This window comes from Hydra viridissima, unplaced genomic scaffold, assembly GCF_058129835.1.
Source record: "Hydra viridissima isolate aposymbiotic clone 2 unplaced genomic scaffold, HvirCarnegie_v1 scaffold_1, whole genome shotgun sequence".
Taxonomy (NCBI): Eukaryota; Metazoa; Cnidaria; class Hydrozoa; order Anthoathecata; family Hydridae; genus Hydra; species Hydra viridissima.
The window spans coordinates 14498670-14642848 of NW_028324300.1; the positions used below are offsets into that span (position 1 = coordinate 14498670).

Below are 144179 nucleotides of genomic sequence, written 5' to 3' on the forward strand. Positions count from 1 at the left end.
TTTGCTAAACACAAACTTTCGCCTTTTTTAATAATCACATCCTTATCGCTTCTGTTGTAAATTTCCATAAAGATCTGATCCACCGGCTCTGAAATCATCATACTGTGATTAAAATAATTCAACTTTACATTAAGACCATGTCTCAAATTCACCAACGCTATCCCCCTCTCAATTCCAAACATAAACAGAAACTTCTGCCTATACGATCGAGCCAAATGAATATCTTTTTGAGCAAATATCTCATACTTATCTACTACTTTTAACGGAGGGTGCTTTAAATACTTGTCAAACACAATAACACATTTTTTCCACTCCTTCTTTCTATCATAATGAACTCTTCGAATACACAGCATCTTTTTTTATTTTAAAAAATTTATTTTTCGTGTGATTTTTTTCATAACGTGATAACGCGTAATGAAAAACTTTAATTTTTGTAAAGGTGTTTAAATCTTTTTTTTGTGCTTTTTTTCTTTCTTCGTCTTCTTTTTTTTTTATGAGAATTAACTTGTAAATTTCTATCTCGCGCCATCCTACTCCTTTACTTCTTAAATACTGAAAAGGATCTACCATTTTAAAACATTTAAGTTTCCCGTATTTCTCTCGCAAGATTCTCATTTTTCTGTCCATTTTATTATCAGAACCAATTTACTTAAGCATAATAATACGCTTGTCCGAGTAAAAGGTAAAAGCTTCCGGATTGACCTGTTTGCGCATCGCCAGAGTTGAGCATGACGACGAGTCTTCTGCCAGCTGCGATGCTAGGTATGGAGTCTGCTTCTGCAAAAATTCTGTAAAATGAGATGGTGTTGGTGGATCCGATGGATGCAGTGGATTGGTACAGCAGTCCCGTCGATGTGCTGTTGAACGAGGATATGTTTGATCCATTCCACGAAGACAAGTAAAAATCATCCAATCCAGATGAGGAAAAGATGCATTTGCTGTCAGGGTCATACCCAGGAAAGTGGAGTAATTGTTTGCACTGAAAGGTGTCCGTGGGCTGAGGGCAGTGCCGTTGCCTGGAGGTAAATTTCCGTCATACATTCTGACTCTAGACTCCCACCAGTTTCCAGAGGAGCCGATGATGTGCACCCTGATGTATTTTAGAAAAACGCCATTTCCTTTTCCATTGGTGTTCAGCAAAACATATTCGTTTCCGTAAGTGGTGTTGAGATATCTGAACGTCCTGCTGTACAATTTAACGGAGGAAAGGAGAGGAGGGATGGAGGTGAATGTGGAAATGAACGGTTGAATCCATTAGGTGATGGCTGCAGCATTATTATTGACCAATTGGATGGTTAAGTTTGAAGTAAACGGCAAGTCGACGGTAAAATATCCTCCTAAGGAAGTAGTGTTGAAAACGTTGCATCCTTGCAAAGAGTTGGCGTAAAACGGACCGCTGAGAGGGGAAAAGAGCAAGTCGCAAGCAAGGCCAGTGTTGTCCACTCCGATTCTTTCCGTGGTTGTTGAATAACTCTAATTTCTCCGTCTGCCAATATCCGAATAAACACATTTCCAGGAACGTTTGCTCCAGTTCCATAAAAAGCCAGCCATAACCTTCTCAGAACTCCAGGACCGTCTACGTAGCTAAAGACTGTGCCAGTGGTTAATCCTGCTATAGTTTGTTGTTTTAACCCCAAGGATGAAAAGCTTGAATTGGGAACAAGTCCTAAAAAGTTGGATTTTTGTGACAAAACGTCTGCGTAACTTTTTGTCGCAGCGTCTAGCGCGTTTGACGGATCAAGCACATTGATCAATTTATGGGAATTTAAATCCAAGTCTGTCGTTCCCACTGAAGTTCCTCCGCCTGAAACATGCGTGTCCACGTAATTTTTTGTGGCTGAATCTGAGGATAAAGTAGGCTCGGCCAAATTGGTCAATTTGTGTGCCGTCATGTTAATGTCTATGTAAAAGATATTGGCGTATGCTACTTTAGTGTCGACGTAGCTTTTTGTCGCTGCGTCTTTTAAAGCGGTTGGATCTGTCACATTGATCAATTTATGGGAATTTAAATCCAAGTCCCCAGTGATCGTGCTTGACCCATCCGTTTTAATTCGCATGCTCGAGCCGACGTCGACGTAATTTTTTGTGGCGACATCATGAAGATTTGTCTGTTCATTCAAATTAATCGCTTTGTGAAAATTTAAATCCAAGTCTGCAGCTCCAATCACAGTGCCAGTTCCTCCCGAAGAATGCGTGTCCACATAATTTTTTGTAGCAGCGTCATGTGAGTTGGTCAGTTCTGCTAAATTAATGATTTTGTGAGAACTAAAATCAATGTCTGAAGTGATGGTGCAGTTTCCATCTGTTCTCACATACAGCTCACTTGATGTCACAAAATAAGGGTTGTATAAATACTTCCCCAATTCTGTCCTTCCAAACCTATCAATCATTTTACTTACTACAAAAAAAATTTTTACCAAAGGGTGTCCATGATGCTTTGAAAGTCAAACCCTTCATCCATCTTCTTCAAGACGTAAAGACACAAGTGACCGCAATAAGACGTGTCTCCAAACTGAACTCTCTTGCTGTTATAATGAACTGGGCTTTTCAAGTATTTAACAATTCGACAAGAGGAGGTTGGGCATAAGAATCGAAACTTTATTTCTTATCACAGTCTTTATACCAACACACCCAATGAAACCCACTTGTACTTGATTCCCCCGTATTCACAATCCCGCATTCTTTTCTTCTTGGCTTTTTCGGCAACTCGTTTCTGACAAAAACACCTCGAAAGTTTTTAATTTTTAACTGTTTAGCAGCCTTTATCAATTGAAAGTTGGTTAAAGCCTCATTAGGCAAAATAATTCCTTCAACGTTGATCATTTTTAAATTTGTTTAAAAATTTAAAAATCTTCTAAATCAGTCAAGATGCTTTTAATAGGACAAGTCTTTACGACCAACTCTTCTGAAACACTCACTTGAATAGACTACCTTTGAACCAATAAACAATCCCTCTAATTTTAAAGAAGCAACCACCTCGCATTTTTGATTAAGATACTCAAAAGGACTTTTATTCACTTCCATTTTACCATCCTTCTTCAAATAAAACATTGAACTTATTTCTACGTCTGACCCTTTTTTCTTTGTATACAATTTACCAAAAAGAATAGGAGAACTGCCAGGCTTTGTTTTTAAAATAGACAAGTCTTCTGTTGCTATCTTCTTCAATCTTCCACCTTTTTTCAACAAAGGACTCAACTCTTTCACTTGTTTGCGAAGGTATTTTGATATTTTTCAGTCACCTCTGCAAATTTACTCCCCTCCTCGCTTAAAAAAGACATGGAATAACCTTTCAGATTCTTAGTCTCTAAATTCAAACTCTTAAACACTCCAAGAGAATGTAAAACAGGAGTGCGCAATACAACTGGACCTTTGCCTGAAGGGTACTCATAATACAACAGAACCTTTTGAAACTGAATTAGAATTGTTGCTGAATAAATCTCCCCCACTGATAATTTACTCTCATCAAAAAATTCTCAACTGTTATATAATTCTTCTTTTTAAAAAGAAAAGAAAATTACTTAACTCATTTTTTAATCCGTGGAAAGTTCCTTGACTTTATTTAATTTTCTGCGAGTATACTCGAATATATCCCCCTTCACTTTGAGATTCTATCATATTTCTTACTCAGACATCATCTAATGGGTTGCTCAAATTCTAGTAAACGCTGAATTTTATTAACATTTTGTAATCTATATCATGAACCAACAACATGATCACTGTCAATATCTAATTGAGGAGCAATTGGAAGTGTCGGATAAGTTTTATCCGTTTCAATAATTTCCAATTTCATACATGAAAGACGAATTCTTTTCTCAATGGGTTCGAAGAATCTAGTGCTATGCATATTGGCTCGAAAGGAACTACTCCAAATAATGCAACATTCAAATAGCTTAACCCTTTTCAATGACTGTATCAGCTCAGGAACTGTTTTTAATTGTGATAGCAATATCATCTACACTTTCAAGTAACGTCTCACTTTTTAAAGTTATTATTCGCTTTAAAGCATATTTCAAAGAAATTATCAACATTCTTTTTGATATAGACACAACAAAACATAGTGACAAATCCTCAGTTTTTCGAGCAGGTACTTTAATATCTTCTTGAGTATAAACCCCCCATTAAACTTGATGATGTCTTAAAAGCAGGTTTTTCGATAGCATACTTCGACTTCCAAATCATACTTTTTAGTTGTAGCTCTTGTTTTTACCTCTTGAGGATTTATAAATTTATAAAAAAACATTTTTATAAAATAAATGTTTATTTCATTCACTCATTGCTCACAAAATCATTCCCAATTGAGGTATAGAGCCAATAGAACTAATTGGTCCTAGTAGTAAACGATGTCGAGATTTTAAGATTTATAGCTAACATACAATTTACCCCAAGTTAACCTCCAAGTCCAGATCCAAAATATGGAGATTGATATAAATATTTTCTATCACTTTAAATCTAACACTTCCTCTTTTATAATTTCTGTTATATTTAAAATGGTCTTGATCTACATATATATATATCTTTATTATTAATTAATACTCTCTATGTGTAGGCATAATTTTTGGAAGAAAACCTCTGCCTTCATTAAACTTTCGATCATGTCAGCAATTCTCTCATACAACGCTTCATACTAATAATACCTCCTATATAATCATTAAAAATTGCTGAATCAGTTCAATTGTTGAAAAATTAATTTAAACACATAAAAAGTTCATACGTAAAATGATATGTATTTTCTCTATGATGTGTATTTTTTTTTCATCATTTTTTTAATTCGATTAAAATCATTTAAACGATAATCGTTTATACTCGTCAAATGTATTGGAGTATATTAGAATATATTAGAATATATTAGAATATATTAGAGTATATTAGAAAATATTAGAATATATTAGAACATATTAGAATATATTAGAATATATTAGAATATATTAGAATATATTAGAATATATTAGAATATATTCGAATATATTCGAATATATTCGAATATATTCGAATATATTAGAATATATTCGAATATATTCGAATATATTAGAATATATTAGAATATATTAGAATATATTAGAATATATTAGAATATATTAGAATATATTAGAATATATTAGAATATATTAGAATATATTAGAATATATTAGAATATATTAGAATATATTAGAATATATTAGAATATATTAGAATATATTAGAATATATTAGAATATATTAGAATATATTAGAATATATTAGAATATATTAGAATATATTAGAATATATTAGAACATATTAGAAAATATTAGAATATATTAGAACATATTAGAATATATTAGAATATATTAGAATATATTAGAATATATTAGAATACATTAGAGTATATTAGAATACATTAGAGTATATTAGAGTATATTATTAAATAGATGTAGAAGAAATATTTAGATTTATCAATCATGCTTTAATACATCTTTCAAACTTCTTTACAGCCTTGCATAAATATTTTCTAAGGGTGTTATTATCATAATTGTAATCATTGTTATCTTTTAGGATCCATAGTGCATCGTGCTAAATAGAAAAGTTACCTAAGAAAACAGTACCAAGATTTTTTTCAAGATATATCCGTTTCTTCACTCAATGAGGCAACTGCAAAATAAATTATAGCAACTATAGTATATTGAATGTAGTTTCTTTTAGTCAGGGTTGGATGTTTGAGATCCTAGAGAGTTATAATAAGAAAAAAAATCTTGACATTGCATTATTAGAGAAGCAGAATAAACAAGAAGCTTGTCGAAAGAGAATTTTTCGCTCTACAAGACAGTCTACTTGGTTTTTTTTTTTGAATTCATTTTTGTCAATTTTTAGAACATTTAAATGAAAATGCTCGTTTCTGTCAATTTGACAAAAACGAGCATTTTCGACTTCACTTTCTTTTTGCGTTCAACCGAGGTACCAAAGCAATAGAAGCTGCCAGAGAAATTTGTGCTGTATACGGAGAGGGTGCTATAGCTGAAAAAAATGCCTGATATTGGTTAGCGAAGTTCAAAAGTGGCAATTTCTACCGCAAGGACGCATCTCGTTCCGGGCGACCAAGTGTGTTTGATGAAAAGCGTTTGAATCAACTTCTGCACCAAGACGCGCGTCAAACAACCAGAAAGTTTTTACTCATTGGGAAGGGCTCAAAAACATGGAGTTGGGTGCCACATGTATTCAGTGAAAAAAATTAAAGTCAACAATTGATAATTGCTGCTAGTTTGCTTGCTTGTCATCTATCAACTCATATGTAAAATCTCGAGGATTGAAAGCTGATCCTTTTACTTTGGAGAGACTATGTACAAAATAGAAGAATAGTGCTTAACCTGCTCCACCAACAGAGTATGTAGTAAAATAGGTTAACAATAATAATAATAGTTAAGTTACAAATGCCACATAAAACAAAACCCATTTACAATATTAAATAATAATTGTTACTTTCAACATGCTCCTTTAAAATAATTAAATTATAATGTCACTTTTAACATTATAGACATAAGCTGAGATTTCTTTATCGTTTTGTCACTGGTGACGAAAAATAGTGTCTTTACATTAACATGAAGCAGGAATTTTTAGACCCGGAAAAATAAGCGAAACAAGATCAAGTGGTTTCACCACTTGATCTTGTTTCGCTTACGTGGTCGCTTATTATAATGCTCCACCTAATATATATATATATATATATATTAGGTATAATGTGCCACCACTTGAAATATTTGATAGATTCAATCCAAAGTGAACATTAAGAATTTATCAAAAGCGAGACAGAATCGGAAAAGTTCATGAAGAAATTAATGGATTCCATGGCATGGTATCAGGAAAGTTTTTCAAATAAAAGAACTTTTATTGTTCCATAAGCAAACTAGTATTTCAAACTAGCAATTCCCAGTGGATAATGTCTTCCCAATCAGACCATATACACAACATTTTCTTTCATGAATAAAGATCTTGTTTTGCTCGCGTGTCTAATATATAAAGCCCAAAGGTTGTATGTGTGTGTGCATGTGGATGCGTTTTTTATACAATTCCAGAGTTCTGATCCGAACTTCAATAAGTTTTGCACAGACCCCTCGTTCTACCAGGGAAAGGTCATTGGCTACTTTTGTCCCAGAGTTGACTCTAGGGATTACCTTATTTACTAGGGTCACCCTGATTTACTACACAGGGTACTTACCAGCTATTATGTATGCATACTTTTACCAAGTACTTACCAGCTATTATATATGTATATTTCTAAATAAACTATTGCTTTATTTACGAAACTGATTATAACTTATGTTTTTATAACAGACTGGTCTACGTGTGTACGTCTTTGAGTGACGTGTTTTCCTAATCGGTGTTTTTTCGTTTATTTTTTTTTTTCTTTTACTACGCTTTATTCTGTGAAACCCCACATAAACTCTTCTGATTTAAAATGTCAATTAAAGTGTTGATAATAATTGCGCCAGTTGGTGGAATAATTTAAAAAAATATATTCTTTGGGTTGTGAACTTTGTGAAGAACGGCTAAACGGTAAATATGTGCACGTTAACTTTTGTAAGTTATTGCATTTTCGAAATGCATTTGTTTAAAAAATGAAAGCTTGAACAATTTACTTAAAATCGCAAAATAATCAACCTAAAACCACCGATTGTCAAACTCCAATTAAAAACCCCAGTTAGCCACTGTTATCAAACCGCGTTACTTCACTTACCAAAGATTTAAGGTGAAGTTTTTTTTGTTAGTTTTTTTAATTTTATAAAACTGCCTTTATAAATGTAAAATAATTTAGATGTAAGAACTTTTAAGAGTTTATATTTCAAATAATAAATATTATAGTATTATTGATTTATTGATGTTGCACGATTAGTATGACCTGCGTTATGTGACTACTAAAGCATTTTTAAAACTATTAACAAAAAATTATAACCAAAGAAAGAAATCAAAAAAGTTTTTGTTGAACGTGGAATCTTCGTTCTCCAAACATTTATTTATTCAATTGATTCTTTGCTCTTTTAGATCAAAACTTAATTTAACAGGTTTTTTCTGGTTAGTTAAGACTTTGTTGAGAGTTTGAGTAGCGGAAATCACCTTCGTTTGTAAAACTCAGCTGAAAAAGTACAATAGATAATTAATTAATGAGGTCATGCAACTATTCAACGAGAAGTAAGTCTCTTTTATGTATCTTTTTTGTGACCATTGAGGCGGCTTTAATATTATTTCAACTTTTAAGTCATTATCTAGTGACAGCTCCTAACTTGTTTCAAAGTAAGTTTTTTTTTTCGTTTTTTTTTAAATTTTTAAGAAAACATTGTTTTTTTCTTTAAAGTTTTCTCATCATATAAGTTTTTATTACGCTATTGAGTCATTTTTAAAAAAAGTACTCTTTAAAAAATGCAAATCTTAAATTATTTGACTTTTCTTATGCCTTGTCGATTCAACATTCATTACACACACGAAATTCTCTGTTTTTTTTTTCAAAAAAAAAACAAAAACAAAAAAAAAAAAAACTGTTTTTGATGGTATAAAAACATTTGGCTGCCAGATTTACATTAAGAAAAATATAATACCGTCAAAAGGATAAAAATTCCATAGTAAAATTTTGCGATGTCTTTACTGGCTACACCAAGTGGTTTCAAACCTGTTCTAACAACTTTATACTCTTCTAGAATTGAATAACATTTCAAAAAAATATATATGCGTTGATTATCAATATTATGATTAAGTGTTATCATTTATAAATATTATTGATAACATAAAAATTTTGATTAATTTAAAGGTGTTGTGAAAATTTTGTCATAAATAATGCAGAGCTAAATAATGCAGGGAAACTTTTACAGCTTCAGATGTAAGAGAAAACGACAGGTGGGAGACATTAAGCCATGGCTCTAAATTTGAATAAAGTTACTCGGGATTTAATTCCAATTTCAGAATTTAAGTATGTTTATTTTAATATGAATGACCAGGTTGGAACGATTTCAACTGGCTACTCTAAAAAATAAGAAAGTTCTCATTATCTACCATGTGGCTACTTTACAACGAGTATAAAAACTTATACCACAACATCTCATTTCCTTTAAAGAAGCAAAAAATTCTAAGGCGTAGAAGTTTATTTCCAAAACTTTATTTTTTCAAGACTTCAAGATTATTTATACAAAATTTTTATTCTCCTTTTTTCTATGCGTCACTTAGTACACTTTATATATATATATATATATATATATATATATATATATATATATATATATATATATATATATATATATATATATATTTCAAATAAGTTTATAATTTAAAGAATAATTAGTGGATAAATATTTGGTATAAAAGAATTTATTGCTTGTCAAGTTTAACTTTTTTACTAATCTTAATATTTATATGGATATTCTGATGGAAAGCATTTTAAAATCCCCTTTTATCATTCTTCTGAGGTTTGAATCTTCAAAAATGTTTTATATTTTTTAAGGATATGGAAATTGAAGGAAAGTTGTTGCTGACTCAGCTGATTAGAAAAAAAGTTATTTTCAAATTTTGTATAACAAAACCGAAACTTTTGATCAATGACAGCTAGAAAATTTATTCTGACACTGCACAACTTCTATATTAAATGCACAGCTTCTGTATTAAATTTCCTGACAACTTCTTTATTTCTTTATTGCTTCATGCCAAAAAATAATATCTAAATAGTTATTATCAACAATTGTTGTAACTAACCTCAGTTAGATTCATCGACTAAAATACCTAATCCTTAAACACGAGGAAGGAGGGGGGGGTTCATTTTTTTAAAATTTATCTCGCCACCCATTTCACTGGTGACTGGTGGTGACATTCAGAAACAAGCTCGACCAATACAGCTCGAGCATACTTCAGTAGTCCAAAAAAAATCTATTCTTTGAGGATATCAAGAAATTACTTTCCAAGAGTTTGTTAACTATATTTTGAAAAAAAGAGATTTTGATGAACATAGGGATTTGATGACCAAAACTATTCTCACCGTGTTCCTATTAGTATAATTACATAGGCAAAATGGAAAAATTAACTCCATACATTTAATTCTTTACTCTGAAAAGCTATATCTTAACTTGTTGCTTCTTCTGACGTAATGCGCAGAGCATAGGTCATATTAGCCCATTTTCTGATACAATTATTCAACCGCTTCGAGTATTTAGCACTTTGTAGCAAAATGAGAAATAGCTTGTTCTGTATGGGGAGGAGACATGTACTCCAGAGTTTTAAACGGGTCAAAAAAGCGCTTCGATATACCCAAACAAGAAAAACTTTTTTGACCAACAGCCTATGCATAGCGCTACTTTTCTTATATGTTTTAATTTTTCTTTTACAAGCACCTTGCCATCTTCAAATTTCGTACCAAGCTGCATGTTAAGTTTGGTTGACCCAAAAATCAACCAGGAAAAAGTATTTAACAAATTTGCTTACCCCAATTGTAAGGTTTGTTTCATTTGTTTTGTTAAATTTTCTCAATTAATTGTAGGGTAAGGTTGCTAATATTGTACCGATGCCTATATTGTACTTTTAACATAACTCGTTATTTTTACAACCCACAAGAAATTTTTTAACTTATTTTTTATATTCGCTGAATGAAATTAAGTAGTCAACTTTTTTTTTTTTGTCATCCAACTGCATTAAGGCCAGAGTAAGCTCTTGTTGGTTTGTTATTGAAGATTTCTTATTTTAGGTTTTTATGGCTAAACGTATTTCACTAAAAAAAGCAGAAGATATGATTTGTTCAGTGTACTTATGTTAAAGCATAATTTATCTAAATTCAAAGTAAATACCTAGAATTTAAAATATCTTATTTTTAGTTGTCAAATTTTTAAATTAACTGTATGTCAGATTAGTTGCGTAAATTGTACCTCAAGGCATGTCCTATATTGTAACGACGCAACCATTCTGACCGCTAAAAAACGATTGTAAAGTTTAACAAATTCCTTTTGAGATTCCAATTAGAAAAATACTTACAATACGAACTTCACCACTTAAACAAAAAAATAAAAATTTTAATATTACTCTTGTATTGACAAGCAGTCCTTAAAAAGATTCACTCTCTAGTTCAGTTTTACCAATATGTCAAGGCTGATGTATTGTTGGCTGTGCAGGTGTTAATCAAAAACAGACACAATGAAACTTTTGCCAAAAATAATGTTTTTATGCATTTTATTTTATAATATTTAGTGTGGTTGTTTTTAAAACAGATATAGTATATATTGTTTTACCTTATTTAGTATATCTTTAATACCTACCTGCCTCCTCTATTCTAATCATAGCTAACCCATTGGTAAACTTACAACTTAAATAAACATTGTGCCATATGTGATGATACTTGTTTTTGGCATTTTCCAGAAGAATAAAAGTTCCAAGTTGCATAGAGTTTATTAAATAAAAAACTTCATTTCATTATATTCTGGGCAGGTAGGTGTTATGTTATGTTTTATCAGAATATATCCAATTGCTGATTTTATAAAAACCATTCCTTTTAATCAGTTCTTTAAATCCCTTAAATCTAAAATCATAATATATTTGCAAAGCTGTAAAGTAATTGAAATCAAGAAAGTGTTACAATATTGGATTACAATGGTACAATTAAGGATCTAGTTTCCTTAATTGTACTCTTAGAGCTATTTTTTTAATTTGATTCTTCATGACTTTTTAAATTTTCAATTTTTTTAACGTCTTTTCAACAAACAATCTTTAAATTATGAAATTCAATTGAAAATCCATGTTTTCACTCAGTAGATTACCTACATTTTTTAGTTTTGTCTTAGGGGGTACAATATTGGCAACCTTACCCTACTTGAGTAATTGTATAGTACAATTAAATCACTTGTTGCCTTTTTGTTTTTACAACATTAATGCTCCTTACCTAGAAATAGGAAATTCTTGTCACAGGCAGATAAAATATTTTTAAATTCAGGAATATTCACAGTTTCGATCGAACAATCAGATGCTGTAATCTGTGCAGAACCTACAAGAAATCGGTCATTATACTCAACAGAATTTGTAGACCATTTACCACCTCTCTTGTTAATAAACTCCTGTAAATGTATGTACTTTTGCACCTCCACGAGCTGAATGAGTTTCTTTAGTTTGCCAAGTTAATATTTTTCCTTAAATCATCACTTACTTCAAACTCTTTTCTAAAAATCTGGATGATGAGTTCTAAGGTCTATGATTTTATCAATTTTTTCACAAAAAAAAGGGTTAAAATAGTTTTGAAGATGTTTTTTTTTTTTAAAAAAAAAAGTTGTTCGAAAATATTTTAAACCTTTTTTTTTTAATTCAGCATTCAGGTTTACAACGAAGGCAGGGTGGGTAAGAGGTTCAATTAAATGAAATGATTAGTGACGACCTTAAAATGCGTAATCTAACAACTATTACAACTACCTTCTTTTTTTTTTTTTTTTCTTTTCAATAGCGTTTGCTTTAATCAAAAAATTTAAATTTTCGCGAATTAAAAAATATTTCATTCATTTGTTATTGAAAATTACAAAACTATTTCTAATTTCTGTTAATCATTCTGAGGTAAGAAGTTTTCGCAATTATTTTGCGAAAAGTTTTTCTCCTTTACTTTTAAAGTAGTAACATTAAAGTAGAGAAAAATCTTTCTAAAGAATAAATGCCCTTGACTCAAAGCCTTTATAAAAAAATGTTCGGCACATTTCTTAACTAATTGTGTTAAAGTTTAAAATAATGAATTATGTCAGAAAATAGTTACTTTATTTACAAGCGCTTTTATTTATTTACGTTTTGCTTCACGTTTTACAAATGAATGTTCTTATTACACACTGCAATGGTAAATCTCTCCTTGCCTCCGCAAATTGAAAAAAAAAATCCTTTCATTAAATCTTTGCACCAGTTTTATTTGTAAACAAATGCTTTCAGACAATTACCAGTTGCGTAATAGGCTAAGTACTTTGATATTCCCCGTATTATGACGAGTTAAAAGGTGAGTCATTAAAGTAAATACAATTAATGACTCAACCGTTTGCAACACAATTCAACATTCTTTACTCGCTTCAGTACAGAAACTCCTTTACATTTACTGAAACAGCAAATATTTTATGAAAAAATATAAAAGATACAATGAAGGGAAAACCTCTAATATGGATAATTTTTGTGACCTTTTTAGCAGCTGTCATCCTCCGTGAAGTTCGAAATTATGCTTCATCGCGAATTCATTTGCTCGAAAGTAAGTTAGAAATTCATCTTTTTTTTTTTATGATTTCCTATCGCAGATAATTCTTGGAAGAAATAACAATTTAAGTATACTTTACTTTGTTGTTATATGCATCATGTTCTGCTTTGTGATGTAAGAATCATAGTATATAAAATGTTTTATATAGTTGAAATAACTTGTCTTGGAATTCCTGAATTTAACGGAACGGGTTGATACCTATGTTTTAAACAAGAATATAAAGAAGTTATTAAGCAGTCCTCATGCGTGTTCTAGTGGTAGCAGAAAACTGCTTTTTGGGTTTCTTACTTCTTGGCTGTTTTTACTTCTATGAGTATAACTTTTTTAAAAAATACTTAACACTTAAAAATTTTATGCAAAAAATAATCCTGTTAAAAATATTGATTTTCAACAGGATCATCTCTTGTCTTTAGTTCAATAATAATTCATATCATAACACTCTTCATTAAAAACATATGTAAACTGATGCATAAACTTTTCTTGATTGAAAGAAAATTTACTCTTTCATCTGTTTTTCTAAATTGATAGGCATTTTTTAAAATCATAATTAACTAAAGGCTCTATTTTTACATAATTATGTTTGTTTATTATCATAGTTGTATATGAAATAACTTTTATTTGTTGAGGTTAAGTAAAGTTGAGAGTATAAAGTTTTTTTGTTATTTTTTTTGTAAACATTTTTTTATTTGAGTTTTTCTAAAATAAAAAAATGTTTACAAAATCTAGATTGCAAAACAAAATGACATTCAGGTCAAAAAAATGTTCTCTTTCTGATAATTATCAGCAAAAGATTTTTTTCGGGCCTATTCAGGTAAAAGGACCTCAGAAAGCAGTGGGACCTCAGAATGTTAGGTTTGAATTTAACCAACATAGAACTCGATTTTTTAAATTAAGTTCTAAAAGTGTTGAATAATCTGATTAAAGAATATAATGTTCAATCATTAACAAAAAAATATTACAAATAATCCTTACAAAATAATCTAAATTACGAAGACGTTGAAAATAGTCTATAAGCAATAAACTTATTTTTTAAAAATAATTTTAAATATTTCAACCCCTTCTAAAAATAAGTTTGCAGAACCTTATCAGAAATGTTGCCTTAAGACTCTAAAAACAGTGTTCAAAAGATGCGTGCGCAGAATAAAAAGATGCGTGCGCAGAATAAAAAGATGCGTGCGCAGAATAAAAAGATGCGTGCGCAGAATAAAAAGATGCGTGCGCAGAATAAGTCCAATTTTCTTAAAATCGCTTTTTTAAATACCTAGCATTTTGAGGTGCTGCACCTAACGTTTTGAGGTACCAAATCAAAAACTATATAACAAACTTAAGTTATTGCTTTTTATCATTTTTTTATAAACTGGAGGGTTTCATCGTGATTGTAAATTCTAGTGGTATCTATATATCCCTGCCATACACCTGTTTCTAATTGATTTGCACCAATGAAAATATTACATTCTATAAGTTCTTCAGCTAATTTATTGAGGTGTTTACATGCCATTGCTTTTGTGCTGTTAAGGGCACGATTTATGGATACAGTTCCTTGTCTCTTTTTGGTTATGTACTTTTGATATTTTGCATCCCAACGCTTCCAAAAAGACTTGCTAAGCTTCTTTGTTCGGAGTGCTCGTTGAGCATTTGGTGATAGCTTAGTGATCTGACGTCAACGAAGGTTTCTACAGGCTTGCTTTCTTACTTCCGAAACATTCAACATTATCCTTGTCAACTCCAACCTGTTCAAACCTTGTAGGCACCTAAATATATCATTGAAGTAATAATACAAGAAAACTAAATAATATAAGTTTAGTTTTCTTAATGAAACATATTAAAAAACCAGGATTTTATTACAGTTTATAAATTTTCATTTCTCAATTATGTGTAGATATTACCTATTCTTGTTTCTTATATAAGAGACTAACGACTCTTCTTCATCTTTTGTAAAAATTGAACAATATTCCTTCTCGTTTCCAGTTACAATGACACCATCAATTCATTTATTAATTGTTCTAAGATCCTTAATTAGTGGAAATTTTCCTGAATTGATTGTAGCCCAACAACGTTTATTGTTGATTTGGCACCACTTAGCTGCTTCCTCTAACGGCTTACTTTTCATCATTATGACATCTCTTAGAACATTGCATCTTGATTTTCTTGTTGGTTCTAAAGGACTTTCCCATTTCTTATTTATTCTTTACTGAAAGGAAAATCAAAACACACTTTTGTACTTGCACTTTACTTTAGTAAACGCACTTTAGTTTAATTTATTCATTATTTTAAAAGCAAACACAAAAAAAACACGCTAAAGTGCGTTTTGAATGAGGTTTTGTGACGAAACTATAAGCAGAATATTCATTTCATAATGTCGAGAAGAAACTGAATGCAAACAACTTTTTTTTAATATGTTAATTAGCTTTCATTAACCTAGCGTTTTGAGGTCCCTCAACCTAGCATTGTGTAGTGGAATGCTAAAAGTATAAAAGATAAGTGAACAAAACATTAAAAAATATATTCAGCATTGAAAATAAGTAATATATGCAGAAATTCATGATAAACTAAGCAGTATTGGCAACAATACTACCTATTATTAAACCTGGCATTCTGAGGTCCCTAACGAAAAAAGCATATCCTAAATATTTATCTAAAGGCATATGAAAATTGTATTAAAAACTACTAAAATCTTTTGGCAATCTAGCAGGAGTATTATTTCAACTCTCAAAAGTAAAAACAAAGTATATGCTCAAATATTTGGGGCTTAACAAAATCTTTAAAAACACCTAACATTTTGAGATCCCTTTACCTGTATGAAATTGGTATATTAATATGAAATGCTAATTTGGTTTATGAAATATGAAAAATAAAACAAGTTTTTCTACCTTTTTGACTACTACTACTACTACTACTACTACTACTACTACTACTACTACTACTACTACTACTACTACTACTACTACTACTACTACTACTACTACTACTACTACTACTACTACTACTACTACTACTACTACTACTACTACTACTACTACTACTACTACTACTACTACTACTACTACTACTACTACTACTACTACTACTACTACTACTACTACTACTACTACTACTACTACTACTACTACTACTACTACTACTACTACTACTACTACTACTACTACTACTACTACTACTACTACTACTACTACTACTACTACTACTACTACTACTACTACTACTACTACTACTACTACTACTACTACTACTACTACTACTACTACTACTACTACTACTACTACTACTACTACTACTACTACTACTACTACTACTACTACTACTACTACTACTACTACTACTACTACTACTACTACTACTACTACTACTACTACTACTACTACTACTACTACTACTACTACTACTACTACTACTACTACTACTACTACTACTACTACTACTACTACTACTACTACTACTACTACTACTACTACTACTACTACTACTACTACTACTACTACTACTACTACTACTACTACTACTACTACTACTACTACTACTACTACTACTACTACTACTACTACTACTACTACTACTACTACTACTACTACTACTACTACTACTACTACTACTACTACTACTACTACTACTACTACTACTACTACTACTACTACTACTACTACTACTACTACTACTACTACTACTACTACTACTACTACTACTACTACTACTACTACTACTACTACTACTACTACTACTACTACTACTACTACTACTACTACTACTACTACTACTACTACTACTACTACTACTACTACTACTACTACTACTACTACTACTACTACTACTACTACTACTACTACTACTACTACTACTACTACTACTACTACTACTACTACTACTACTACTACTACTACTACTACTACTACTACTACTACTACTACTACTACTACTACTACTACTACTACTACTACTACTACTACTACTACTACTACTACTACTACTACTACTACTACTACTACTACTACTACTACTACTACTACTACTACTACTACTACTACTACTACTACTACTACTACTACTACTACTACTACTACTACTACTACTACTACTACTACTACTACTACTACTACTACTACTACTACTACTACTACTACTACTACTACTACTACTACTACTACTACTACTACTACTACTACTACTACTACTACTACTACTACTACTACTACTACTACTACTACTACTACTACTACTACTACTACTACTACTACTACTACTACTACTACTACTACTACTACTACTACTACTACTACTACTACTACTACTACTACTACTACTACTACTACTACTACTACTACTACTACTACTACTACTACTACTACTACTACTACTACTACTACTACTACTACTACTACTACTACTACTACTACTACTACTACTACTACTATCGATTAATTTTACATTTTTGTATTTTCAACTTCAGATTGCACTTTACAGAGCACTTTACACTGATTGAGACCAATGTTTTTATTCAATTCTAAATAAGAATAAAATTCTCATAAAAATGGGGGGAGGGGGGAAGAGAAAATTTAGTAATGCCCAGCATTCTTACAATTACAAATAATTGTAACTTAAAAAATGACCGATAATGGAGTTGTGGTTTGAAAAATACTATTCTGAATGAAATATTTTTCCAGGCAGTTATGTGCTTAATACAAAGAGTTGCCTCAATCGATGGTACAGACCAAGCTTAGAAGGATTTCGAAAATGAGTCGATTTTTTATTTTTTGAATCAAATTATGATCGAATCTAGAAAGGGTAAAATCTATATTATATATATATATATAATATTTTATGTAATATTTCGGCTCATATAGTTTGATAATGGCTCTCACCATATGAGCCGAGATATTACATAAAAAAGAAAAAGAAACAATAGTATGATAGCGTATATGATGTTTTAATAATTATATATATATATATATATATATATATATATATATATATATATATATATATATATATATATATATATATATATATATATATATATATATATATATATAACATTTACGGACCCCTTTTCGAACTTTTTCATATTTCGCTCAAACCAATACGCCTCATATTATTAAATTAAAAATTCGCCTTTAAGGTTTTATTGCTCACTATTTTTAGTGAGACGCAACGTCTCGTATTGTATCGTAAGCAAGACTTATAAGCTAATAAAATTATGATTTAAAAGAGAAATAATAAAGCTAGTAACTGTCTCTTTTTAAACAATTATGGTCTCTAAATGACTTGTTATAGGAATAAATATGTATGAAAGGAAATTCCATATTGCATCTTTATTAACCACGCCAAAGTGAAAAAAACTTATTTGAAAAAAAAAAAAAGTGCTCCAAAAACGGTTTTTTATTTTCCAAATCACCTGTACTGTTTAGTTATTTAATTTTCCAAACCACCAGTACTGTTTAGTTATTTTATTTTTCAAACCACCTGTACTATTTAGTTATAAACAAGATTTTGAGGATACTCTGTCGATGTCCAAAAACTATATCAGGTTAAAACAGGCGGGTTTCGGAGTTCTGATGTTCAAAATTGGTATTTTCCAGAGGTGGTACCAAATTTAAACTTTTTTTCTATTCATACTACTGTCAAGTAATGTTTTACAAAAAAACTGCATTAATCATAACCTTCGAACAATATTAACCAGAAAATTCAGTATTTCTTTAAATTTTTTATTTCTATTTCAAGCAAGTTGGAAATATTCTTAATTCTTGAAAAAGTTTTGTTTTGTTTTGTTGTTTTTTTTTTTTTTTTCATTAACATTATCAGCTAATTATATATTCGCCAACTGTAGATTCGCTAATTTTAGATGTTCTGATTGGATATTAAGGTTAAACTTCTCATGGATGATATGATGCACAGTTAATGTTTTCCATGAAGTTGTTTTAAATGGCAAAACAGAAAACTTTACTGAGAAGTGATGAAGTTCTCATTGATGTTACATATGATACAATTACTCAATGTCCAGGTAAACTAAACCTCTCAAAGAAAGGTTTTGCATACAAAAGACTTTTATTTACGATGAGTTTTGATACAAATCTTGAAAAAAAAATACAGCCATGACAGCGATGAAAGAATTGTGTGAATAAATGTGCCAGATGTAGAAATGATTATAACCACGACGTATTTTAGCCCAAAGTTAAATAGATTTCATGAGCAATTATCAACTATTCTGGAATGAAAATCATAAATGAAACTGTCAGAAATGCATTTTCAAACATGGTGTACAACAAAAATCTAAAGGTTGTATTCATAAATGGGAGTCAGTAAAATAGAAAAAAAAACGGACTTTTACAAATTCTACTGTATCGAAAAAAAAATTGGTTAAGGCATTTAAAAAACTTTCACACCAATACCGAAAAGGAATGATACTGTTTGCCATTTTATTTTGCAAATTAACATCAGCCATCATTGGTTTTGCTTTGTGGCACATAAATGTTTCTGTTTCCAATTAGCTTTAAAGTAAGTTTTATGAGATATATTCAAACCTACGCTGGTGGTGTTCAATGCTGTAAAAAAAAAGCGGTTTTTATTTTATTATATTTAATGCAAGTTTACAATGCAATTCGTTCAGCCATGTAAAGATGCAATTCGAGTCTACTGACTCTAATTGTATTGCATAACTTTTCTTTTTTTATAAATCTCCTTTTTCTCTTTCAAAATATTCTTTTACTTCTTTTTCCTTGCATTCTTTTTCAAAATCTTTTTTTTTTCTCTTTTAGAAAACTCCTTTTTTTAAAAATTCTTCTAAGAAAATCCTCCTAACTATTCTCCCGTAAAATCTTTCTAGATTTTCTTAATTCTTTTTATGTATGACCTGCTCATAACTCTTAAATCAAGTGTTATTCTAGCAAAGAGAATGGTTTAATTAGTTTAAACAGGTTTAACCAGTAAATCTTTTGATTAACGTTATCTAGCAGGCAAAAAGAAATCTAAAATGAATTTAGTATGCATTTCAAAACTGGTCTATAAGATGTCTGAGTTCACGTCGTGAAAGAAAGCTAAATAGATGTCTGTATTATAGACATTTTATTTGATAAAAAATAAATAGAATAGATGTATATTACACATCTTTTATGCATCTAAAATGATGCCTCTTTATCAAATTTTTGTGTGTGTTTGCATTGATGATTTCTAGTCTCGACTTGTATGTAAAAATCATAAAATAGTTGCAAAAATGGTGCATGGCTTAGTAATTGAATTATAATCAATTTATCAGTGAAGTTACATTTCAGTTCCTGGTATTACTTTATTTTTCATGCACTTGCAAGAGTGAGTGTCCACAATATGTTTCGGCTGTCTTGCACTTTCGTTTCATCGAATACAATATTTTTGAGTCGAGCAAATTCTGAAACTTATGTTTTTACTTTTTTTCGTTTTCTCTTCTCACAGTTTCAAAAATTCTAGTTTTGTAGAATTTAAAACTGATGCTGGTATTTTAACGGCTCCTGAGGAATATTCAAAATTATCTCTGCAACGTCAAATTTCGTCCCAACAGTGTGAGATTTTTTTAATAACGTTTTGTTTCAACTCCACCATTAACTTTTTTTGTTTGGAAAAAATATCTTTGCCAAGGCTTTTAGTTTTTTTTTTAATAGATTTTGGTCAATAATATTGGCATTTATATTTAATTGACTCCATACAATTTTAAAATTAATCGTATTAACAAAATCACAAAATTCTTTTTCCCACCTTCAAGAATAATTTTAAAAATTCAAACATTTTAAAGCTTCTTGAATTAAGCATGATATTTATAAAAAATGAAAACCCTTTAAAATAGTTATAAATCGTATTTTTCCAATAATAGTGTTTGTCATCGAGTCTGTTTGTGGAGATAAGCCTCTCGACATGCTGAAAATGTATAGGGTGATCGAAAATCACTATTGAAATTGCAAACCCAATCCTCTTGATTTTGCCCAAATATTTCAATATCTATTTTTTAAGAAGGCAGAATGGATTCTACTTCTTTTTTCTGAAATTAGATGTTCTAACGTTTTCAAAAGTTTAACTCATCCCAGCAAACATTTAGTCTAAAAAAGACGTCTTAAATATGTCTTTTAGACGTATTAGACGTTTTTTATACATTTAAAAGACGTCTTTTTTAGACTCGATGTTTGCTGGGATTATTCTTAGAAAAATTTTTTTTTGACACAAAGCTTATATACACCATTGACTTCTACCGATTAGGGTCTATATTTGGTAAATCTAGTTTGCAATCAAATAATATGAGATGAGGCTAGTTCTGAGTTGTCTGGTTAAAAATTAGTATAACGAAAGAATTTGCTTTAAAAAGCAGACCCTTAATTTTTATAAACAAAAGGTTTGAAAATGCTTTTAACTCATTGTGTTAATTTTAATGTGAACGTTCTGTAAATTAAACTAAGTTAAAACTTTGTTATTTTTGTGTATGCTTTAGATTGCATAAATGTTGTTATCAAAAAAGAGGGTCAGACTTATAAAAAGGTATGTCTATTTTATAAAAACTTGAGGCAAATGACTTTATAAATTACCAAAAGTTGTGTAAAAATAACTTGCTCATATAAAAGTGATTTACTTTTCATGTAAATTTAATTTTTTTATTTATTTTTTTTTATTTGTCAAGATACAGAACATCTAAAATATTTCTTGAAAATTCTGAATTAATAATTTGTGTAAACTTGTTTGGTTTTTCGTAAAATCAACTCTTAATTCGATTCTATTAGCAATGGCCAAAATTTAATGTTAGTAACTACTGTTTTTTTTTTTTTTAAACTCTTCCATTTTTGAATGTCATTTTAAAAAATTAAATGAAAATTAAATTTTAGATTAATATTAATAATAAAGTTAAATTAAAAAAACAATAATATTAATAATAAACTCAAATTAAAAAATAATAATGATATTAATGAAGTCAAATTAAAAAAAAAAAAAAATTAAACTACCGTGGTGTGACCTAACAAAGTCCAATGCTTTAAGAAGGTCCTAATTTAGGAAATGACAAATTTCGTATATATAAAAGAGACATTTGCGAAAAATAACTTAGTTGTTTTAACTAGATATCTAGTTAGATAAAATAACTAAATCTTTTTTTCTAAATGTTTATTTTATGTATTCGAAACTTGTCATTTCTTATATTAGGACTTTCTTAAAGCATAGGACTTTGTTAGGTTACGCCACGGTAGTTGGTACCACGCATATGCACGCAAAAATATTATTGTATGCGCATACAAATGAAACTGATGATATTTTATGAATACGAAAAAATTACTTTAACTTCCTTCGACAAAGCACAAAATATGTTATTTTGGTATTGCGTTGGTATTCAATTACATCTATTGAAACAAATAATTTTCTTTCTCGGGTTTATTTAAAGCAAGTTATCTAATATTTTTTCAAAAGTAAAAAGTTATTAACTCAGGGTCCCATTTAGAACTCAACCAATGTATAGGTTAAACACTAAGAGACGCCACCTCTCTTAGATTACGGTCAATTTTCAAACTAAATATAATGCTAATTAACAAATAATTTTTTAAGACTTAACGAAACTTCAGGACATTTGTATCGGTTCCTAACCCACGTAAACATGATTGTCTGTTAGAACAATCAAAGGCGTTTCACTTCGCGCTTTGCGTTTGATAGTTCATTAATTCGGATTCAAATATTTGTTTGACTTTTTCAGGTGTTGAGTGCCCTCTTCTTATGGTCTTACAAATTTTATTCCTCTTCACTAAACCAACAAAACGCCTCTCCTCTCTTCGTGCCCCCTTTTTTAATTTAGAAACAAAAACACTAAAGAAATGGATTGTTGTGCTTGACAGGTACCCAATGCGCGCGTAAAATTCAAATACTAAGAGATTTTGTCTGAGATGATTTAATGCACATTTTATGGTGATTATTTTGTGTGATCAATGACACGAAATTTGAGTTAAACATGGCAGAAAACAAAAGCAAGAACTATATGAAAAGCCACATGAGAGATTATAGAGGTTTTAACAATTTTTTAATGCTAATGAGTAAGAGAATTTAATGAAAATGATACTGACTCCAATTCATTTTGTCTTGCGTACATTCCCCCCTTACATGGGTAATTTTAAATATTTTGAAGAAGAAGAACAAAAAGATGAAGATGTCATTAGAAATCATTAATGAGATAGGGTTACAGACAACCAGTGAATAAGTACTCAATTACAACAACCAATCGCAACTAAATCACTAATGAATGCTGAAAAATAGCGTTGACTATCATTTACTTTTTTAATAAGGTATGCCAACTTTATAACATTATAAGCCTTAAAAGTAAATATATTCTTCGAGTATATATGCTTTTACGTGAAAAGATTAAACCAGCAAAACTATATATGGAAGTACAATTTGCAAATATTTAAAAAAAATTTTCATGTAACATTTGTTTTCCGTCAACTTTGTTTGTATAGGGAAGTAAAAGTTGTGATTTAGGAAACTGGTAAAAAGTGTTGTTTAGGAAAAAGTTAAAAAAGCGAACACCTCATTGAAAAATAGGTTAAATTTGGACGCAGATAATGTAAGGGGTAAATTCGGACAGCATTATATTATTTAGGAAAACATCTTTATATGATCAATAATGAACATTTACGTGTCTCTATACATATAACAACATTTTTAAATATAAACTTACTCTTTCGTGCTTTATCGGTTTCCCACCATTTTTTGATATGAGGCTGTTGAGCAAAGGATACTTCGATAGGAGAGTCATTAATGTTAAGCTGTTTAAGAACAATTATCAAGACTGAAATTGGACAAAATACTTTATGCATCGGTACAAAGAGCAACACGCATATCACTTTTCACAGAACTTTAAATGGTGCAGCACTTGGACGCAACTCAGTAAAGACCTACTTTACTAAGCTGGAGAATGAGATACAGGGTATTCCTCCAGAAAACGATATTACTTTGGATAAGGCCATTTTGGTGGATCATCCTGGCCTTTTTTGTCAGTGACGCGCTCATTGGGTATAGAAGTGTCAAAGATTGCTAAAAAATGTACACACTTCTGGAGCAAATACTTGCACTAGGGAACCATGTGCCGTACCCTTTTTCGGTTTTGTTCGTTTTATCTTGCTTAGCTCCTCTTCTTTCTGCCTCATTCCCCACTCTTATTGTACATACTGAATTTATTGGTATCTGGAATAACTCTCAAAACTTTATGCCAACTCAGGAGAAAATCTTTTGCGATTTACGTAGAGTTACTTTTACGATTAAAAATAAAAAAAAAAATTAAATAAAATTTTAAATTTTCATGAAAAACATAAGTTAATTTTTAATTTTTTTTTCTTGCAAATTCTTTTACTTATGTGTTTTGAAAAAATAATTTGTTAAACATTTGAATCCTAAGATGATACAATAAAATTTAAAATGAAGGTTTAAGGTTTTTCTATTGCATGAATAGTGCTTCTTGCAATCAAACCCAGACTCTTAGATTAAAATTTGCCAGATTGTTATGGGGTACTGTCTTTTTTTGCGTTAAAAATCTTTTTTTTGTTTAATCACGAAGTAGGAAACATAAAGCAAAATACTTTCATGTGATTTACCAACAGGGACCTGGGACCTATAAACAGTTTTTAAATAATTTCCGAAAGGATAAACTTCAGAAATATTTGTGATAACTTTATTCCAGCTTTCAGGCTAATAGTTTACATTAAACAGATTCAATAAAATAACTTTCAGGCTAATAGTTTACATTAAATAGATTCAATAAAATAACTTTCAGGCTAATAGTTTACATTAAATAGATTCAATAAAATAACTTTCAGGCTAATAGTTTACATTAAATAGATTCAATAAAAGAAGGCAAGTTTATATGAATTGTGGATAAAATTTAAAGTGTACTTAGTAAATAATTTTTAAATAATTAGCGTTTCATGAAAGATTGTTAGAAGTAATAAAGACTTACTTCAAACTATTTACTTTATTTAATTAAAGCTAATAGCTGTTAATATATAATAGCTATTAGATCAAGTTAAAGCTAATTTCAATTAAAGCTAACACCAACATTCTTTTTTTAAAGACTTTCTTTAAAAAAAGAATGTTGGTGTTAGCTTTAATTGAAACAAGAACGATTCCGGACACTACAGGTTTGTATAAACGTGTGAGGTTAATTGGTATGGATCACGTTAGATTCGGGGGTCTGTTGAGCTTAAAATGATAATCAAATCCAGTCGCCCATACTTCCACACATAAGTAAGAAACTTCAGCCTAAAAAAACCGGGAGTTTTCATCTTAACTGTTTTTTTATTTTAAAGTAAATGTTGTGGTCTTATCTAGAATCTTAAAAGTAATATGGGGAGAAATTTGTTTGTCCCGAGATAATAGGAGTTCAATTGCCAAAATTAGAAAATTAAAAATTGTGTTAAAAGGGAAAAGTTTTAGGCATAAAAAATCATAAAATAGCAGCAAGTTTATTAACTTAATCATTTTATCAAAAGATCTTTTTTTCCACACTCGGAAAAAGTCTGGACGATAGCCATACATAATACACACATATATAATTAGTTCATATTTAAAGTAGTATAAATGGTTTTTTTTGTATGTAGAGGAAACATACTTTTTACATAAAAACATTTTAATTCACCATATTAATCGTCTGCCATTTGAATTTTCAAAAACATTTTGATTTCTTAAGGGTACGGAAGCTAAAAGAAACATTTTGCAAACTCAGCAGCTCAGAAAAGAAGCTCTTTTCAAATTTTGCATGACAAAACCGAAATCTGTGATCAATGACAACTACAAAATTTATTCAGACGCTGCAAAACTTCTTTATTGCTTCATACCAAAAGCTGCATCTACAACGTGGAAGAGAGTTTTCCAAGTCCTCACTGGAAACTTCACTTATGAACAGATTTTAACTATTGACAAAAACGAGGTCAGTTTTTTTTATCAATTGATTAGAAAACTTGATTTACAATTTGAGACAGCTTAATGTGCTTTTTTACACTGGAACGAACTCTCTGCAAATGGATTTGTTAAAAACATATTACGATATGCATATAACCATATGTATTGCCATTGAGCTATCGACAAAGTGCGATATCTTTAGCAGACAATAGCTTTGTTTCTACCTTGAGTAAACGAATCTTTTTAGATATATTAGCTTCTTTTTTGTTTGGATTTCTATTGTAATTTTATAGCTTTAGACATAAATTAGAAAAATTTAATTCTCGAACTAAAAGAGCGAAATTTCTTTTAACTGGTAAGTAATAATATACACTGCTTTCTCTTTAATAATCGTAGGACAATTTTTACCGCTCTTATTTAGGTTCATCGACTTAATTACACAATGCTTAAACATCTCAACGGTTCAGAAAAACAACTTCGCGAATGGGGGTATTATTCTTTTCTTATAACGCGTCATCCGTTTGAAAGACTGGTAGCGACATTCAGAAATAAGTTCGAAGACCCATATACCTTGTATTTCAGACAAGCATACGGCTGGGACATACTTAGTCTGTCACGAAAAAACTTGACCCGAGAGGAATTCAAGAAAGGAGTTACAATTACGTTCCAGGAGTTTGTTAACTACATTTTAAAGAAAAAAGATTTTGATGAACATTGGGATTTGATGACAAAACTGTGTTCACCTTGTTCTCATAAGTATGATTACGTAGGAAAAATGGAAACATTAACTGAGGACTCTCTTGCAATCCTAAAAAATGCACATTTAAATGAGAAATTTAATTTTCCAGTCAATGCGAGCGATCGATATTTATTAAAATCCAGCGACATCATGCAAAAGTACTTTTCAAACTTAACAAAGACAGAAGTCAAACAGCTTTATGATCTTTATGAAGACGACTTTCTTGCTTTTGGATACAACCCTTCGGTCTTTTAAAAGGTTTACAATGATATAAACTAAATTCTAAAAATATTTGTGGTTTGGAAGATTCAAGTTTCAACACGATAATCATTTTTAATATATTTGTCAAATACTATATAGATATTCAATTATCACGTGTCAAAACAGGAGCAGTTTGTTGTATTTGCTTTTTTTTTTTTATTGAACTTTAGCGAGCACTTTCAATGAAATTTTACAAGTTCACCTGTTTAGTTATTAAATAGGCCTGTTCCACTTTTTATTCTCAATCGCTTTTATTTGTTTGTGACTGAAATAAAACCGAACCAGCTTGTAAGGAGAGTTAGCATCTATTGCTAGGATGCATCGCTTTGATAAAAAAATGTGATGTTTTTCTTACAAAATCAGATACGAGGAGATGTGGAGAATTTTCTTTAAATCGCAAGAAGAAAAATTAGTACACTATTAAATTATAACAAACACGTAAGTTGCTATACCAATAGAAAAGAAATACACTGTTCGTAATTTAAATAGGTTTGAACGAAATCCTATCAGTTCAAAAAGCTGTATAATTATAAAAAACATTTATTTCTGAAGGTATGGGAAACTAATAAAATTTACCAATTGCAAGATTTCAATGGCACTTGACTCCTATTACTGGGTAATCAATCTTCTAAAGGCCAGGTAAAAGATGATACCACCTTTGTGCGAGATGTTGTCTCCTATGACACAGACGTAGGGAGAAGAACTTTGATGTCCTCCAAGCCAGCTGGGTGTTGATCTGGAACATATGGATGTACAATTTTATTCTCCACCTTGGTACATTTTCTCAAATACTCAACAAAGATTTTCTTAGCAACTTCCAAAACTATGGGCACATAATGTTTTGGTTTCATGCCCTTTTCAGAATGAAATTCAATAAGAACAAACGTTTCCTTCTTTACATCATTTACAGCAACAAAACCCAGATGAAAACCATCATCCTCACATACTTAAGGCATGCTATCGGAAAAATCTGCCCACCTTTATTGATTAAAAAAGGATGTAAGAAAGCTTAAATGTATTTAAATCAATATGTATCTGAAAAATTAAGACTGTAAAGATTACATATTAATAGGGAAAAAACAAAAAAAAAATTAAGTTTTACAGAAAATTCTGACTTTCTTTTTGATGCCTCCCATAAGCTTCTGGACAGAGTGATTTTTGTAAGTTTTAGTAGCGTAATCCTATTTTTTCTTCAAATCTGTAGCTGATTTTACTGTTTTTCCACTTAAATTCAATTTCTTTTTTATGATGGCCCAATATTTTTCAATAGGACGTAATTCGGGGCAGTTTGGAGGATTCATCGTTTTTGGAACCAACATCACTCCATTATCATCGTTAAACTTTTGAGCATCTTTTGAGTAATGTATTGTGGCTAAATCAGCCCAAAACAATACTGAAGTACTTCTATGAGCTTTAATTAGTCGTTTTATACGAGAAAGACAACATTACACGTATTCCGAAGATTTCATTGTGCCCAAACAAACATGAATTGGCGATTTTTTGCCGCAAGAGCAAAGTGCCTGCAAAATCATCAATTTTTTCGAAAATTTATCAGTCATTACATACTTGTATTTATCACTCACATTTCCTCTTATTTTAGAAGCATAGTAACACTGCCCAGGAATTTGTTTAAAATCCATTTTAACATAAGTTTCGTCATCCATCAAAATGCATCCATTATGTTTTGTTAACAAGTTGTCATACAACTTTCGAGCTCGACTCTTTGCAGTTGAGTTTTGTTTATCGTTTCAGTTTGGCATTTTAACTACTTTAAAACTTTGATATCCAAGTCTCTGTCGCCATTTGTGTACAAAAAAATTGGAAACTTTCAGTTTTTTCGCTCGATATCTATCAGACCAATCAGGATGTTCTCCCAATGAAGTCTCCAACCGTTAGAGAGCTCTAGGATTTGCTGTGCGTTTTTTTCGACCACTTCCTTGTTTTCTCTGAATAGTTTTCTGTTCTGTAAACCGTTTAAGAACAGTGTCTACAGTTCTTCTTGATATTTTTAATGATTTCGCTAACTTTCTATTCGATAAAGTTGGATTTTTTAAGTGTTTAAGCCAAAATGTTCTATTATACAAACACTACCACACACAAAAAATTATTTTCAAAAAACGACCGTTAACTAGCTTTACCTCACCGCAAAAGGTGGGCAGATTTTTCCGATAGCATGCCTTACTCAATGCTGAACTGTCATCAGCTGTGTCATTCAGCACCTCTGCTCATTATCATCCTCATCACTGTCCAAAGTGTTAGCATTGATTTGTTTATTTTCAGTTCCTTCAAGCACCAGTTTCCTATTTGACTTCTTCGCCTTTCTTTGCTGCCTCAGTTCAGCGTCTTCTCTGATTATTTTCATTTCTGGACTGGACGTGGCTATCATGGTTCTTCCTCTTTTACGTCATTTGGTCGATTCTTTCCTCATAGGTGCCTGAAACAATTCAAATCAAAAGAAGTTTATTAGGCTACCCACAGCACATGGTTATTAATGTTAAAGCCAAACAAAAGCTATTATTCTTATTCCTTTTTTCTGTTCGATAACTTCCAAAACAGCCACTAACATTGCTCTTGGAGGTAAAAGTCCTATATTTTATTGCTGACGTTAAAAAATGAAAAATTATAACTATAGCATAGTTTACATTCTTATTCAAATAGAATTTAGTTGATAAAAAAAAATATGAGAACTGGGACAGTCATGGGATAACTGGGACAGCGTGTCCCAATTCGCCCAATTGCCAGTTTCCACACTATATTATTTCTCATCAGTCTAAACCTTTAGCAAACGTCATATCCTTTGAACAGTTACACATTAGCATAGGTAGCAACTATCATATCAGCATTAATAATCATTTAGCTGCATTATCTATTGAACAATTAACTTTGAAAACATATTAAACAAACAAGTTTTGAGGGTTAAAACCAAATTATTGGCATTGTACTTACTGCAAGAATCCAAGACTGGCTTCCGTCAAAAATGTTAAAGAGGATGTCAAGGGCTGCATAAAATGGTTTGCAAAATTTTGATTCGCTGAAAAAGTAAGAAGCTGCATGGGGTGCCCCAGTTCCCCAATGTTTAACTACAGAAATATATACCGTTAAGGAAAAATCACTTATACATAAAATGAACATAAATACAGTAAAAAACATTTGTCGCAGTTTTAAAGAATTCAGTATTTAATATTTACTAAGCATTTGAGTATCGTTATCGAAATATTGAAACTAACCGATATATTTTACGATAATGGGTTTCAATATGTTTTGATATGATCCAATATGTTTCGATATAAATTCGATAAAATATTGACTGGGTTTCGATATTCACGAGAACAATATCGTTTTTAGCGAAAAATATCGCTTTAATTATTGTTAAAAAATGTAAAACGATATTTTTTGAGTTTCGATATGATTCAATGCGTTCCAATAAAATATCGTTTGGTCATCGAAACTTTTAGATATTTTAAAATATTTTGTATTAGATATAACTAAATGTTAAGTTAAAAATATTCTTTTTACTTATTTTGCAATATATTTTCTAAATCTATTCATTAAAATATTGATAAAAAGCCGTTTTTAAGATAAAGTTGTTAAAAACGGCTTAGATGGTTAGGAGGACATTTTAACTGTTTATTATATTAAATAAAAACAAAAGAACTCCAAAAAATTTTTAATTTTTTAAAAAAGAAAGTTTTTTTTCTTTAAATACCTATAACAGTTGTGGTTAAAAACTCCTTTCAGAAAAAAACATGAAACTCCTAAAAGTTTCTCCCTAAACCTTTTTCGAATGATTTTCTCAAACTTTTGTAATAATTAAATAAGACTATGGATTGAACAAATAAGACAATTAATTTTATCTTTATGTTCGTTAATGTTACTGTTTTAATATCTATTTCATGTTTCATGTTGTCATGTTGTCATGTTGTCATGTTGTCATGTTGTCATGTTGTCATGTTGTCATGTTGTCATGTTGTCATGTTGTCATGTTGTCATGTTGTCATGTTGTCATGTTGTCATGTTGTCATGTTGTCATGTTGTCATGTTGTCATGTTGTCATGTTGTCATGTTGTCATGTTGTCATGTTGTCATGTTGTCATGTTGTCATGTTGTCATGTTTCATGTGAGTCATGTTGTCATGTTGTCATGTTTCATGTGAGTCATGTTGTCATGTTGTCATGTTGTCATTGTGAGTCATGTTTCTCTAAAATATGTTTTAAAACAGGTTTTAGAGAAACATTGACTCATATTAAAACAATAAAAAAATGAGACAAATAATGTGATAAAGTAATATTAGTTATAACATTTGTAAGTTCGCGATAGTTCTTTCAGAACTTTGTCAATTTATTTGGCTGTTAATGAAGTATAGCTTTTCAGCTGATTCTCAAGCTTCTTTGGTCGCTCCAATCTCAAAGTTTTTATCCTTCAATCGGGCTCTCTCAGCGTTGTGAAGTTTTTTCACTTTGTGAAATGTAGTTTTAGACACTCCAAAAATACGAATTACTACAATTGTAGGGAATTCCACTTGAATCTAATTTATAACTTAAGTTCTTTAGACTTCTTTTGTAAAAAGTTTAGTTAGAATGTTTTTTATTCACAATTTAATTTTCAGATGTTCATTTAGCATAAAACAACGAAAACAAGTTTTAAAAAATGTTATTTACATCACTTAACCTCGCCAAAATGTAGTCCGCGAATCGTTGCGCAGCAGAAAACGCTGTTGAAAGCACGCTTCCTAACTTAAATGATGAAAATTATACTAAAATCCGTGCGAAATATCGTAAGAACATAACCTATTTGAATTATCGGCTGAATTTGCTCCTTATCTTAATTTAGATAAAAAAAGATGAAGATAATGACACCTAGTTAGACACTAGCTATTTTCTAGACGCCTCTTCTAAAAATCTAAAAACTTAATGAACTTCCCGGGGATTAATTCAAAGCCATTCGTTACACAGAATAAAAAATTGATTTCGTGGATGCAGTTACTAGAAAATAAAAGCTGTTAGAGAATTTTAAGTTCAATTTAATGGTCTAAAGTATTTGAGTTCATAATATCAAAAAATACAAAATATAAAATATAGATTCAAAGTTTTTTCATCCACACGCTAAGTGTAATTCAGAATGTAAAGATTATTATCTAAACGTTTTCGTAATATTTTGATCTTTCAATACTTAAAAAACTACAAAAACCAGATTTAAGTGACTTATCTTACAAAATAATTACTTCGAATAAGTTCGGATCAGTTCCAATAAGTAATCCGAACAAGCTCGAAGTAATTGATTAAACAAGATTTTCAAGGGAAAAAAAAGAGGAGAGAAAAGCGTGGATTTTATTAAGTTTTCTGCTATGAAGTTAAAATAAAAACAATAATTTTTTTTTATATATATATATAAATAGTATTGTTTACTTTTGATCAAAAGAGTTTAAATTTCAGCGAATTAAAAAACGTTTTATCGGTAATTCAAGAGACAAATCTAATTGTAATATCTAGTGAGTCATTCTGTGGAAATAGTTTCACGTGACGCATCTCTTTTTGGTTGTTTATAATTTCTAAACAATGAAGGTGAGTCACCATATTCAATATTAGCACTTGATGACTCATAGTGGTATCAAAAAAAAAAAAATTACCACTTGTTTTAATGAACCGAGGTATTAACAAACATGCTGCAGTAAGACTTAGATTGTTTAATGAACTACTTATCAAAATGTTTGTAAGTAAGGCATACCACTTCACATATGAGGCTCCTAAAAGTAGTCTGGTGGATCCAGTATACCTCCGAAAAGAAAAAGTTTCTTATTAATCTTTTTAATTACGGAATTAACAACAAAAAAAGAAAAAGATAAAAGATTTCAGATAAAGAGCAATAGTAATAATTTTTGTCAAAGACTTTTATCTCTACAGCTAAATATGTAGGTATTCTCTGGTTATATATGCAGCATTAAATAAAACAATGACTGGTATTAACGATTTTTAGCAATTTTTTTCACTTGCTGTAGTACAGACACTCCTTTATATTTACTGAATTAGATAATAGAGAAAATCATCTTAACATTTTATCTAAAAGTTAAAGATTTAATGAGGAGAAAATCTCTCTTAAAGATAGTTTTTGTGACCTTTGTTGTATTTACGATACACCGCCTAGCTCAAAATAATGACTCACTGCGAGTTTTATTTAATCGATGTAAGTGTGACTTTTTCTTTTTCAATCTAAATTTTTATTCATGTGTTTGTATTCTCTGATATGTTTGTTTTTTCTGATGTATTCTTTTTTCTCTGTTATGTTTGTTTTTTTGATTATCTTCTGATTTTTATATACTGGAAATGTTTTTAAATTGTTTCAAACATAAATGTAAAGAATGTTAATTTTAAAATGCTATTTAGGGCAAAGTGACCTAATAATGGCCGGGTCTTCTTAAGAGCCAAATTTGGGTCAGCTTTTGTTACATTTATTTACTTGGCGGGACATTTACCTAGTTGATTAGTATTATTTCGTGTTTCTTTGATATATCTATGTTTTATTTGAGCTTTTGAAAATTTTTCTATTAGGCTTGATTTTTTAGAAATCTTATTTTTGTCAAGGTTAGTAGAAATAAATATTTTATATCGGCGGTAGTCATTTTTGTTTTTTTCAAGCAACTTTGAGACGCATTTAACGAAGTATTCCTTCGGGTACGGCTTTATAATATACTTTGATCTGTTTTGTTAGTTTATTATGTTTATGCATACTGTTTTATTTGTCAACACACAAAAGGAAGAAGCATAAATGTAGCCCAAACTCAAAGATCTCAAATAGTCTCATTAATAGCCACTCGTTTGACCAAATAAGAGCCATGGCTCTTATATGGTACTAACGTGGCTAATATTAGGATCTTAGTGTAATTTATACTGTATAAACACTATAAAGTAAAACTGATTTCCATTTTATTTCAAATGCATCAGTTATTTATATAAACATAACATATAGACAAGTACTGATGTAACATTAATTTAGTATATAGCTAGTAAATATATAAAATAGTAACTTATCTGTACAATGCATGTATATACTTTATATATATATATATATATATATATATATATATATATATATATATATATATATATATATATATATATATATATATATATATATATATATATATATATAGTATCATTTTTAAGTCTTATAAAGGGTGGTTAAATTTCAAAGGCCGATGTTAAATTTGAATAAAACACAAGTTATTAAGGAATTTATTGTAACATCTTTTTATTATGATAATATGGTATGATTCAATTATGTATGGAATAAAATATCGGCCAAATGGGCGCCGCGACCTCTGCGGCACACCTCCATTCGATGGTGCAAATTTTCGATGACGCTGAGGCATAATTGAGGTTCTATGCCGTTAATGTGCCGAATTATCTCATCTTTTAGCTCTTGAATTGTTGCTGGCTTATCAACGTACACCTTTTCTTTTAAATACCCCCAAAGAAAGAAGTCCAACGGTGTCAAATCACATGATTTTGGCGGCCAATTGACATCGCCACCATGTGAGATAACACGGCCATTGAATTTTTCGCGCAAAAGAGCCTTTGTTTCGTTAGCTGTGTGGCAAGTGGCACCGTCCTGTTGAAACCACATATCCTCCACATCCATATGGTCCAATTCGTGCCATAAAAAGTTCGTTATCATCTCACGATAGCGAACACCATTCACAGTAACTGCCAGACCGGCATCATTTTGGAAAAAATATAGTCCGATGATGCCGCCAGCCCATAAACCACACCAAACAGTCACTCTTTGTGGGTGCATTGGTTTTTCGACAATCACTCTCGGATTAACATTCGCCCAAATGCGGCAATTCTGCTTGTTGACGAAGCCACTAAGGTGAAAATGGGCCTCATCACTGAAGATGATTTTCGTCGGAAATTGATCATCGATGGTTGCCTTTTCTTGCCACCATTCTGACCATTGACGACGTTTGAGATGGTCAGTGGGCTTTAGTTCTTGGGTCAACTGCACCTTGTAAGCGTGTAAATGCAAGTCTTTATGCATAATGTTCATCATCGACGAGCGTGAGAGGTGCAACTGAAGGGCTCAATGGAAAAAGTACTCAAGTCACAAAATTAACGTTTTGAGAAAATTTAGTTTGATAAGAGATATAACACTTCAAAACAAGGATTTAAAATGGCTGATCAAAGTAGATTTTCTCAAAACATTTACTTTGTGACTTAAGTACTTTTTCCACTGAGCCCTTCAATTGTTGGCTACGACGACGAGTTGATGTGGACGGCTCTTCAGCCACACTGTCGCGAACAGTAGTGATATTTTCGGCAGTACAAGCTGTACGAGCATGCGCTGGTCTTTTCACATCTCCTACAGACCTGGTTTGCTCAAATTTATGCACGATTTTTCCGATTGTACGCACATTTGGACGATTAAATTGACCGAAAAACTCACGAAGTGCACGATATGCATCTTGATTTGAACCCCCATTTTCATAATAGGCCTGAATAACTTTAACGCGTTGCTCGATTGTGTAACTTTCCATGGTTCAAATTGAGTCAGTCTGAAATTGAGAAATGGCACATTAAATACAGAAAAACAATTTACGTTTAGGTTTGGTTCACATTCAACATCGGCCCTTAAAATTTAACCACCCTTTACTATATTTTAAAGCTTGTATATTATTTCTTTAAGTTGATTTTTATCATGGAAAGCACAAAAAGGAACAAGAATATAAAAAATAAAACTGCCTCTAGTTTTAACTCAAAGTTTACCCAGAAAGTGACAAAGATTAAGAGATTTCAGTGGTCGAGTGTTGATATGAAAAATGCAATTGCAGCTGTTGAAAATAGTTCAATGTCACAACGAGAAGCTGCATTACAATTCAATGTTCCCCGGTCAACTCTTGGTAAATATTTTAGAGGAGATTCAGTTTTTGGTGTTAGACCTGGACCTAGGCCAATATTATCTAGCAATTTAGAGAACAAGTTAGTTGAATATGCAGCAACAAGGGCTACACTTGGATTTGGATTTGGAAAAAGACAATTTAAAAAATATGCTTCTGATTTAGCCATGAAACACAATTTAAAGTTTAAACATTCAACTCCTTCAGAAAAATGGTGGCGCTCATTCAATAAGCCACATAAAATTTTAGTTTTGCGAAAGCCTGAAGGTACTTCATCAGTTCGCCATCAATGCATGTCTGTTCCAAAAGTAGCAAAATATTTCTATTCACTTCATGGAGTTTTGCAGGAGACTCATGCACTTTTAAAGCCATCTTTGATTTGGAATATGGATGAGTCCGGGTTACAGATGGACTTTACACCTCCAAAAATAATTGCAAAAAGAGGTACAAAACACCTTTTATCTTGTTCAACAGGAAAACATGAAACCATAACCATTATTGCTGCTATAAATGCTGCAGGTGATTTAGTGCCTCCACATTTAATAGCAAAAGGTAAAACGATTAGGTCTCTTCAATCTTTTAATACTACAGATGCACCTTCAGGCTCAAATTGGAGTTTTAGTGAAACAGGTTTGACAAAGCAAGGGATTGCTTATCTTTGGTTCACCAATACTTTCTTGCCTAACATAGGCAGAGATAGGCCACAAGTTCTCATAGTTTATGGTCACGATTCTCATAACTCAGTTGAATTATTGTCTGTTGCAATTGAAAATAATATTCATATTGTGGAAATGCCAGCACATTGTTTGCATTAGCTCCAGCCTCTAGATCGAACAGTATTTGGTCCTCTTAAAACATATTACAATAAAATCTGTCATGAATTGATAAATGAATATCCTGGAGTTACTGTTGACAAGCCTAATTTTTGTGGTCTTTTCAAGAAAGCCTGGGACCAAGCCCTCACAGCTGATAACATTATTTCAGGGTTTCAATCGTGTGGCATATATTCATACAATCCATCTGCTATTCCAAGCACAGCTTACTTGCCTAATTCTGTCTATTCCATACAACAACTGCTTGATGAAAATGATCTGCTTGAATCAAGTTTGCAACCCATCAAAACTGACACAAGAATAACAACATCAGAAAATTTGATAGAAGTGGGAGTTGATTTTGAAATAGAATCAAGCACAAATAAATCTGAAAATACGTCTGAATATAAAAAAACATATAACACTGATTTGGTAAACCTTTACAATAATACTGCTTCTTTGGTTTGGGATACTTATTTAACACATGAGCAGTTTACAACTTTCAACTTTTGTATCCAGAATAGTTATGACATTCCAGATCCATTGTATAGATTATATAAAGAATTCAAACTGAAAAAGAGTTCATGCATAAAGGATGTTTTTGACATAGATATTCCAGTGCCAAATGAAAACACAGATCTTCCTATTCCAATTCTAAACGAAACCATTGTTCAGTCAAATTCTATGCCAAATGAAACCACAGGCCAGCCTTGTTATTTGACCAATGAAACCCCCTCTCATTATAATCTGATGCCAAATGAAGCTATTGTTCAGCCTATTCTGACACCAATTCAGTCTTGTACAAAGGGTTCTGCTAATGATAGTGACAATGATATTTTGCCTTATCCAAAGATATATACTATCAAGTCAAAAGAAAATCGAAGAAAGGTTCAAAAATATTTTGTATTAACTTCATAAGAAGCTATGCAATCGAAATTGAATAATGAGGAAAAGAAAAAAAATAAAGTCAAAGCAACTAAAGAAAAAAGATTAAAAAAGAAAAAAGAAAAAGAACAACAGAAGAAAGAGACACAAAAATTATCTAAAAAAGCTAATTTAGTTCAAGAGATTAATAGCAATTAAAAAATTTCTCAACTGATTTTTTATTTCCTATTTGATACACTAGCTAGATTCGAATAACAATAAACACTCCGTTAAAGTACTGCTATAAACCAAGAAAAAAATATTTTTTAGCAAAACAGAGTATATTTTACTATACTCTTTTTACTAAAAAATTTTTTTCTTAGTGTCTAGTAGTTCCTAATTCATTATTAGGCTATAATCATCTGATAAAATAATACTTTTTGATATATCAGCATTCTTAGATATGTCAGTTATAGGTTATGTAAATGGCTCATAATAGGTACCATTTCTCAATTTGCTGGCTACTATTTGGTCTACCCGGCCATTAACTGGTACGAAATTAAAATCTCTGTTTAAATATATTTTTCTTTGAATGAAGCATATTTTTTAGGTAAAGCCGTTTGTCACCAATGTAACAGTGAAAAAATAAAAGCTCCGTTAGATTAAGGCATTCTTCACGGCTATCAAAAAGAAATTTATGGCCATTAATTGGGCACTTTGCCCTAATTGTTTTTGGCGCTCCATCTGCATAACCACTAATCAAACTAGCGGTATAAGAAACCATTAAAACGTTTCATTATGAACACTTTGTATGGAAAACATAATTTTAGAATTTTCAAAATTATAAAAAAAAAAAAAAAAGGCTTGTATTGAATATTTTGCAGAATATGATTTCCTTGAACGCACATTTATTTAAAAAAAAAAAAAAAAATACCCCTCTAAGAATTTACGGAAATGAATTTGATTACATTAGGTAACTTAACGTGAACTTTGCTTTTATAGATATCCAAATAAAAGGAAATTTTATTAAATATTGCAGGGACTATCCTATAAGTAATTTTTGACTGCACACGGTTAGCACGGATCACGATAATGCCATCCTAGCTGACCCAAGAACGCCACTTATATGGGGTAATAGCGTACACATCAAGGTACCCTGTGATGCAAATGTTGAAACCATTTTATTTTGTCCGCGGAAAATAACTTCATTTGAATGTTCAAATTGAGTGAAGTTTTGACTTCATAGTGCGCCAATAAAAGCACCTGTAGAATGAGAACCACTTTATATAATTTGATAATGTTTGGTGTAAATGTTGCCTCCAACCACCGATTACAGTGATATTCGGTCACTATTTTTGTCCGCGGAAAATAACTTCATTTGAATTTGTCTCTTCACTCCAGAGTCTTTATCGGTCCTTTGAGTGAGAGGCTATTTTGTGGCGGTGAGCTGGTTTCATCCCTGAACGCAGTAGCGACAGTTCTTAGACAAAACTTATGAAAACCTTAGCCACCATCAATTCTGAGCTTAACAAAATAGCCACCAGAAATTTTGCGAGATTGAAATTCATGATTCACAAGACTTAATAAATCATTGCAGTGAGCAACAACCTGAACTGTACCAGAATCTCCCTTTCCGTTGGTGATTTTTAAGTCACTGCAGCTGAAGAAATCACTTAAGTGTTGACCTGCTCTTAGGAAGTTCTTGTAAAATTTTGGCTCTACTATCTTGCTGCTTAATATTTGGTTTATAGTTTTGACCTGTTCTTTTAATCGGTTGTTTGACAGGCCCGTATTTAATTATACATTTACAAGAGCTAGAGTGGTCAATTTTGGAGAGCTTAATGGTGACAGGGCACTATTTCGATCCGAAACCAAAACATGCATATTTTATGTTTATAATTAACTTTGTTTAGCAAGTTTGTCAAAGCTTTTAAATTACCGTAAAGTGTCTAAATTTGCAAAAAATGTTGACTTATTTGCAATTTTCATCTATAAAAATCTGCTTTAAACTTCTTATTATATTGATGTAAACTTGCAAATCATTTATTTAGGATATCTAAATTCTGTTTTAATTGTTAAATTTATTTTTATAGATTAAGAAGTAGCTTTTCAAGATTGTTTAAAAATTGTGCAAAGTTAACCAGGGTCTGGGTAACTTTGCACAACTTAAAAAAAATTAGAATAGCTTTATGGTATGTATGGGATTGGTGCAAAGTGACCTCTTTTTTTATACTTTCTGAAAGAAAAATAATTCAAAGGGCAGTTAAACAAAAAAACAAAAGATTAATTCTAGCATTATTATGCTTAATAAAGAATATAGCATGCTATGATAAAAGAAAACTGAACACAACCTCATTAAAAACACAAAAAAGTTCATTTGTATTTTTATTTGGTAAACTTAAATAATTAAATAATTAAAAAATTAAATAAAATTTTTATTTGGTAAACTTAAATAATTAAAGACTACTTTTAGATAAACTAAAAGAATTAAAGATTTCCTTTTTTTGAATAAAAAATCAAAATTAGCAAAACACAGTTCAAAAGCTCTACTGAAAGCCTAATTCTGGTACTTCGAAAAATTTCCTAGTTTTGCTTATTTTTTCCTCTTTGGAATTTTCTTTGAGTCAAAATCACAACCCTCGTTAACTTTTTCTAGATCTTCAATGCTAACACTTTTGCCTGCAGGAACAGAAAGTTTATTTTTTCGTTTATTAGTTTCTAAAGATTCCAATGATTTAAATTTGTCTTGTAAGAAAACCTTAAAGCTGTCTTCTAGAAATTCTTTATCATAAGATTATCTATCTCTAAATTTCGTAAGAAATTCATTGACATTCACTGGATAGATACGCACTTTCTAATACCTGATTGTAAAATACGAGCCTGATTTGGCTCGATAGCAGGCATTAACTAATTTAAAAGTTCTGGGAAATGTTGTTTGTCAAGAGATGTCTTTGTGCAGCCAACAGGTGAATCTTTATACTCTGTGATAATTTTACGCCAAGCTGTTGTCAAAGGTTTAAAGAAAGCTACATCTAGGGGTTGAGTTGTATGTGTACTATTTGGTGGTAGACAAACAAACTTTAACTTTAACTTTTGGAGAGATGTGAGAGGATAGGTTATCGCCTAAGAGAACTTTAACTCCTGATTTCTTTTTCAAAGAAGGTAAAACTATAGAAAAAAACCACTCTTCGAAAGTTACTCCATCAAACCACCCACTTTTAGTACTGAAGTATCTGGCTCCTCTAGGACCTCCTACACACCAAGTTGATCACAGATTAGTAGCCTTATAAACAACAAAAGGTGGTAAAATTTCACCTGCTACATTACCTGATATCATTATAGAAATAAAGGGTGTTTTTTTTAGAGGTATAGAACTTTAAATTGCAATAAAACAACGATGGATTATTCGATTGACAAGAATTTTTTTTATTAGAAAGATAATCTTGTGGCATTACATTTTAAATATAATTTCTGGCATATGACCGCCACGGCTGGCTCGGATGTAGTCCAATCTGGACGTCCAATTTTCGATGACTTTTTCCAACATTTGTGGCCGTATATTGGCAATAACACGGCGAATGTTGTCTTCCAAATGGTCAAGCGTTTGTGGCTTATCCGCATAGACCAATGACTTTACATAGCCCCACAGAAAGTAGTCTAGCGGTGTTAAATCACAAGATCTTGGAGGCCAATTCACAGGTCCAAAACGTGAAATTAGGCGGTCACCAAACGTGTCTTTCAATAAATCGATTGTGGCACGAGCTGTGTGACATGTTGCGCCGTCTTGTTGAAACCACAGCTCCTGGACATCATGGTTGTTCAATTCAGGAATGAAAAAGTTTGTAATCATGGCTCTATACCTATCACCATTGACTGTAACGTTCTGGCCATCATCATTTTTGAAGAAGTACGGACCAATGATTCCACCAGCCCATAAAGCGCACCAAACAGTCATTTTTTCTGGATGTAACGGCGTTTTGACATACACTTGAGGATTATCTTCACTCCAAATGCGGCAGCTTTGTTTGTTGACGTAACCATTCAACCAGAAGTGCGCTTCATCGCTAAAGAAGATTCGCTTATGAAAATCGGGAACAACGGCAATCTCGTTTTGGGCCCATTCGACGAATCTACGCCTTGCTTGATGATCGTTTGGGTTCAATTCTTGCACGAGTTGGATTTTGTAAGCACGCATACCAAGATCCTTCCGCAAAATCTTCCCTATCGATGGCGGATAGACTCATTCGGGTCTTCCGCAATGCTACGCTCTACAGTAGCAATAGCTTCTTCTGTACGCACCGTATGGCGTCTCTGGGGATGCGAGTTATCAATAAGAGTAAACATGGTTAATGGAATTAACTGCTCTGATGGATGATTTTGTCGAGGATAAAATGGACGTAGAGCGCGATACGTATTCCGCACAGAACCATTATTTTCGAAATAAAATTGAACTATTTGCAAGCGTTGTTCAGGCGTGAGTCTATTCATGATGAATTGCCAAACCAAACTGAGAATAAATCACTTGTCACCTGTTAAATTGGTCGCCATCTTGAACAGTAATGCCAACTTAAAGTTCTATACCTCTAAAAAAAACACCCTTTACTTGTCTTAGAAGTGTTTCTTATATTTGTGGGGTATTTACTGCCTTTTTTTACCAAGCACTTTTTTAAGCCAGGGTCATTAGTTAGGTTTGTTTCATCATAGTTGTATATATTGCCTGGAGGAACATCTTGTATGGTTTTGGTAAGATTTAGAATTTTTTCGTTAACATTTGCTCGTGATTTTTTTATGTTTGGCATAAATTTATTTGTCAATTCTGGATGTCTTTGTAAAAATGGCTTGATTAAATCAGGCCCAGGAAAGACTTTATATTCTTTTACTTTTCTAAAATTGTACATAAGGTTTTAAGCTATGCTCTCCTTTCGGTTTGTAACAAATCGTTCTTCAATTGACGCCACATTTTGTTGCAGCTTGATCTTGTGTCAGCTTTTTAGATTTTACATCTTCAAGACATTTAGCTAGATTGTCCTCTGTATAGTTTTTGTATTTTCTGGTTTTAAGCTTTTATTTTTAATGACTTGGCATCTGGAAAAAACAGTACTAATAACTTAATTTGACCTTGAGTTACTCAAGAAATAACCCAGCTAACACAAAACGTTCAAGTACGTTCGAAAAACGTTGGAAACGCTCTTAGAATGTTTTTAGAACGTCCCCGACCGTTTTTAACGTTCTACGTACGTTTCTTGAACGTTTTGTGTTAGCTGGGTATTTAAAGCAATAAAAAAGTATAAAATAACTCTATTATATAAAATACTTGCATGAAGTTTTAGAAAGTATTGCTTTTGGATGACCAACGACATTTAAGGTGAACTTTACACATTGTGCAAAGTTACCCCAAATTCTGCCAAAAAAGTACTTTATTTACAAGACTGTTAAATTTTAATTTTTTTTTATCGATATTAGTTTAAACACTTAGTATACTTCAAATCAATACCATAACAAACACTTTGAGCAGTTTATTCACTTTTGAGTTCAATTCTGATCTGCTACACAGGTAAAAGTTGTAAGACATAATTTTTAAATTCTACTCCTATGTTTACACAAAACGACTCGTGTTGCGAGAAATCGCGTTTATAAAACTTTTTTACATGAGTTTTATATTTACACTAAAACAAACCGTCGGATTCTAAAGTGATTTGCATTTGTATTTCAAATTTTTAGTTGCTAGAGAGTAAAACATCTTTGACATACTATTGTACAAAGTTACCAACGGTTGTGCAAAGTTAGGCACTTTTACGGTATTCATTTTTAAAGAGATTAGAAACTTATCAAAAATTTATTTCCTGAAATCTATCTAGTCTCATTACTTAATAGTCATGCCTTTCTTTCAATATATGCATGTAAAAATTATTTAAGTATAAATATTTACCAGGGATAATTGTAAGTGGAAGCCTGCCGGATGCTTTGGCAAGTCGAATTGTTCCTTCCAGAGTTAATTCTTTATTGGAAATAACTCGAGATGCATTTTGTTTAGCTGCTTTGGAATTATTTGCTGTTATAGATTGAAGGTTTTCCCTGTACTTTATTTGAGAGCATTGGTGTGGAAACCTTTTCCTAAAGGGCTGAGGCATGTGCTGCATCGCACACTTGGTTCTTTCTGAATGGTGGTTTGCTCTTCAAGAGAATGTTTTTCTTGCAGCTCTGAACGGCCACTTTAGTAGATTAGGCAATGACACATCCTGTGTCTTGTTTCAAGCCTCACTTGTATTGACTTGAAAACAAACAAAGGGGGGACTGAAACTTCCTTCCCTTCTTGTTTCCTGCACAAAGTATTTCTGCACCATTCGTGGAGTCCTTGTGGTGCCCAAGAATCACTGATATTAATCTTGGTCATTTACAGTTGGCATATGCGATTTGCTTGGAGAATAGTTAGTTGTCTTAAACATTTTTTCAGACAGAGCAAGTACACAAACTTTTGATATTTAACATGAACCTTTGTTTGATTTGGCATTGTGTGAAGTCACTAAATTTGCCTTTTACAAAATTTAATCTAAATTTAATTTGGATAGCAATCCACTTAACATACTTACTCAGCCTTTTACAAAGTTTAACCTAAATTTAAATTGGATAGCAATCCACTTAACATACTTACAATTATTAACATACTTACAATTATTTAAAATAGTGATACTTGTTAACAATTATTAATGACACTTGTTAACAATTACAATTTTTTACATATTTATAACTATTTAAATCAATGATACTTGTCACACTTAATGACAATATAAAAGAGATCTTGGTTCATGAGACAGTCCCAAAAGCGATTGATTTTTACCGCTCTTTAAAGGGCTACTCTGCCCTTCATAACATTTCTCTCTTCAAAAATTAGTACACTTTTAGAAAACTTTTGATAGAGATTTTTTTTTGTGTGCCTCTGCAACTTTTTTTATAATAGTTTTACAAATTTTGTTTAAAAACAATCAAAATCTGTAAAGATTGATTTTTCTCAGACTGTCCCTCCGAACATTTTAGCGGTCAGTTATCTTAGGTATCTAAATTTTTCAAGTCAATTATCTTAGTGAATATAACAAATATTTTCACAGTTTTTTCACAGTTTTTTTCACAGTTTTTCTGTTTTAACAGAAATAAATATAATTTATTTTCTTGAAGTTCTGTCTTGTATCTCGTCCTTTCGTATTTCCTCTCTGACCTAACTCTTTTCCTCCTGACTAACCCTTTCCTCCTCTGACTAACTCTCCTCTAACTTACTTTTTGACTCCCTTCTTTGTTTTGCATCTCCCTTTTTGTATTGGTTATAATGCTTTGGGCGTTGGTTCTTTTCATTTTTTATTCGTTATTGTGTAAAATATGAATTAATGGCTTTAGATGGTTATATTGTCATCTTGTTTTCCTTAGAATAAGCTTCCTCAAAGTATTAAAAAAATACACTACCATATTAGGTATAAAATGAGAGAATGGACATTTTTGATAAAAAGTCCTTATCTTTTGTTTTTTGAATTGAAAACTTTTTGGAAAAATGGGAGAGAGCCTACTTACTCGCGCTATATTTAGCTGCTCTCGGAGTATCTAATTTTATTCATATTTTTGATTGTATAGGTTTTGTACTCAAAAGTATTGATCAAAGAAAAGGAAAGGTATGCTTGTTTTTTATCATCATTATGATGACAGCAACAGTTTATTTCAGACAGAATAATTCAGAAAATATATATAATGATGTTTTAAAAACAAAAAAGAGATTAACAAGAAATTATATAATTTGAAAAGAAAAATTGAAAGGTTTTTTTTTAATGTTAATAAATAGTAAAGAAAAAATTATCAAAAATACCTTGCTTGTTCAAAGTTTATCTATTCGTTGATCTAAATTTGTCGTTTGCTTATTATTAGAATGATCTAAATTTGTCGTTTGCTTATTATTATTATCGTTAAAAAGTTTTTGTTTTATATTGAAAATGGAAAGAAAAATTTGTTCCTAATGCAAGTGGTATAAAGAGATTAAAGAGTGTAATAGTAATGGAGAACAATTAAAACCGTGTATTGTTAGCAACAAATAAAAAGAAAATGAAATGTGAGTATGGAAGGAATCCTCGATGTAGGCGGTGTTTGAACAAAAGTAAAAATGGGTTTTGTATTCACCTCAGAGCTAAAAATCATCGTAAAGAATATGAAGATGCAGGTCTATATGACCATTGTTATTTAAGATATTACGAAGTGCAAAGTTCTCCTAACTCCAAAATTTTCAGTCCACTTGTGTATTTCCAAAATGATTCTCTATCCATCAACGCCATTTCGTAACTTTGTTAGGTTTTAACATTCTCATCCACCGACCAGGTGTTCTATTTAAATTGTCCTTCCACAATATCAGATTTACGTTGACGTCCAAGTTATAGAAGTCAACTAACTCCCTGAACAAGTTCACTCTTTGCCGTATAAGCAGTTCAGCTGACACTTTTTATCTCAGTCTGGACTTTCCGGTTACAGCATCAGAAATCCAGTGAAAAACCGTTTGGAGTTTGTGAAAAACTGGAGTTTGTTGAACTTCCAAGCCAAAGCTATGTTAACATCGCGTAGTACGGCGTCCAGCTCTTCCATGTTTGTGTGAACTTCAGATCTGTCTTTACGCAGTCATGTTTCATCTTCAAGAGTGACTCCTCCAAGTTGGACAAGAGCTCCTAATGCCAAAGAGCTAGCATCAACCCAAACTTTTCCCTCATCACCAGGCACTTTAACTCTCCATGAGCAGGGAAGTGCGTAGTGTAAAGTATGAGCATTTTCTCTTACCCTCTTTAACACTTCTTCCAGCACACACCTCAACCCCACATCATGGACCTCATCATCCCACCCATTTGTCAAAGAAACCACCTTCCGCCTAATAATGCTGCAAGCAACGCGCAACCAACCGCTTACCGGCAAGCAACACACGAACTGCCCACATATGAAGAAAACCGTCCTCCTCGATAATGCCCGCGGAATTTCCTCTAGCCGATTGCCTCTCGACCACAGTTTTTCGCCAACCTTCTTCACGGTCAATCCGAGCACTCGTGTCCCACAACCATCGATCCTTTCGCCATCCTTACTTTTCAAGCCATATTTGGAAAAATATTTTCTAACGTATTCCATGTTAGCCACGTTCTCATCACTAAAAATATCATCTACGTATGTTAATGTCTCTTTTTTCATTTTTCATCTTGTTCACTACTGATTTCATGATCATCGGTGCCACATTAAGCCCAAAACCAATTCACGTCAGACAATATCATGTGCAATACCTGGGTTGTTACGGAAGAATGGTAAGCCCTCCTAGCAATCGTATTAAACTCATTCCAAGAATCACATCTGCTCCAAACGGTTGGAAACTTGCCACTAGGACCCGATCCCGCGCGAAGACATTGCCAACCAATGTCTTCGCGCGGGATCTTTGGTCGTTCGAAACTAAATTTTGAAAAATAGTCGTCGTTGAACATCAAGTGCGTATAATCCACGGGTATTTGAGAGTGAGCTAGCGCACACCGATCACTCTCCTCCTTGTTTTCCTGCTGCTTTGTACATTTTGCCGCCACTTGTCCCATCTCTTCGTATTTGAAATACCGAACATTCCTCTTGGGGGCGGCGCAATTCTTCGCGATGTGATTTAACCCTCGACAGTTATAGCATACAATAGACTGAGGTGATTTTGCTCTCACAACGTTGCGGCGGGTGGAGGTAGCGGTTATATTCAACTCATTCGCGCTCTTTCGATTCAAAGCGGCCCTTACTTTCGGCAACATCACGTAAATTGTCTCTTTCGCAGTCTTAAATTTTGAAGAAACTTCTTCAGGCAATCCAACAACAAACTCCTGTCGCACCGTCTCATCTGTCAACCTCGCAAGACACAACAAACGTTTCAGATCCGCTGAAAAGACGTACACTCATTCCTCATCACTCATCTTTTGCATCGTAAACAATTCATATGCTGCTTAGGCATCCAAAGAAAAGGCTTGTGGCAAGACGTCCCCAATTTTACTCGCATCCTTCTTGTCTTTTTAGCATTACTTTGCAACAAGATAGGAAAGAGTAAAGTCAACTCAATGTCTTGCATCTTCGCAATCATATAAGTTCGCGGCAGCTGAATTGCGGCATCGGACGTCCCTTCATGTTTTTCGAAAATATCCTAAAATCTCAAAGATGACTTCATTACTGTCCGGTTACCTAGTAGTTTTCTCGGGGGCAGTACAACGTTGCAATTTTGAAATCTTTTTTTAAATCATTTAAAAAACTGTCTCTACAAAAACTTCGCGTTCAATTTATACTTTACAAATCACCTCAAATATGCACTTTAAATAAACCGCTTATACTATATTTATACTTTCTCAAGGAAAGTACGTCAGTCAAACCCGCCGTACATAGTCTCTCGCACGCAACTCAATTACAGAACCATTGCTAACAAATAATACCTTTTAACTCCCTATTTATACATAGTTACCCAGAGTTCCACTCATATCATAAGAAACTAAATGAAAAACACAGCATTCAATTTTTCCAGGCTTTTTAGGTAACGTTTGGCGAAGATATACTTTTCTAAAATTCTCAAATCCCGTGCAGCTATTATCAACATGATTTTAGAAAGAGGCTTTATCTGTCGGAAAGTTATATTAACTTTTAAATTTTGATTGAAATTTAAAACATTTTTTATTTATGTAAGAGTAAACTTTAAGAAATACCTACTTTTTCATTTATTGAGGTAAGAGCAAAAGAAAATAATCAACTATGGGACATTTAATTTAGCTCTATTGAGTTAGGAGCCAATCAAATTCATCCGACTTGTCATTAGAAAATTAAAATCTTTTTATTTTTTACGATGTGTTGTAAGAGACACAGAGGTGTGAGACATATTACACTTACACTAGACATAGTAATGCAGATTGTATTTACTTTGCACAGAATTTTTTAAAGCTTTCACGACAGCTATACGTAAGAATGCAAATTATAATTGTTTATTTCCAAAAGTCACAAAAAGTATGACATGCCAATCAAGGCAAGTCAGTCATTGAGTTTAAGAAATAATGCAAACTGCCTCTGAAGAGACCACACAAGTTTGCTAAGATTTTGATTTTTTTTTTTTTCCGGAATCTTGTGTTAGTTATATCAATAAAAAAAACAATAAAAATCGTTTTTATTTATAAAAAAATGGAAATTGATTTCAAATTGCTAGAGATATATGAAGAGATTAAGTAGAAGAGATACTATTTAAATGAGAAAAATTTAGTTGGCTTTTAATACTAAAATTGAAGATGGATTATTGGGTGCGCTGGTAGGTTCTACAGCCAGTTTCGTTTAAATGCTTAAAGTTTGAAAAGTTTTAAAACCTAAATTATTGGCAAAAATGTAAGTCTCAAAACAAAAAAAGTAGAATGTATTTTTTATATTATGAAATCTTACTTTAAGACCAAATTGCTAATAATTAAGCTTTAAACTAAAGCTTCAAAACAGGTTGCATCATCAGTTATTTCATCAAAAGATGTCTCACCACGCGGAACAGTGAGACTTGCTCAAGCAAATGGAGGCCGACATGTCCCACTTGTTAGATGTAAGTGGATTTTAATTGATGCAAACAAACATTATACTTTAGCATTCATCAACTTTTTCTCAGGTGATGCAAGAAGTGCAAAAAAGCTCTTTAGGGATCTTTCTTCAATTGCAACAAAAGATCTAGCCCAAGTTCAAGTAAACACTGGTCTTTCAAATTCTGGCATTAAAAAATTAGCTGTCATCTTGAATAATGTTAGTGAAACAAGGATTGTTGAACCAAACTTCAGAGACAAGTTTTCTCCCCTTAGAAAAGGTCTTGCAGAACACTTCACCCAGGCAGTGGCTTCACATGGAACAGAAAGTCAAAGCAAAGGGAATTCAAGTCCCGTAAATTCCAGAAAGGTGAATTACTCATTTCCAGTGACTTGAAATTAGCCAATACATTTTTTGGCCTTCAATCACACTCAAGCTCTCACCCATGGAAATGGTGTGAAATTGATTTTTAAAATCAGGCCAATTGTGGACCATTAAGAACTTTTTGATCAATCAGAAAATGCTTCGCAGCTTTCACAGCAACTGGATCAGACAAAAAAACTGCAAAGCATTTCAAGAATGTTGTTCACGCACCTTTGACAATTCTTCAAGATTCCACATATGTTCTGGAGCTCATCCCTCTAATAGAATTTCATCTCCTTCTTGGTGTTGTTAACCACCTCTCACGAGTACTTCAAGTGATTTAGCCAAAAGCCACAGAATGGCCTCATGCTCTACATTTTGAAGATCAACCCTTCCATGGTGGCCACTTTGCAGGAAATGATTGTCACAAACTGTTGAAAAACGTTGACACTCTTCAAAGAACGGCAGAACAGAATTGTGCTTTTCAAGTCATGGGAATCATTGACATCCTTCAAAAATTTAACTCTGTTGTGTCTGCATGTTTTGGATGCACTTTGGATCCATCTTACATGGAGAAAATTCACCAATTTCAAACCTCATTCTTGCATCTTCAAAATGTAACGGTGACACCAAAAGTTCATGCAGTTTTTTATCACATCAAGTGATCCGAAGGTGGTCAAGATTAATACCGATTGCGTATTATATTAAATTTTGAAGATCAACACCGCTTTTGTTACTTTTTAATCAACATGTTCTTAATAAATTTTTACTCTATTTATACAGTTTTGATCGGTTAAAAATAGCTAAATTATTTTTATTAATCTTCGTAAATGGGCTATATATAGCACTTATGGTAAAGCACCCAAATACCACAACCACGCATAATTAAGATCGGAATGTCCCATAATAAGTTACAAAAATAGCGTTAACGTAAATTTCTTCCGATCATTCTCCCCCTCTTTGATACACTCCAGTCTATCAAACCTTTTCAATTATCGAACTCAAGAAGACACAATCTTGTAATTGGTCGTATAAATTCTTTTTCGCCAATTTTAACTTTTACAATTCTTACACGTCCATCTTTTCCTTCAAATACTTCTGTAATTCTACCGAGCGGCCAATGTCCTCTGGCTGTATCCGGAGAAATGACTAATACAATATCATCTATTTTCATTTTTCGGCTTTCTTGATTCCATTTATACCGCTTTGATAAAGAGGGAAGCCATTCTCGCAACCATCTTTTCCAAAAGTGACGTAATAATTCTTGTACTCGACGCCAACATGTTTTAGGATGATAATTTTTTGATTGACTTGAGTCGGGAGCGAATTGTCCTCCCACTTGTCCAGTTAAAAAATGATTAGGAGTCAATGGAACATCATCTTTTATATCAGCACTATGATACGTTAATGGGCGGGAGTTCAATAAACTCTCAGCACCTGTAAAGGCCGTATGGAGTTCTTCATCAGTAATATCGGCCTTGTCAAGTAATCCAGATACTGCACGTTTTGCAGCCTTGATCATTATTTCGAACACACCACCAAGATGAGGTCCTAGTGGAGCGTTAAAGTACCACTTGATTCCTTTATCAGCTGTAGAGTTGGTAATTTTATTCTTATCTAAGCTATTGACAAGTTCTTTTAGTTCACGAGATCCACCAACAAAATTTGTTTCATTGTCCGTCAAAACTTCCAGTGGTAATCCTCTTCTATTCACCATTCGAAAAAAGGCATTGAGGAATGAATTTGTATCTAAATTATAAGCTATCTCGAGGTGTACTGCTCGAGATAGTAAACAGGTAAACAAGCATGAGTATCTTTTTTGTCGTGTCCTCCCTCTACCTTGCATCGTTAGAAATGGCCCAGCAAAATCAATGCCAATTCGAGCAAACGCACGTAGTGGTTTCTTTAAGCGAATTGCTGGCAGAGGAGCCATAAGTTATTGAGCAGGTTTACATTTTCTTCTTCTACATTTGTTGCATTTTGCTTCTGCATCGCGGATTTTTTCTCGTCCTCGTACAATCCAATATCGTTCTGATAATTTTGTGAGTAACTGATTTGTTCCCATTACATGATTTCCTTCTTCATGGTAATGTTTAACAATCAATTTTGTAACCGCATGACCTCTCGGCAAAATGATTGGATGCTTAACATCGTAAGGCAAGTAGTAAGCATTTTGTAATCGACTACAAGAGCGTAATAAGCCATCTTTATCAATTTGTGGATTTAAAGATATAATTTTGCTTGATACTGATATTGTTTTTCCTTTTTTAAGGTTGTTATATTCTTCTTTGAAGCTTTCCTGTTGAGCTTTAACAATAATTTCCTTTTCGCTTTCATGATATTCATCAGCTGTTATATCACCTATCATACGCAAATCAATTTTACATCGATAGCTATTTATAAATCGATACATCCATCCGTTAACTCTGACAAGTCTTTTCCAACATGAGAATTGATTTATATCAAGCAATTGATTTACTACTTCGGAAGATAATGCGAAATTCATTAACACAGCGTTTTTCTTTACTTCAATTGAAGCTTCTTGTGTGATTTCAACGTGATTCTGAGGCCATTTTTCCTCTAAAGAATTCAGAAAACTTGGTCCATGCCACCATACATTATTGTTTTTTAACTCATTCACCGATGTTCCTCAAGATAATAAGTCGGCTATATTAGTTTTTGTAGGTATGTACCTCCATTGTTTTAGTTCAGTCTTTGATTGAATGAGTCCGACACGATTAGCAACAAATGGTTTCAACTTTCGACTGTGATTCCTTATCCACCATAAAACGTTAAGACTATCACACCATATAGTTACGTCTTTAATTTCAAGCTTCAAGGCCTTAACAATTTTCTCTGCAAGTCGTAAACCGAGAACAGCTCCAAGTAACTCCAGTCTTGGTATACTGATAGACTGCAATGGACTTACTCGGGCCTTTGACATTATGACTACACAGATCACTTCTCCTGTGTCATACAAACATTGTTGATAAGCAACAGCACCGTATGCTTTACAAGACGCATCCGTAAAAACGTGTATGGATCGGTTTACAACTGTCGAAGATGTTTGTAAACATCTAGGAATGTTTATCATAGAAAGATCTTTTAGTTCTTGAAACCATTGATCAACATTTTTCAAAATCCTATCCGGAATTCGATCATCCCACTCAATTCCGTCAATCCACAACTCTTGCATAATTATTTTTATTCGAATGATGTATGGTGATAAAAAACCCATTTTTCTAAAAATTTGCCATTTTTTTTAACAAAAATCTTTTTGTAAATACCGCATTTTCTTCGGTAGCGACGGAATGAAAAGTAAATAAATCAGGTTTTGCTTCCCAGACAACTCCAAGCGTTTTCATGGCAGGTAATTCTCCAGAATTTAAGTTTATATGTTCTGCCCGATCATTTTCGGGTGTTATTTTAAGAACTTCGACCGAGTTTGAAAGCCATTTTCGTGCAAACATTCCGGCTGAACTCCATAGTAGCGTGAGTTCTTTGTACAATTGAATTCCTTCTTTTTCATCAACTACAGAAATTATTGTATCGTCCATGTAAGTTGCTTCAAGAACAGCTTCAGAAGCTAAAGGAAATGTTTGTGCATACTTTTTTGCGTGTTCTTGTGTTACAAATTGAGCCATGAAAGGCGCTGAGTTGATCCCAAAAACCAGTCGATTAAACTGAAACACATCAGGCTCAGCAGTTGGATCCAAATTTCTCCATAGAATTTGTTGGTACCTTCGATCATCTTTATGTATTCCGATTCTTAAATACATTTCTGCTATATCGCAAGCTAAAGCGACTGGATATTTTCGAAATCGAAGTAAAACTGTTACAAGATCTTGTTGAAGTTTTAGTCCTTGATAGATAAAGTCGTTAATGGATTTGCCATTGTATTTTGCAGATCCATCGAACACTATTCTGACTTTTGTGGTTGATTTTTCGGGACGGAGAATTGGAAAATGTGGTAAGTACCAACCATCTTCTAGATTCTTTTTATCGATTTTCTCCAAGTATCCCTTTTCTAGATACTGCTTAATAATTTTGTTATACTTATCTCCGAGACTTTGGTTTTTCATTAGACGTTTTTCCGTGTTTTGTAGTCTGTTTAACGCCATTGTATAATTATCATCCAGCTGTCTATTTTCTTTCCATGGCAATTTTAGCTCATATCTTCCGTTTTCTGTTTTCAGCGAACTTGTTACAATATTAAGGGCGGTAGTTTCTTCTGGGCTTGTTATTATTTTTTTAAATTGCATCTCTTCCTCACCTTCAATGGCCCATAACTTTTTAATGGTGTCATTCGCATCTTCTATTTCCTTTGCCGTTGGTATCATTTTCGTAAAGTGTGTTTGAAGGGATCCTCCAGTGCCGCCAATGCATGTCCATCCAAGCTGTGTTAGCCGGGCCACTGGTTCATTAAATTCTCCTCTTACTTCTTTAATTGCACGATGCAACTCAGCATAGTCCACACCAATTAGAATGCCAATTTTTGGTTTGGGTCCAATATTTGGGAACTCGATGTCTCTCAGATGTCTCCAATTATTTGACATTTTTCTCCAATTAACTGCTTTTAAGTTTCCAGTTACATTATTTACTGTAAAGGCTTCCACTGTTATAACTGTTTTTCCATTCAACGATTCCGGCTGGAATTCCACCGGCATCGTTTCGAATGAATTAACTTTTCCATTTATCATGTTTACAGTTACTTTTTCTGTTTTACCCTGCAGTGACAACTCAGCCGCCACATCAGAATTCAGATACGTTTTTGTACTTCCATCGTCAAGCAATGCGTTAACTACAACTCTTTTATTTCCATTACGAAGAATAACCGGCACCGTTCGAAGCGATATACAGTTCATGACGTGTTTTGAATGTAGTTGGATGTTTGATATATGAGAGTTTTCAATTACCATATTCTTGGGTTCTTCAGAAATTCTCTCATTTTGACGTTTTTTTTTGTGAAGCAAGCGATTGTGAGTATCTGTACAGCCGTCAATCCCACAAATTCTTGTATTCCTGCATTCCTTTGACAAATGATTAGAGTTTAAGCATCTGAAGCAGAGTTTACATTTCTTGGCTGTTTCCCATCTTTCTTCAACAACTTGATTTTTAAATGTTGGACACTCCCATGTTTTATGATCGTTTTTGCAAGCAGCACATTTTTTTATCCAATTTGTTTTCTTTTTTCGTTCATTGTTTGTAAAGTATGAATTTCCTTCAGACGGTTTGCTACCAGTGCCTTTTTTTAAGCCATGAAGAGTCTCTGTTGCTGCCATTTGAAAATCCGCTTCTTCAACAATAAACTTTTTTAGAGTTTCAACATTTCCGTTTAATCTGTATTCATGCACCCAACGTTTATATCTTATCAACATCATCTCTGGAACCTTTTTTTGCAGTTGGTGGTATAATGTTCCGTTACCAAGTTCTTCAGTTCTATTAGCTTCTTTTAAGTTTATTACTGCCACATCCAACAAGTCGGCGAATTTTTCCAAATCTCTTGGTTGGTTTTCCCTCATAGGTTTGAAGTTGTTCAATTCATCCAAATACATGAGGACCTTTCTCCTCGTTCCGCCATATTTTCTTTCAAGTCTTTCTTTCGCAGCTTCATAGGCAAACGATGAATGCCCAAGTCCTTCAATTGCTTTTAATGCGTCGCCACATAAATATTGACGTAACTGAAGTAATTTATATTCAGCTGTCGCTGGAGCTTGATCGATACATGCGTTGAATGAAGCTTTCCAATTTTCGTAGCTCTTTTTATCGCCATTAAATATTGGTATAGAAACGCGTTTTAGTTGTTTCCATAAATCCTGTCCAATTTTTGCAGTCTTTTCATCTAAATTATTTGTTGAACGCAAACGGCTGAGTCGATTTGATTGATTCATATTCGCTATTATCTTTTTCTTCGTCCTTTAATTTTCGAATACTCGACCATTGATCACGTTGCTGCTTTTCCGTTGTCCGCATAGGTTCTCGATCCATCCTTTGGTCAAAATTAGATCTTTCACTTCCGTTGCACAATATCCATCTATTTACATGTTCCATCGCTTCCGTGAATTCGCCATTTATTCTTTCAATTTCTTGATTGAGTTTTTCTAAATTTTCTTTTGACTCCAGAAACTCGTATTTGTTTGATAAATCAACCATCACCTCGAGAACTTCGTTTTGTGTCTTTGTTAATTGATGAGTTAAATCGCGTAACTCGTTTTTACATGTCGGATCGTCGTCTCCAAGAAGCTGAATAATTTGATGTTTAATTTGCGTAAACGAAGAGTTAAAAATCGTTTTCTTCCTGTTTAATGCTGACACTTCATTTTGGACGGTTAGTTGATCTTCCATTTGATTTGTTAATTTCTGATTTCTTCTTTTTACCATTCTTCCGTTGTGAAGAAACTACCCTCTGCTACCAACTTTGATCCGAAGGTGATCAAGATTAATACCGATTGCGTATTATATTAAATTTTGAAGATCAAAACCGCTTTTGTTACTTTTTAATCAACATGTTCTTAATAAATTTTTACTCTACTTATACAGTTTTGATCGGTTAAAAATAGCTAAATTATTTTTATCAATCTTCATAAATGGGCTATATATAGCACTTATGGTAAAGCACCCAAATACCACAATCACGCATAATTAAGATCGGAATGTCCCATAATAAGTTACAAAAATAGCGTTAACGTAAATTTCTTCCGATCATCAAGGGTTTCATCAATTCTAAATGAAAGCCACTAGGGCTTTTAGTGAACGGGCCACTGAAGCTCTTCATCAATCCTTCAATGCCCACTGGCAATGGTTCAACTGGCCAAAAAGCCATCCTGACTATGGAAACCAATTAGAAGCCTGCTTTTTTAATTACAACAGCAAGTTCATTTGAATGACAGCACGAAGAAGGAGATTCATTTCATGAAAATTCATCAATTTTCTGTGTCAGAATGTTCACCAATGTATAACAAGTTTATATACATTTTTTAATTAAGCATGAGTTAAAAATGTAAAGTCTCTGTATGCTGTCATTTCAGAATTTTGTGCTATCGAATAAAGTTTTAAAGTCAATTTTTTTTCTCGGACGATATTAGACCATTTCAACTTTTACATTTTTTTTTATCTAGATATTTGGTACAATCATTCCACCAAGGGTTTCTTCGGAAGGCTTCATAGTATTTTTGTCTTTACTCATTAGGTTAAAAGAGATCGTAATTTATAAATGTACAGGAAAACGAAATGATCCACTACCATAACTGGGACATCATTCCCTGCTAGCACACAACGTTGAAAAAACGTTGAAATAACGTTGATCGACGTTGATCAACGTTGTTACAACGTTGTTTCAACGTTGTTTCAACGTTGTGTGCTTGCTGGGTTATGTTAGGAAAAATTGATTAGAAAAACTATTCGAATATTCTTCAAATACTGAAGACATGTTTCTCAAATAAATTATTTTAAATAACTTGCATAAGTATTATATATATTGCATGAATTTAGTTATAAATTCTAATTATTTGCAGTGAAGGCTTATAAACTTAATTATAATGTTTGAGAGTCTAGAAGTAAATTATTATCCATTAGCCATTTTTGATATTTTCAAATCTCATAATTTCAATGCTATTTGAATTTTTTAAAACCATTTTGACTTTTTTTTTTTAGGATTTGGAAACAGAAAGCAGCCTATTACTGACTCAACAAAGTCGAAAAAGAACTCTTTTTAAGTTTTGCATGACTAAAGCGACAGATGTCATCAATGACAACTACAAAATTTATTCAGACGCTGCAAAACTTCTTTATTGCTTCATACCAAAGGTTGCATCTACAACGTGGAAAAGACTTTTTCAAGTTTTTGATGGAAACTATAATTATGAACAGATTTTAGACATTGATAAAAACCGAGTAAGCTTTTTATTTCTGCTAATTTACTCTTAAAAATGTTGTTATTGGGAGCAAGTAAATGTCCTTCTTTACACACAAACAAATAAGCAGAACTGCAGGATATAAAAAATGTGGCTGCAATGTGGCTGCAAAACTTGTCTGTATTCGCAGTTTTCAAGAAAGTAGAAAACAAAGCCCTGTAACTGTTATTCTTAGTTTTTAAGGCATCTTTAAGTTTCAGATTTTGAATAAAAGAAAACTAAAGTTAACTCAAATACAGTATTTATTTATGAAGTTTTGATATGTTTATAATACTTATATAAATTTTCAGAAATTACTCCTGAGGCTAGTGACTTGTAAAACAGAAATTGTAGATTAGATGGTATACATTAGACGTGTCATAAAATTTAAAATTCAGACTTTTGGTCAGCCTTATAAAGAATCTTTACGGCACTTTTATCAATGCCCAGGGTTTTTCTTGACCTGACTTTAAATATCTCTGATTTGTTTTTCCATTACTTTCTTTTAATCTCAAGAACTTTTTCAATTAAAAACATCTTTTTGTCATCCTTCTCTCAACAGATGAAACTTCTAAGAATTGTTTCTGAAAAGACGCCATCAAGCATGATGTTGTACAGCGGAAATTGTGTTTTTAATGGTATCAGCCAGTGCAAAATAGTTGAATAATGTTTTTGGTTGCAAAGCTGGAATTGAAGGGGTCAGTAGCACTTTGTTATATAAACTACAGTCTGTGAGAGGAAGCAATTTTGTCTCTCAAACATACTGTAGTAAGTTCATTATTTACAGTCTCATCGTGGCGCAACTAGTAAGTTAGGAAACTAAGGGTAATGTATAATGGGACTCCAAGGGTAAGGAGAATAAAGATCCTACCCAAAGTATATCTTAGGGTGTTGTTGGGATAACAATCCAATAGTGGTGATGGAAATATTTAGATTATTAAAACAGATAAATGAGAGAATGACCTAACCCAGGTCGGAAAGGTGGGTAAAACACTCAAAGACAAAACAGCTGTAGTTGGTAGATCAGAGGAGGTATGTGTGATTGAGTATCCAAGTACTGACAGGACTTGGTACTGTCAGATAAATCAAGCATCATTTGATACCAGAAAAGAACAAAGGTGTCAACTTGCCGAAACGCACCGATGTGTTAGGTTCTCCAACAAGTGCGTTACATGCTGGTTCGCAAATGATAGCTCGTGAAGTGTCGCAAGTTTAATTTAGAGGGAAAAAAAACGAAATAAAAAACAAAACTGATGAGCATATTTGATACAGATTATTTATTTGTTTGGTGATTTCCGATTTTTTGACGATTTGCAATTGTCAGTTTAAACAATGCAAGTCTTTCAAAGTCAGAGCAAATTATTATTATCTATTATTATTATTTTTATATAATTTTTATCTCTCAACTAAAAATTCGAAAACGAACAACTTGTTTATATTGCAGGTGGAAAAAAAAACACTCTGCTCCTAAATTTTAAGACCATTTTGACTTATCCTTAGAAAAGTACTTTTAAGATTTTTAAGTCTGAAATCTAATTTCTACTTTTATGACATTTCTAATGCATATACCCAAGTTCATTTAGCACGTAACTTTTTTGTAGTTACTTGCTTGTAATTACATAAATTATCATAATTATTGCTTTTACATAGGTTCATAAACTAAACTATTCAAAGCTTATACACCTCAACCCTTCAGAAAGAAAGTTTCGCGAATGGAGATTTCTGAAAGACTGGTAGCGACATTCAGAAACAAGTTCGAAGACCCGTACACTTCTTTTTTCAGGCGCCAATATGGCTGGAGAATACTTCAGTTGTCCCGAAAAAATTTAACCATAGAGAAATACGATAAAGGAACTGAAATTACTTTTCATGACTTTGTTAATTATATTTTGAAGAAAAGACATTTTGATGAACATTGGGATTTGATGACAAAGCTATGTTCACCTTGTTCCCATAAGTATGATTACATTGGAAAAATGGAAACATTAACTGAGGACTCTGTAACAATCTTAAAAAATGCCTATTTAAACAAGGAATTTCATTTTCCACGTAACGCAAAAGATCGTTATTTATCGAAATCTAGCGACATTATGCATCAGTACTTTTCGAATTTAACGAAGTCTGAAATCGAACAACTTTATAAACTTTATGAAGACGATTTTCTTGCGTTTGGATATACCCTTCCAGTGTTTTTTTAAAAAAAACTATCAAATGTAAATTAATTTTATATGGTTAAACATTTAAAATTTTTTTTTTTAGAATAGTTTTTTGAGAAAGTCCCTGAGCGATTCACCTTTCTCAGAAATTTTGATTCTATTAAGAAATAAGCATCTGCGGGAAATGTCTAATTTTATAAGGTATTGCGTTTGATTGCAGATCTTTATTTTAAAGTCGTTTTCAATATAAAGAAAACGTAAAACCAAAACCACATGAACCAAAAAACATGTTGATTCAAAAGTCAGATGATGATAAATTGAAATAATTTTTTTGTTTAAACCCTTTTGAGTGAACATTTAACGTACAACCTTAATGAAAAGCTACAAACATACACACTCGCTTAATTCCCTCTACTTGTTCAAATAGTTGCTTAATAATGAAGCTTTCATCTGAACTTAAGGTTTAGGTTTAGGGTCTGGGGACAGTTTTGATAGGGAAGGACAGGGTTTAAAGGTAAAGGTTTAGTTGTTGTTCCTTAGCTATACTTAGAACCATTTAGAACTGCAATGAACCAGTTAGAACTGGAATGGCTCTCGATATAAGAATCTCGATTTAAGTATAGGCATAAAAGACAATTATTAATAAATAATATAGATTTTCCTATTCCCATATGTATATCCATATTTTTGAGCTTTATAGCTTTCTTGAACTTCATTATTTATTGTTTGTGAGTTGTTCCTAAATGAACTAATCTTTTGTTTACTTGACGGTATGAATAAGTATAGGTGTGTACGTCTTTGTGTGTACGCCTTTTTCCTAATCGTAAACCATTTTTCTAATTTTTTTTTTTTTTTTTTTTTTTATTATATTACGCTCAATTCTTTAGCATCCTACAAATTTTGGAGTTTATCATTTCAATTATTGTAGTGTTGATAACGAATGCACAGGTTGGTGGAATTTTTTAAAAAAGATTTTAGGTTGTTAACTTTATGAGAAAAGGGGGGAAGGGGGGGCGTAAATATAAAATATAGCGTTTGGCGCTTTGGTACGTTCACTTTTATTGTAAGTTATTCAATATCGTACTTTCAAAATACGTTTAATTTTTTAAAGAGGAAGCTTGAGCAATTTACTGAAAAGTACAACACATTCGACCTTGAACCACCGGTTATCAAACACCAATGCAAAACGCAAATTACCTACTTTTCATTATAACGTGATTTCACTAACCGTTTTTAATAATGTGATTATGTGATTCAGACGTATGTTTAAGAGTTATTTAAAACGAATAACATTATAGCACTATTGCTTTATTGGTATTGCATGATTAGTATGACCAGCGTTATGTGACTACTAAAGCATTTTTAAAATTATTATCAAATGCATAAACACTATTTAGAATTTTAAGGAAACAAAAGGAATATAACCAAGGAAAGAAATCAAAAAAGTTTCCATTGAATGTGGAATCATCGTTCATAAAACACTTCTTAATCACATTGATTTTTCGCACTTTTATATCAGAACTTTAGTTTAACAGATTTTTTCTGGTTCAGAATTAAAATTAAGAGTTTGACCAAAGTCAAGCGGAATCAGAAAAAAGTGCTTTTTATGGATCGTTTTTGTGAACTAAATTGGTGGTTACAATATTCTGTCAACTTTTAAATTATATCCAGTGACAGCTCCTGATTTGTTTCAAATTAATTCTTTTTTTGTTGTTGTTGCTAATGTTTTTTGAATTTTCTGGAGAAAATATATATATATATTTTTTTTGAGTCTCTAATTTAAGTCCTTAAAGTCTTTATAACATCATAACGTCATTGAAAAAAGTACTCTTAAAATACACTGATGTTAAAGTATCTCGAATGTCTTCTGCCAATTCGATTTAAAATCCTTAGAATATTTTACTGGGTCGAAGAAACTAAGAGCCACAGAAAAACACGTTCTATCCTCAGAATAATACGTTCTTGTCAAGTTTGGAAGATTTGTGCAAGATCTTTTGCCAATTCTTTGGATTGAAGAACAAAAATAATTTTTAAATTCCTTTTCCAAAACACGTAGCTATAACATCTAAATAATCCAGGTAAGCTTTTGTAGCTGCAGATTGAAGAGAGAAAGACAGAGAGAAAGACATTAGGCCATGTGTTCTAAGTATGAGCAACGTAATTTTCGCTTTTAATGAAAACCATATTAGTTTTATGTTTATAAAGAAAACCGTAAAAATTGTTTGTAGAACTTATCGTTCGGTATTTAGTTCGCAAAAAGGTTGTTATCCCAATCTCACTTATGTCCACTACAATTGCATATACGACCGATACGCTGGTGTTTTGACAATACTCTAAACCGTAAACTTTAGCTATTCAAACTTTAACGAAAGTTTATTACATTATTTTGTGGATTATTCAAGAAAAATTTTATACAACAGTTAGAACAAATGTATGTAAGTAAATTAATTAGTAATTAAGTAAAAACAGTATATTAATTTTAATTTGAAACAAAAAAAAATTATTTGCCAAATGTATCCTGTTTATAATTCTCGCATCGTCCGGCAGTTAAAAGTTGCGATTTCTTCGAGAAAACGTAGTTTAACTTTAAGTTTAAAGTCCGCGATCACTACCACTCTACCACTATAAATACCATTATAAATCATGGTCATATTAATAATCCTATGTTTTTGGATAGTTTTATGAACATTTTGGCGAGTGGTACATTCTTGATTAAAGCTTTACTTTTTCCCGATAAAGTATCTCGCTCAGAGCGTTGTGTCGTACTCAAAGTTAAATTTAAAAACATTTAAATCTTAGCGTTAAGTAGAATATGTAAACAAAAAAACTTCAAAACATTTAGGGGAACATGGGGCAAGATGACGAACGTTTTGAAAAGCACATATATCTTATTCAATAACTGTTACAATAAGTAAAACTTTATCAAAAAGTGGAAAACAAATTATTGTGCGTCACGTATGTATAAAAAAAACCCACATAAAAATTTAAAATAGCCTGGAAAAAACTCATTAACCAAAGTTACCTCAAATTATCATTTTGCCCCGTATGCGGGGCAAGATGGCGACTTTAAAAAAAGTAAATTCCATTATACCATTACCTTCTCAAATAACACGATATCATAAATTCTAGTTAGTAAGATATGTAATACCAACGGTTATGTGATTTTTTAAACAATTAAACTATATATTTATACAGGACTATGCAAAAAAAAGTCTACTAATCAGTTCATAACAAATTCCAACACAACAAAATAAAGCAAATGTCAAACAAAATATTTCAATGCATAATAAAGCAATGTAATAATGACTAAGCCACACAAAAGTTATTACAGTACAGGTTTATGGTAAAACATGTACTTTGGCGAAACGACAAACGAGTCATCTTGCCCCGTTCATCTTGCCCCTAGGCTACTTAATCATCAAAATGACTCAGAACTCTACATAAATAAGTTATCATAGCTTAATACTACTTGTATGGCTTCCAAATTGAACAAACTGAATGAGAAACTCTTGCTTACCTTTGGATGGTAATGTAATGATGAAATAAATCAAATTGAAGTGGATAATTTTTTTTTCCTTAATATAGGAAAAACCTTTTTAATAATTATCTTTGATTCCGAAAATAGTATTCATAAAGAAAGCATAAATAAATCTAGTAGATGTAATCTACTTCCCTCTTAGCTACATTCAGATTTCATATTTAGTTAAGTTTTGAAGATAATATGTTTTCATCTTGCCCCGTTCGTCATCTTACCCCATGTTCCCCTACAACAATTGCAAAAAAAAGTTTAAAATATTTTGTCTTTGAATTGCTTCTTATTAACCGAGAAAATGTCTTAACGATCTATATCAAACTTTATTTCGCCACGAAAACTTAAAAAAAAAATGTTTGAAAAAAATTTGTGTAATTTTTTTAAACAGTTTTTTTAAAAGTTTTCTTAACCAATTTTACTTGAATAATCGTATTGTATAGTTAAATCACTTGTTGCATTTTTGTTTTTGCAAATTTACACAAAAAATCAAATAACATTAATGCTCCTCACTTGTAACAAGGAATTATTTGTTGCAGGCAGGTAGCATATTTTTAAATTCAGGAATATGCACATTCTGCATCGGACAGTCAGATGCAGTAATCTGTGCATAAACTGTAACAATTTGATCATTGTACTCAACAGAATTTGTAGACCATATACCGCCTCATACTATTAATATAATAACTTCCGTAATGCACGTACTTTAGCACCTCCACGAGCTGAATCATTTAGCTTCTGTTTCTTTGCCAAGTTAATATTTCTCTTTTCATCATCGCTTATTTTAAATTCTTTCTAAACTTCTTGTTGACAAGTTCTAAGGTGGGTACTTAATTTTGTTGCATTTTTTCCACTAACTTCAAAACTACAATTCTGTGACAGATAAGTATTAAAATCATGAATGCCGCTTTCTGTTTTCCTTCCACTAAGACTAGGAGCATTTGGCATAAAAAGGTTAATACTAAAGACGATTAGCAAGTAAAAGATGTCAGTTGACAGTAAGTACTTGACAGTTAGCGCTTTGCTTTTAGTTTTATGTCTTTGATGTGTTTTGCTTTGGTTAAGCAAACTGCAAAACAAGTTTGGCTATACCTTGGATATCTTGCCTATTTGTGAGTTCTACATACAGTATCACAAAATTCATAAAGACAATCTTTAACTATCGTTCCTAATAACAAAAACTATTTCGTTTTTATTTCGTCTATTTACATTAACTCTAAGTTTTTATTTTGTTGCCGTTTTTTAAAAATGACTTCGTTTCTATTTCGTTTTCGTTGAACTAAAATGTTGGATTTAAATCATAAAGATTAATACTATTATTCAGTAATATTGCTTTCATGCACATATATATATATATATATATATATATATATATATATATATATATATATATGTATGTATGTATGTATGTATGTATGTATGTATGTATGTATGTATGTATGTATGTATGTATGTATGTATGTATGTATGTATGTATGTATGTATGTATGTATGTATGTATGTATGTATGTATGTATGTATGTATGTATGTATGTATGTATGTATGTATGTATGTATGTATGTATGTATGTATGTATGTATGTATGTATGTATGTATGTATGTATGTATGTATGTATGTATGTATGTATGTATGTATGTATGTATGTATGTATGTATGTATGTATGTATGTATGTATGTATGTATGTATGTATGTATGTATGTATGTATGTATGTATGTATGTATGTATGTATGTATGTATGTATGTATGTATGTATGTATGTATGTATGTATGTATGTATGTATGTATGTATGTATGTATGTATGTATGTATGTATGTATGTATGTATGTATGTATGTATGTATGTATGTATGTATGTATGTATGTATGTATGTATGTATATATGTATGTATGCATGTATGTATGTATGTGTGTATGTATGTATGTATGAAATCCAGCATTCTGGTTTATTACAAAAGCAGGGTGGGTAAGAGGTGCAGTTAAATGAAATCATAGGTCACGCGCTTAAAATGCATAATCTAACAATTATAACAAAACTCCGTTACTGTTTTTTTTAAATAGCGTTTGCTTTAATTAAAAAAATAAAATTTCAGCAAATTAAACAAAGTTTTATTCATTGGTTATTCGAAAAAAAGCTGCTTAAAATGTCTGGTAATTATTTTGAGGTAAAAAGTATTTCGCAATTATTTTGCGAGAAGTTTTTCTCCTTTATTTAAAATTAGTAACATTAAAGTAAACAAAGATCTTTCTAAAGAATAAATGTTCTTGACCCAAAGACTTTATAAAAAAATGTTCGGCACATTTCTTTGTTAATAGTGCTAAAGTAAGGTTTAAAATAATGAATTAAATCAGAAAATAGTTACTTTATTTACAAGAGCTTTTATTGTTATTCTTGCTACACACGGCAGTGGAAAATCTCTCCTTGCCTCCGCAATAGAAAAAAATAAATCTATCTATTAAATCTTACACCAGATTTTTTGTAAGAAAATGTTTTCAGACAATTACCAGTTGCGTAATAGGCTAAGTACTTAGACACTCGTATACGACTAGTTAAAAGGTGCGTCATTAAAGTAAATACAATTAATGACTCAATCGTTTGCAACACAATGCAAAATTGTTTACTCGCTTCAGTACAGAAACTCCTTTACATTTACTGAAACAGCAAAAACTTTATGAAAAAAATATAAAAGATACAATGAAGGGAAAACCTCTTATATGGATAACTTTTGCGACTTTTTTAGCAGCTGTCGTCCTCCGTGAAGTTCGAAATTATGCATTATCGCGAGTTCGTTTGCTCGAAAGTAAGTTTGAAATTTATCCTTTTTTTTTTTTTGTTGTTTATGATTTTCTATTGCAGATAATTCTTGGAAGAAATAAAGATTTAGATGTTCTTCACTTTGTTGCCAAATCCATTTCTTCTGCTATGTAATGTAAAAATCGTATAATGTAAAAAATTTTATCTAATTAAAATAAGTTGTCTTGGAATTCTTGTATTTAGCGGAATGGATTGATATCTATTTTTAAGCAAAAATGTAAAGCAGTTATTAAGCAGTCCTCTGGATTGTTCTATTGGCAGCAGAAATATAACCAACTGTTTTTTGGTTCCTATTTCTAGGGTTTTTTCCTTCAAAGGGTTTTTTGTTTTTTTAAATTACTTAAAAAATTTTATTTAAAAAAATAATCATGTTTAAAATATTGATTTTCGATTTTGAGATTGGCCGAAATAATTTTGTTACAGAAGGCGTTGTATTCATTAAACACCTCTTGTCTTTAGCAAAGTAATTCATAACAAAGCACTATTCTATGGCTATTCAATGAATTTTTTTGTTTTTGTTAGAACTGCGCATTTTCCACACAAAATGATTTTTTGCAATTAAATTACGCAAGGTAAGATTCTTAATGAGTCACAGCATTTTGGCGCTACTCAAATCCCCCGTCCCCGCCCCCGCCCCTTTTATTATTATTAATTGTCGCAGAGAATTTTATGCTGTTTAAAAATCATATAAAAACACTGGTCTCAAAATCGATGCAAAGTGCATTGTCTGAAGTTAGCAACTTATGTAAGCAACTTAATTGTTTTAAAATTGATTACAGTTCTTATTTTATATACTTACTAAATGCTTATACTATATACTTACTTATATACTTGCATACTAGTATATAGTACTACTATATAATACTATGTACTTACTGCTATACATTTTTTTAACATATTCTATTAATTTTTAAAAGATATTTTTGACAACAAAGTCTGAACCCAGTGGAAACAAATTGGCGTTATAATAATTAATCGTGAAAGAATTCCCATAATGTGGTCTTTTTTGAAGTCTTTATTATAAAATATAAAAACCAGGTTATTAATATTTTTAAAAGATGATTTTTTAACAAAAATAATCATTATATAAGATTATATAAATGTATAGTTCATAAAGTACATTTATATAATTATATGACATTCTCAATTTTATTTTTATTAACTTTATTTTTATTAGGCGATAAGTGCATCATGTGAAAGTAAAATTATTTTTTTTATTTTTATTGATTTATATATTTTTTATTTTTATTTTTATTGATTTATATTGGTATTATTATTATTTTTACATTTTAGCTACAAGGATATCAAAATTTGATACCTATAGTTTTAATACATTTTTGAATATGTTTGTGGCCTATTTATAAGTAGAAACATCTATCTTTTACCTCTTATGAGATATACAATTTAATTATATATGTAATCAATTTACTGTCTCTATAGGCCGTTCTACCCCCTGAATGCTTTTTAGTTTTAAAAATCATATTAACTCAAAATGTTAATTTTAATGTGAACGATCTTTAAATTAAGTTAAAACTTTGTTATTTTTGTGTATGCTTTAGATTGCATAAATGTTGTTATCAAAAACGAAAGTCAGCCTTGTAAAAAGGTATGTCTATTTTATATAGAATTGAGGCAAATGACTTTTTACGCAATTTTTTGTAATTTATTAAGTTACAAAAAGTTGCGTAAAAATAATTTGCTCATACAAATGTAATTTACTTTTCACGTAAATTTAGCTTTTCTTTTTTGATAGTTTAGTAAGATACAAAACATCTTTGTCATTTTCGAAAATTTTGAGTCAATAAGTTTGTGTTAACATGTTTGGTTTTTTGTAAAATCAACTCTTAATTCTATAAGCAATAGCCTCCATTAAGCGTTGGTAACCAACTGTTTTTAATTTTTTTCTTTCTTAAACTTGTATATTTTTGAATGTCTATCAAGATTTTAAAAAAATTGAAAATGAAAAATATATATATATATTAAACTTGTTGGCACCACGGATATGCTTGCTAAGGCATTAGTGCATACGCTTATGATGGAAGTTGATGATTTTTTTATAAATACCAAAATATTTTTAACTTCCTTACACTCCACAAAGCACAAAAGATGTTATTTTGGTATTGCGTTGGTATTCAATTGCATATACTGAACCAAATAAATTCCTTTCTTGGGTTTATTTAAAACAAGATAATAATTTTTTCGTGGTCGATTGTTGAAAAAATAACATTTTTTTCCGCTCTAGATCTAATATACAGTCAATATTAAGCGCTTGCTCTAGAAATACAAAGAAATGGCGAAAAAAAAAGAAATAATTTTTTAATGCAACTTTTTGAAACCGAATTGTAATTATTGCAAGTAATCTAATGACTTTTCAAACGTAAAAAGTTATCAACTTAGAGTCCCATTTAAAATTCAACCAATATAATGGTTAAACACTAAGAGACGTCACCTCTCTTTGAACACGTTCAATGATCAAACTAAGAATAATGCTAGGTAACAAATTATTTTCTAAGTCACAAGGAAACTTCGGGACCTTTGTATCGTTTCCTGACCACGGAAACATGATTGTTTGTTCGAACGATCTAAGACTTTTCCCTTCGCGCTTTTTATTTAATAATATGTTAATTCGAATTCAAATTGATGATTTTTCTCGTAACAGTCTGGAGTGCAAATGACCACTCTAAATATTACCAGAAATATTAGCAGAAGCTCACCACAGAATCAAAGTTAAAAGTAACTTCTAGGTAAAAATGTTGATTAAAATAGAAGTAAAACGAAATAACTATTGATTTGAATTTTTCAAGTGTTGAGTTCCCTCTTTCTTATGGTCTTACAAAGTCTATTCGACTTCACTAAACTACCGACCTGCCTCTCCTCTCCCCGTCCCTCCTTTTTTAATCTAGAAATGAAGACAAATAAAGAAGTTCATTATTGTGCTTGGCAGGCTTATAAGTGTCAAAGGTTGTTAAAAATATGTGGAGACTTTTCTGGAATTTATCAGCAATAAATAGATTAAAGCAATTATAACCTTTAAGAAACCTCCTACCGTGCCCTCTCTCGTTTTTGGTGGTTTTATCTTCATCAGCTCCTCTTCTTTCTGCCTCATTCCCCACCCTTATCGTACATACTAAATTGATTGTTATCTGGAATAACTTTCAAAACTTTATGCCAACTCATAGAATAAAATCTTTTGCGATTTACGTTAATTATCTAAAATTCTAAACTTTTATTAAAAAATAGGTCATTTTTTAACGTAAATTTGTTTTTATGTAACTTTTTTACTTCTACTATTTAAATGTAAAAAAAAGTGAATAAGTTCGAACTGCAATCCTTAGATTTTTTTTTTCTTGCAAAGCAATTCTTTAACTCTTAAATAGAAGGAATATGGGGAGAAACGTGTTTGTAGTGAGATACTAGGAGGCCAAATGCCAATACTAGAAAGTTAAAAATAGCGTTAAAGGAGAAAAGGTTTACCCATGAAAAATTCTAAAATAAAAGCAAGTATTATGTTCCTTTTTTAACTTATTCGTTTTATTGAAAGATAAACTTTTTCCAAACAACTCAAACAAAGACCGGACGATTGCCATTCATTATACATACATAAATATAATTAGTTGATATAAATATAAATAGTCAATATAAATATAATCGGTTAAAATTTAAATTAGTATAAATGGTTTTTTCATTTGAAGAAGAAACATTTTTTATATAAAAGCATTTTAATTCACCATATTAATTGTCTGCCATTTGAATTTTCAAAATCATTTTGATTTCTTAAGGGTATGGAAGCTGAAAGAAACATTTTGCTAACTCAGCAGCTCAGAAAAGAAGCTCTTTTCAAATTTTGCATGACAAAACCGAAATCTGTGATAAATGACAACTACAAAATTTATTCAGACGCAGCAAAACTTCTTTATTGCTTCATACCAAAAGCTGCATCTACAACGTGGAAGAGAGTTTTTCAAGTCCTCACTGGAAACTTCACTTATGAACAGATTTTAACTATTGACAAAAACGAGGTCAGTTTTTTTTATCAATTGATTAGAAAACTTGATTTACAATTTGAGACAGCTTAATGTGCTTCTTTACACTGGAATGAACTCTCTGCAAACGGATTTGTTAAAACCATATTAAGATATGTAAATAACCATATGAGCTATCAATAAAATGCGATATGTTTAGCAGACAGAAGCTACGTTTCTGCCTTGAGTAAACGAATCTCTGTAAATTTACTCGTTAATTTTTTGTTTGGATTTTTATTGTACTTTTGAAGTTTATAAATTAGAAAAACTTAATTAACATAAATTAAAAAGAATAAATTAGAAGAATTAGAAGAAGACATAAAGGACAAAATATCTTTGTAACTGGTAAGTAATAATAATTGGTAAGTAATAATAATTGGTAAGTAATAATACAAACTGCTTTCTCTTTAATAATCGTAGGACGATGTTTGATAATCGTAGGACGATGTTTAATAATCGAAGGACGATGTTTACCGCTCTTATCTAGGTTCATCGACTAAATTACACGATGCTTAAACATCTCAACGGTTCAGAAAAACAACTTCGCGAATGGGGGTATTATTCTTTTCTTATAACGCGTCATCCGTTTGAAAGATTGGTGGCAACATTCAGAAATAAGTTCGAAGACCCATATACCTTGTATTTCAGACAAACATACGGCTGGGACATACTCAGTCTGTCACGAAAAAATTTGACCCGAGAGGAATTTAATAAAGGAAGTAAAATTACTTTTCGAGAGTTTGTTAATTATATTTTAAAAAAAAGACATTTTGATGAACATTGGGATTTGATGACAAAACTATGCTCACCTTGTTCCCACAAGTATGATTACATAGGAAAAATGGAAACATTAACTGAGGATTCTGTTGCGATCCTAAAAAATGCACATTTAAATGAGAAATTTTATTTTCCAGTCAATGCGAGCGATCGATATTTATTAAAATCCAGCGACATCATGCAAAAGTACTTTTCGAACTTAACAAAGACAGAAATCAAACAGCTTTATGATCTTTATGAAGACGACTTTCTTGCGTTTGGATACAACCCTCCGGTTTTTTAAAGTTTAAAATGACATAAACTAAGTTCTAAAAACATTTGTTTTTTTGAAGATTCAAATTTCAACACGAAGATCATTTTTAATATATTTGTCAAATACTTTATAGATATTCAATAATCACGTGTCGAAATTGGAACATGTATTAAATGTTAGTTACTCTTTTGTTTTATTCATTATCATTTTTATTCGTTTGTGACTTAAATAGAATTGAACCAGCTCGTCAGAAGAGTTTGCATACATTTTCGGGATACATCGCTTTGACGAAAAATTGTGATATTTTTCTTATAAAGTCAGGTGCGAGGAGATGAGGAGAATTTTCTTTGACTCGCGAGAAGAAAAATTAATAAAGTATTAAATTATAACAAAGACGTTGTAAGTTGCTATACGAATAGAAAACAAACGTGCTGTTCCTAATTTGAATAGGAAAAGACAAATTCCCATTAGTAGAACCTCCCATAGTTCGAAAAACTCTATAATTCGAACCAATAGTTTTGTCCTATCAGAAGGTTTTCTAGTTTAATGGAGCTTTTAACCAAAAACAAGAACAATGTTTTTTCAAATGTGGTTTAAATTTTACTTATCGTGTGTTTAGAGCTTTTAAACGTTGATTGTGTGTTACCTATCTTAAGATGGTTTCTAAACATAAGGAGAAAGTGGCACTACTACAATTTTTTTCTATCCCCCTCTTGCCTTCCCCCCCCTTTCGCCCACTTGTCCACATTCGCCATTTTGAAAATCTTTTTAATGATTTAAACAACTTGATTTGTTTTTTTTTTTTTATTAAAAAGGTTTAGAACAACAGGACGTTATGCGAATTTCATCATGCTAATGCGAAATTCGATCAAATTATTAATTCTATCAAATTTAATTATTTCACGCCACATTTTTGTATCTGGGTTCTTACTTTGTTGTCTAAATTATATATCTAACAGCCTAATTATAATTTTATGGAAAGTTTTTAAAAATTCTTATATAATTGGTTACATAAGGCAATAAACTTGAAATGTTTATCTTAAAAATACATGTATAATATATGTACATATATTTAAACAAATTTTACTGTCTTTTTTAAATATCAAATTAAACCCCCTGTAGTTTTTTACTTTTTTGCGCTTCTCAGATAAAGTAAATAAAGTTTTAAAATAAGTTTAAAAAGCTTACAACGTTTTTCTTGAAAAACATTTTTTCTGCTATAAAATTTTAATTTACTATAACGAACTACTTTTCTTTTTTTTAAAGATTTTAAAAAATCTTTTTTTTTTTAAAGAATCGCATATTTCACAATGAATAACTTGTTTTTAAGCTCGTTTCTATCGGATTACACTCGAAAAATTATTGTACTTACGCTAAACCAAAAAATTTTTGAAATTTAAACAATTTGATTTGAAATTTAAAGTTAAAGTAAAAACTAGGCCTGCAATATTCTGGCTCTTGAACACTAAGTCAACGGTAAAGTAAGTCAAACGTAAAGTAACCGTAAAACTCAAAATGGCAAGTTTTACATTTTCCAGCTTTTAAAAAGCAAAAAAAAAAAAGAGGTTAGGCAAGCCTATTACATTGTTTGCATTGCAAAACGAGCCAAGCTAGAAACGTATAAAATGAAAAACGAAGCTTTGATGGATTGGTTCACTACCATAGGAAGTAATAAAGATTGCATCAGTAGTTCCACTAAAAAAAAATGCGCATGACTTTGCAAAAGAATTTTACTTATTCGAAAATTTTTATGTATCAGGATGATGGGCTGGAAAAAATTGATCAGTTAAGGCTAAGGAGTGTATATCATGTAATGTAGGAAAAGAGAAAGCTGAGATTGCAATTAAATATATTTTCGTTTTTTTACTTTTGGCATGTGTTTACTTGAAGCAGAATTTGCCTTTCCAGCAATAGTTTTGTTTTACTCAAAACTATTGCTGGAGAGGCAAGTTCTGATAAAATGATTGCATCGTGGAGACCTTTTTGCCAACAAAATTCCCCCAATATCCTGTAAAAGATATCTGTAATATAGATAAGTTTTGTCTGTTTCTTCAGTATTTACAAAATAAGAGCTTACACTTAAAAGGAAAAAACTGTATTGGGGAAAAGCACAGCAGTGTGTGTCCAATAGTAGAAGGGGGGGAGGGGGTTTGGAGATGCCTACGGAGAATAACATCGTGTTTTTTAATCAAAAAGTTCGAAGAACAGAGATTTAAAAGGGGTAACAAGTTTGCCATCCGTTATAGTTTACAGCGAAAACTTTGGATTCCATAGCGACAAAAAGAGAAAAATTGCGTTGACTGTCGACAATTGCACAGCTCGTCGCCATGGGCATAAACTTGAAGATTTAATCATTAATAAGGAATCTTGTCTAAATCTCTTAAAACTAAATTTTGTGACATAATTCATTTCACGCTTGCAGCTGAGGAATTCATAAACACCAACACCAAATTGTTAAATTAAGATATCATAGCCGACATCACTTGATCTCATTAGCTGATCTCATTACCTGATCTCAAAAAAAATATCAGACAAGAAAAACGAATTTGATGATGGGGATGTCTTAATCAAGCATGTAAGCTTGAGTTTTTTTTTCGATTGATAGATCTTTGAGCATGTCTGATGGTGTTCGTTTTTATTTTATTATTTTTTTTTTTTTCTTAAGAAAAGTTCAACAATTTGAGATTCTGCGTTCAAAGCATATATGAACATATATAAGTATGTATGTATTAGAATTAGTATGTATGTGTTGCAATAAATGTTTAAAGCTTTATAAACAATATTGATTGATGTAGAAAAGCAATTTAGCAAACACTAGTATGTTCATGCTGTTGCTTTTAAAGGTTCATGTGAGCACAACCCCCAAATGGAAAAAAGAAACAGTACATTTTAATGAGGAGCTAATTACACACAAAATCGCAGAAAACTTGTGTATTCGATCAGAAAATCAATTATTGTAATCTATTAGGTCAGTGGAATTAACAAAAAAAAATTTTTACCTGGCAGATAAATGTGCAGACTTTTTCTGAAATGAGCAAAAAAAAACCAGACTATCAGGACTTTTGTAATGTTCATTTTTAGTAATGTTTATTATTTGTGATGTTTATTTTTAGTAATGTTTATTATTTGTAATGTTCATTTTTAGTAATGTTTATTATTTGTAATGTTCATTTTTAGTAATGTTTATTATTTGTAATGTTCATTTTTAGTAATGTTTATTATTTGTAATGTTCATTTTTAGTAATGTTTATTATTTGTAATGTTCATTTGTAATGAATATTATATAACAGGGTTCTTTTGAATCATAACTAAAGGTATGTACTTTTTCTGGATTTTTTTAAACTTTTTGATGAATTTAGCGTCTACTATATATTTGATACTAGTTAATGGCTTCGTTCATTTTTATGACTTTTAAGATCTTTATCGATTTGTTTATTGCTATGCTCTCTAGAATCCTTTGCTCTTAATATGCACCGAAGGAAGCACGTTTCATCTTCGCTATTTAAATTTATAATTGCATCTTTTAGGAAGTGAAATGAATGATCCTACCTTCGATGCCTCATACTCAACAATATTGTTGAGATGAGGCATTAAAGGGAGGTTCATTCATATCGCTTCCACAGCTACCACAGTTCTGTAAAAAAGTTTTCCAGTATACGATCAGTCATAGTATCAATTAGATGATCAAAGTCGATTCCTTTCAAATTTATATCTAAGCTTATTTCTTCTTACAACTGTAGCTGCTACACTTATTAAAAATATTCGTGATCATATTTTTTTATTATATCTTTTATCTACAGTATCATCATTTATTATAAAAACTTGCAAATTTCTTTAAAGCAGATTTTGCTTGTATAACTAAATAAATACCGTATATATTCGCGTATAAGTCGATCCAAAATCAATACAAAATCAATATTAAATGAAACATTTTTTAATCAAAAAATAAGAAATACGAAAAAAAAAAATTTCTAGGAATAAATTTGTTTTTTTTCTGACCCGCATTAAAGTCGAATTGCTGTTTTAGAGTAAATATTTCGTCCAAAATTTCTCGACTTATACGCGAGTATATACGGTAGTTAAAAGATTTTCTCGATTTATTTCCAACTTTTTTCTTTAACTCTGAAATTTTTATAAAAACGTATAAAATATTTTTAAAGCTTCCCGCCATGGCTCCTTTGGAGCTAGTGCTTAACATCTTGATTCTTGCGTGCTTCAATAATTTTGGTTATTCTGCTGCAATTTAGATCACGAAGAATCTTTTATATATTCAGAAGGGCATTCAACTGTTTTATTAACATTATCTAGATATTCATTGATACATAGAAAATTTTGTATTTGTATGTTGTATCTAGCATTATTTCTAGTTTTTGTTGCAGAATTATTTAGGTTTTTTATAAGGCTCTGTAAGTTATTTAACATATTTGTTCATATATTCATATCTTCTTCAGAGCTTAGGACAGAAGGACTGGCAGGTGCTGATTATATAGTCCCTTGACATTGAGCTCCAAGCATGGTAAATGAATGGCTTTAGTGTTTTGACTCTTGAGTTTGCCTTTTTTAAGCACATTATAGTCAAATGTCTTTGGGGAAGAAATTAACCATTTTGTCCTGAAAATATTGCTGGGTTTGTGAGGGCAGGGTTTTCTCTATGTGAGGACGGGGTGTTGAGAATGATAACTACGTAATTATGTAATACAAATTACGTAAGTGCGTTCATGTGGAACGCATTATAAAAAACGTGCATAAAAATAGGAAAGAAGGACTTTAAAAGAGATTAGAATTCGCGTTATATTAAAGTTGTATAAAAATATCATTATTGACTTATCTTAAAATAATATATATAATCAAACATATAAAAGGGTTATATTGCTTAAGCGGATCACAACAATTGGCGACGAAGATAAAAACATGGCAAAAGCAATTAGTAATTTACCAGGTATAGAACAATTTATTATAAACGAAAATGATACAACAAATATAGATAAACGCTGGGAAATATGGAGAGAAGATTTTGAGCTATATATATTGGCGACAGGAGTTACGCAAGAGGCGCAAAAAAAGGCATTATTGTTGCACTTAGCTGGAAAAGATATAAAAGAAATATACAAAACTCTAAAAGGAAACGATACTGATCAATACAATGCAATGTGTGAAAAACTCGATCAATATTTTAAACCAAAAAAAAAACATTACGTATGAACGATATATTTTTAAGAACATAAAACAAAATGAAGAGGAGAGTACTGTGAGCTTTGTTACTCGGTTAAGAAAACAAGCCGAATATTGTGCGTTTTCAGATGTCGCTGAGGCAGTAAAGGATCAATTTATATCGGAATGTCATTCTGTGAAACTCAAGCAAAAACTTCTCAAGGATAGAGAAATAAACATTGATAAATGTGTTGAAATTGGTCGCAACATGGAAATATCAAAACAACAAGCAAAAGAAATGTCAAATAAGAAAACAAATCAATCCACAGAGGAGATTGACGTGGTAGATCATTTAAAAAAATTAACTATTTCCAGAAGACAAAAACAAGCAACAGATTTAAAATCAGGAAGTAATCAAAGTGAAAATATAGGTAAAAGAGAAAATGACTTGTTATGTTTTCGATGTGGCGAAAAATATTTTATTGGACATCAAAAAGAGTGCAAAGCTAATGGGAAAACATGCTATAAATGTCAAAAGAAAAATCATTTAGCCATTTGTTGCAGAAGTTTTTCAAAAACACCTTACAGGACAATACAGCAAGTTAAAGAGATAAATAATAAAAACAAAAGTGAAAGCAGCTCAGAAAATGAATTAGAGGAAGCGCTTGCCCTAACATTTAGTTCAAAACAAAGAGGGCAATCCTATAAAACAAAATCAATAAATGTGCTGGTAGAAAATGTTATAATAAAAATGGTTATTGACTCAGGTTCTAGTGTGAATTTGATTGACAAAAACACTTTTGAAAGGATTAAAAACCACAATCCAAACTTATTACTAAAAAAATCATCAACAGTAATATTTCCCTATGCTTCAACGCCTCTAAAGTTGATAGGTTGTTTAAAGGCTGAAATTGAAACAAAAAACAAAATAACTACCAACAAAATCTATGTTGTAAATAAAAATAATGCTGGAAATATCATGGGAATTGAAACAGCAAAGGAGCTGAATATTTTAAAAATTGATGAAAATGGAAACTTTATGCTCAACAAAGATAATGGTGTAAATACAGTGGCTAAATCAAATGAAGCCAAGCAGCACTTTAATGTGTGTAAAAGTATTGATGATGAAATTAAATCTCCACTAAATCAAAAAGATAATAGTTTGCATTATTTTGATGCAAATTGTAAAGTGACTTTGAAATTCAAAAATGATTTGTTAAAGTTGATTGCAGATTATGAAGATATATTCAAAGGACATGGTAAGCTAAAAAACTTTCAATGCAAACTGCATGTAGATGAAAACATACAACCAATTGCACAAAATTTACGTCGCTATCCTTATCACCTTCGAAAAGATATTCGAGCAGAACTAAGGCGTCTTGAAGAGGCTGACATTATTGAAAAGGTTGAAGGACCGCAAGAATGGATTAGTAATTTTGTAATTGTACCAAAAGCAAATAAAACGGTACGATTATGTCTTGATGCTAGAACCATCAACAAAGCAATTAAACGCGAAAGATACCCGATTCCTACATTGGATTCCATAATAGATGAGATGTACGGTTCAAAAATATTTGCTAAGTTAGACATGAAAGAAGCTTATACTCAGTTAGAGTTAGATGCCGAGTCCAGAAAGATCACAAATTTTCAAACAGATGAGGGAGTTTATAGACACAAAAGATTAGTATATGGTATTAACAATTCATTCGAGATTTTTCAAAAAACTATGGAACAAAGTTATGGTAAAATAGATGGAGTAAAGTTTATTAGTGATGATATTATAATATATGTATCAAATGAACAAGATTTGTTAAGGAAGTTAGAATTATTGTTTATCAAAACACGTGCATTAGGTTTAAAGCTAAATAAAAAAAAGTGTATTTTTGCTCAAAAGAAGATAAAATTTTTTGGTATTGAAATATCCAAAAATGGTATTAATCCTGATCCAAACAAATTAGAGGCTATCAAGAATGCAAGACCACCAACAACCTTAAGTGAGCTTCGTAGTTTCCTGGGTTTATGCACATATGTGTCAAGATTTATTAAAGACTTTAGTGAAAAAACAACAGCATTACGTGAACTATTAAAAAAAAATACAAAATTTAAGTGGGTCAAAAAACATAATGATGCTTTCAATATGCTTAAACATGAGTTATCAAGTGAATCAGTGTTGGCTTTTTATGATCCGCACAAAGAAGTACAGTTAATTACTGATGCAAGTAATCATGCTATAGGAGGAATACTTTTACAAAAAGAAGGTATTGGAATTAAACCAATCTGCTACATAAGTAGGTCACTGACAGCAGCTGAGTTAAAATATAGCATTACAGAAAAGGAAGCTCTTGCTTTGGTATGGGCAATTGAAAAATTACATTTGTATCTGTATGGAAAAAACTTTAAGGTCGTAGTGGACCACAAACCGCTCAAGTTTATTTTTTCATCCAGTTCTAAAATAAATGCACGCATTGCAAGATGGCAAATCAAATTGCAGGCATATGATTTTGACATAATATATAAGAAGGGAGAAGAGAACATTGCAGACTTTATATCCAGAAACTGTATCCCAAATGAGGTACCCAATGAGTCAGATGAAAATGAAGTGGCGGCTTATGTAAACTTTTTAGTGACAAAAATGACACCCAAATCAATATCAATTGAAGATATAAAAATGGAGACAGCAAGAGACATCAGTTTAGTTGCAGTAAAGAATGCATTAGTGTCTGGTAAATGGCATGACAACCCAATACTGGAACCATATCGTAGATTTCAAAATAAGTTAACTGATCATGAGGGGATTATATTAAGAGAAACAAGAATTGTCTTACCAAAGTCTCTTCAAAAAAGAGCTTTACAAATTGCACATGAAGGACATTTAAGTGTTGAAAAATGCAAAGGATTATTGCGTCAAAAAGTGTATTGGACCACTATGAATAGTGATATTGAATCACATATTGAAAAATGTCTTGGACGTCACGCATGCCAGGTCCTGAACCAATTAAAATGTCAATTTTACCAGAACATGTTTGGGATGAATTAGCGATGGATTTATTTGGACCATTACCATCAGGAGAGTATTTATTTGTTATAGAAGATATATATTCCAGATACCCATTTGTTGACATAATGAAAATCACAACAGCACCAAGTATCATAAATAAACTAGAAAGACTGTTTTCTATATTTGGTTATCCTAACAAAATAAGAAGTGACAATGGTCCACCATTTCAAAGTGAGGCTTTAAAATTGTATTTTGAAAATGCTGATATAAAGCATATTAAAATAACACCGCGATACCCGCAAGCAAACGGTATAGTAGAAAGATTCATGCAAGTAATATCGAAAACAATAAAAACAACTCACTTTATGGGCAGAAACTGGAGAGAGGAACTTCAATGTATGCTTCGAAATTATAGATGTGCTCCTCATGCTATAACCGGAAAACCACCAGCCACATTGTTATTCAATAGAAACATCAAAAATAAATTTCCTTCAATAATAGTTGAGTAATCACCATACGATAAAGAAGTGAGAGAAATAAAGAAGTGAGAGAGAAAGTCAAGATAAAAAGTATGCAAAAGTAAAAAAAATACTTTGATGAGAAACACAACGCAAAGGAGAGATATGATGTTAAAGTAGGAGACCAGGTTCTCGTAAAACGTCATGAACGTGGAGGAAAACTAGATTCAAAATATCTAAACAAGAAATACATAGTTAAAGAAAGAAGGCAAAGTTTAGTTATTGTAGTAGATGAAGAAGGAAACGAGTTGGCGCGTAACATACAATTTATAAAAAAGATTTTAAAACCTGATGAGTTTATACAAAAGGAAATGCAAGTTAATGATAACGAAAGAACAAAAGCTGATAGAAAATCGTATCCCAAGCGAAATCATAGACCTGTGAAATTTTATCATTAAGTATCAAGATCTACTAATCTGATAAGAAAAGTCTTCCCAAACTGTTGAGAATGATAACTACGTAATTATGTAATACAAATTACGTAAGTGCGTTCATGTGGAACGCATTATAAAAAACGTGCATAAAAATAGGAAAGAAGGACTTTAAAAGAGATTAGAATTCGCGTTATATTAAAGTTGTATAAAAATATCATTATTGACTTATCTTAAAATAATATATATAATCAAACATATAAAAGGGTTATATTGCTTAAGCGGATCACAACACGGGGTTCTCTAAGTAGATAGTTGTAAGTGATGAGGATGTGTGTGAGTTTATGGTATGATGGCTGTGATTGTATGTGGTGACGTCAATAATGTAAGGACAGTGTTTTTGAGTAGCGGTGGAATAGAATTTGAGGATAACTTTTCAATAAAAATTATAATATTTGTTGCGGTAGCGGTGGAAGGGGAGAGAATTTTATGACAAAGACTTTTGAGGAGATTCTCTTCAAAAAGGAGAATCTCCTCAAAAATCTTTGTCATAAAATTGTCTCCCCTTCCCCCGCCCCCGCAACTCCCTCATCAGGAGAATCCCTCAAAATCTCCTCTTAAAAAACTCCTTTTAAAAAAAAAACATAATTCTCCTTAAAACCTTTCCCTAAAACTTTTTCGAAAGATTTTTTATCGTTCCTTTTTTGTCTGCAGATGTTTCTTGAATTCTTGCATAGACAATTGATTTTATCTTAAAGTTTGTTTGGTGTTATTGTTTTAGCCTCTGAATCATGTTTCTTTAAAACAGGTTTTACCAGTTTGTCTCAGAATGGCTACAGAATTTTTGCGAACTTTTGTAATTTAACTAATATCACCTAAACGGTGTAGTTACAATTGTATTTCTGGTCGTTTTTGCAAAAACAGTTTTAAATTTTAATGGTGTGGCTGATTGATTTTTAATATAATTGTATATTAGTGTTCGCCCGGAGTTTTGGCTATCTCGTTCTTGTCTTCGTTGGAATATTATATGTTTGAATCGGGTAAAATTTAAAGATGATGTTTATATCTATTCTCAGTTTTCCCTCTTTACAGGCTTTTCTGGACCCATAACAGAATGCATTGTTCTGTTGAGAGGTACAATTGCCTTCTGTGAATGTCTTCTTCAGCCATGGCACCACATAGTGTTTTTAGTTAGCTGATATACACACATCAGAGGTAAATTTTTCTTTCGAAACTGTCCCATTTTTTCCCTTTGGAAAATATAGTTTTAGAAACTCCAGATATACAAATCGCAACAGTTGCATCCAACCCGTTCGAATCCAATATATAACGTTCGAATCCAATATATAATGTTCGAATCCAATATAGTGTTCTTTTGGCTTCTTTTGTAAAACTTTTAGTTGAAAGGTTTTTTTTATTCACAGTTTAATTCTGAGACGTTCATTTAACATTAACCAACAAAAAAAAAAAACTATGGAATTTATTTACTAAGGTCACGAAAGTAAGCCAACTAGTTGTCCGCGAATGGCTGCCACCACTAGGAAGGTAAAAAATGTGCAGCAGGAAAAGCTGTTAAAAGAACGCATTCTGAACTTAAAAAAAAATCTGAAAACTTGATTAACATCCCGAAGCGATTCGGAACATAGGAGTAAAAAACTGATTTCGTGGATACGTTTACTAGAAAATAAAAACTTGAAAAGAGTTTAAATTTTACTAGTAGTCTTAAACATCTAAATTCGTATCAAAATTAAATAATCTTTTTTTGATCGTTTGGCACGTTTCTTTTAATTTTTCGGAAACTTGTGTATTTTTCATAACTTTTTTCCACTGGTTAATCCCACATGATATGTGGGATTAACCAGTGGAAAAAACCAGTTTTATTCATAAGTAGTTAAATAAGGACAAAACAAGTTGTAATATCTGGTGTGTCATTCTGAGGTAGAGTTTCACGTGACGCATCTCTTTTTCACTGATAGCAATCTCTAAACAATGAAGACGATTTACCTCTCAGTATTTGTACTTGATGACTCATTTGTAATAAAAAACTAAAAACAAAAAACAAGTTACTACTCGTTTTAATGAATAGAGATTTTAATAAAAATGCGTTGCATTGAAAATTAGATTGTTTAATCAAAATGTTTGTGAGTAAGGCATACTGCTTCATATTTGAAAGCTCATAAAAATAGTCCACTGGATCCAGTATACCCCCCAAAACGGTTCACAATCTTGTTAATTCCGGAATTAACAAAAAGAAAAGATTAAAGATTACAGGCAAACAGCTATATTAATTTCTTTTGTCAAAGAGCTTTGTCTCTGATAAAATCCGTAGGTATTCCCAGGTAATATATGTGGCAAAGTAAAAAGCACACGTCAGCCAACTAAGACAATAAATTACTCATTTTAACGATTCGCAGCAGAACTCAATCTTTTTTACTCTCTGTAGTAGACACTCTTCATACATTTACTGAGTCAGATAATAAATAGAGATCTTCATCCAAATGTTATAATAAGTACAAGTAAAATATTTAATGAGGAGAAAATCTCTCTTTTTGATATTGTTTGCGACCTATATTGTACTCACAATACTCCGCCTAATTCAAAATAATGATTCATCGCGAGTTTATTTTGATCGATGTAAGTTTGAATTGTTGTTATTTGTTTTCCTTTTTTTAATCTAAATTAATTTTTTTTGTGTTTGTTTTCTCTGAGTTTTTTGTCTTTGTTTTTTTTTTTTTTTTTTTTTTTTTTTTTTTTTGATAATCTCCTCCTTTTTATGAACTTGGAAATATTTTTTAAATTGTTGCGAACTTGAATGCAAAGAATGTTAATTTTAAAATGCTATTTAATTGTTTTTTGGCGCTTCATTTGCGTCACCACTGACCTAATTCGCGGTATGAGAAAACATTAAAACGTTTCCTTGTGACCACTTTACATGGAAAACCTAATTTTGGAATTTTTAACATCATTAAAAAAAAAGGCTGGTATTGAATGTTTTGTGGAGCTTATAGAGTAGACGAGGCAAAAAATGGCGACATATCAGAAAAAATACTAAAAAAATACACAAATTTAAGGCTGGTGAATGAAGGGCCAAGGAATTGAATGAAACCAGATCTTGAGAAAAATATTTACTTCAGCTTTTTTATATTTCGCTATACTTTTTTTAGTCATTTTAAAATTATCCTTACAGATCTATTTTATTATTGACGGAACTTTGTTTACACGAAAAAAGTACCCAAATTTACAAATGTTTATCTTGGAAAAATGAAGAAAATTTGTTCATGCCGACAACTAATTTCCTTTACCTAGGTGTAATTTGTTTAGTAATTTGTCAAGGCGTGAAGTAGTTATTTTATTCTAAACAGTCTTGTTAAACAAATGCTATAAAAGATTAAACTCATACCACATAATCAGAGTTTGTTTTAAAACTGTGGGCAGCCATTGTAATAGATTTTTTTGTTCACGGGTGAAAATTTAGAGTTTGTCGGAAACTCGCATGGCTCGCAGATTTCTGCGGCCTCTTTGAAGTAAAACAATGAGTTGCACGTCCATCTCTTATACGTCCATGCTAAGAAATTATGTAAACGCAAGCATGGAAAGTAACCAAATCCATCACTTTTACGATAGACCAGTGGCCTTCTCAAGATTCAAAAAAATCCTTTAGTATTAAAAAAATACACAACCATATTTGGTATTAAATAAGAGAAAAGACATTTTTGATAAAAAGTCCTTATCTTTCGTTTTTTGAATTTAATACGTTTTGGAAAAAGGGGAGAAGAGCCCACTTACTCGCGCTACATTAAGCTGCTCTCTGAGTAACTAATTTTACTTATATTTTAGATTGTATTGGTTTTGTCATCAAAAGTAATGACCCAAGAAATGGAAAGGTATGCTTGTTTTTTATCGTCATTATGATGAAAGGTAAAAATTTTTAATGATAGTAAATAGTACAGAAAATGTTAGAAGTATTCTAATTCTTATTTGGAATAAATTCAAAACAACTGGCATAGGTATAGATGTATTTTAACCCATTGATCCAAATTTATTACTAGGCAGACTTGAATTACTAATGGCTAGTAAACCAGGAGTAAGAAATGAAATGGTTTCAATATATAAAGAATTAATGAGACAACATTTGTCTGCCTTATAAAGATATTTTTATTAGCAAAAAGCACGGATTAAAAAGAAAATATGTTTTTGGTGGTGCTGATTTTTTTGATTGCATTTCCAAGTTACTCATGAGCAGTTAACGGAAACTTTCGACTTTGGTATTGGTTTTCGCCAAAATTTCGGCTAAGTCAGTTATTATTATAATTACTATTATTATTATTATTATTATTATTATTATTGTTATTATCATTACTATTATTATTATTATTACTATTATTATTATTATTACTTTTATTATTATTATTATTATTATTATTACTATTATTATTATTATTATTATTATTATTATTATTATTATTATTATTTATTATTATTATTATTATTATTATTATTATTATTATTATTACTATTATTATTATTATTATTATTATTATTATTATTATTATTTTTATTATTATTATTATTATTATTATTATTACTATTATTACTATTATTATTATTATTATTATTATTATTATTATTATTATTATTATTATTATTATTATTATTATTATTATTTATTATTTATTATTATTATTATTATTATTATTATTATTATTATTACTATTATTATTATTATTATTATTATTATTATTATTATTACTATTATTATTATTATTATTATTATTACTATTATTATTATTACTATTATTATTATTATTATTATTATTATTATTATTATTATTATTATTATTATTATTATTATTATTATTATTATTATTATTATTATTATTATTATTACTATTATTATTATTATTATTATTATTATTATTATTATTATTATTATTATTATTATTATTATTATTATTATTATTATTATTATTATTTATTATTTATTATTATTATTATTATTATTATTATTATTACTATTATTATTATTATTATTATTATTATTATTATTATTATTATTATTATTATTATTATTATTATTATTATTATTATTATTATTATTATTATTGTTATTATTATTATTATTATTATTATTATTATTATTATTATTATTATTATTATTATTATTGTTATTATTATTATTATTATTATTATTATTATTATTATTATTATTATTATTACTATTATTATTATTATTACTATTATTATTATTACTATTATTATTATTATTATTATTATTATTATTATTATTATTATTATTATTATTATTATTATTATTATTATTATTATTATTATTATTATTATTATTATTATTATTATTATTATTATTATTATTATTATTATTATTATTATTATTATTATTATTATTATTATTATTATTATTATTATTATTATTATTATTATTATTATTATTATTATTATTATTATTATTATTATTATTATTATTATTATTATTATTATTATTATTATTAAAAAAAGTATTTGAAAGAAAAACTCATGTTATTTATTTTTCCAAATATTCGTTGTATTTATTTCCAATGCTATATTTTTTTTATCATGTATTTAATCTTTGTCTACTGGTATCTTATGGTATTTTATGAGTTACTTTATTTCTATTTATTTCAACTGTGATTTTACTTCTTTAGAAGTATTAGATATTAGTAAGTTTTTATTTTCATAATGACATTATATTTGTAATAATTATTAGAAAAACTGTATTAAAGTGGTATAAGTTGTTTCATTTTTTGTGGACGGAGAAAAGAAAATTTTAATATTTTCGAGCATTTTTTAATCATCTAATAATTCCAACGCCATTTGAATTTTTTAAAACCATTTTGATTTGTTTTTTTTTTTAGGATAAGAAAACAGAAAGCAGTTTATTACTGACTCAAAGTAATTTATTACTGACTCAGCAGAATCGAAAAAGAACTCTCTTTAAGTTTTGCATGACAAAAGCGACAGATGTCACCAATGACAACTACAAAATTTATTCAGACGCTGCAAAACTTCTTTATTGCTTCATACCAAAGGTTGCATCTACAACGTGGAAAAGACTTTTTCAAGTTTTTGATGGAAACTATAATTATGAACAGATTTTAGACATTGATAAAAACCGAGTAAGCTTTTTATTTCTGCTAATTTTTCTTAAAAATGTTCTTATTGGGAGCAAAAAAATGTTCTTCTTTACAAATAAATAAATAGAACTGCAGGATATAAAAAAATGTGGCTGTGTACGACGATTAAAACCGGCAACTTATGCCTGTCTATACTCGCAGTTTTCAAGAAAGTAGAAAACAAAGCCCTGTAACTGTTATTCTTAGTTTTTAAGGCATCTTTAAGTTTCAGATTTTGAATAATAAAAAAAATACACAGTAGAAATATTTATATACTTTATTAAATGTTTTTAAAAAATGTTTCCTAAGGCTGCTCAATAATAAAGCCAACTTTGTTTATAAGGCTGTGTACATTAGAACGGACATAAAAAATAAAGTTAGAATTCAGACTTTTAAACACTCCAAAAAGTATCCCTTACAGCAGTTTATTGATACCTTGTGTTTTTATCGATACTTTGCGTTTTTCTTGACCTGACTTAAAATATATATGATATCCCATACTCTCTTTTAATCTCATGAATTTTTTCAATTGAAATTATCCTTTTGTCTTCCTTCTTTCAACAGATGAAACTTTCAAGAATTGTTACTGAAAAGATATCATCAAGTATGACGTTTTACGATGGGCATGACCGTTTTTTGAGTGGTATTAGCCTGTGCAAGATAGTTGAGCGATGTTTTTAGTTGCAAAGCTGAAACTAAGGGGGTCAGTTACACTTTGTTTTGGTGTCTACAGTTCTGTGAGAGGAAGAAATTTTTTCTCTCAAATTCACTGTAGTAAAATTATATTATACTGCCTCTTCGTGGCACAACTAGTAACTTAGGAAAATAAGGCTAATGTCAAATGGGATTCCAAAAGTGCTGATGAAAAACTTGGTACTGTCACATATGTAAAGCGATATTTGGTACCAGAAAAGACCTTAGGTTTCACCTTGCCAAAACGCACCGGTGTTTAAAGTTCTCCTACAAGTTCAGTAGATGCCCGTTCGCAAATGATAGTTTGCGAAATGTTGGATAGCACATGTGGTATTGTACAAAAGACTTTATTTTGCATATAAAACAGATTGCAAGCAGAAGAATTTGTAATAGATTTGAACTCGATATCACCCTCTAATCAAAAGTCAAATGAGAATTGACATCGCTTTATCTCTTGCTCACTTCACTTTTAAGTTATCATATAATTCAAATCAGTCTGAATAATGGTCACCTTCAGAAATATCTTGGCTTTCTCTATTAGCTGTCGTTTATGTTACTTTTCTTCAAACTTTTTGTCTCTGCTAACTTTTTTGTTCTATAATAAGGATCAAAACTGATCTAAACAACAATTCTTACAAATCAAATTTTTGATTTAGCTTAGTTTTGAGATAATGCATTTCAACTTAATTTCAGAAGATTTTTATTGAAAATCAATTTATCGCAAGGTTAAATTAGAGGGAAAAAAAAAAGGAAGCAAAAAACAAAAATCGATGAGCATATTTGACACAGATTATTTATTTGTTTCGTATTTTCCGATTTTTTAACGACTTGCAATTGTGAGTTTAAACAATGCAAGTCTGCCAAAAACAGAGCAAATTATTATCTCTCAAGATTATCTCTGCATTATCTCTGCAACATTATCTTTCAACTGCACATTCAAAATCGAGCAACTTGTCTAAATTGCACAAGATTTTGTTCTTCACTTCTCGTTAGCCAGGTGGATAAAAACAATCTGATCCTAAATTTTAAGACCATTTTGACTTATCCTTAGAAAAGTACTTTTAGGATTTTTAAGTCTGAAAGCTAATTTCTACTTTTATGACATTTCAAATGTATATACCCTATTTAGTTCATTAAGCACATAATTTTATTGTAATTTTTTGTTTTTGATTAAATAATTACTAACAATTATTGCTCTTACTTAGGTTCATAAACTAAACTATTCAAAGCTTATACACCTCAACCCTTCAGAAAGAAAGTTTCGCGAATGGAGATATTATTCTTTTTTGCTTACACGTCATCCTTTTGAAAGACTGGTAGCGACATTCAGAAACAAGTTCGAAGACCCGTACACTTCTTTTTTCAGGCGTCAATACGGCTGGAGCATACTTCAGTTGTCCCGAAAAAATCTAACCATAGAGGAATACGATAAAGGAACTGAAATTACTTTTCATGACTTTGTTAATTATATTTTGAAGAAAAGACATTTTGATGAACATTGGGATTTGATGACAAAGCTATGTTCACCTTGTTCCCATAAGTATGATTACATTGGAAAAATGGAAACATTAACTGAGGACTCTGTAACAATCTTAAAAAATGCCTATTTAAACAAGGAATTTCATTTTCCACGTAACGCAAAAGATCGTTATTTATCGAAATCTAGCGACATTATGCATCAGTACTTTTCGAATTTAACGAAGTCTGAAATCGAACAACTTTATAAACTTTATGAAGACGATTTTCTTGCGTTTGGATATACCCTTCCAGTGTTTTAAATAAAAAAAACTATCTAATGTAAATTAATTTCATATAGTTTAACATTATTCGAAATTTTTTTTTGGGATGGTTTTTTGAGAAATTCCCTGACCGAATCACTTTTTGCAGAAATATTTATCTATTAAGAAATAAGCATCTGCGGGAAATGTCTAATTTTATAAGGTATTGCGTTTCGTTGCAGATGTTTATTTTACAGTCGTTTTCAAGTTAAAGTGAACACAAAAATCAAAACCTCATGAATCAAAAAACACGATGATTGTAAAATCAGATGATGATAAACTCAAATGGTTTTTTTGTTTATACCCTTTAAGATTGAGATTTAGGACGCCATTAAAAAGTTAACGCACAAACTTTATGAAATGCTACAAACATACACACTCGATCAATTCTCTCTACTTGTTCAAACAGTTTTGTTATAATGAAAGGAAAGAGAACTAAATTAAAAGAAAAACGATAAAAAAAAAATTATACAAGTTGACTAAACTCTTCATATAAATATGTGATAAAGCAGAAGAAAAGTTGAATTCAACTGGGAAAAGACGTAAACGCGAAGACTAATCACATGAATAATTGATGATAGGTATCCCAACAGAAAAACAACCAAAAACTCTAAAAGAATCAAAAAAATAAAATCGGACAGATTAGAGCGTCGAATGAGTACGGTCGTCTCTTTGGAAGGAGAGATGAAGAAAAGAAGACGAAGTTTTAAAGAAAAAGTTTTAGGAAGAAATTTGAAAAGAGAGAATTTTGTCATAAGAAAAATATTTTGATGAACAAGCAGTTTTATAAGCAGTTGAATAAAAGAAGAAAAGAAGATTTTAATATTCATTAAAGGAGAATAACCAGAAGTTTCAAATAAAGTAGAAATATTTGTAATAAAAAGATGTAAAAAAAAGAGGAGTAATTGATGTAAACAGAATTGAACACTGCAAGAAGCGTAAGAGAATATTATTTGTATTATAGAAACGTTATGAGCAAAAAAGTGATAACCATTACACACTAATAGAACGTTTATTGAGCTTTATTACATAATAGATAAAAACGTTAAAACGGCAAATAGAACTTTACCGTTTTAACGATTAAACCTTGCCTATTCCGAACCAAACTATCCCCAAACCTCGTCCTTTCTTAACCAAGTAATCCCCAGACTCTCAACCTTGTTACTAACCTCCACATTTGCGCTTCCACATAAACCTAAAAACCAAACCTTCCCTAAATTCTAAACCTTACAACATAATACTAACAAACATTAAAATTATTTATATAAAAACGCCGCCCTCACATTAATGAAGCTTTTACCTAAATTTAAGGTTTAGGATAAGGGTCTGGGGACAATTTGGTTAGGGAAGGACAGGGTTTAAAGGTAAAGGTTTAGTTGTTGTTCCTTAGTATTCCATAGTATAGTATTTTTCAAATGTCAATAAATTACAAATAATATAGATTTTCCTATTCCCATATGTGTATGCATATTTTTAAACTTTTATAGCTTTCTTGAACTTTATTATTCATTCTTTGTGAGTTGTTCCTAAATGAACTTATCTTTTGTTTGACAGTATGAATACGTGTGCGTGTGTACGTGTTTGCGTGACGCCTTTTCCCTAATCGCTATATTTCTAACTTTTATTTCCCTTGTACTACGCTCTATTCTCTAGCATCCCACAAGCTTATTTTGGGGTTTAACATTTCAATTATTGTAGATAGTTTTGATAATGAATGCGCAGGTGGTGAAATTTATTTAACATTTTTTAAATAATTTCGAATCTTTAAATGTAAAATATAGCTTTTTCCGCATTTTTAGTTTAGCTTTTATTGTAAATTATCCGATATCGGATTTTCGAAATACGTTTAACTTTTTAAAGAGAAAGCTCGAATAATTTTAAGTGCAAAATACTCATCCTAAAACCACCAATTAAAAACGCCAATTATCAAACGCCAATTAGCCGCTGTTCATTAAACCACGTGATTTTACAAACCAAAGATTTAAGTAGTTGTTATTTCACTCATAAACCGTTTTTAATCATAAATGTAACATCATTCAGATGCATGTATGTTTAGGAGTTTATATTTAAAATAATAAACATTATAGTAGTATTGCTATATCGGTGTTGTACGATTAGTATGACCAGTGTTATGTGACTGCTAAAGCATTTTAAAAACTATCATCAAATGTACAAAAACTATATAGAAATATAAGGAAACAAAAGGAGTATACCCGAAGAGAGAAATCAAAAAAATTTCTATTGAACGTGGGAATCGTCGTTCTCCGAACATTTCTTTATCCTACTGTTTTTTTCGCTCTTTTATATCAGAACTTTAGTTTAACAGAGTTTTTCTGGACTTAAAACTAAGTTTGACCAGCAGAAGTCACCTTTGTTAGTAGCACTCAGCCCAAAAAGTACGATTGATAAATTATCAAATGAGAATAAAGTCTTTTTTATGGATCGTTTTTGCGACTTTCGTGGCGGCTGCAATGTTTTGTCAAGTTTTAAATTACAGTTCAGTGACAGCTGCTGATTTGTTTCAAAGTAAGTTTTTTTTATTAAAGCAGTTGTTTTTTAAAATTTCTTCAGAAAACCCTTTTGTTTCTTTAAAGTTCTCTCATTTTTAAAGTCTTTATAATCCTATTAAGCCATTTAAAAAAGTACTCTTAAAATACGCTGATGTTAAAGTGTCTCACATGTCTTCTGCCTTATCGATTTAACATCCCTAGAATATTTTACTGGGTCGAAGAAATTGAGAGTGCATTCTAACCATACAAAAATACGTTCCCGTCAGGTTTGAAAGAGGCCTATTTGTGCAACCTCTGTTGTCAATCTTTTGAATTGAGAAACGAAAAGACTTTTTAAATTCCTTCTCCAAAGCACGTTGTCATGACAGCTAAATAACGCAGGTAAACCTTTGTAGCTGCAGATTGAAGAGAAAAACACATTAAGCCATGGGTTCTAAATATGACTAAAGTTACTTGGGATTTTACTTTTAATGAAAACCGTATTAGTTTTATGTTTACAAAGAAAACCCTAAAAATCCCAGAGAAGTTTAGTAAAAGTGATTTTTTTTTAAGAAAAATACTTAAATTTTTCTTATCTCGCACGCCTTAACTTTTGACTCCAGAGTTTGATGTTAAAAAACATTATTTACGAAAACTTTCTCGTATTTCACAAAATCAAAATCTTTGTAAAAACTTTTCAACAATTTTGTCGTTGTTTTAAAAAGCATTGGTAGTTAAGTAATTGTGATTTTGTTTTTTTAATCTCGAAGAGTTTTCATAGTTTTTTAATCATAAAGATATTTTCGCAGTATAATTATTTTTACGTTTTTACGAACTTCGTAGTGTTTCTTATGCGAGAGCTTTATACCGTTTAATACCGTTTTATACCGTTTGAAAAGTTCGTTTCAGTTGTCAGCAGGATTGATTTATTTATAAAATGTTTGAAAAATTTATCGTTCGGTATTTAATTTGCAAAAAGGTTATCCCAATCTCACTTATGTCTATTACCATTGCATATGCGATCGATATACGATTGATATACGATCGATATACGATTGGATTTGTTGGTATTTTGACAAAGCACTAAACCGTTAAACCATTTTTCGAGGCGGAAAATTAAAATAAAAAAATGAATTCAAATAATATTTATTGGTTGAATTGAATTGCTTAAGGTATTTTGGTTGAGTTCTTCGCAAAAGCGATTAATTGCAATTAAACTTGTGAAATCTTTATTCGTAAATAATTTTTGAAGCGGAATCTTTTATTTAAAATAATATTTAGGTTGGTAATCATAAGTCAATTAACAACAGTTTAATTACGCACTTTAACCAACGTTTATTTAATTTTTTTTTGAGATTTTTACAGCTTTTACAATAAATGTAAACAAAAACAGTATAAGAATTCTTATTGAATATATATATATATATATATATATATATATATATATATATATATATATATATATATATATATATATATATATATAATGTAATAAAATATTTGACAGTTGCATCCTACTAATAATTCTCGCATTCTTCGCGTTTGTTTTAAGTTAAGTGTGCGAGAATCGGCAGTTGGAAGTTGCGATGTTTTCGAGAAAACGTAGTTTAACTCTTAATTTAAAGTCCATGACAGCAATACTTTTTTGATATTTTTAGGTATATTTTGGCTAAGTGTACATTCTTGATTATTTTTCTTTAGTTTGGTTGCCATATTGTAATTATACAAATAGCAAAGGTTTTCAATTTTATATTTTTACATTCAAATCTTCATTATACAAAAGGGATGACGTGAAGGATGAAGGGAGTTTTGAGTGAAAACTTTACTTTTTTTCCCGATAAAGTATATCGCTGAAAGTGTCTCGCTTAAAATGCACTTAAAAACACCTAAAATTTTGCGTTAAGTGGAAAGTGTAGACAATTACTTCAAAACAGTTAATCGACTTGGCCTTTGAATGGCCCATATTAATGCTCCATAATTGCTCTATGTTAATCAAGATGGCTTTTTAACGATCTATACCAAACTTAAATTCATAAGAGTTTAGTTAAGTTATTTAGTTTTTTTTAAAATAATTAGATTAACATGACGTCTAGATATGAATAGCCTTTTGGGATAGACTAATTAATTTGAAATTATTTTCTTTTGAATAAAGGGTTTTGCGAATTTCAAAAGCGTCATGATATAAAAGCACTTTTTGCTTTCGAAAATTTGACAATTAAAAAAGTTGAAATTAATAGAAAACCAAAAAGAGGCTTTTTTTCAGAGCTTTAGAATGTATTCAAGAAATAAAAAAGAAATACAAACAATGGGCAATTGTCATACTTTAAAAAAAACTACTAGATTTTCGTAATAATGTTTTTAAAACGGAAAAAATGCTCAATCTATAAATAAACTAAAATTGTGGACTGAACAAAATGTGGTGCGAAAATATTTAGTCCTCAATAAATGTTTTACTGTCCCCTAAACATAAAATTGAGCATGACGAAACAATTTACGAAGGCGCTGAATAAAGTTGGATATGGCATTAAACACATAAAAAAAATTTTTTCAGCTCTATCGGAAGCTAAGTTGAAAGAAGGAATTTTCATTATAAGAAATTAATAAAAGAAACCAAATCGATGAAAATTTAAGTAAAGTTGAATGGGAAGCGTAAAAATCTTTAAGGAAGTATTACAAATATTTTCTAGGAACCAAAGAAGTCCAAACTTTGATGAGCACGGTTATCATGAAATGCAATATTGCCAACCTAGCTGACCCAAGAATGCCACTTATATGGGGTGATAGTGTACACATACCAGTGTCACCTTGTGCAAATTCTAAAATCTTTTAGGTACGTCTGCAGGAAAAAAATGACTTTGAAGTTACAAAAATGGAAAAAATTTACCTTCTTTTTTGACATAGCAAAACTGCTATAAAATCCATACCATTAGTCATAGACCAATAACATTTGGTGGCAATGCAGCCTATGCCAATACCAAGATTTGGGTAAAGTTTTATTCCAATCCCTGCAGTATAACAAAAGTTAGGGTAGTTTTAGTGTTGATTTTTTGTTGATTTTTTCACTTACAGTGCAAAACCTTTCTGATTATGGCCTATTACAAGCCCCCAGGCCATAATTTGGGTAACACATGTGCTCTAGTTGAATATACCAACAACATTATAAAATAAGGATTTTCATGTTCTTACCAAAATTTTTGGTTTAGGGGGTCAAAACTGTTGTTCTTGATTGAGCCCTATATACAGCATATGCACCTTTTTCTATATAAAACCTTATATGATAGTGCTATTAGTCCCCCATAAGCATTCTTTTAACTAAACCACTACCTTAGAAGTTAGTTGAGACATTTTTACAGATTTTTTGATGAAAATTATAAAAATTCTTGACATTTTTTACTCTAGTAACTTTGCGCTTATTCTACACATGGATTTAGCCCTGAAGATTTGTGAGCAAAGCAAAGAAATGTGTTGAAAACCTTTTGCATGTGATTTTTAACTGGTCAACATGTATTGTGTGTTGAAAAACCCATTTCATACATAAAATCAGCTAAAAATGCCTAGAATTTCCTTAGTGCTTTGTTTTCAAAATCATTATCAAATGTACAAGCTGTAAAGTTCAATAAATTTACACTAACAGTGAATTAATTTCTAAAATTTATTCAATTCTATTCATTTCTTGTGAAATCTTGACACTCTTTAATTTATTTAACATGACATTTAAAGCACTGGTCAGTTTATTATTCTTAAATGGCACTAAACTTTGACATAAGATTGGCACAAGTTTTATCTATTTTTTTGAAATTGACTATAATTCATCATATAGGGTTACTTATGAGCTTAAATTCTCTTCTAACAAGTAATATTAATCTATTAAAATGAAGCTGAATGGATAAAAATTTTTGATAATTTTCTAAAGGAGTTTGCTATTCAAATCCACAAGACAACTGAACAGCCTTTCTTTGTATTCAGGGTGGGTTTTATCTCTCTTGTATCATGACCAATGCAGGTGAAAATCTTGAGTACGGTCTCAACAGCTTGTTCACTGAATTGTCCTAAGGGCAATTGTTTCATGTTTACAAAGTACTTAATGTAGTGGAATACTGTGTGGATTTTGTGCGTGATGCTTCCAAGTTGGATTGCCAAATATGTGGCTTTAAATTGATCAATCTTGAAAGAAAAATCCTTTTCTAGTATATTTCTAAAACATGAATTCACAAGCAAATTAAACTTTTTTGAAAGCTTCAATGACAGCTCTGCAAGCAAGGTTCTTTGAGTCAATATCACACCAACAACAAGGAAGCATGCTTGAGTGTGTTTGAAGTCCACAAAAAATGCTGGCAACTTTCAAGTCACATACAATAATCATGGATGAGTGACCAGAACTTTTGAGAATTAGAAGAAGTTTCTGGCAAATCTTCAGAGACTGCCACAAGAATTTGTCTTTTCACACTAGCTGCTTTTGCTGCTCTGGATCTCAAAAGTCCAGAGCAGCAAAAGTCGAACTCACCGCCTTTGAGGTGGTGAGTTCAATTTATCTTGTTCTGTGGAACTCTCAATAAATAACAATGACACAAAACTTGAGGAAAACTTTGCCTCCATCAATGCCTAATTTAACAAAGTAGACACCTGGAGTTTCTCTATACTGAATGATTTGATTATCCAGAACAGACAAATCTTTGCAATGAACAACAACATAGGTTATGTCACAACCATTGGAATCTGTGGTTTTTAAGTCTGTAAAAGTAAAAAACTCCTTCAGTTGTTGACCAGCCATTTGAAAATTGTCATAAAAGTTGGGCTCAACCAACTCCCTGTCAGATGACTGATGAACAGTTTTCACTATTTTTTGATCCCATTGTTGGAGAGGCCAGTGTTAATTTGTACATTGATGAGATCTTGGGTTGTCAATGTTGATGTGGCAGAATTTAATCTTGCTGCACTTGACCCTATAGAAAATTTGCATTCATTACCTCCAGCAAACAAAAATTACAAAAAATATCCTTTTATAACTAATCACTTACAAATTTATAATATTGTAATTAATGTTTGCTGATACTGTACCTGGAGTAACAGGAAGTGGATGACCTCCAGATGCTTTTGCCAAACGAATTGTGGCTTTTGGAGATGCTACCTTCTTTTCAATCACATTGGATGCTATCTGTTCTGCAGCTTTGGCACCTAATGTAGACAATTTCTGTATATTTTCCCTGAACTTTAACTGTGAACAATGATGTGGTAATCCCTTACCTAATGAGCTGAGGCAGGTATTTCACAGCTGGCATTTGACTCACTTTCATTTTTTCACAAGGTTCACAAGGCTTTTTCTTAAAACCTAGACTGGCCAATTATGCAAATCTAACAGTCACAGACATGACAACGTGTTTTAGCTCTGACTCGGATAGATTTGAAATCAAACAACTTTGGCAAAGCAACATCCTTGCCTTCCTCTTTTCGTCTTAAGGCAATTCTGCATGATTCACAAAGACCTTGAGGCACATAAGAGTCACACATATTAAGAGTTGTCTGGTAAATGCGACAAACTCTGTTAGCCTGAAAAGCAGTCATCTGTCGGCCACATTTTTGGAGGCAGAGTATGCAAATACACTTTCTGTTCTGTTCATGGTTTCTTGCCTGATTTGGCATCTTAAGGAGTCAGTGGATTGTAGCTGTGTACCTAAACAAATTTAGCCATAATATGAAATTGAAGAACATGATTGACAAATATTAAGATTCCTGGCAATTTTATTTCATTATTAACATTACTAGTGGACTCTCTGTAATGTCATCGTAAGAGATGCCTAGATTTTTTTTGATTGGATTTCAAGATTATGATAATCTTTAGAATCCTGCCATCTTTAATATTTTGAATTTAACACACTAACATATACGTCACATTGACTCAAGCAGGTGTATTTCAAATAAATAACATATTGCTGCAAGTAGAGCTACATATATACCTAAATCAATCCTATCACTTCAGCCTAACAATTTCTATATTATAAAAATGAAATACAAAATTTTTTACCACTTACAACGATTTTCAAGTGAAAGGTTTAACAATTTTGGATATTCCTACAAACGTTTCATTTCAGTACTACAAAAACAAAGTATTGTTGTGATTTTAAGTTTTTATGATATGTACGTCACTGCGTACAAAACCAAAGCAAAAATCAAGTTAATCATGTACGCTCTTATTCACTTCATGATGGGTTGATATTGTTAATTCCTCTTTTGCAAAATCCTTTTTTTTTTTTTCTAATCATTGTTAAAACAAAAATGGATCAAGACTAAAATTAAAACACTTAAAACTTTGAAATTAAATTTAAGTATATCTTATGATAGAGAAGAAAAAAATATTCATTTTAAGAATAATAAACTGACCAGTGCTTTAAATGTCATGTTAAATAAATTAAAGAGTGTCAAGATTTCACAAGAAATGAATAGAATTGAATAAATTTTAGAAATTAATTCACTGTTAGTGTAAATTTATTGAACTTTACAGCTTGTACATTTGATAATGATTTTGAAAACAAAGCACTAAGGAAATTCTAGGCATTTTTAGCTGATTTTATGTATGAAATGGGTTTTTCAACACACAATACATGTTGACCAGTTAAAAATCACATGCAAAAGGTTTTCAACACATTTCTTTGCTTTGCTCACAAATCTTCAGGGCTAAATCCATGTGTAGAATAAGCGCAAAGTTACTAGAGTAAAAAATGTCAAGAATTTTTATAATTTTCATCAAAAAATCTGTAAAAATGTCTCAACTAACTTCTAAGGTAGTGGTTTAGTTAAAAGAATGCTTATGGGGGACTAATAGCACTATCATATAAGGTTTTATATAGAAAAAGGTGCATATGCTGTATATAGGGCTCAATCAAGAACAACAGTTTTGACCCCCTAAACCAAAAATTTTGGTAAGAACATGAAAATCCTTATTTTATAATGTTGTTGGTATATTCAACTAGAGCACATGTGTTACCCAAATTATGGCCTGGGGGCTTGTAATAGGCCATAATCAGAAAGGTTTTGCACTGTAAGTGAAAAAATCAACAAAAAATCAACACTAAAACTACCCTAACTTTTGTTATACTGCAGGGATTGGAATAAAACTTTACCCAAATCTTGGTATTGGCATAGGCTGCATTGCCACCAAATGTTATTGGTCTATGACTAATGGTATGGATTTTATAGCAGTTTTGCTATGTCAAAAAAGAAGGTAAATTTTTTCCATTTTTGTAACTTCAAAGTCATTTTTTTCCTGCAGACGTACCTAAAAGATTTTAGAATTTGCACAAGGTGACACTGGTATGTGTACACTATCACCCCATATAAGTGGCATTCTTGGGTCAGCTAGGTTGGCAATATTGCATTTCATGATAACCGTGTGAGATTGTTGAGAAAGTGAAAAATTTTTGGAAAATTGAGATGTGTGATGAGCACCAAACTTTACTTTCTAAATCATTACATAAGCTACTTTCTATCTTTACTTAAGCTACTTTCCGGATCACTCTAGAACCATCATTGGACAAGGCTAAATATTTTTACCAGGGTCCCAAACCCTAACCCTATCCTATAAAACTTGTTACGCAAAACGCAAAAAAATGTGTAATTATGGAAAATTTTTCCAAAAAAACAAATTTATGCTGTTAAATATGTTTTTAGGGTTTTAATGTAATTATATATATTTTTATACTTAATAAAAATTGTTTTCTTTTTTTGTTTGAAGTTATGTTTAATAATTACAACCTCTTTTTAAACCTTTGAATATAAATATTAATATAACTTTTATGCTTATTTCAATGTGATATGAAAAATTTTTTAAGTTTTCTTTATGTTTTAGATTGCATGCATTTCATCGTCAAAAAAAACGAGCATCCTAATGGGAAGGTATTTCTGTTCAGTTTATGTGGTTATGACATTTTTTTATTTGGTAGGATCTTTTGCTAACTTTCTTAAGGCAGAGTTTGCATTTTTTGATGTTTTTGTTATTGCTTGTTGCAATTTTCTTGGAAATTTCTGATGTCTTTCCTTTAATACCCACCTTATTCATTAAAAGATAAATTTTGTAAGAATTTATCTCTGTTCAATAAATACATTTCTTTACGTTATCATTGTCGTTATTTATACAATTTATTATTTTTTATTTGCAACGTAAAGATATTTTTTTTTACTAATTTTATTTATTTCTACTAATAAGTTTATAACTCAAAAAATAGTAGAATAAATATTTGGTATAAAAGAATTTATTGTTTGGAAAGTATTTTATACTACTTCTAATCTTTATTCGGATATTTTTAGGAAAGCATTTTAAAATCCTCTTTTAGCATTTTTCTGAGGTTTGAATCTTCAAAAATGTTTTATATTTCTTAAGGATATGGAAATTGAAAGAAAGTTAATGCTGACTCAGCAGATTAGAAGAGAAGCACTTTTTAAATTTTGTATGACAAAACCGAAACTTGTGATCAATGACAAATACAAAATTTACTCTGACACTGCAAAACTTCTTTATTGCTTTATACCAAAAGCTGCTTCGACAACGTGGAAAAGACTTTTTCAAGTCTTTGATGGAAACTTTATTTATGAAAAGATTTTAAACTTTGATAAAAACCAGGTCAGTTTTTTTTTAAAAGTTGATGCACTCATATATTGCCAAAATACTAAAACAAAATTGCAAACAATAGCAATAGGTAAAAAAAATAATATCTAAAGATATTCCTTTATATTGATTGTTATCATTAATTCTTGTAATTGCTCTCATTTAGATTCATCGACTAAAATACCCGATGCTTAAACATCTCAATGCATCAGAAAAACAACTTCGCGAATGGGGGTATTATTCCTTTTTTATAACACGCCACCCGTTTGAAAGACTGGTAGCAACATTCAGAAACAAGTTCGAAGACCCGTACACCTCTTTTTTCAGACGACAATACGGCTGGAGCATACTTCAGTTGTCCCGAAAAAATCTAAGTATAGAGGAATACAATAAAGGAGCTATAATTACATTCCAGGAGTTTGTTAACTATATTTTGAAGAAAAGAGATTTCGATGAACATTGGGATTTGATGACAAAATTATGCTCACCATGTTCCCACAAGTATGACTACATTGGAAAAATGGAAACATTAACTGAAGACTCTGTAGCAATCTTAAAAAATGCACATTTAAATGAGAAATTTTATTTTCCACGCAATACAAGTGATCGCTACTCATCAAAATCCAGCGACATCATGCGCAAGTATATTTCAAATTTAACTAAGATAGAAATTGAACAACTTTATAAGCTTTATGAAGACGATTTTCTAGCTTTCGGATATACTCTTCCATTCTTGAGTTTAAGACCAAATTAGGCTTCGTGGTGTAATAGCAACATAAATCCAAATACCTTTTTTTTTTCTGAAAAGTTTTGTTTATTTTAAATAAATTGTTTTAGAAGTTCAGTTGTAAAAAGTTGTCTTTAATTTAGTTAAAAGATTAGTGTCCTCTCAACTATTGGATTTTTTGCTAAAAGGCTGGTATACATTTTGATTATTAGCATCATATCATTTAAATGAACAAGTTTTAAACAGTTAAAGTCTAAAATCTAGGCATGAGATTTAAAACCTTTTTGGTAAAAGCTATTTAAAGGAACGTTTTCGCCCTCTTTCACTGCTGCAAAAAGTTCCTTGAAATGAAATAAGGGTTTGTATAAAGCTCAAAAAAAATATTTTAACTATAAATTTGAGTTTCATGGCTAAAATTACTTTGATCTATAACTTGTTCGTAAACGAGGTTTTACCATTTTTGAACTCTCTGACTCCATCTCTAACATTGCACTTAAAACTGAATTCCTCAAATATTATTTAGCAGGGAATGCACTAACTTAAGGTAAATAATTTGATCATATAAACATATAAACAAAGATTTAAAATGGCGGTTCTAACTTAGGATATTATGAGTAGAAAGGCACACTTCAGCTGAACTCTTAACTTTTAATTCAGCAATTCAAAAACACTGGAAAATCATATCAAAACGTTTCCTAGTTCAGTCCAGAACAAGTTTAAAATATTGTTATGCTCTGCATCAGCTTTTCTAGCCTTAATGGAAACATTCAGCTATTAAGCATCTGTGCCTCGGAATTTTATTACTCCGATACCAATTCTGATACTAGATAATTATTAATACCTTTTAAACCGAGACATAACAAGACTTAAAAAAGCTTCAACTCCTTAAAGAGTTACGAGACGAAAACAAGAAATAACGATACTTTTCCACAGTTTTAAAACGAGACTAGGTTAATGCTATACCAATATTTTATCATGACTTTTAGATGACATTAACTAAAAAATATTTTCTTTTCCCAGGTTAAAAGATACACCAAGTGATACTTACCAATACTTTTTAATGTTTTTGGAATACTTTTTTCTTTTTAATGGTCTTGAAAATCTCTTGGATGGGCATTTTTGAGATTTTTTTCTCCACCCAATCGTGTTATGGTCTTAAATTTGTTTTTTGCTAAGGTTAAATTTTGCTGAACTTTTTTCGCCATCAACGTGAGGATTAGAGTGTTCCCAGATGACCCCCACGATGTCATTCCATTGTGTTTTGCGGTGAAACAAAAATAATCCAAGATGGGCTCAAAATCTTTCTGTTTAGTTAGAAAAGCAGATTTTTTTGCATCAAAAAAATTGACAAATTGCAAACTGAAATATTACCTGACAGTGGTAAATAATTATGCAATGTTATGATATATAAATAATTCCCAGATTTTACAAAAACATTTACACTCTATTGAGTTAACCTGTTTTATTTTTTCAAGCTACCTTATTTATACTAAAATGGTAAAACAGGATTAAATTAAGATTTCTTGTTGTGATGTGCACGCCATTATTTAACAGCTTTTGCTGTTAACGAGCACTTAGCGCAAGTATAACACAAGTTTTTTAAAATCTTTTTTGATCAAGTTTTGTTACCTTTTCCTCTTATAAGACTTTTAATTGAAATTAGATATGTGAGATGTATTAAATGTATTTAAGTACAAACTGAAATATTTTTACTAGTTTTTCTTAATAGGTGTACTAACCTTTTAGGAATAGTTAGATGTGTAAGAAACGTTTAATGGGCAAAAGTTTTACCGGAAAGTCTCATTTTGCAGTTATTCGGAGAAAAAGTATCGTTTTAATTCATCTAGTGAAAAGCATCGGTATTTCTCAGAACAAGTAAGACCAAATAAGACTGATATTGTTTCAAACGAGAAATATAGATATCGGGCCCAAATTTATTTTGTTTATATATTTAACAATTTCTGGTATCGGTCTTATAAAAAATGTATCTATAACAAGATGCAGATGCTTACAGCTTAGTAACTTTGACGAGGAAGATTTTGTAGTGAATCCAGAGAAAAAGAAATTAATCAAGACAGAAGTGATAGAAGACAAATGTGAACATATTTTGGAAAAAAAAAACAAGTTTTAAAGTAAAATTCAAAAAGTGGAAATTTAATTTCAATTTAGAATTTTTTTGAAAAGTGACCCTTCTTTATGTGTAAGTTATGAAAAAATTTCAATAAATTTGTTTGGATTTTTCATGAACCGATAAAATAATATATAAGGATAAGTAATAATAATCTTACCTTGAGAATTGATCATGGAAAAATAGCAGTCTGTAACATGATCCTTACTTTCTCTTCATACCACAAGTACATCAAATGACAGACGGCTTGTTTTGCTCTCACTCCAGCGCCTTAAGGCTACACAGACTTTGCAGCATATATGTGGGGCAAAGTTTTTATCTTGGTCGCCCAACCTTATTTGAAAATATGCATGGTAGTCTTATTTCAAAATATGCATGTTATAGTGGATTGCTTGCCATTATAAGTTATCATTAACAGTCTATTAGGACTGTTTTACACTTACAATCTGTTTTTATGAAATTTAAATCAATTAGCTTATGCATTTATAAAAATAGTGACAACGATGAATAAAACTTTAGAAATATAATTAAATACTGTTCATATATATAGCATTTCACAATCACGCCTGCTGAACGTCACCTGTAGAAGAACAAGCACTTCAAAAACACTGGCACTCGCTGTCAAAAAGAAATGTCTAATCTGGAAAGCTCAGTCTGTATCTCCAAAACTAAACCTGATTTTGCAATATGAAACTTGATTTGGATTTAGAAAGCAAGTTTCATCAAAAACCACCTCAGAAACTTCTAGAAACTTTTTTTGACCCAGACTAGTTTGAATTATCACAAAGCAGAACATTATTCTAAACTTAGAACATTGATATATACAGTGAGAGAAAAAAATTAATGGACAAGGAGCTTTTTCAGCCTTTTTTGATAAAAAAAAAAAACTTGCTCAGGTTATGATAACATTTTTTTGTTAAAAAAATTTTTTAAATCATAATGATAAATACAATACTTTGATAATAATATTTGCATGCACATATATATATATATATATATATATATATATATATATATATATATATATATATATATATATATATATATATATATATATATATATATATAAGAAAACAATTATTGCATTGTTAATGGAAGTGCCCCTTTATTTGGTGCACAAAATGTTCATATTTTGCAACTTTAATAAACTGTTATTGTTGCATCCTATAAATGTTAAATATGCAAGGAATTTATGCTTCTAAGATAACTTTGTTCTAAATATATACATTATGGACCAATACAGAAAGTTCACAGCAAATTCCTGTTTTGAATCAAAATGAGGCATGAGAATGGGTGATTGAATCCAAGCATTTATGAAACCATCTCTGGCATCAAAGTTATAACTGTACTTGATACCTCACTGACAAGCTTTATGCAGCGTTCAACAGATTGTGTGTGATTGGGATACTTGAGAATGAGTAGTGAGTCAACAAAATAAGAGATTTGTTGGGTTGATAACATCTTGGTAGCTGGTGGTTCATGAGTGTTTTCCCAATTAATCATATCAATCCAGTCACTTGCATTAAAATCAATGTTTGGAACTTTGAATTGTCTTACAGTTTTATTGGTACTTGCTGTGAACCTGCAGTGAAGAACCCTTTCAACAGCTCTTTGGCAGGCATGTTTACTAGAATCTGCTAGCATTGCAATTAGAATGTTTTCTGCATGTGCAAAATAAGCATTACAACTGATATATGGCTCAACAATTACATGTATATCACTGGAAAGTATTTTTGCAAGCTGTACAGCCAAAGAAACATACTTTGCACAATTTGTGCATAAAGGACTTTGTTTAATCGAAAGCCAGGGAGCATAATTGGTCACATTGAAATGTGTAATGGTGTATAGATTTTTTGTTGGATTATCTGTCGATATGTACCAACAAACCAACAAACAAACAACCAACAAACTCTATTAGCAAGTGTGACCCATCGAGCATGGTTAAGAGGACCTGGTATTCTCACTGAGTCATGAGATGCATTTCCACTCCTAATTGCATATGCAATATCATACAGATATTTTTTATGATCACTAGACAGATCATTCAACATATCTTCATTAAGAACAGGCATAGCATTGTCACACACAATTGGTCTGAATTGAATAATGGAATTTTTGTCACAGTGTTGAATGTTCTTTCCAATAGGACCATTTGTGCTGTCACATCCAATAGCACAAATTGTATCAGTTGCACCTTGGTCTGTAATGACCTGAAAAATACTATTAGCAATATCAGTAGCTTTACCAGATATTGGTGTTGTTTAAGATAATCACTACTTGGTTTAACAACTAAAACATAACGCTCTTCAAGAATAATGTCATCATACCACTTCTCTTTCTGTTCTCGTTAAAGTCTTATTTATCCTGCCAACAAAGTTACTTGTAATAGCTTCATTTTGCTGACATTTATCTATTTTCAAATTTTTTCTAAATTTACTTCTAACACGATGAATTTTTTTCTTGTCAATAACTAAACTTTGATCTTCTTTAGAAAAAAGTCTAATGTTAACAAGGACAGCATTAGCAAGTGAAGCAGCAGCTCTAACTTATACACCATACCTGTCTGCTTCTTTTGCTAGATTTGGAAGAGGTTGTTGCCTTTGACTGTTAGTTGTAGCACTGCAAGTATTCATTGCTGCTATGTAACTCCTTGTCCCATTCATATACATGTAATATCTTCTGACGTATCAGAAAAATACTGACTTTAACTAGCACCAGCACTTTACTTTTACTTATACTTCAAAGTTCTCAACTGCTCATCAGAATTTCACTTTAGATGCTCTTGGAGCATGCTTGTTGCTGCCTTGTTAACACCAGCAATGAATATTGAATGTGAATATCTTTGATCAAACAGGAATTTCATTTCCTCCCTCAGAACGTCTCATAGACAGTTGCAAGATATGCTCAGCTCCTTAGTAGATTCATTACACAAAACTGAACATTTGTAAGCTGAAATATCAAATAGACAGTTTAAGGAGCTGGTAAAAGTAGCAAAACAACTGGAACTTGATTCAGAGGGACACAACTTTGATATATTTCTATTAATATATTGACTCATTTAACAATAGACTTCTGCAGTATTGTTGGAGTCGATGCTTTTTTCCACAAATTTATTAGAAGCATTTTTTCCTGTCTTCACTTTGAGAAATAATTGTGCAACTTCTATGTTGGTTGGCAGCATAGCCTGTTGAAGTTCCAAATACACTACATTGTGATAACTTTCTTGTCTCCATATGACATAATTTACTTGAACTATAGTAAAATACTTGTAATCTAAAAAAATATGATGTTAACAACATTGCAAAATAATTTTAAAAGATTGCTTATGTACTTGCTTATGCTAGGCTAGGTCAAATAACATAAAAATACTACACCTTTTGCTCCAAAAATGGGGTATTTTTGTACTGAAAAACATTTTGCTGTATGTTTCTGGTTTTAGACATCAAATACTAAATAAGACCCGAGTTCTGAAAAGATCTGCAATACTTTGATATTATTTGACCCACTCTAATAAATATATTACACACACACACACACACACACACACACACACACACACACACACACACACACACACACACACACACACACACACACACACACGTACATTTATATACATATATATATATATATATATATATATATATATATATATATATATATATATATATATATATATATATATATATATATATATATATATATATATATATATATATGCAAAGAATATAAACAAAATATATACTAATATATGCGATATACATATAAAAAAATCGTTTACTGAGGCGGCACCCACCTAGCCCCCACTATATTTTTCTTAATTAAATTCAGCAATCAGGTTTATTGAGAAATAAGGGAGGATGAAAGGTACAATTAAATGAAATCATTTTTAACGACAAGCTTAAAATGCTTAATCCAACAACAATAACAAAAATCTGTAATTAACATTTTTTCAAAAAATAGTATTGTTTACTTTACTCAAAACAGTTAAAACTTCAGCGAATTAAAAAATGTTCTGAGGTAAGTGTTTCGCAATTATTTTGCGTGAATCATCTCACCTTCATTTTTTAAAATGTCAACAATAAAGTAGAGAAGATATTTCTGATCAATAAAAAGCCCTTGACTGAGTTTTAAATTAGAAAAAAGTTTTGGTACGTTTTTTAATAAAGAGTGTTCAAGTAAAGCTTAAAATTTATTTTAGTTCAATTCAATCTTATCACCGGAGGTTTTGTGAACAAAGGTTTTCAGATAATAATAAATTTGTGAAATAGGCTTAGTGTTTAAAGATATCCGATTTATAACAAATTAAAAAGTGCGTCAGTAAACACAATTAATGACTCACTTTAATAACGTGCAGCAGAACTCGGCATTATTCACTCGCTTCAGTACACATACTCCTTTATATTTATTGAAACAGCTAATACTTTACTAAAAAAAAAAAATCAAAAGATACAATGAAGGGAAAATTTTTAGGCATAATTTTTGCGACCTTCTTAGCAGCTATAACACTCCGTCAAGTTCGAAATTATGTTTCATCGCGGGTTTATTTGCTTGAAAGTAAGTTTAAAATTTATCTTCTTGTTTTTTCTGACGATTTCCTATCGTTAATTACTCATGTAAGAAAATGACGACTTAAATATACTTTATTTTATTTCCAATTGCATTTCTTCTGCTTTGTGACGTAAAAACCGTACCATTTCAAATGTTTCTATTTATCTTCTTGAAATCACTCGTCTTGGAATACCTGCGTCTAGCGGAATGGATTGATATCAAAAATTAAAACAAAATTACAAAGCAGCTGTTATGCAGCCTTTGGCATGTTCTAGTGGTAGCAGAGGTGTAGGAAACAACTTTTTGGGTGTTTTCCCTCAAATAGCGTTGTTTTTTAAAAGCGTTGTTTGTCAATAACTCTAAATATAATTGTTTTTATTTGTTGAGACAAAGTTCGTTGAGAGTTTGTTGTTATTTTTTATTTGAGAAAAATACATTTTCTAAATCTAGATGCCAAAACAACAAGAAATTTAGGTCAGAAAAGGACCTAAATTTTTTTTTTTTTGTAATCCTTGATATCCTCTTTCAGAGAATATGAAAAAGAAATACTTTTTATAATTTTTCGTTGTAAAAATGTCAATTCTATGGCATTGTTTTTGTAAGGACTTCACATTTTCTGCACTAAATGATTTTTGAAAATTAAATTGCGCTCGGCAAGATCCCTGAGAGTCACGGCATTCTAATAATTACAAATAACTGTAGCTTCGAGTCGAACGCTATAGTTGCGAACTTTTAATTTTGATTCGAAAATGACAATATGATTTGAAAATTTAATTTTTTTCGATTTGTATGAGACTCCAGAAAACTCTTAAAATTCAACTAAAAAGCCTAAAAATTGACAAAGTTTGAATAATATTCGACATGAGAATGTGTGAAACTTAGACAGGAGTTAAAAAAAAAAATTTTTAATGAAAATTCGTTTAAAATTAAAAATCGACACGTCGTTGCGTAAAGTCTACGCACTAATCGAACTTCTTAGAAATAAATTTTTTTACTTTCGAACTTTCTAATTCGAACGTTTGTGGACCTCTGTTCGAACTTGTTCGAAATTTAATCAAACTACTACTCCACCAATCAATGTTTTATAAAATTAGCGTTACAGGTCTTAATGCGAGACGAAACGATGAGGCATCTCGTATTGTATAGTAGACGAGACTGAGCGAATAAGATTATGATTTGAAACAATTTTCGGTTTCGGTTTTGGCCGAAACTGATATCGAGCCGAAAGTTTCCGTTCAATATTTAATAACTCTTTCAATGAATCCCCCTTGTTTTTCCCTAAATACTATTGGTAAAGTATTATTCGGCTTTATTTGAATTTTTCATTTTTAAAACAAGAGAAAAGTACCGCTATTTCTTCTCCCGTATCGTTTTAAGAAAATGAACTTTTTTTGATTTTCTAGTGTATCGGTTAAAACGAAATCAATATTCTCTTGTATTGATATCGGAAGAGTTGAATTCCGAGACGCAGATATACTATGGTAAAACTGAAATTCTAACTTTTCGATGCTTTTCTCAGTCAATTGTAAAAATGCTTGTAAAAATCCTTGTAGAAATGATTGCAAAAATGATTTGCTCAAGATGTAGAAAGGAACTCTTAGGTTTTAAGAATGATAGTTCAAACATTTTCAGGTTTACATTACGTGCCTAGAGTTTAAAAGACTCAGTGACACCCGCTGGGCGTGCCAGTATGATTCCATTGTAATGTCCAAGAACTCTCCCAGCTGTTTTGGCTACGCTACAGGTTGTTGTTGACCAGAAAAATGCTAAAAGGAGGACAGAGGCTAAAGCTCACAGTGCACTTATAAACAAGAAATTTTTTCTTCATCTTGTGATTTCTGAGGATATTTTTAGAACAACAAAATTCATGTTTAATCAGCTAGAGTCTCCTAATTTAGATCCAGAAGCAGCAAATGACCTGGCTCAATCTGTAATAACTTCTATAACAGAAAAACGCACAGATGAAAAATGGGAGACACTCAGAAAAGAAGCAAATGAACTTTACTGCAACGCAGGAATAGCAATAGCGACTGTATAACGGCAGAAAAGATAGGCTCAAACTAAATATCTAGAGTGCTTTATTGTAGATGATTAGAAAATAGAAAGAAAAAATGCAAAGAGCATGGATGACCTAAAAACAAAGTCATTCTACTTTGTTATAGACAGGACTCTAATGGAGATGAAACAGCGTTTTTCTTCAGAAACTAATGAAGTTCTGAAAGATTTTCCAGCTATAAACCTCAAACACGCAACACTCTTGGCAAAAAATGGATACTGCCAATGGCCTGTCATTATGGAGTTAACGAGGAGAACTTGTCAGCTGAACTCCACCAAGTTTGCAGGCTGCTGGAAAGGAAAGAAGAGCAGGGACTTACAATCAGTAACACACAAGACTTCCTATCTGTGGTGCGGTCCTACAAAGATGCATTCCGGACTTGTATAAGCTGATATCCATATCTTTGACTCTTCCAGTAACATCACTGAGGTGTGTACACAGTTTTTCTTGTTTAAAGAACTACCTAAGCGGAGACAGTTGAACAAGTGACCTGGCACTTCTTGCTATCAATTCTTTAAGATCCAGGACCCTGGACAGTGACAGGATTATAGATGCTTTTGCCCTCAACCACAATAATAGGCGGATTATCCTGCTATGAAGACCTCTAATGATGAGTGAATGATTTCAACCTTCTCTGATTTTGTAATGCATTCAGCATTGTGGATTGAAATTGTCTACATGTACGATACATCTTAAGAAACAATGTGAATTTGTTGTAAAAGTTTGTATAGTAAATCTACAAATATAGTAACTGTCATGTTTGTTTATGTTTTAAGTTAATTGCAAAGTGCCACTTTATTCACTATCCACTGTTTTGGTGACTGCAGATGTCAGAGTTTTTTAATGCACCTGCTGGTGTGTGTAATTGTGGGTGTGTGAGAGTGAGTGCGCGCGCCTGCGTGTGTGTGCTTGCATTTATGTTGATAATTCTAGGGTAGAAAAATATCCTTCATAGCACCCACAGTAAAAGGCGTAGCACCCTCTCTTAGCACTTGCAGAAAAAATTTTCTGGAGCTGCCACTGTTTACAATCCGGCATAACTATGAAAGTAAGTCAGCTTGTTTTTGTTCTAATCAGCATAAACTTAATGCAAGAAATTTTCTATGTTCTCGGCTTTAATACCAGAGTTTTTTGTTGGTCAGCAGGCGAATATTTACTCTGTGTAAATATTCGTTAAAGTGGTTCCGAGAAAATTACTCTCCCACCTCAATTTATTATTCAGCCAGCATAGATTAAAAAGATGCAACAATGGTGACCACAGAGCATATTTTGTAGACACCTTTTTACCAAAATTGAGATAAATCTGTTAAGTAACGAGGAAGTTTTTCTGTTTGTAAGTGGTTGTCTGTCTGGAATAAAGTTGAGCGTCATATATAAAATAGATAATGAAAAACTTGTAATAATTAACATTGCAATTAACCAAAACAAATAAACAAACAAATTAGGAAAGTCTTTTTTTTTTTTTTTTTTTTTTTTTTTTTTTTCAAAAACATGAAGAAGTTAATATTTAAAATCAGAAAATTTCTCGGAATATATGATTGAACTGTGAAATATATTTTTTACTTAATCTTTGATTCCTGTTTCAAGTAAGTTGAAAATTTTCTTAAATCCGGAAAATGTCTTCAATGTTTTCTTGTTTTGTTTTGTTTTTAATAACTTTTTTCTTCGTTAATAAATTTCGGCTGTGTATTGTGTATACGTTAATTGTAGATTCGCTGATTATAGATGTTCTAATTGTAGAAGTTGAACTTCTCATGGATGACACGCAGATAATGTTTTCCATGAAGTTGTTTTAAATGTCAAAACAGAAAACTTTACCAAGAAGAACAATGGTGAAATTCTCATTGCTGTTACATGTGGTACAAATGTTAAATGTGCAGGTAAACTAAACCTCTCAAACAAAAGTCTTGCATACAAAAGACTTTTATTTACGATGAGTTTTGATACAGATGTTGACTTTACAAAAGTTGTTAATAAAGCAGAAAAAAGCTGGTATGACCATGATGAAAGCATCACCTAAATGTCCAAGATATAAAAATGATTTTTAGACCCCAAAGTATTTGACCCCGAGGTTTTAATGGATTTCATGGGAAATAATCAACTCTAGAATGAATAATATAAATGAAGTTGTTGGTTGAAAAATTTTTTTTAACATGGTGTGCTATTAAAATCTAAAAATGATTACTTTATCATAATTTAAAGTCAGTAAAATTGAAAAAATACGGACTTTTAGAAGTTATATGTTATAAAAGAACACTATTGTAAAAGGCATTTAGAAAATTATCACGCCATCATTGAGAATTCTTGTAGCGTAAAAAAAGAAGTGTTGCTGTTTGCCGCTTTGTTTGGAAAATTTATACTGACCGTCATTGATTTTACTCCAAGGAGCAGAAATTTTCCTTGTCCCATTATCTTTAAAATTTCATAAAATATATTCAAACCTGTAAAAAATTCAGTTCTGTAAAAAAGTAAAACATTTTTTATTTTGTAATCTTCAATGTAATTTTGCAATACAGTTAGTTGAAGATTTAGAGTCTATTAAATCTAATTGTATTAAAAAAAAAAAAAAGTATAGGAGACTTGCTCTTCATGTTTATATACACTTTGAGTGGACGGAGTTATCTTTGGGCAATGCTTTTGTTTTGTGTGGTTATGTTAGAGCGTTTGGGTTTTTTTATGATTAGGTTGCTGGGCTCCCTCATTGTTGTGTAGGTGTTTGTGGTTTGTGTATGATTTGTGTAACGATAGGCTGTTTGATTCCTAACACTCAAAACTTACGTAAAGCAATTACGTAAATTTTGAGTTTTAGGAATCAAAGTGTTAGGAATCATATAGTTAAAAACGATATAATAATTTTTCAACCTAAATATAATTGATAACGATACTAATGGTTCTCGTTTTACTTAATAAATGCTCTCAAATGTTCAACTCAAGTACATATTATTGTTTGAGTATACATGGATTAATATGCAACCAAAAGTCACTAAAAATATTCACTTGCCACCTTTGGAACTCATGGCAAAAAAGTCAATCTACATTAGAACTGCTTTCATTTTATAAATCTTCTCTTTCTCTTTGAAAATATTCCTATGCTTCTTTTTTATTGCCTCTTCTTTCAAAATCTTCTTCCTCTCTTTCCCAAAACTCTCTTTTTAAAAATCTCCTAATTTAGTTTTCAAGTGATTGTACAAGAGTGTCCACAAGGTGTTTCGGCTGTCTTGCACTTTCTTTCCATCGAATACAAAATGTTTGAGTCGAGCAAAATCTAAAACTTATGTTTTTATTTTCTTTCGTTTTCCCTTCTCACAGTTTAAAAAATTCTAGTTTTGTAAAATTTAACACTGATCCTTGTATTTTAACGGCTTCTACGGTATTTTCAAAATTTATCACCGCAACGTCAAATTTTGACCCAACAGTGTAAGATTTTTTTAACAACTTTTTTTTCAACTTCTCCAGCAGCTTTTTTTGTTTTTGGAAAAAATGTCTTTGTCAAATCTTTCAGTTTTTTTGTTCGAATAGAGTTTGGCCATTTGTATTTTATTGGCTCCATATAATATAAAATTAATTAGATCAATATTACCACAAAATTCACTTTCCCTCCTTCAAGAACAACTAAAAGAATTCAAACTTTAGATTTAAGCTTCTTGAATTTAACATGATATTTATAAAAAATAAAAGTCCTTTAAAGTAGTTACAAACCGTATTCTTCCGTCTATGGTGCTAGTTATCGAGTCTTTTCGTGGAACCTAGATGCTGAAAATATTTAAGGTGATCGAAAATCACCATAACAGTCGTATACCCAATCCTTTTGATTTAACACAATTATTTCAAGTTCTATTTTTTAAATAAGTAAAATACTTTCTACTTCTTTTTTCCTGAAAATGGATGTTTTAAAGTTTTCAAAAGTTTAACTCAACATAGCTAGAAGTTTTTTTTTTAGCCACTAAGCTAAAACACACCCTTGATTTCTTCCAATTATTGTCTATATTTGGTTAGTCACGTTTCCTATTACATAATATGAGATGAGGCTAGTTCTGAGTTGTCTGGTTAAAAATTAGCGTAACGAAAGAATTTGCTTTAAAAAGCAGACCCTTAATTTTAAAAATAAAAGGTTTGAAAATGCTTTTAACTCATTGTGTTAATTTTAATGTGAACGTTCTGTAAATTAAACTAAATTAAAATTTTGCTATTTTTGTATATGCTTTAGATTGCATAAATTTTGTTATCAAAAACGAAGATCAGACTTATAAAAAGGTATGTATATTTATTTTATATGCACTTGAGGAAAATTTAATTGAATTAAAATTCATAAATTACAAAAAATTACGTAAAAATATTTTGCTTATGTAAAAGTAATTTACTTTTTTTCGTAAATTTAAATTTTTTAGATAATTTATTAAAATACAGAACATCTCAGTCGTTGTTCGTTTGTTCGTTGTTGTCACACTATCTGAATTGATAAATTTGTCTAAACAACTTTGTTTTTCTTAAAATCAACTCTATATGCTCTATAAGCAAATAAGTTTTCTTTATCTGAAACTCGTATATTTTTGAATGCCTAAAGAAATTTAAAAAGAAAAAAAGAAAAAAAGAGAAATTAGACTTAGTTGCCTCCATGGATATGCACGCTAAGGCATTTTTGCATGCACTCGCGAATAAGATAATTTTTATGAATATCGAATTACTTAAACTTCGTTAGGCTTCTTCTTAGAATTAAAATGATTGGTATTGTATTGGTATTCAATTACTGAGCAAAATGAAATCCTCTCTTTGGTGAAGCCAATTTAAGAACAGATGTTAATACCGAATTACACAAGTTACGATGAAATTTCGGCACATTTGTGTCGTTCTCTAACCACGTAAACTTAATTATCCGTCTGAACGGTCTAAGGCGTTTTACTTCGCGCTATGCGTTTGATAATACGTTAATTCGAATTCTTCGAAAAATTGATGATTTCATGTAACTAGTTCACTGTTTATAGTCTGGAGTACAGATGGATGCTTTAAATATAACAAGAAGCTCACAGCGGTATCAAAGTTGAAAGTATTTTCATGAAACTGAAATGGTTCCTATTAAAAAAAAGCTATTAGTTTGACTTATGGTCTTTTATTTCAATCCACTAAACCACAGAAACTCCTCACCTCTTCTCTCCTTTACCCTCTTTGTGCCTCCTTCTTTAAATTTAGAAACAAAAATACAAAAGACGTAGATTATTACTTGGAAAGTGTAGAGTTGTCGAAGATTGTTAAAAATGTGTGCAGACTTTTCTGGAGCATACGTTTACTAGGGATACACCACCGTACACTGTTTCGTTGTTGTTCGTTTTATCTTTTAACCCCTCCTTATTCCCCATTCCTACTGTTATCCTACATACTGAATTGATTGGTATCATACATACTGAATTGATTGGTGTCAGGAATAACTCTCAAAACCTTATGCCAACTCATAGAAAAAAACTTTTTGCAATTGCAGTTGCAATTTTTGCTGAGTTAAATTTACTTTTTTTATCAATCAACTAATCAAGGTTGCTTGCTTGCATCAACCATTGTGCATCAGAGAAAATTTATTATAAGGAGAAAAAAAGAAACAAAAGTAATAATCAGTCAGTTGGATGACATGAAAAAGCATTGCTCTATATCTCATGCAGAACTATCGAAGAAAAATCCAAATCCAAAAGAAAAATGTCGATTACGTTATTACATTTCATGTTCGATGCCCCAATCAGATAAACTATCAAAAGCCGTACTTTACCTACCTGAAAGAAAATTGTAATTGTCTTAATCACTTATAGAGGATATCTTTTGTTTAAAAATTAATGATAAAAAAAACATGGAAATAAAGAGTACTAACAAGATGCCATCTTACGAAGTCTCTTCTAATGATGACAACATTTCCGTCAGGCTTCGGTTAGATTTAGATTAATTTTATTTAAATAGTTATAAATAACGTAAAAAAAACAAGTCATCTAGAGCTATCAACTTAAAAACATAAAAAGAAATAGCTGCCAAATTTTGAAAACAGGTAAATGCAAAAGATAATCTTTCAAAAATTCTAAAAGTTAATTATGCTTTAAAAACATTTAAAATATTAATCAACATAATATTTAAACAGTAGGAATTCTGTTCCATGAAGTTTTGAATAATATTATTTAAATTTAACTGCATTTAAAATAAAACCAAAATCATTAACAGGCGTTGGAGGGGACAGCGGGGGGGGGGGGCATTGCGTAAGACGTAGAGTATTTTACTTAAACCTACCTAGCGTTTTTACTTTTTGCAAATCAAACTCAAAGAAAACTTCCACCATTAAAATAAACATCTGATACTATTATCATCAAATGTGTTTTATCATCAAATCAATACTAAAATAAAACAAAGCACTTTAAAAAAATTGAAAATGAGGGCCATGTTCCCTTAGATGGAGCAATAAGTTTCACAAGATAGAAACGTTTTGATTTTTAGGTGTTTATTTTCTTAATTAAGAGTAATCGATGTCATATCTGCAATTAACTTTAACATTTGTAATATAATGAAGAATATTTACCAATCAAGTCAATTTATTATAAAATTACATTTTAATTTAAAAAAAAATCTTGAATAGTCAAATACATATGAAGATGTAAACTTTCTAGTTGCTTATAGGATAAAATAATAAATTAACAAATAAAATAAATTCTTTTACAATTTTTGAACAGTTTTTTTAATCTTTTAATTTGTTAATATAAAACTTGGTGGCAGACTAATAGTGTGTTGACAGGCTAATAGTTTACATTAAATAGATTTTAAAAAAAAACAAGTTTATATGAAATATGGGTAAAATTTGAAGCGCACTAAGTAAGTTGTATAAAATGTTAAGCATTTCATGGAAGGTTATTAGAAATAATAAATACTTAGTTAAATTTATTGCATTTTAAATAAGGTTAGTTGGTGTTAAGTTTTAAGTAAAATTTAAAAAAAAAACTAAACTCATTTGTAAAAGATAAAGATTTTGTTTCTTTTTATTTTTAAATCCTATAAATTAGAAGAATTGTTATAAAAATTTTTAGTTGTAGACAACAGTAAGGAACTATTTTAGCGGATTAAGATAGATCCGTCGAAATTCGACTTATTCGGCAGCTTTATCAGTAAATATTAGAAGATGATCCTAATAAATGACCTTATACATAGATACTAAGGTGACTAACTTCCAATAAGAACTGTTCTGGGCACTACAATAGTGTATGAGCGTTAGAGTTCAACAGGTGTGAAGCATGTAAGATTCGAAGGTCTAGAGGGCTTTAAATGATCCTAAACTCTCGATGTAAACGCTTCGACACTTAAATAGGAAACTTCCAGCATAAGATAGTTACAATTTTTTATTTTGATTTATTGTTTTTAAATTTTAAAAGAAGAAGGATCATAAATAATGATAATTTTGGAAAGTATCTAGGATCTTAAATAATGATAGTTTGGGAAAGTATCTAAGATATTAAATAATGATAGTTTGGGAAGAAATGTGTTTTCAGCGAGATACTAGGAGGACAAATGCCAATACTTTAGAATTAAAAATGGTGCTAATGGGAAAAAGGTTTAGGTTAATAAACATACTTAAATATAATTAGTAAATAAATATTTAAATTAGTATAAATGGTTTTGGTGCTTGTAGAAGAACCTTATATTTTAACGAATGATTTTTAATCACCTTATTGAACTTCTGCCTTCTGAATTTTCAAAAACATTTTGATTTGTTAAGGAAATGGAAGCTGCAAGAAAAATGTTGCTAACTCAGCAGCTTAGAAAAGAAGCTCTTTTCAAATTTTGCATGAAAAAACCGAAATCTGTGATCAATGACAACTACAAAATTTATTCAGACGCTGCAAAACTTCTTTATTGCTTCATACCAAAAGTTGCATCTACAACGTGGAAAAGAGTTTTTCAAGTCCTCATTGGAAACTTTACCTATGAAAAGATTTCAACTGTTGACAAAAACGAGGTAAGATTTTTAGTATTGATTAGATAAATTTCAACATTTGATTTGCATTTTAAGACAGCTTAATGTGCTTCTTTACACTGGAATAAACTCTCTGCAAATGGATTTGTTAAAACCTTATATGGTGTTGTATTGCCATTGAGCTATCAACAAAGTAAACGAATCTTTATAAATTTTCTAGTCTGTATTTTGTTTGGATTTCTATTGCAATTTTGAAGCTTTAGACATAAATTAGAAGAATTAAGCTTTCAGGCAAAAAAAAGACAAATTTTTTTTTTACTGTTAAGTAATAATTTAGTTAATTTATAATAATTTAGTTAATTTATAATAACTTAGTTAATTTATAATAATTTAGTTAATTTATAATATTAAGTTTAATTAAGTAATAATTTAATACTTATTTCTCTTTCATGATTGTAGGACAATGTTTACCGCTCTTATTTAGGTTCATCGACTAATATATCCAATGCTTAAACATCACAATGGTTCAGAAAAACAAATTCGTGAATGGGGGTATTATTCTTTTCTTATAACGCGTCATCCGTTTGAAAGGCTGGTGGCGACATTCAGAAATAAGTTCGAAGACCCAGATACCTTGTATTTCAATCAAGCATTCGGCTGGGACATCCTCCGTTTGTCACGAAAAAAATTAACTCGAGAGGAATTCAAGAAAGGAGTTAGAATTACTTTCCAAGAATTTATTAACTATATTTTAAAGAAAAAAGATTTTGATGAACATTGGGATTTGATGACAAAATTATGCTCACCTTGTTCCCACAAGTATGATTACATTGGAAAAATGGAAACATTAACTGAGGATTCTGTTGCCATCTTAAAAAATGCTAATTTAAACGAGAAGTTCTATTTTCCAGTCAATGCGAGTGATCGTTATTTATCGAAATCCAGCGACATCATGCCAAAGTACTTTTCGAACTTAACGAGGACAGAAATCAAGCAGCTTTATGATCTTTATCAAGATGATTTTCTTGCGTTTGGATACAACCCTCCGGTCTTTTAAAAGGTTTATAATTACATAAATTAAATTCTAAAAACATTTGTTTTTTCGGAAGATTCAAATTTCAACACGAAGATCATTTTTAACATATTTGTCAAATACTATATAGATATTCAATAATCACGTGTCGAAATTGGAACATATCATTAAATGTCAGTTATAAAGTATGTTCTTATAAAGTATATGTATATGTATATGTTCTTATAAAGTCAGGTGCGAGGAGATGAGGAGAATTTTCTTTAAATCAAATTTATATAGCAAACTTCAACACGATGATTATTTTTAACATATTTGCTAAATTCTGTAATTTTGATATTTATTAACCACGTGTCAAAATTGGAGCAAGTTTTAGTACTTGCTTATACTTTAATGGAGTTAAAAAATAAAACATGCTTTTGATAAAAGTTAGGTGATAATACACATTTCAAGATCACTTGTTTAATTAGACTAGTAGCAAAAAGCGGGACCTGGTTTACCCCATTCTTTGATCATGTACTCAACCATAAACACATCTACCCATAAATATGTTTAGTCAAAAGCTGATTTTTTTACCAACATTTTTCGCAGTTTTTCTTAAAAAAGGCAAATAACCGATCATATGCATAATAATCAACATCAGGTCAAGTTGTTGTTTAAAAAAGTCGAAATTTGTATTGAATCATTTCAACCATAGAAGCAATCATTAACAAGTGTAAAATTTTTATCCATTTATTGAAATTGCTACAGAGTTTTCAAAAAAATGTCGAAATTCTTATTAACTCATTTTAACCATAGAAGCAACCATCAATACATGGTAAAATGTTATTCATTTATTGTAATTGCAACAGAAGATTTAAATTTCTCTATCGCAACCATAAGGTAATCGTTAACAGGTGGTAAAACTTCAACGATTGTAGCACCAAGTCGTTATGTTATTTTTGAAAAATGACATTACAGTAATTAACGTGGAATATTAAACTAAACTTTATTATTTATCCATGAATCAAATTAGTCCGGATAACCCATTTTATTAAAAACCTTGTTTTGGTTTTTCTATATATCTTTTCAATCCTAAATACATTTTTGTTTTGTCTTTTACATTTCTTTTTCATAGAACGTTCTAGCTAAATTTTCACCATTATAATATTTGATCTTGTATGTAGTTGGAGGAGTATTTTGTGCTACAGATATCTCTGTAAAAATCTTCAGTTACTACTAGTTTTGTTGCGGCTTTGTTCTACTATCAACTAAATCGATTAATGTATTTATCAAAGTCGACAAAAATCGGCTTATACATTTTGAAAATCGACTAAGTCGAATGTTTTTATTATAATCATATACTTTAATATTGTTCGACATATTATCTTTTAGACGCTGTGAAAAAACTAGAACTTTAAAAGAGTAAACAAAAAAACTAGGTGGTATGTAATACTGTTATAATAGCACATACTGTTGTTGCATCAAGAGTGTTTTCTTTGTTCGATTTTAAATCATCTAACCTATTAGTTTTTTTTTAATATAACCAAAATATCTGAGCATTGAACCTAATTTGTTGTATCACATAAACCTAACTCTTAGTTTACTGTATACAGCACCGCTTTGTTAATATGTTTCCTTTATCTCATTAACTCAGAAGGTTAAGTAATGTGTCATGGTATTCAATTATGGATGCGAAAACATTTTATAAATCTGCCACCCCAAAAAAAGTTTAGCCGCCAAATCTGCCCCGATAGTTGGGAGAAATTTAAATCAGTTTTAGAGTGCTAGCGGTCTCTAGACTTCATTTTAAAAAAAGAAATTACCCCATAATAGAAGATAGTTTTGGGGGTTTTGCTCACCCCAAACCCATTGTGGCATGGCTCAATTTTTATAAATAATTTATATTTACCAGATAAACTACTTATAAAGATATCTCTTTACTAATTGTTCACCATCATAACAATTTTAAATATTGCTAAAATTAAATCAAGTAAAAAAATAGAAATAAGGATGTTGGGATGATTAACCGACTAAATCGACTTTTAGTCGATCAGTAGGAAACTCAAGTCCGACGAATTTCAACTTTCAACAAGTCGACTTTTAGTCAATTTAATCGAAGTCGATAACAACAATAGTTATTATTTCGTATATTACACTTTCCATATTGCATACAATAGTTCTGCTTTATCTGCATTTAGATGAAGCAGAATTATTGTATGCAATATGGTTTCTCTTTTTCATTTGTATACTTACCAGATTCTTACAAATGATATTACAGTTTTTAAAGTTAGGTCTGGCAGCAAGTTTCTATGTTTTCACTTCATCATTAGCTAATCAAATATCAACTCCACTTCGTATATTCTCCATAGTTTTTCCAAAAACAATATTGGTTTTACAGCTTGAAAAACCTTTTTTCAAATTCCTTTTTAGCCTTTACTCTCATATCAGCAATAAATTCTAAATACTCCTTCATCCATGGTCATTACATTTTATTCCTATCAGAATATGTGCAATTATAGTACCATATTTCGCAAACAGTTTTAGTTTATGATGAACACGGTGTATATTTTTCTTTTTTAAACAAAACACAAAACTCATAAAAATTTCCTATTCGCACTCTTTCAGGAGCTAGAGGGTAATCGTTACATAATCATGCAACTGTTTTGGGTTCCAAATCTATTTATAAGACAAAAGCATAACAGCATGAGTTAAGTTTATCTTCTATCATCTACTCGAAACCATCTGTAGTTTGAAGCTACACATTGCACTAGAGTGGAGACTATTTGCGTCCAGATAGGTGATGCATTTGGATTGTTATTTTTTATTATATTAATTTTTTACATACATATCACTAGCTTTTGCATACCTCTTAGAATCTACAGATATTCCACCTATAATGCCCTTTTCAAACATAAGTAACATTACAGTTTGCAAGTAAATCTAATTTAATAACAGACACTCTAAGAGCAGTATCCAAAGCTAATCCAGGAGCAGTGTTATACCATACAGCATCTAAACCATACACACCTATACATTCTTCTCTAACATTTTCATTAACATCGTCCAAGAATTAAACATCTGAGTTATTATAAACGTTAAGACGATCTCTGAGAGTTTTACATTCAAAATTTTCAACCCTTTTTGTGGATGCTCATAATCTTTATCACTAATATGCTCACCACTTAGTCTAGAGTAAAATGCTTCTTTCGGAAGTAATTGAGTATCATTTAATTTCTTGATGCTTTTCATGTATTCATATGAATAAACCCTTTCGTGAATGTAGATCTAGAGATTTAGCCTTAAAGAATTTTGCATGATTTTTAAAACTATTTTATCAAGATTTTTTACAAGACTATCGAAGCAGTAGATATATATCTAAAGCTATCAATAAATCTTAGTTCTATTTTCCTTTTAGAGCTTTCATCTAATATAATATCCTTTTGAGGTGATACATTTTTCTTCGTTGTTAGGTATACTTTAAATATCACCTTTAGTTTTACGAAGTATTTTTTATGAATAGATGACTGTCTATCCGGTTAAATAAATGACGGGAACAAATTTTGGTAACTTCTAACTTACGTTGCAAGAGTTGTGTGTTGCTCTAATTTTTTTCATTATAATGAGAATTATCTTTTCTTTTTTTTTTTCTTTTTTCTTTTTTTTTCCTATCATCTCTACCAAATACTAAATATAATACCCTTTTGTTCAATGTCTAAGCCCTTCTTATCATCTGTACCAAATATGATATCTTTTTGTTTAATGTTGCCAATGATTTTAACATCTTGCTCTAACATTTCCACAAACTTTTGTGTAATATCTTCATTAGTTGTTTCAGTGTAATTAACAGGTTTGTTAGAGTATACACTATCATCAAAACACTTTATGTTATAAAAAAAAGCTAGAAGATACATGCTTCTGATTTTGTTTATTGTAACTTTCTTCCGGATTTGGTTGACACATCAATAGTTTTTATGATTGATTCAAAGTTAGCATATAAAATAAAAAGTACTCTAACCACTTTTTTATAGTTTTTAAAGTATAACATGTTACCTTTTTTTGGAATTTCTATTTTAACAGCTTCATTAGTATTACAATGCTCTTTTTGTTTATCCAATAATTCTTGTGAATGAAAAGGGGTTTAAACATCGAAGTCAGAAAAACAGCTAACAATTCTTTTTTATTGTTTGTAATGATAATAGCTTATTTATATTAGTAATTAGACGATAGTGATCATTCTTAAGTGCTTTCAGCGCCACGGAGCGAAGCTTCGAACTCTCTTTGTCATTAACTTTTTCAGAGGTGAGTAATAAGTTGATACAACACAAAACAACATCATAATTTTTACATTCTCTTATAACTTCTACATTATCCTCATAAACGTATACATTAATTGATATGTTTAGATTTTGTTTTTCAAACTTGTTTATATATTTAATATTTACCGAATACTCAATATCAGTCATTGAGAATGGCATTAACTCGTTCATTATTACTACCTTTAGGTATTTGGCTCTTAATACAAACCAAAGGAAACACTTTTCATCCTCATTCTTAATGCTTATTATAACTTTTTGAAGCCAGTTTTTTAGGAAATGGTATGCATGAGCTACATTTTAGTGGATTATATTTAACGGTGTGAATTTATAGAGATACGATCGACTCTAACATCCAACCACTACCACCTCCAGTAAATTCCTCAAAACTATGATAGAGAGATTAATCATGGTATCATGAAAAGTCATCTAAATCAGTAGCTAGTATTAAGTGATCTAAATCATTAGTTTTTAATTTTAGTTCTATATGAATATCAGTATTTGAATGAATATCAGTATTTACTTCTTAAAGACCAATTTCACTGTTCTACTTTCATTACACATTTTATAACCATCTTAATCTTTGTTTTCCTTACAGATTCGAAAAAAGTTGTGCTGGATTAACAGCAATAGTGAAAATATTAAAAAAGCTCTTCAAAGCAGAGTTTTCTTTTTTGATTGGTAATCCTCTTGAAAGTTTCTTTTGTCTAACTCGTTTTTCATATTATTTTTTCCATGTATTTTTAAATATACTTTTCTCTGTTTTTTTGAGTAATTTTAAATCATGGTTAATATCTTTTCTCTTTTAACTTCCCTATCAACATCAATTTACCGCTTGGTAGGCCAGTCAAACTTGGTTCATCAACAAATCTCATGATTTAGTACGTCATTCGCATCTAATTTTAGTCTGATCAGCTTAGTCCTTCTTATATAACCAGCTAGACCTAAATTTTTAGTTGTGCTTAATAATTCTTTAACCGTTTGTAATTTATTCTGGGCTCTTACTGAGCTAAATGGTTTATCTATTTGTTTAATCAGCTCAGATTAACTTAATCGTTAAAAGAATTTCAAACTGCTATTAAAAGCCTGAGCTTTTTTATAGCAATTTGCAATTCTGTTAACGTTTGCATGTTTCAGACATTCTTTTTACAACAGATAATTAAAATACAAAATTCATGCAACGTGAAACACAAAATTAATATTAGTACTATACAGTAATATGAATTTTGTGTTTCATTTGCTCCGCTCCGTTGATCATCTGCTTTGTATTTCATCTGCTCCGCTCGGAAGAACCTTTGGATCTAACGCCGCCGTTTTTTTCTAAATTTTACCTTTTTTAGGGATACCACCCACAATCTTATTTATATCTATTTTTTCGCGCCAAATCATATACTGTGCTTATAGCATCTTCTCTCCCTTTATTAATGAGTGATTTTTTTTCTATCTTCATCTGTCATTTTTCGTGTATTCTGTCTTACATCTTCCCTCATCTGTCTCTATTTTTTCAATTCACTTAGCACAATAAAAAAATTCTTCTTGTGAAACAGTTATCACTTAGGGCTTTTGAAACAATATTGCTTATAGTGCTCAACTTCGCCTTTACTAATGTTTTATCTTTTCATGTTTTCAGTTTTTGTGATAAATTTTTTAACAAATTCACTTAGAATACTCAGAAATCCTAAATCTAACGCTGTTGTTGGCTGCTACTACTTGTCCTGCAATAATTTAGGATAATAGTCCAATACTAGCAAGCTGCTAGTGTTGTGTAAGTTGTATTGCTAATTCCATATGAGATTCTAAGATGTTTTATACTCAGCTTTTCTCTGATAGCTTAGGTTCTAGTAAACGCTGAATTTTTCAATCTATATCCAACAATATGGAGCTGTTGGAAGCGTTGGAAGCGTTGCTGGAGTGGTTTACAACCATACAAAGTATCCGTTAAACACGATGAAATCCAGCACCGTTTAATTGTACTTAAAACTACTTATTAAAACTACTTACAGATTTTTCTAAGTTTTTTTATACAATAAAAGCTAACTAATTTATTTATTTATTTCAATCATTTTTTACATTTTTAATTAGACTCTTAGATAAAAACTGAATATTTTTTGTGAGTACCTGACATCATCTTGACATCATCTTGACATCATCTTGACATCATCTCCTTGATCTTGCTTTGAGTTTTGATCCTTTTTTTGAAGTTGGTCTTCACTTTTTTCTTAAAATCATTTTCATCTGAAGCTAATTCTTGCTTTTCAATAGAATTCATTTCGTAATTGACCAACAACTTTCAATAACTTGCTGCTCAAGGCAGTTTGGACGATTTGTTTCCTTATGTATTAATTTGAAGACATTTTTCTCATGCCATTCCAGAGACTTCTTGAAGTAGTGGATTGTAGCTGAGGCCAAAATATTGTGAGCATACCATGTTTTTTAATGAATTGCAAAAGGTGTTTCTTTAAGCACTCTTCTATAAATAAATACAAGCTCAAAATGTAATGTATGGTGCACTTTTCAAATCACAGCAGGAGATTGCTTACAATTCAAGGAATTTGGGAGCAAATTTTTTAGTTGGAATGGCCACATTTCTACCTTTCGACTGATAAAAATATTGTTGGCCGGGGAAAAACTCTATTTCGCAACAAACTTCAATCATTCACAAGTTTTCTCTGCTTAAAAGTTTTCTCTGCTTAAAAAAGTTTATACAGCTTTTTTTGAACAACAAATTTTTTTTTTTTTTTTTTTCCTCTTTCAGTTTTACATTTAATTAGTCGTAATACAATAAAGTCCGTGATATATGCTTTTGTGATGCAATAAAATCCGTGATATATAGACTAACTTAAATAAAAACTTGGTATCTGATAGAAGATCTAATGATCTTGTCGCCAGAACCATAAAAAGTTATAATAGAATGTAACTTAAGCCGTTAATAAATATATACAAATAAAAATGACAAAATACAAAAAACAAAAGAGCGTGTTTATACAAATTTCTTATTTTTAAAAGTATTTCAACATATTGTCATTAAAGAGAATGAATTTTTAAAATTTCTTTTTAAAGACTGGGAAGGTAATTGATAAATCAAAATTAGGTAAAACAATTTTGTTCCAGAGATTGGGTGCACGATAAGCTATACAGAACTGATTGAATTTTGTTCGACAAAAGGGTTCAAAGAGTGAGTTATCATTTCGTAGTGTATACTTATTTTTTGTTTTTAATAAAATCTTTAAAAACGTGTAAGGACGGATTGATTTTACATTGAAACATAAAGCATTTCTCCATCATTGTTTTACTTTGGAGTTTTCTTTTTATGACATGCTTTATATTCTTCAGATTTAAGTACTTTTCCAATCAAAGCTTGAGTGAATTTAAATTTTCTCGCAAGATCTCTTTCCGACTGGCATGGATTTGCCCTTATGGTGCAAATCATTGATTTTGCTTAATATTTATCTTTTAAATCCTTTTTTTTTTCCTGGTTTACTTTCAAGAGATCGAGCCTCTTTATATCACAGCAAAAAAAATCCAAGATTTAGCATCTACATCGATCAATTTTGAAATGTCATTTTGTGAAAAACATTTTACAGAAAAATTTCCAAAAACATTTTCTCGATACAATATTTGTTTATTCATTTTAACCCGATTGCAATGATAGCCAATACCAAATATTGTGAGGAGGGAAAACTAAAATAAAAACGACGATCGATAGAAAAACATACACAAGATGATTCACCAACTCTTCACATAAATAAGTGATAAAGCGTTAGAAGAAAAGTTAAATACAACTGTGGAAAAACGTAAACACGAAGACGCGTAAATGATAAAGCGATAATAAGAAAAGCTAAAAACAACGATCGGAAAAGACACATACAAGATGACTCGTCCACTATTCACATAAATAAATGATAAAGCAAAAAGAATTAAGCTAAAAACAACAACTGAGAAAAGACGTAAACGTGGAGACTCGTAAACGATAAAGCGACAATTAGAAAAGTTGAAAACAACGATCAGAAAAGACTTATACACGATGATTCACCGATCTATCACGTAAGTAGACGATAAAACGGAAAGAAGAAAAGTTAAAAACAACGGAGAAAAGTCGTAAACACGAAGACTCATAAACCTGCCATATAAATAAATGAAAAGATATCGCAACAGGAAAACAAGCAAAAACTATAAAAGCTCAAAAAAAGAAAGAATCTGACAGTTAAGTGGGGACAGTTAACTGGAGTTAAGTGGAGGAAGAGATAAGAAGAGAAAGAGTTTTTGAAGAAGAGATTTAAAAGAGAATTTTAAGAGAAAGAGTTTTAAAGAGATTTAAAAGAAGATTTTTATGAGAAAAGAGTTTTAAGAGATTTAAAGAGGAATTTAAGAGAAAGAGTTTTTGAAGAAGAGATTTAAAAGAGAATTTTAAGAGAAAGAGTTTTAAAAAGATTTAAAAGAAGATTTTTATGAGAAAAGAGTTATAAGAGATTTAAAGAGGATTTTAAAGAAGAAAAAGAATTTTGTGGTAAGAAGAGTATTTTGATGAATAAACAGTTTAATAAGCAGTTGAATAAAAGAAGAAAAGAAGATTTTAATATTGATTGTTGGAGAATAACCAGAAGATTTAATTAAAGAAGAGATATTTGTAATAAAAGAAGATATAAAAGAAAGAGGAGTAATTGAAATAAAAAGTATTGAACACTGCAAGAACCTTCCCCTTCCCCTTTATTTAAAGAAGAAAATATAACAATAATAATATATATAAAAAAATCCACCGCCCTCACAATATCAATACAATCAAAGAACAACAAGCAAGCTTCTTTCTACAAAAAAATTAGAAAAATCTTTTAAGTAGTTTTTGAATAATTAACGATTAAAGGAACAAGATTACATCATGTTCAACCGATAATAACGATCGCATCAGTGGTTCCGCACTTAAAAAAACGGGTGTGACTTTGCGAACGAATTTTAGAAAAAACGGAAGTTTTCGAGCTTCAGAAGGATGGCTGGAAAAATGGATTAGGTAAGGCTAAGGAGCGAACATTACATTGTATATGGAAAGAGAAAGCTGAAATTATACTTAAAAATATTTTGGTTTGTTTTCTTAATCTTCTGGCAGGAGTTTATTCAAAGAAAAATTTCTTTCCAGCAATTCTATTAATTCAAATAAATACTAAAATTTACTCCACAAGATTAGTTACAACATCTTCAAGGACCTGCTTTAAGTGTTTGTTAGCAACACCAACAGCTACTCCAGTTATTGTGGACTTGTCTTTATCATTTCTTTGTCTAACTATGGCTAAATATTCTTGATTAACTAAATTGAGATTAACTTAAGGTTATAAAAGTAGGGTTTCAATTGGTAAATTCTTGGCAGAAGAACTTACCTATTGAACCAGAAGAAGAAAAATGAGCAGAAAATCAGTATCATAAGAAGTCAAATGGCAAATAGTTGGTCTTTCTAGCAATAGTTTCCCTCAAGACTATTGCTAGAGAGGCAAATTCTGATAAAATGATTGGTGGAGACTACTTTGTCTACAATATTCCGCGATTTTCTGTAAAATATGTCTTTAATATAGATAAACTTTGTCTATTTCCCTGATACCTAAACTTAACTATATCGGAGCTTGCATTTAAAAGGAGAATATTGCGTAAAGGAAAAGCAGAGCGGAGTGCGTTCAATCGGAATGGGTGCTGGAATTTCCTACGTAGAAAACATCTTTGTAATTAAAAAGTTCAGAAACTCGAGATTTGAAAGTTTTAAAAGGGGTAGCAATTTGGTTTTTCCGTTTTAGATCACAGCGAGAAATATGGATGCCATTAGATTTTTTTGAAATCGGTTGAAAATATTGCGTCATGTGCAGAAAAATTGCATTGACTGTCGACAATTGCACAGTTCATGGTCTTGTGAATAGACTTGAGGATTTGATCAACAATTTGGATTCTAGTCTGAATCTTTTGAAACAAAATTTATTGACCAAATATATTTTACCCCTGCAACTAAGCAACTTATAAATCTTGATACAAACACCACCAACACCAAATAATCAGATTAAGATGTAACCGATATTACCTGTGCTGTCCGTGCTCAAGGCAAAGAATCACACAAGGAAAACAAATTTGATGAAAGTGATGCCGTTATCAAGCATATAAAGTTTTTTTTTACGATTGACAGTTGTTTAAGAATGTATGGTGACCTTTGTTTTTATTTTCTTTCTTTTAAGAAAAATTCAATTGTTGTAAAAATTATTGAAATCCCCTTTGGTAAAAAACTATAGTTGCTATTTGAGATTCTGCATTCAAAACATACATGAGCATATAAATGTTTGATGTTTGATTGAGAAAAATTGCGATAAACATTTAAAATCTTGTAAATAATTTCGAGTCAAGGAAAGTTTTTTATAAATTTGATATTAGAAATGTTAAAAATATTAGTAGATTCAGAAATTCAAGAAGCTTTTTGTGGTAGTTGTGAACTTTTATGAAACCAGCAGTTAAGAAGTGGGAGAGCAAATTTGGCAAACTAAAAAAAAAAAAAAATTTTAAATAAAGAAAAAGAAACTAAAAAGAAATATTTATGTGATCGCTTTGTAAACTCAATAATGCTTTTTGATTGTCCGATTTTTCTCTAAAAACAAGATGATCAGTCTATTCCCAGATTTTTCCTGGGTTTTTGTTGCCAAACCAGCAGTTTTTCAAACGAAGTATGATGTATAAAATGAAAACTTGACTTTAATGTTCATTTTTAGTTTTACAAATGAAGTGCTGAAAAGCTAAAACAGTTTATTATGAGATACTTAGTTGCCTCTTAATCAAGTTGCATTCATTTGATGAGGGTTACATCTATTCGATTGTTAGGTGATAATTCAAACCTACTTTTTTAAAACTTTTTTCTAAACGACAAAGCAAAAATGTTTGCATGAAATCAAATTGAAATGCAGACTTTTACGCAATGCGAATGGATTTTTTTTGTATTGAATTTACCCAGGGCTGATACTGGAAGCCTTGTTTGTGTTTTCATACAAAAAGTTAAGATCAATAATGAGCAATCGATTAAAGTAACCAACAATCAGTTAGAATGATCAGTAGTCAATCAGAACAATTTTGATAAATATTTTAACTAATAAAACAATAAAATGAAAATTAGTATATTTTATGGTTGACCTGCGAAACGTCCACGTTTTTTGGATTTTATATTAGGGCGGTACGGTGAAATAATAGGCGCTTTTTCTAGGCATTGGATGCTAGACGCAGAGAGACATGGCGATACTGTTATAATATCATCCCCCGCTTTCACTAAAGTAGGCGAACTCTTGCATTGTTCTGGTGTAAGTTTGGCGAAAGCTTCTTGAAATGTTAAACTACGCGGTGTTGCTACTTCATCACTTTCTATTTTTTCTAACCAATCAACGGTGGTTTCGGTTAATACGTGCAGGGGGTTTTTAGAAACCTTTTTACCGTTTTGTTTAAGAGTCAATGAATGAAATGTTTCATCAACATCTTTGTATTTGGAGAAAAACATTGCATTCTCATTGCAAAAATTATTAAAGTTGTCATTATGGGGGGAGCGACATATTTTTTTTCGATCAAGGTAAGTTGTACTTTGTTTTCTTTTCAGAGACCCAGATTTATGACCATCTTTGTTAGTTTCAAAACATTCTGATTGATCGATAATTGAAGAAAATGACAAACTCGGATCACTTGTATCAGAAAAAATTCTTCTCGATGGAAACCCCCCTGAACATGGAATGCTGTTGATATCACTTGCATCAGATAAAATTCTTCTTGATGGAAAACCCCCTGAACATGGAATGCTGTTGATATCACTTGCATCAGAAAAAATTCTTCTCGATGGAAAATCCCCTGAACATGGAATGCTGTTGATATCACTTGTATCAGATAAAATTCTTCGAGCAAAAATATTGCGACGAGTTGAACCACAGGCTTCTCTCTCCTCGAAAGCAGAAATACTACCCTCACGACTTAGTAAAACTTCACTCTCTGAATGAGTTTTAGCCTCTTTTACGTCCGTAAAATTAGAAAATAATAAAGATTTTCGTCTGCGCTTAATTTCACTTTCTGGAGTTGATTTAGATTTTTTTGAAAATGAAAACGGATGCTTAACACAATTAACAGAACGATCTTCAAAGTAACTTTTGGTAGGAGTTTTTGGGTTTTGGTTTAGCCTGTTAACTCCGATCATCATCGTAGGATGACGCTGTAGTTTGTAGAACTTCCTCGGAGAAGAACGAACGTTGAACGAATTTGAGCGGTGAAGTTTTCTAACACACTTCAATGGTGCTGAAAATAAAACTCGTGGTTAGAAATAAAAACATTCTCATATATGAAAATTTTAAATGTCAAACAAACTTTAAGTGCATATTTAAGGCGGCATAAATTTTTTGATTAAATTATTTAAAGAGACAAACCAGTGGATAATCAAATTACAATGAAAAAAAAATTGAACCATCTAAAATAATTTCTCTACTTCCTCTTTTTGTTTTGTTTTCTAAAATCAGATTAAGCTTGTTTATGCTTACAAGATTTTTCTTTAAGTGGAGATTCTTCAATAGGTGCCATACTTTTGTCAACTTGAGAGTGGCGTCTACAAATAAAAACAAACAAGAAATGTCAAAAATAAGATAAAAAAAAAAAGATAAAATAAGATGAAAATTAAGGTAAAACAAGATGAAATATACTTTTCATCTTTTGAAATACCAGCAAAGTGTCTTAAATATCATTTGAGATAAGAAACCAACACAACAGATGATATCTATAAACTACTAAAAAAATCTTAAATTAAAATTTTTTAAACTTTAATGTATTTACATTTTCGTAACGCATTACCCAGTGCCTTAAGACATTATGTGGCATTTAAGTTTAAAAGTTATTTAAAAGTTTAAACTTAATTTTATGCTGATTTACATCTTCAAGTAAATTGACTTTAAATCTGGAAAAATATTATTAAATTTATAATAAGTTCTTTTAGCGCTTGGTAACATACATTTTAAAGACGGACAGCGATGCAAGCATTAGAATTTCTAAGTTTTAATACCACAAGATACTGCGATAATTTTAAGTTTTATTTGAATATAGATGTCAAAGAGATTATTTATCGTTAAAGATAGGGTTACGGAGTTTTAAATTTTGTAATATAATAACGTAAAATCTATTTCAGCGAAAGAAAAATAACTAAGTGCAAATACATCCATACACTTAGCTCTAGTTTCAGTGTTAATTCTGCGCAGAAATTAAAAACCTGCAAAGCGGTTGCCTTTCGCTTTACTTCGCAGTATGCATTATTTTTAGAACACAATCCAGGGTTAGTTGCGATATAGGCCAAATCTTCAATACGGTAGAGCTGAGCATTACGTGACAAAATCTACTGTTTTTTGAAAGCTGACAATCGACTTTAAGTCTGCTTCTCTTTGTAAAATTTTCATCTTTGGTTACTTAAGTGCATCATGTAAAGTCTCATGCCGTCTCCATTATGGTCTGAAAAGTAACTTATTTTGAAAAGCATTACAGATGTTCACTTAGTTGCCAAAGTCCAGACTTCGTTAATAACGGTGCAAAGCTCTTCAAAGTAAAGTAATCTTTGACCTCTTTGAAATAATGTTGAGTAAAAGTATTCAAATACAGCTAATCGACCGAGAAATTTTCAGTGTAAGATGCAAAAACACATAAAGAGAGAAGACATTTTTCAAACGCTTGCTAAAGAACTTTTATTGCGCCATTATAAATTCTCGTGTTCGAGCCAATGATATATTAAAAATAACTAGATGTCTAACTTCCGCGTATTTTTTGAAGCAAAAATCGACCATTATGGGGGGGGGGGGGCAAATTTAACAAATCAAAAGCTTCGTAATTGTTTTGTTTTGATAAATAGCGTAAAGATTTTGCCCCCCATAATGGCCGATTTTTGCTTCACTTTTTCTTATGCCGATTTACGGCAGTTAGACATCTAGTTATTCTTAATATATCATTGGTTCGAGCTCTTAAATCCTGTTTAACTTTCTTTTTCATATTTTCAAGATACGTTTTTCATATTTTCAAGATACGTTTAGATAAAATATCTCAAATGAAAAAAAAACCTAGGAATTTTTTTTTAGGAACCAAGACTTGAATAATACAAATGTGCGCTTATTTTTTTAAAACTTGATTCTCTCAGCATTACGCATCATGAAATGTTTATGAACTGAAGGAAAACCTGTTACAAATTGAGAACTCTATCGACCTGTTATAGAACTCAATCTAATTCTACATTTTTTTTTTGTAGGACAATAAAAAAATTATTTAAATATTAAAGGTGTAAAAAGTTCAATTTTTTTTACTGATGAGTTTCAGAAGTTATGCATAACTAAAAACTACATGTTTAAAAAAAAAAAAAAAAAAAAAAAAAAAAAAAAAAAAAAAAAAAAAAAAAAAACTCCCTCTTGTTTTGTAGTGTTACAAAGCAGTATTAAAATCTCTAATTTTTTACACAAATAATATAAGCTTTCCTGTAGTGTCCCAATATGAGACAAGAGAGTAATATAATTAGAAAATATCAGATGATAAAGGAAACATTACCTATCTCGATCTTGCTTTTTCCAAATAAGATCATTGATTTGCTTTGCTTCAGGTGTATCAGGTACACAACTTTCTTGAAAATAATATATATATATATATATATATATATATATATATATATATATATATATATATATATATATATATATATATATATATATATATATATATATATATATATATATATATATATATATAATCCTAATTATCCATTTCAATGTTAATTTAGTTGGTTACATAACAAAACTAAAATAGCTAACATTTTTAAAACTAAATATCTTACTATCTCTCATTTTATTTCTTCGAGGAGTGGAGATTGTTTTCTTTTCAAACAAATTTCTCTTTACTTTTGGATCTTCGTCAACTTTAAAGGAAAAGAATTATAATTCATCGTATTGCTTTAAAAGATGGTAAAATAAAAAACTGTTATAATAAAAAATGGTATAATAAAAGTTGGTATAATAAAAGATGGTATAATAAAAGATGGTATAATAATAATGATAATAACAGTCAATATATTCAAATATTCCTTACTCTTCTTCTTCTTCTTGGTGCTTTTAGAATGCACAGCAATTACCTTCTTAGTGCAATCGCCAGCAGTACTTGGAAAGCGTTTTACTAACTTCTTCTCACTGCACAATACATAAATAGTTTGCATAAGAAATATTGGATTATGACTAAGTTATACTGATACAAAATAAAAGTTATATAAACAAGTAATATAAACATGCAAACAAAAAAATCAATAGTGGATACCGATTGTTTAACATTAAAAAATTTAAAACTAAAATTTGTGTATATGACTTATTAAATTTTGATTTGACAGGAAGAAAAAATTTTTACTCACGAGCATAGAGATGGTATAGAGGAACTATTTGAATAATTAGATATTGAACTAGGAGATAGCATTACAGAGTTTACAGGAGAAACATCATCGACATCACCGAATTCAGATGGAGGTTCTATCATTAGATCTTCGTACACTTCTTGTATCGTTTCCAATATTAAATTTTTAAACCTAAAGGTAAAAGCAATCAAAATAAATCATGGGCATCAACCTTGATCCCAACCTTCCATAAGGCTCCTTCCACATAAAGCCTACTTTTTTAATGATTATAAGTTTACAGTAGAATAAGGTATATATAAAAATGGATAATATTTCATAATGTAAATAAATTATTCTTAATAAATAAAAAAATTTCTAATAAATATAATACACAGAATTTTTGCTGATATCAGCAGCATTTTTGGTTACAAACATATTTTTATACTATAATTATATTTTTTTTTTCAGAGTTCTGAAACTTTCAAGTAGACTGAAATTTAAAAACCGTTTTTAAAAATAAATGTTAGATTTTTTTCCAAATAATAAAAAACTTACTTTGGCATGATAACCTTATTCAAATGATCTCGAACAAACACAGTGCTTTCTTCAAATGTAAGAAATCGAAGAAAAAAAACAATCTAAAAGTGAAACAAACCATCAAATGAAACTAGAATACCTTACATACATAAATACCTACATACCTTAACATTTGTAAATCATTATAAACTTACATACCATTTTAATGTAATCTTTGCATTTAATACCATGAGCAACACACTCCAACAACAAATGAACTTGTAACAACACACTACACAAGGAAATACAATATATATATATATATATATATATATATATATATATATATATATATATATATATATATATATATATATACACACATACATTACATATGTTACATATATTACATACATTACATACATTACGTACATTACATACGTTACATGTTACATACATTACATACATTACATACATTAAATTTATGCCAAAGAAAAATTATTACTTATGAATTATATTTGCTTTTGGAGAATCTTTCCATTTCTCCCGAATCGTTTGAACATCTTCAATGATTTTTGATAAAACCACTGAGTTATCCTAAAAACACCCACTAAAACCTTTATACAAATTTGAAAAATGTTTGTATATTCCAATGCTTTGGTACCATGACCATTTGTATGATGCCTCAAGCTATATTTTGCTCATCGTAATTACTCATTAAGAAAGATTAAGAAATTAGTTTTCTAATGTAGAAAAACGTATTATAAGTAAAACTTGGTAGTCTCATTTAAAAGTCTCTTTTTACAAATTTTGAAACCTTAGAATAAAAAACCTTAGAATAAAAAGCCTTAGAATAAAACTTGTATAAAACAAGAAACTCTTTTAGAAAAGGAAAAATTTTTCTTACAAAACTATTCTGAGAATTATCTTGGTAAAAATTGGCAATTGATGCTATCAAATGATTTATACCAGAATGATTCAAATCAACCTATAGGAGAAGTAATTAAAAACAGCAAATATGGTTTCATTTATTATAAAAATGACAAAGATCTGATTTTGTTAATATGTTGTTTTCATTTGAAGATTAAAAACAGTGCAAGTGAACTCCACAAAAAAAAAATCTAAATTCAATTTAAATTTGAATTCAAATCATTTTAAAATATTGAAATAATATAAGTTGTAAAAAGGTTTGAGTTTTAATTAGCAAAAAATATATAAATGTTAAAAAACTGACACCATTAAGTAGTTCCATATACTTTTGTTCAACAAATTTCTGTAAATCTTCTTCAAATGCAAATTCTAGAAAATATAAATTAGTAAATTTTAAAACTTTTCAAATACCTTTTTTTATACATAACAAAGATGATGTAACCAGTTTAGCATACTTTTTCATGATTTGTGAAAATGTTATTCTTAAGGAAAAAAATTTTCAACTCAGATGTTTATAAGAGCAGATTAAATTTATTTTGAAAACTTTCTTTTTTTTTACAAAATTTTTATGATTTACATTAACATGGAAATGGAAAATAAGTATTAAAAAAAAAAAAAAAAATGAAACTCTTATTTTAACTTGAAATTTAACAATGACCTTTAACAATTACTAAAATTGTTTTAGACCTTTACAGAATTTGTACTAGTTAGTACCTAGTCTTCTGCATGCTGTTATGTGGTTTTCAGTTTCAGTATTATAAGTTTCATCTGGGATACATTTTTTCGCTTTCTTTTTTGCATTAAGCTCCATTAACCTCCACCGAGTCCAGCTCATGCCTTGCATTCTTTGATGTTTACTTGATTTAGATTCAGAAGAACTAGATTTTGATCTCAGTTTACTTTTTAGTTGTGTAACAAGCTCACGAGAATTTTCTTCTCTTTCGATGCGCTTTGATATAAAATTGTTGGAAATTGATCTAAAAATAAGGAATTACAAAATACAAAAACAAAAATTGGTTCAATTTAAAATATTTTAAATCTAATTAAACACTTTGGATTAAAAAATTTTTCTTTGAATTAAAACTTCTTTAGATGGTAAACTTACATTAAAACTTCTTTAGATGGTAAACCAAGATATGGATTTGATAAAAACCAGGTGTCTACACAGTTTACAATAGAAGTATTTATAAATGTTGGAGATAAAGGAAACGATTCTCTTGTACCTAAAAACAAATTTTCAAAAAATATTACAAGCATTATGGCCTTTGATTCAACTAGATTTCTAATATAAGACAAATCTTTTCTAAAGGAATGTTAAGAATTGTTGTGCATTTTACAAAAAAAAAAAACACTAAAAGTAAAAAATAAATATCTGCAGAAAAACTCACTAACAAAAAATTGCAAAAAATTGCAAAAATTTGAACAATAGCTTTATTAAATACCAAATTTATTAAAAAAAAGCTTTAATTTAAACCATGGGCCTTCAATCTTACAAAGCTGAGAAATGTGTTATTTACTCACAAAAAAACCCGGATTTTTGTTACGCAAAAAAAAAAAATTTCCGTAAACTGCAAAATTGTAAACAAAATTACACAGAATTTTATTTATAAGATTGCAGTTTATAGAAATTCTGCTGCAAATTCTAAATTTTGTGTAATTAAGCAAAAATCTGCTACAAATTCTAAATTTTGAGTAATTACACAAAATTTTAACCAAAGAATGATTGCACAAAGTAGTACAAATATACATGATTCTTTTTCAAACCACAGATGTCTATTTTTGTAAACAAAAAAATTTGTCTTCGAAAAACACATTTACATAGTTTTTGAAAATTTCAGTGAATATTAAGTGTTTCAATAATATTTTTGGCATTTTTCTAAAAGTAATTACTGGGTGAGAAGTATTATTTAACTTTATCTAAATTATTTAAAAACCCATCAAAGAAACTTTTATTGAAATGGTAAGTTTAACTAGAGCAAACTCACGATTGATTGCAATAAAAGACATGAAAGACCTAACAAAAGGCATCCATTACTCTACAAAACAAGAGGTTAAAAATTCTTTTTATTACAAAACACTTTAGCATTCAACCCCTTGTTTTATAGAGTGACAGACCCTTATTCAAACATAGTGATTATGTGATTTTCTTTATGTGCAAACTTATATAAAAGGAGCAAATGAGCTAAAGAAAAGTATCATGATATTTCCAACATTAGTGGAGAAGAGTTCATTAAAAAAATCAATGAGCAAATTAGTCATCAATTGAAAATTGTTGACTAACAAAAAAAAGTCCAAATTTCCCTCTTCACATAAAAGTTATCAAATTTACAGCAAATTGGAAAAATCTGTAAGTACACATTTTTTATAGGATTGTAGTTTTGAAAATTGTACATTTACGCAAAATTTTACATTTACTCAAAAGTTTTCTGTAATTGCAGATTTTTTTGCGTTTTGCATAACAAGCTTTATAGGATTGGGCTCATGTCTCATAACATAACAACCCAATTTAAGGATGTGAAATCATATCAAAATTATAAATACACAGACCAAAATTTGGTTTTGCTACTTATAAAACTCTAACAACTCTAGGAACTGAGATAAAAAATTAGTAAAAAGTTGGAAATAACCATTTTCTTCAAGACTATTATCTTTTAACAGAATAACAGCACCAGTGCAGTTAGTGTAAGGAACCATTACCCCTCTTCTGTCACCGTTAATTGACTTGAAAACAATAACCTGGTTTTAGAGGAAGAGAAAATCTGAAATTGAATTATCAGCATTATACATCAACTATCCTAAAAATAAGTGTTTTTTTTTTACTAAATAAAAGAATGAATGCATAGATAAAAGGACAAAAAAAATGGTGAAATGATTGAATCGATGAAGCTAATCTCACTTTTTCTACATTTTTGTAAAAATATTCTTTTATTCTAAACAAAAAAAATTTAAAACAAACTTTGTTTTTTAATTTTTATCAACTTTCTAAATTGATTTTTAAAAATTTTTAAACCTTTTTAAAAATATATTTTGCTGTGTGGAATAACTTTTAAACAAAAAATCTCAAACTTACAAGAGCTTCTTTTGAAAGCAATACTTTTTCCAAATGATGGCTGATTTCTTTTTTTTTTAAAATTGAAAAATAGAAAGTAACAATACGGTTTATAGTTACACAAACAGAGGAAATTTACCCACCAAATTTATTTTCAAGCATTCACTGAGATCAACTGAAATTTACTATTTTTTAAAAGAAAGTAGAACAAAACTCACCTTGATTAGGACTTGAAAAGAACATATAAGCATATTGTGATACTGCATTAGGAGAAATATTACACTTTGGAACTGTTGTTTCAACATACACTTGATTGCAGAAGTCAAAAAACTCTGAGACCATTTTGTTGATGCAACATAATGAGACTGAAGACTCTACTTTTGATTCTACAAAACAACCAAAAATATTTGAAAATTCAAAAGAATTACAAATATTGCTGCAATAGAAACACAAAATAAAAAGCTTCATTAATTCTAAAATGAATAAAACTTTTACAATCGTTAAAATTACAGAATGTAAAAGACTTTAAAAAATTTTATTTTAAAACATACTGTGCTTTCAAAAAAATAGGACCATTAAGATTTTTTGTTTAAAACTTATTTATGGTATCAATAAAAAGTAAAAACCAAAGCAGATTTTTATTTTATTGATACTTTAAGTAAGCTTATTTTAAGTAACAATTTTTTTCTCACTTTCAAGAAAAAATTTTCTTAAACTTGCATCAGCTGTCATACTAAAAAATACAACTTAATATCTTGCATCAGCTGTCATACTAAAACATACAACTATATTTTAAAATGTTATTGAACATGATATTAAGGTAAACCATTAAAAAAAACTACAATAAATCAAAAGTAGCATAACAACAATAACCATCAAAACTTGTATTTAAATTAACCCCTCCTTGCTTTTTTGCAAGCTATGTAACTCTTTTGTATTGATTTAACAAGGTTGTTGGACATTTCAGTAAAAACTCTTCTTCATATGGTACTAACGGGTGGAACAGGATTGAGACAAAAGTTTTGCTTTTTTTGCCACGCTTTGAAATCATGTGGAATTATCTGTAATTATTTAAGTGATGCATCAATGACTTAAGAATATTATCTAAAAAATTAAAATCAAAATATATCTTAACTTTTAAGAAAGAAAGGTTTTAAGAAAGAACATGAAAACTTTTCTTACAAAAAATCCACATGGTATGCTATTGTGGTAAATCATTTCAAGCAAGAAGGTTATGCAAGAGCTACTATTTACAATAATATCAAGAGATCCAGGAAGGGTAAAGATATTAAGCAACAATATTAAGATTTTCAATTGAAGGTGTGGTACAATAAGAACCAGGGTATTTTAAAAAGAGCTCCTGCAAAATAAGGTTGGTGTAAGTTTGCATAAACTGGCCCGAAAATTTTCATCAAGTCTCACAACCATGCATCATCAAAATGTATGGTTGTATGACTTGATGATAATTTTTTAATAAGTCAAAAAAACTTAGTTGAAAGCTAGTAGATTGTCTATATAGGTCAGAAAATATATTTATTATGGATGATGAAAAGTATTTTACATTCTATTGCTATAGAATACTTGGTCATGATGGATTTTACACAGAGAATATTGATGTGTCCAGATGATGTGAGATACAAAGGTGTAGAGAAATATCCAAAGTACATTCTTGTATAGATAGCAATATCTGGAAAAGAGATATTTTGAGGTATTTGTGCAATCAGTCAATGCTTCAGCAATAAATCAGGACATATATCTTGAAGAATGTTTGATAAAAAGACTGAATTTTTTTATTGATAAGCATCACAGCCATGGAAAATATCTAATTTGGCAAATTTAGCAACCGCACATTAAGCTATAAAGGTTTTATACTGGTTAGATGATAATATCAATTATGACATAAACCCACCAAATCTTCCTTAAGTAAGACCAATTGAAGGCTTTTGGGGATGATTGGCTCAGAAAGTGTATGAGGGAGGATGGATGTCTCATACTGAAAGTCAGTTGATGTTGGGCATTAAAGCAGAGGTAAAAAAAATTAGATGAAACTTTTTTACAAGACATTATGAAAGGGATTAAGGGAAAATTGTACAAAATTGCTGATCATGCTGTACTAGCCAAATTAGAAACCTTAAAAATTAAGTAACAATTAACAAGTAATAATCATCTGAAATTTCAAATAAAGAACTTTGATTATTTAAAAATAAAATGACTTTAAAATTTGTCTCAATCCATCTGTTCCACCAGCTCTTATCATGTTTTAGGTTACTTATGGACTTTTTTTGGACAAATTCATCCAAGTTTAAATATGTAATTGAGCTAGTGCAAGCACTTAATATATATCCTTTTTGTATTCAAAATTTGACTATGTAAGCTATGTAGGGAGGAGGTATATTTAATTGAAATTGCCATATTTCATTTCAATTAACCAGCAAGTCTGCCAATTTAAATTGCTCTTTAGTGCCTCTAGATGTGTTATTACACAAACCTAATCTATTTAAAAGTTAAGTAAAAACCAAGTAAATATTACACAAACCTACTCCATTTAAAAATTAAAGCACCCCCAACTATCAACATTCCCTCCACCCCTTACGGCTGCATAAACACCAGTGATTTGCCTAAATAAATTGCTTTTATACTGCATTTAATGAAACACATTTTACACATTTTTCATTAAAGGTTTTGGTGAGTTCATTATAACTTAAGCTTGGATGGACTGTTGACTTGACAAGCTATAAAATTGTTCTCATACTCCATAGTTATCTTTTACCTTCTAGATCCTGGATGACATTGGATGCCACCCATCATTTTCACTGTTGTCAGATTATTTCTGATAAAGTTCTTGGAAATTAATTATCTACTTAATAGTTCTCTATTGCTAATCCTGGAGCCATTTTTAGTTCTTATTATTGACCGCTTTGTTACTTTGCTTACTTTTTATTAACCAAACTCTTTTTATCTTTACTTTTAGATCTTCTCAAAATCTCATACAAGTATAACACATTGTGACGAAAATATTCTCATAAAAAATCTCATGGTTTTAAATTTCTTTTTTTCTTTTTTTTTAATGATTAGTTTATTAAGAATGAAAAAATAGGCCTGACAATACTGGGAATCATTCTTCTGATTGTTTTCTCTTAACCATTTGAGCATAATCATTAACATGATTATCTTTTCTAGGAATTTATTGAAATTTTCTACATTGAAGCAATCATACTCAAATATTTTTTTTACAAATTTTACTCTAATCAAATATAAATGGAACTATACACTTTATGACTCACTTTTCAAGGTAAAAATGGTTGTTTTATTGCTCAAGACATGAAAAAAGGTCCAAAGGCTTGATCACCTAACACACCAGATAACTGGAGTTAAAGTTTCTCTTTGTTTTAGCTTCAATATCTACTACAGTATTATATTATTTATTAACTGGACAGTAGTTTCATCGCCTATAATCATGAGTTATTCAGATGCAACAGAAAGCTTGTATACTCCTCTAAGCATTCTTTGAGACTTTCATTTGCATTTGATTTTCACGGTTTTTTTCACATTGGTTTTTGAAATTTTGATTTTACAGGGTATGTGAATATAAAAGTTCTTGATCTTCTTCAGCTGTTTACTAGTGAATTCAGACAGTTGTAGATCTGAACTCTACAAGTACAAATTTTTTACTACCAGCATAAGCCTTCAATAATTCATGAATTGCTCTTTTTTTACATCCTTTTTCTTACATCATCATCATCATCATCATCATCATCATCATCATCATCATCATCATCATCATCATCATCATCATCATCATCATCATCATCATCATCATCATCATCATCATCATCATCATCATCATCATCATCATCATCATCATCATCATCATCATCATCATCATCATCATCATCATCATCATCATCATCATCATCATCATCATCATCATCATCATCATCATCATCATCATCATCATCATCATCATCATCATCATCATCATCATCATCATCATCATCATCATCATCATCATCATCATCATCATCATCATCATCATCATCATCATCATCATCATCATCATCATCATCATCATCATCATCATCATCATCATCATCATCATCATCATCATCATCATCATCATCATCATCATCATCATCATCATCATCATCATCATCATCATCATCATCATCATCATCATCATCATCATCATCATCATCATCATCATCATCATCATCATCATCATCATCATCATCATCATCATCATCATCATCATCATCATCATCATCATCATCATCATCATCATCATCATCATCATCATCATCATCATCATCATCATCATCATCATCATCATCATCATCATCATCATCATCATCATCATCATCATCATCATCATCATCATCATCATCATCATCATCATCATCATCATCATCATCATCATCATCATCATCATCATCATCATCATCATCATCATCATCATCATCATCATCATCATCATCATCATCATCATCATCATCATCATCATCATCATCATCATCATCATCATCATCATCATCATCATCATCATCATCATCATCATCATCATCATCATCATCATCATCATCATCATCATCATCATCATCATCATCATCATCATCATCATCATCATCATCATCATCATCCTTCATCTTCAAAGTAATAGTTTGATTGTTAACTTTTGATCTCAATTGTCGTTCAGAAAAAAAATAATTTTTTAGCGCCACCTTCTAACTTCTTTGACTCCATGTTGATTGTGATTGCAAAACCAATTATAATTCAACAAATTGAATTATTAGAATTCAGCAATTTAAAAAATGATATTGTTGATAATGTAATTAAACTTACTTAGAAAATCAGATTGAACCAATAGATTAGGGGAGACTGGGGCTAGTTGGCTACAGGAGTAAGTTGACACAACGCGTTTAACTTTGGAACTTTCCACCCGAATTTTCCAAAATTCACATGGAATCTTCCCACTTAACTAATTCATCTTTCAGTGTAGTATCAGGGCTATAATGCGCATGCCCATAAAAGTTATAGCAATTTTTGTGTTTTTTTACTAACTTTGTAACTTTGGTAACTATATTACTTTTTCAGTTTTAAAAAGCAATAGCATTAGCTACAGGTAAACTCAAATAGATGTAGGTGTTGTATGGTTCACTCTAACCAGTCACATTTTGAGTTTCTCAATATTTCGCATTTTTGGGGATTTACAAGCCATTTTGTGAGCAAAAAGCTTTTAGGACTAGTTAGCACAATGATCTAGCAACATGTGCTAACTTACAACTTTTCGCATTAGCTGTAAATTTACTTATATAAGTTATATAACACTAAAGATCTACAGACATAAGAAATTATTCGATTGACTTAAGGGTAATAAAAGTTAATGTCAAAAATTGTCGGATAAAAATTATCAAGAGTTTTCATAAAATTGAAGCGCTTGAAATAGATGCTTAATGTTGCTTAACTTGTCTCATTTTATATGGTGTGGCAACTTATTCTGAGAGTATAGGCAACTTACCCCGGGCTGGGGTAATTTGGCACATATTTTTTTCTTTTTTGGAGGCCTTTTTTGGAGGCCTTTTTTGGGCTACTAATTTTTTTTTTTTTTTTAATGTTTGACACTTGAACATGGTTGCCAAATTCATATTCTTTTGAACTGCAACTTGATACCCTCAAAAAAGTTCACTCAGAAATGCACAGAGCTCAAAAACTAAAACTCAAGCCAACTCAAGTCCCAGTCTCCCCTATATCATGAACAAAAAAAATTGATCAATTAATAAAAAAAAAAGTGTAAAAAAAAAAACAAAACTTAAAAGTTGTTAAACAAATTTCAATTGAGATAAAAAA

At 30.5% G+C, this 144179-nt stretch overlaps 7 protein-coding genes, 1 long non-coding RNA gene and 2 pseudogenes across 20 annotated transcripts in view; 7 read left to right on the forward strand and 3 right to left on the reverse strand.

Annotated features, from left to right (window-relative positions):
* The first annotated feature begins 12975 nt into the window (after positions 1-12975).
* LOC149893485 (carbohydrate sulfotransferase 11-like) lies at positions 12976-27227 on the forward strand. Its single transcript, XM_090099626.1, has 4 exons — positions 12976-13182; positions 21629-21675; positions 25850-26089; positions 26483-27227. The coding sequence occupies exons 1-4, from the start codon at positions 13077-13079 to the stop codon at positions 27053-27055; spliced, it is 966 nt and encodes a 321-aa protein (XP_089955752.1). The 5' UTR covers positions 12976-13076; the 3' UTR covers positions 27056-27227.
* LOC145184356 (uncharacterized) lies at positions 14338-24364 on the reverse strand. The gene is made up of 3 exons (XR_016456175.1): positions 23846-24364; positions 15075-15379; positions 14338-14939 (listed from the first exon to the last, which is right to left on the reverse strand). It is a non-coding gene; the product is annotated as an uncharacterized LOC145184356 (long non-coding RNA).
* Positions 27228-32989: 5762 nt separating the features above from the next.
* LOC149893486 (carbohydrate sulfotransferase 11-like) lies at positions 32990-59622 on the forward strand. 2 transcript variants are annotated; one of them, XM_090069815.1, is made up of 4 exons: positions 32990-33241; positions 45248-45285; positions 57206-57445; positions 59095-59622. In XM_090069815.1, the coding sequence occupies exons 1-4, from the start codon at positions 33136-33138 to the stop codon at positions 59179-59181; spliced, it is 471 nt and encodes a 156-aa protein (XP_089925941.1). In that variant the 5' UTR covers positions 32990-33135; the 3' UTR covers positions 59182-59622. The 2 variants fall into 2 exon arrangements, with proteins under 2 accessions (XP_089925941.1, XP_089925944.1); XM_090069818.1 differs by lacking the exons at positions 32990-33241; positions 45248-45285 and adding an exon at positions 53439-53522.
* LOC149893487 (uncharacterized) lies at positions 35888-37717 on the forward strand (annotated as a pseudogene).
* On the reverse strand, positions 40221-43767 carry LOC149893488 (uncharacterized; annotated as a pseudogene).
* Positions 59623-65706: 6084 nt separating the features above from the next.
* On the forward strand, positions 65707-71193 carry LOC145187467 (carbohydrate sulfotransferase 11-like). 5 transcript variants are annotated; one of them, XR_016445132.1, is made up of 4 exons: positions 65707-65931; positions 67505-67551; positions 69725-70346; positions 70409-71193. XR_016445132.1 is itself a non-coding variant. In XM_090067245.1 (4 exons), the coding sequence occupies exons 1-4, from the start codon at positions 65826-65828 to the stop codon at positions 70397-70399; spliced, it is 405 nt and encodes a 134-aa protein (XP_089923371.1). In that variant the 5' UTR covers positions 65707-65825; the 3' UTR covers positions 70400-71193. The 5 variants fall into 5 exon arrangements, 4 of the variants coding, with proteins under 4 accessions (XP_089923371.1, XP_089923351.1, XP_089923362.1 ...); XM_090067245.1 differs by having other exon boundaries at positions 69725-69964; positions 70388-71193; XM_090067225.1 differs by having other exon boundaries at positions 69725-69964; positions 70455-71193.
* A 9713-nt stretch (positions 71194-80906) lies between these two features.
* On the forward strand, positions 80907-88710 carry LOC149893489 (carbohydrate sulfotransferase 11-like). Of its 3 annotated transcripts, XM_090067278.1 has the most exons (5): positions 80910-80974; positions 81128-81250; positions 83873-83919; positions 85927-86187; positions 88083-88710. In XM_090067278.1, exons 4-5 carry the CDS (start codon positions 86017-86019, stop codon positions 88653-88655), a joined length of 744 nt encoding a protein of 247 aa, XP_089923404.1. In that variant the 5' UTR covers positions 80910-80974; positions 81128-81250; positions 83873-83919; positions 85927-86016; the 3' UTR covers positions 88656-88710. The 3 variants fall into 3 exon arrangements, with proteins under 3 accessions (XP_089923394.1, XP_089923404.1, XP_089923385.1); XM_090067268.1 differs by having other exon boundaries at positions 80907-81250; XM_090067259.1 differs by lacking the exons at positions 80910-80974; positions 81128-81250 and adding an exon at positions 82380-82669.
* Positions 88711-90680: 1970 nt separating this feature from the next.
* LOC149893490 (carbohydrate sulfotransferase 11-like) lies at positions 90681-100497 on the forward strand. Its single transcript, XM_090067400.1, has 4 exons — positions 90681-91181; positions 98988-99034; positions 99519-99758; positions 99910-100497. Exons 1-4 carry the CDS (start codon positions 91073-91075, stop codon positions 100495-100497), a joined length of 984 nt encoding a protein of 327 aa, XP_089923526.1. The 5' UTR covers positions 90681-91072.
* A 6440-nt stretch (positions 100498-106937) lies between these two features.
* Positions 106938-119376, forward strand: LOC149893491 (carbohydrate sulfotransferase 11-like). The gene is made up of 4 exons (XM_090099296.1): positions 106938-107155; positions 113413-113459; positions 116938-117177; positions 117620-119376. Exons 1-4 carry the CDS (start codon positions 107053-107055, stop codon positions 118190-118192), a joined length of 963 nt encoding a protein of 320 aa, XP_089955422.1. The 5' UTR covers positions 106938-107052; the 3' UTR covers positions 118193-119376.
* A 10139-nt stretch (positions 119377-129515) lies between these two features.
* The window catches only part of LOC145188335 (uncharacterized), a 16007-nt gene continuing 1343 nt past the window's right edge, over positions 129516-144179 (reverse strand). The window contains exons 1-17 of one of the 6 annotated variants that reach the window (XM_090086930.1): positions 139028-139155; positions 138554-138721; positions 138357-138403; positions 137914-138022; positions 136392-136509; positions 136001-136263; positions 135591-135655; positions 135264-135344; positions 134862-134953; positions 134576-134648; positions 134396-134478; positions 133862-134032; positions 133549-133646; positions 133298-133378; positions 133015-133087; positions 130983-131047; positions 129516-130743 (exon numbers count right to left, since the gene is read on the reverse strand). In XM_090086930.1, the coding sequence (XP_089943056.1) occupies positions 129596-130743; positions 130983-131047; positions 133015-133087; positions 133298-133378; positions 133549-133646; positions 133862-134032; positions 134396-134478; positions 134576-134648; positions 134862-134953; positions 135264-135344; positions 135591-135655; positions 136001-136263; positions 136392-136509; positions 137914-138022; positions 138357-138403; positions 138554-138721; positions 139028-139067 (2775 nt within the window). In that variant the 5' untranslated portion in view covers positions 139068-139155 and the 3' untranslated portion in view covers positions 129516-129595. Of the gene's footprint in view, positions 130744-130982; positions 131048-133014; positions 133088-133297; positions 133379-133548; positions 133647-133861; positions 134033-134395; positions 134479-134575; positions 134649-134861; positions 134967-135263; positions 135345-135590; positions 135656-136000; positions 136264-136391; positions 136510-137913; positions 138023-138356; positions 138404-138553; positions 138722-139027; positions 139156-144179 lie in introns of those variants that run through there. The other 5 variants (XR_016452385.1, XR_016452384.1, XM_090086938.1 and 2 more) reach the window with 5 other exon arrangements.

Excerpts from the sequence above, each read along its gene's own strand:
- LOC149893485 (XM_090099626.1), top strand. The coding sequence starts at position 13,077 with ATGAAGGGAAAACCTCTAATATGGATAATTTTTGTGACCTTTTTAGCA. Across the intron at positions 13,183-21,628 it reads GCGAATTCATTTGCTCGAAA|ATTGCATAAATGTTGTTATC; the intron begins GTAAGTTAGAAA and ends TGTATGCTTTAG. Across the intron at positions 21,676-25,849 it reads AGGGTCAGACTTATAAAAAG|GGTACGGAAGCTAAAAGAAA; the intron begins GTATGTCTATTT and ends TGATTTCTTAAG.
- LOC149893486 (XM_090069815.1), top strand. The coding sequence starts at position 33,136 with ATGAGGAGAAAATCTCTCTTAAAGATAGTTTTTGTGACCTTTGTTGTA. Across the intron at positions 33,242-45,247 it reads GCGAGTTTTATTTAATCGAT|GTTTTGTACTCAAAAGTATT; the intron begins GTAAGTGTGACT and ends TTGATTGTATAG. Across the intron at positions 57,446-59,094 it reads TAGACATTGATAAAAACCGA|GTTCATAAACTAAACTATTC; the intron begins GTAAGCTTTTTA and ends GCTTTTACATAG.
- LOC145187467 (XM_090067225.1), top strand. The coding sequence starts at position 65,826 with ATGAAGGGAAAACCTCTTATATGGATAACTTTTGCGACTTTTTTAGCA. Across the intron at positions 67,552-69,724 it reads AAAGTCAGCCTTGTAAAAAG|GGTATGGAAGCTGAAAGAAA; the intron begins GTATGTCTATTT and ends TGATTTCTTAAG. Across the intron at positions 69,965-70,454 it reads TAACTATTGACAAAAACGAG|GTTCATCGACTAAATTACAC; the intron begins GTCAGTTTTTTT and ends GCTCTTATCTAG.
- LOC149893489 (XM_090067259.1), top strand. The coding sequence starts at position 82,564 with ATGAGGAGAAAATCTCTCTTTTTGATATTGTTTGCGACCTATATTGTA. Across the intron at positions 83,920-85,926 it reads ATGACCCAAGAAATGGAAAG|GATAAGAAAACAGAAAGCAG; the intron begins GTATGCTTGTTT and ends TTTTTTTTTTAG. Across the intron at positions 86,188-88,082 it reads TAGACATTGATAAAAACCGA|GTTCATAAACTAAACTATTC; the intron begins GTAAGCTTTTTA and ends GCTCTTACTTAG.
- LOC149893490 (XM_090067400.1), top strand. The coding sequence starts at position 91,073 with ATGAGAATAAAGTCTTTTTTATGGATCGTTTTTGCGACTTTCGTGGCG. Across the intron at positions 91,182-98,987 it reads AGCTGCTGATTTGTTTCAAA|ATTGCATGCATTTCATCGTC; the intron begins GTAAGTTTTTTT and ends TTTATGTTTTAG. Across the intron at positions 99,035-99,518 it reads ACGAGCATCCTAATGGGAAG|GATATGGAAATTGAAAGAAA; the intron begins GTATTTCTGTTC and ends ATATTTCTTAAG.
- LOC149893491 (XM_090099296.1), top strand. The coding sequence starts at position 107,053 with ATGAAGGGAAAATTTTTAGGCATAATTTTTGCGACCTTCTTAGCAGCT. Across the intron at positions 107,156-113,412 it reads GCGGGTTTATTTGCTTGAAA|ATTGCATAAATTTTGTTATC; the intron begins GTAAGTTTAAAA and ends TATATGCTTTAG. Across the intron at positions 117,178-117,619 it reads CAACTGTTGACAAAAACGAG|GTTCATCGACTAATATATCC; the intron begins GTAAGATTTTTA and ends GCTCTTATTTAG.